Below are 144179 nucleotides of genomic sequence, written 5' to 3' on the forward strand. Positions count from 1 at the left end.
GTTATAACAAAATCCCAACTCTACGACAACCTCAAATCTAATGTGACCAGCCACAGTGTTCCAATAAAATTATTTTTCAGGTTTTATTGCCAATTTAAGTATATATACATTTTAGATAAAAATGCAACATTCAAATAAACATTTTTATATACTTTTATCTCTATAGATGTATTTAAAGCCACCTATTATGTAAAATAATGTACTCATTTATATTTTCACATGTTTTATGAATCAATTAACATTCTTCATATGCACCTTTGACATCAATGTCTTCCTCATTATTCTTGAACTCATGTAACTCAGTTGTTCTAAGAGTTTCACTTTCACATCAAAGTCATTTGAGAAACAACAGCCCATGATACATGTTACTGAGAAGGTGATGGTGACCATGGTATCCACTGATGTGCAATGAGGGTAGTTGCCATTGTTTATTTGGACCTGTAGATACATATCCGTAATGCAACAAATTGCTGGACAACACTTTCATGGAACATTGCAATCACATGTTCACAGCAAATCCTCAAGGCTTGACATTTTGAGGTGAAACCTTCAGGGATAATAATAAAGTTTCCATTTAATGACTTTGTCTCTTTTTACCATGTGGTTCAGTTGGCATCATAAATTTCCAAATCCAGTCCCAGTGGAGCTTGATTTAGGTTGAAGTATCGTTCCCTACATTGTACTTTGTTGTTCAACATAGTGTCATGGTGATGGTACCCCATAATATTATGGGCCTTTTTCAGGAACAATTACTGGGGAACACACATGTGCACACTGGATACCAACGCATTTGTGTCTCTATACATCACAGTGGACTCACTTGGCCTAATCAAACTCCCATTTCCCTTTCAATACTAGCATGCTGGGATTGGGGTCCATGATTCCCTGAATTTTTGAATGTCACTCACACGAGACTTGGGAGTAGGAAGTGAAGCTTAGAAAATTTGGATCATTGGCAGATCTGTCTCCCATGCCAGTAAAAGGCCACTTACTCATGGTGCCATATGGCCCTGAATGGATTTTCACAGGTACATCCCTGGTGTACAGTGACAAGCACTATGTCGCCAGAAGGCACATTAAGGCTTCCAGTCAGTGCACAGTTCTGGGGGACATCTGAGTTTCCTGGGGACCTCTGAAGCTCAGCTACCCATTTAGTTTCTCCCTGAAATGCCTGGGTGCTCTAAGCAGCTAACTATCTGGGGTCCACAGAAGACCATGTCTTCCCGAAAATTCTGTTTGTTAATTTATTTCTGTCCTCCTCCCAGCACCCAGTGATTGGCAACCTGTTACACTTAAGACCTTTAATGATGTGAGGGCTGTTCTGTGGATAGAAATAAAATAGCTGATACAGAAATTTCTTTTAATAGACCTTGAGGTAAGCTTTACACTTAAATTATAAGGTGAAAGGAAGAAAAGCTGCTGTGAGTTCATTCTCCTCTCTTCCCATACCCTAAATGACTTATCCCATTAAATTGAATTCTGAAAGCTGCAAAACAAGATACCTGGCTATTGTGTGACTCTTGTGTTACTATGTATACCTCTGAGTGTATTTCTCTATCATGGGAGATTGTGTAAGATCTCTATGTTGTAGAGATCTTAAGTCCTTGTTTCCTGCCAAAGCCCCTCTCGGAATCTATCCAGCCAGATGGTTCTCTTGTGTTAGTCCAGTAGGGGGGCTTTAAATAAAGAAATCCAACACGGACACCACTGGAAAGTGTCCCAGGGTTGGAAGATAATGAGGAAGCTGATTTTTCTCATGCAAAGACAAAAGTGACATCTTCTTAAAATTCTTAATTCAATTTGAAGGGAGAAGTAATTACCTCCTCTGGCCATGATGTTGAAATGTCCATAGAGAGGAAAATGGACTTCACCCTCATTAACTCCGTGGATCAGAGCCAAAAGCAGCATTAGCCAAAAAGGCTTCTTCAAGGGCACAGATCCCCTAGATCAAAGCATGTTCTTGAGAGAATAGAGCATGAAGTTTTGTGAGTGACTCCAGTTAGAATCACATGGAGACTTTTCTATTTTTAATGAATCTTTCTTGTATTGTAGTTTATGCAGGTCCACAGTTGGGAACAGGGCAAAGCAGGGATGTGGCATCTGAAATGATTTTTTCTGTCTTCATTGATTCGAGCCTGTGACTGTGGCTGGCAGCTGTTCTACTGGTATTTATCTTGGAGGCTGGTCACACCATCAGGCTCTACAGCACAGAAAAACTTCATTTTTACTCTCTGTCCAGGGCCTTCAGACACTCACTGATACCTCTGTTCATTTGTGGCTGTAGATAATACCTAACCCAATTTCAGCTTACAAAGCCCCATTGAGCAAATGCAAAGTTACAAAGTGCCTCCCTATACAATAGGAAACAGCCCAGCCTGGGAACATTGTCACAAGCATTAATAGGTCACTGTACCTACACATCACTGCATATGCTATTGTGTGCAGTCATTCCAACTCTCCTCTAATTAGAGGGGTGATTCATGTCAGGGGCATAAAGCAAATATTACTTTATTTTTCCAAATTCTAGAAAGCAAGCTTCCATTTTTGATAATAGAAATTTGGGAATGATTGGCAGTCATTTGGCTCACAGGGAAAGCAGGAAAAACAAGAAATCTAAATAAATCTCATATTGATTTTGAAGAAGCTTTCTTGTGACATCTGGTATGCTTTATTTTGTATGTATCAAATCCGAAAATAATAAACAAGTTGATGTAAACAAATGCTTGAAGTAATGCTCAAATGGCAGCTGGATACTTGAAGACGACAGTAGGAAATTTAGCTTTATTAACGGTGCATGCTTGTGCACAGTACAAACTTTATACTTCCTAAATGTTGTCTGAATAAATGATACACAAGCATCAAAATATGTTTGAAAAACATAAAAAATGGTAGAAATATGAGATTATGTCTGAGAAAGCAGCTCAGAGTGGGGTTCTAACCCCAGCTTTCTGATTAGCCCACTCTTGACCTCAGATTGCATCACATAAGCCCTCTGAGCTTCAGTTAAATCCTTTATCAAGCAAGGGACTTAACTCTGTGACCTGGGAGGCTCTGGCTTCCTGTCACTGCCATGAGGCTCTAGTACAGCCAGAGATACAGGGGTCTAAGAACCTGTGTTTAGGATTTTGAGCTGGTTTGATTCAGGTAATCATGTTCTATCTCTGTGTCCTAATCTGTGTTTAAGGTTTTGAATTGGTCTGATTCAGGTAATGGTGTTCTATCTCTGTTTATCAGGATCTTTACCCCTGATAAAAATCCAGAGATCACTTGAATGCAGGTGGTTTTCTCTTCATATTGTTCAATGAAGAAAGCACCAATTAAGGATTCATAATAAACCATTGCCCAGTGAGAAATTGGCCTGGGGTTCCAGGGTGAAGAGGACAGAAGATTTTCATTGGGAGCACCTTAATGAGGACAACAGATCCTGGCTTAATAGAGAACATAAAGTAATAAAGAGAGACAAATCCATCTATCCATTCATTCCACAGCATTGATTGAGTGTCCGCTGTATACAATGGGATAAGGAAAAGATGTCCGTTGGTTCATGCGCAATGATGGTAACAGGTTTTCATTGCTGAACATTACATATTTCCTTTTTAATTTTAATGTTTAATTTTCGTGGGTACATAGTGGGCATATTTATTTATGGGGTACATGAGATTCACTCTAATAAGGTGTAGTGAGTTCCAGGGATTTCAGAGTTGATCAAGGAAAACCATATGGCCACAAGGTGGCAGTAGCGCACAATGAATTTGTTCAGGCTTCGCTTTGACAGATTTGCCAGCAGGGCAAGTCCCTCATGGCACGAGACCATCCAGAGGCCATGGTTCAGGAGCCCTACCTAGAAGATGAAGAGGTCAAGGGAAATTCTAGGGAAGATGGGGCTTATGTTTCCAGGTGATGTTTCTCAGCAGCACAGTGGGAAGTTTGGGTTAGAGAGCTTTGAAGAGCAGAAGATGCTTGGGGTCTTTTACAGCAAAAGAGTTTATTTTATCAATGGCTAGCAGATAGGGGGCACACTTTTGGTAGATATCCAAAGCAGGCAGGCTCTAAGTGGATAAAAGTCTGCTTATTTGGGCTATGATTAGAACAATTAGATGTGTAAAAATTTGAGTTGAGTGCCAGTGGGCTTTTGAGCTAATGGTCCCAGCCTACTGTGAAGAAGTATACAATCCAGAGGCCAAAAATAAAAGGGCCATCTTTAGTTCATTTATGTAACACGTGGTCAACTGATCCTAACCCCATGGGCATCATAGACTAGTGAGTGAGACAGACACACCTACTCATCCATCCATTCACACAACAAGCAATGACTGGGTTCCTCCTTCATCTCTGAATGTCATCACACAGGGCATGGGGGATTCAGAAATAAAGATGGCATCTTGAAGGAACTCATGCTCCATTGAACATGTCCAGATTTTGGTCTGAGTACAGACAGCAAGAGTTAATATAGAAGTGGGGACTCTGAATGATGCAAGTCTCATCAGCAGAGGAGCTGGGGGAGTGGGAAAATATCATGAGCTTTCCTAGAGGGAGTGGCAATCAAGCTGACTTTCGAAGGAGAAGCCAGAGACAGCCCAGCGGATATGCTGGAAAATGTTTTGCGAACTGAGGGGCCAGCATGTAACAAGGCTCCTATGCCTTGGGGACACAAGCTGAGTTTGGTGGAGCTTTGGATTGAAGAACAGAAAGAGCAAGACATTAGGCAGTGCATGCAGGCAGGGGCTAGATAAGGCAGAACCTGTGGGACGCAGTAAGAAGTGGAGCCAGTGAAAGTGTTAAAGCATGGCAGTGTACACAATTCTCCCTGACTGTGGAGGAAAGGAGGGTGGCTGCTAGGACACCAGATGGGAAGGAAGTACTGGCATCCAGGTGCCTGATGCTGAGGGCCAGAGGTAAAGAGGCATGGACAGAAGAGCCAGCCTGGGAGCTGGTGAGGAGGTGGGATTAGAGTCCTGCTAAGGAAGCACAAGTCAAGGGACTTTAGTCCCCAACCATGTGCATCCCTCCTGACCTGGTTATCCAGAACAGCTCTGCACACACTCACCACATGCTGAACTGAGGGGTGATTTGCAATTGCTGGGGTGATATAGGAAGAGCATCCAGGCAGAGGGAAGGGCTTAGGGTGAGGGCCAGCCTGGCTGCTTCAGGACCATGTGGAGGCCAACACAGTGAGGTCACTCTAATAAGAGATGGGGTCTGAGTGTGGGATAATGGAGGGCCAGGCCAAGTGGGGCCTTGTGGGTCACTGTGCAGACTTGGGAGCTTATGAGGGGTTGCACAGAGGGTGGTCTGTTCTCACTTGCTATTTCAGGAGAGCACACTGGCTGAGCAGACTTGGAAGCTTATGAGGGTTTGCACACAGGAGGGCCTGTTCTTACTTGCTATTTCAGGGGAGCACACTGGCTGAGAGGGGGCAAGGGAAAAGGGAGGTAATTTAGGTAATTGCAAGCAAGAAGAGAAGGTATGCTGGACAGGTAGAGGCACTGGAGTGAGAAGTCTCAGTTGCTTGTAATATTGAAGATAAAGGACTGATTATGGGTGGCAAAAAAAAGATGTCAAGGAAGACACCAAAATATTTTTCTTGAGCAGGTAGAAGGATGGAGATGTCACTAACTGACATAGGTCAGACAGCTGGGGGGTGGGTTTAGAAGAGAAGATTTCACATGCCTCTTCCCACACTCTGGGACCCAGCCCCATAGATTTCAGATCCACCTCAGGGTCCTCACATCTGCAATTTGCTGTGACTGAAACAGTTCCTAAGCTTCCCTTAACATGTGCCTGTTTTATGCAGTCATCCTTCAAATTCCTTGTTAGTCATTGCTTCTGAAGTCTTTTCTTTTTTCTTTTCTTTTTTTTTGATGGAATCTTGTTCTGTCACCTAGGCTGGAGTGCAGTGGTGTGATCTCAGCTTACTGCAACCTCTGCCTCCCGGATTTAAGCAATTCTCTGCCTCAGCCTCCCAAGTAGCTGGGATTACAGGCATGTGCCACCATGCTCAGCTAATTTTTGTATTTTTAGTAGAGATGGGGGTTTCACCATTTTGGCGAGGCTGGTCTTGAACTCCTGACCTCGTGATCCACCCGCCTCAGCCTCCCAAAGTGCTGGGATTACAGGCATGAGCCACCGCGCCTGGCTACTTGTGAAATCTTTTCTGACTCACCTTGCTTTTAGCTAGGTTAGGTTACTGTGACTTACTGAGTTCACATGTATTATGAAAGCCTGCAGCCAGCCTGCCTTGTTCAAATCTCAGCTCTGCCACCTTAAACGCATGCTACTCATGGGAAATGATTTTATTTCTTATTGCCTCAGTTACCTCATCTGTGAAATGGGCCTAATTATAGCACCAACTCACAGAGCAGTTATATCATATACCATATATATCATATAATGCATCCTATATGACCAAATTTAATATGAGACATTTTCCCCAAATTACCCCTAATAATGGAATAGTCCAAGTTCTCAAATTGGACAGAAGGGAAGTTAACATGCTTTAGGAAATTGTACTGATAAGTCGGGAAGCTGCCTTAGTGATGACAAATATGCTAAAGTCTGCTCCTTTTGCCCTCTCCTGCATGGGGCTTTCTTTCCTTACCTGCTTTAAGAGTGATTTTTTTAGTGCAGTGGATAATTAAGGACAAGAAATTTATCCTTAGTTTTTCCTTTTTTCTAACGAAAATATATGCACCCTGCCTGATAGGTTTCCTGTTTTCCAGGCCTCTTGTCCCTGAGTTAGAAAGTAGATTGCGTAGGTGTTTATTTATTGCATCTTTTATTTTCCCCCACAAGGAGCCCCTGTTTTATATGATGAGGTAAAAAGGAGACTGGATACATTTTTCTGAATTAAACTACAATTGCCTTCTAGATAATGGAGATTTCTTCCAGAATTGAAAATTGTTTTGTCTACTCTTCCTCATGAGTTGAGTCAATTTTATGTATATTTTTTATTCATTTTATTTTTCTTAGTGTTTTAGTGAAGGAAACGACAGCCCTATGGCCAAATCTGGCCCACCTTCTATTTTTGCAAAGTCAGTTTTACTGGAACACAGCCATGCCCATTCATTTTCAGATTGCCTGTTTCCACTAGCTGCCTAACAAATTACCACAAACTGATTTTTCAGGAGGCCAGAAGTCCAAAATCAAGGCGTGGCCAGGATTGGGTCCTTCTGGGGGCTCCGAGGGAGAGTCCGTTCCACACCTCTTTCCCAGCTTCAGTGGCTGTGGGAAACCCTCTGTGTCCCTTGTGGTAGAAACATCACTTCAATCTCCGCCTCTGTGGTCACAGGGACTTTTCCTTTGTGTATGTGTCTTCTGTCCTCTCCTCTTACAGGAACATCTGTCACTGGATTTAGAGTCCACCCTAAATGCAGCATGTTTGCATCTCTAGATCCTTTACTAATTATATCTGCAATGCCCGTACTTCCAAATCAGGTCACATTCATAGGTACTGGAGCTTAGGCCTTGAAGACATCTTTTTTAGGTGGACACAAAGGAACCCACTACAGGTTGCTAAGTCTCGAGCCACTAGGTTTATTTCTTGGCCTACTAAGTGGAGGAGAGGGCACTGCAGATTGGAAGCATCTGGGGATACTGCAAGCTCCGAGAGCAGGGACTTGGCTGCTTTGCTCAATGTTGTGCCCCTTGCCTGGCATATAAGACAAGAACTAGAGGCATTTGCTACATCCAAAAAGAATAACTGGCTGAACAATTTGCTGCTATGTATGGGCTCTGTGCTGGACACTGGAAATACTGTTGGGATTTGTATAAATGGGCTTTGTTTCCTTATGGAATATATAATGTGGTCAAGAACGTGGACCAAAATATAAAAATAATTTAAGAAATAAACATGGAATGCCCTTCTGTATTGAAACAGCAAACTCTAAGCAAGTAAAATATGCTATTTGAGTCACATTCAAAAATACACAAATCCATATACGATACATTGCACAAACTCCTCGGAAGATTGGCCCTAAGTAGCACTTTGGTAACCATCTAATTCTGTCCAGTGTTATTAAAGAATCCAATATGACCTTGACAAGCTGTTGTACGACAGGGCTCTGATTTCATAGCCTTATTGATCACATGCTCTAATTTAAGGAATGCCTTCCTGCCAAGGAGCATGAACCCTAAGAAATGTTTTTGAAAATATCTAAAATTTTTGGATAAGAAAATGAAGCTCCATAGCCTGAGCCACTCTCATTTCACCCTTGCGTGGCTGTGGTAGATGTGGACTCTTCCCTCTGCATTCACCCTGGTCATCTTTCCATCATCCCCACACAGTGGCCAGGTGAGCTTTGCAAAATGCAAATATCATCTTGTCTTCACCCCCTGCTTAGACCCTTTTGAATTGTTTCCCTTTGCTTTTAGGACTCTGGGCAGTGCTGTGACCCTGGATTTTGCATTTAAGATAAAGCCAGTCTCTCTAGCATGGCCTAATAGCCACGGGCTGCATCCTGTATCTGATTCCTCCTTGATCTTTTCCAGGATGGACCTAAGTTTTGTGATGTCTGAAGCACTTCACATAGTGTGGACTCTGCTTAAGAAAATGAAGACGAGATTGCAAATACACAAAGAAGTAGAGGGCTTTGGAGGAGTTCTGTGTGAAATGGGGTCTTAAAGCTTAATCTCCACATCAGCTCCGTGGTGAATCCACCTGGCTGTTGTGCTCACAACTGTTTCTTACCCCCAAGACCTTGGGACATGCCATGCTCCTTTCAGGAAAGTTCTGCCGGCTTCTATTAATCTAGTTGACTTCCCTTCCCTCTCAGATGTCAGCTTAGGTCTTACTTCCTCAGGGAAGACAAAGAAAACCAGAGGGAAGGTCATATGATTTGGCTGTGTCCTCACCCAAAATCTCATCTTGAATTGTAATCCCCATAATGCCCACATGTCAAGGGAGACCAGGTGGAGGTAATTGAATCATGGGGGTCTTTTCCCCCATACTGTTCTCATGATAATGAGCGAGTTCTTGCGAGATCGGATGGTTGTATAAGTGTTTGGTGGTTCCTCCTGTGTTCATTCTCCTTCCTGCTGCCTTGTGAAGAAGGTGCCTGCTTCCGCCGCTTCACTTTCTGTAAGTTTCCTGAGGCCTCCCCAGTTATGCTGAACTGTGAGTCAATTAAACCTCTTTCATATATATGTGTATATATATAATTGTATTATACTTTTATTTTATATAATTTTATTATACTTTAAGTTCTGGGATACATGTGCAGAACGTGCAGGTTTGTTACATAGGTATACACATGCCATGGTGGTTTGCTGCACCTATCAAACCATCATTTACATTGGGTATTTCTCCTAATGCTCTCCCTCCCCTAGACCCCCACCCCTTGACAGCCCCTGGAGTGTGATGATCCCCTCCCTGTGTCCATGTGTTCTCATTGTTCAACTCCCACTTATGAGTGAGAACATGCAGTGTTTGGTTCTCTGTTCCTGTGTTAGTTTGCTGAGAATGATAGTTTCCAGCTTCATCCAAATTACCCAGTCTCGGGCAGTTCTTTATAGCAGTGTGAAAATGGACTAATACAGAAAGTAAACATCCTGCGGGCCCAGAGCACCTGCCAGCCGGGTAAGCAGATGAGCAGGGACCCTACTAGCTCACACCTGGATGGAGATCAGGAACAGGAAGCAGTGGGAGTCCCTGCCTTTTGTTGTCCAGTTTGCATTCTGCCTGGATCAGTTCCACCTCTTGGGTCTCTCTCAGCGTCATTGGGTGCTGCTCCCTGACATGTCAGGCTACAATCTCACACCTCCTCTGTGGCTCTTTCATTCGTGTCTAATTCTCCTCCAGCCCATAAGGCTCAGTGAAGGCGGGTGCCTGGCTTGTTTGTGTTCAGCCTCCTCTTCACAGTGCCTGGAACATAGTTGGCACTCAGTACGTATTCAGTGAAACATGAATGAACCAGGGGTCTGTGATTCATTACAGGACAGGGTGGAAAACCCCAAAAACCCACAAGAGAATTCTGATTTGTTTGGAGAAGCATCTTCTGGCCTTATGAAACAGGGGAGGGCAGGAGGCATGGACTCTGGAGACTCCTGCCCTCCCCTCTCATGTCATAGAGAGTAGTTCCTGGAGCATGGAGACAGCCTGTACCTAGAGAAAATTTCCATTTCTGGACACTCATTATTGTCTGTGGTGCTTTTGTCAAAAACATGCTTCAGAAGGCTTATTTTATTCCTTGTTGTCTAATTCTAATAAAACTACCCTGGGAATCCTTACAGAAATGACTGCAGACAGAGTTAAACTGAGAAATGGCCCAGAAAATAAGTACCTGAAGATAAAGAAATTCCCAGCTTTAGCTCTCAAGAAATGGATATGTCAGTTTCTTATACTCTTAGGTTTAATTTCTGCAAAGTGTACATCACACTTTCCCCAGCTTCAAGCACAGCTCAGAGCCTGTGGCGTTCTCTTTCATCTTGGTTTTATTTTTGTCTCAGCTATTAACATTTGACTTTTCTTGTCTGAGTTTGGTCATTGTAATGCATTTATGTGTACAGGACACAGTTTTGAAGTTTCTTGCATCAAGGTGTTAATTGTTTTCTAAGTTCCAATTAAAATGTGTTAATGGGAAATGAAGAATCTAAGGTAAGAGTCTGATACAGTTACTAAGTATTTTCTCTCTCTTCTTGGTCAAATGGCACTATCATTTTGGGGCTGATCCAGCTACATCTGAGCCAGCTGGAAGTGCAAAACTCATCCACTGACGAATGTCACTCTAAAAGTGAACCAAGGTTGTAATCATTTTGAAAAGCCAATTCAGTGCACAGCTGCCCTGCCTGGGAGCTGTAAGCCAGAAAAGACACTTGTGGCATTTGGATCTAGTTCATAATTGCTTGAACATATCCTACCTGGAGTACACCAAAGGCAAAAGGATTTATACAAGTTCTGAGGGTGGGTTACAGTATAAGTGTAAAAGTTTTATGATGTAGGCTCTGAAGCTCTGACTTAAGTGCTCACTTTAAACTCTTACTAGTAGTGAAACCTTGGGTAAGACCTTGGAACTTCAGATTCCTCTTTCTAGCATGTCGGTGATATATTTCCCTAGGATTCTGAGAATTACATCACATAAATGGGTTTTGTGGCAAAGTTCACTTCAAATCATGCTTAAGAAACACCAGTTATTGTTTCTATTTGTTGTTCTTATTATGACCATTCTTTGCAAAATGATGAAACCATCATGCACCCCATCAGATTGATGTAGATTTCTGTACTAAAAAACAGTATTTCCCTCCAAAGTGGTTTGTATCATTTTGTAGTGTTCATGGCAATAGTACTGACATTATTCCATTCATTTTTATTATCAACAGAAAGACTGACATTTGCTTCTGTTGGGGTATTTTAGGAAGCTCCTAGGAATAGTCCACTTTCTTAGAGGTTTCTGAAGCCCACTGATCTCATAGGGGTTTTTAATTGATTTTTTTCTTCTGTACTCTTGGATACCAAGAGCCTTGGGTTTGCAAGCTTTGTAATTCATAGATGAGTTTCTAAATGAGCTGGTTTCCAGAAAAGGACAAGAATATTTTTAATACTACTCAATCAGCTTTTCCCTTAGTTAAAAGTGGGCCCCCTTACATGTGATGGTGGCAGGGGATAAACATCTTTTAGCAAAATATGCCACTGATAATCTAGACCCTGTAGAGAACTCGTTTGTGTATCTAAAACTGAAAGCAAGTTGCAATGTTAGCTATAGCTACTAGGGCCAATTGCATGGCCAGGGGCAAGTGATGCAAAATAAATTGAACAGATACTGAAATAGGTCTCTAAAATGGCACTTTCTGTTGGCCTAATCAAAGCTCAGTAGAAAATATATCTTAAAATAGGCCAAGACAAAATCTCTCTAAATAAGGAGGTGAGAAGAATTTGCATACAAAATAAAGGTGGCACGGCTTACAAATACTAAGGAAAATGGTTTCCTTCTGACTCTGTCATTCCAGCTTACAAATGGGCACCTTTACTACCTTTTCAATCTATTTATCATTATCCCCATCACTACCACCATCACCAGTGTCATCACTGCTATGTTTTATTAGGCACTTGATATTTGCCAGGCATAATGCTGGACATAAGATATGTTGTATCTCATTTAATTCTTCAATAAGCCTAGAAAGTAGACCCTTTGACACTTAGAGAAGAAAACAGCAAACTGTGGTCCCAAAAGTAGTCAGAGGTGGAGTTAGGACCTGAACCCAGCTCTGCTACTTCTAATCTCTATATCTGTAATCATCACATTATCTGGACATTATCTTATACAAAATCTGCAAAGTTTAAATTTTAAGCACCTAGAAGACAGGCTGAGAATTTCATGTATTCTTTCAACATCCTTGTTCTTTTCTTATTTATTTATTTATTTATTTATTTATTTATTTATTTATTTACTTACTTACTTATTGGTGGTGCGTGTTATGGGACTGCATTGTGTTGGTCTCCACAGTACCAGTTCTCATCAGATGCTAGTCATCTTCCATTTTTGCTCTCTCCATGCTATGGTCTGCCCTTTCCAGCCCTACTTGGCTCAGGAGGCTGATCTTGAGGACTGTATTCCCTGGCCTTCCTTGCTGGTCGACTTCTTGTTGAAGTTGGGCACTGAGAACCACCCGCAGCAGATCTGATGCCAGGAGGAGAGAGATGGAACATTGCTCCTGCTCCCGCCTTGGTTTCACACTGTGTGTCAGCTTTGACTGCATTCATCTCAGACTGCAGCTCCTGCCAGGTGTCCCCTTCCCCACTGCTCCAGCTCTTGTTGGCTCCAATTACACTCTTTCCTCCTTGCCTTGTACCCTCGGGCTGGACGTTGGTAATAACTTCTCACTGCTGCTGGTCTCTGGGTGCCTCCTTATCTCTTCTTTGTTCCTAAAGCCCTGTGCACACCTCTGAATGTATTACTTTTCATGGGAATCTATTGTAGCATCTCAGGTGGCCTCTAAACTTGAGACCCCTTTCTGAACAGGCCAAAAGACTCAGAAGAGTCTTTACCCTAGCTTTGAATTAAATAGTATGGTCTGGCCTAAGACAAGTCAGAACATTACAGTGCAGAAGATGGGTTCAGTTCTGAGATGGGCACAGATCTAGAGAGCCATCCAAATGAGAGACTTCAGCTAGAAATGCTGGTATAGAGGCAGATTCTTGTTGAACTGGAATCTAATAGATATAAGGTTCAGAGCTGCAGGTCATCAGAAGAGAAAAGCGATTTGAGCATGGACCTTACCCAGAGAAAGTGGAACCAAGAGAAGGAAAGAGGAAGATGTTGTGATGACCTCATGTGAACCACTGGATCAAGCCATACGTGAAGCCAGACATTCCTAAACATTTTAATTACGTGAGCTACTACAACTCCTTGTTTTTGTTTTTTTTCTTTCCTAACTCTGTTTTATCATGTGAAACCCAAAGAGTTCTAATTATAGTGTGTGTATGTGTAGGGGGAATAGGCTCTTTAAAAAACAAAAGCAAAAACAAAAAACAAAAACTAATACAGCTAGTCATCTTTAAAAATACACATAGACACGTTCCACATATGTTTTCAGGGGTTTCATCTTGCATCTTTCTAGTGAGGAATCTTGCCCTTCACTGTTTTTCCTGCCTAACCCAGAGTCTTAAGACAGCAGTACCTTTATGATTGCATATAGGATTATACTCCAGGGTTCCTTCTGAGCTGATGGCTCACTTCTTTGGAAAAGAATCATTGTCTCTGAATATGCCCCTACCTACCCTGCCTGATAAAATGTTGCTTGTGCATAGCTAGGACTGAGACATATTGTGAGTACGTTTTAATGAAATACATATTTTTCAAAATATGTTAAAGCTTATTTGGGCTCTTATTTCTTAACTGAAACATTAACGTTTGTAAAGTAACAAAGAATTTAGGAGAGCAACTCTTATATGTCCAAAAGGCATTTGTGATCTGACAGAGTGGGTAAACAGCATGGCAAGTGTCCTGGAGCTGAGATGCAAATTAGCGGTCCCTTGGGCAACGTTTTCCAAGTGTCAGGAATGTTGAGGCAATGGGAATGCCTGGACTAAACATGGCATTAAATACTTTGTGTAATATAGTGAGTAATACAGCTGCTTTGTAAATGTAAAGGTACCGTCTCTGATGGATCTTTATTTGAATGTTGCTTCTGTTTCTTTTCTTTTTTTTCTTTTTCTTTTTCTTTTCTTTTTTTTTTTTTTTGAGATGGAGTCTCATTCTGTCACCCAGACTGGCGTGCAGTGGTGCAATCTCGGCTCACCGCAACCTCCGCCTCCTGGGTTCAAATTATTCTCTTGCCTCAGCCTCCCGAGTAGCTGGGACTACAGGAATGCGTCACCATGCCCAGCTAATTTTTGTATTTTTAGTAGAGACAGGGTTTCACTATGTTGGCCAGGATGGTCTCGATCTCCTGACCTCGTGATCTGCCTGCCTCAGCCTCCCAAAGCTTTGGGATTGCAGGCGTGAGCCACCGTGCCTGACAGCTTCTGTTTCTTATTGCAAACATGATTGATATCTTTTATTTATATTAAGTGATGCCACCTCCCTATTTATGATAGATTTGTAAACGTCACTTTGTAAATAAGTATATTTAAGTTTTCTTCTGTGATTGTGTTCGAATCCAAGGTTTAAGTAAACAATAATACATGGATATCAGACAGGCATCAACCGGTAGGAGATAGACATTTAAAAAAATTATTGCAAAGAACTGGCTTTCATAACTCTGAGGGCAGCTAAGCAAATCTGAAATCCTCAAGGCAGGGCCTCAGGAAGTGTAGGCTGAAACTCTCAGGCATGGGAGAAGCTCCTGTTCACAAGTGGAATTTATTTGCTTAGGGAAGTCTTAGCCCTGATCTTAATATCTTTCAGCTGATTGGATCTGTCCCTCCTAGATTATCTATAATAATCACACTTACTTAAAGTCAACTGATGTTTGGATTATAGTCACACCTACGAAGAACCTTTATAGCAACTCCTAGATTAACATTTGTTTGCATGGCCAGGGAAGATAGCTTTACCAAGTGTACGCACCCAAAATGTCATCACACCTTGTGATACAAAAATATGCTCAAATATCTTAACAGTGTTTTTGAATGACAGATTTAAAAACAATGACTTAGCCTAGTTAGGGGAGGTGAAGAAAAAAGATATGTCCAAGGTTACCTAGAAAGTTAGTGGTTATTTAACATAGTCAGAACTAGAATGAAATCCTCATGATTCCTGGTCATTTCTTTTAATACATGGTGTATTGTTAATTCCAGCATTAAGGAGAGAGGCTGGACAAACACCAGCCAAGGGGTGGAAAATCCTACCAATAGGTTATTGAAGATACAACATCTACCTAAATGTGCTTTTTGAAAATGAATAGAATCTCAGTTATTTTGTTTTGCATTAAAAATTCTCTCAATACATGCAGAAAAGGCCTTCGATAAAATTCAACACCCCTTCATGCTAAAAACTTTCAATAAACTAGGTATTGATGGAATGCCTCTTAAAATAATAAGAGCTATTTATGACAAACCCACAGCCAGTATCCTCTGAATGGGCAAAAGCTGGAAGCATTCCCTTTAAAAATTGGCACAAGACAAGGATGCCCTCTCTCAGCACTCCTATTCAACATAGTATTGGAAGTTCTGGCCAGGGCAATCAGGCAAGAGAAAGAAATACAGGGCATTCAAGTAGGAAGAGAGGAATTCAAATTGTCTCTGTTTGCACATGACATGATTGTATATTTAGAAAACCCCATTGTCTCAGCCCAAAATCTCCTTAGGCTGATAAGTAACTTCAGTAAAGTCTCAGGATACAAAATCAATATGCAAAAATCACAAGCATTCCTATACACCAATAATAGACAAAGAGCCAAATCGTGAGTGAACTCCCATTCACAATTGCTACTAAGAGAATAAAATACCTAGGAATACAACTTACAAGGGATATGAAGGACCTCTTCAAGGAGAACTACAAACCACTGCTCAAGGAAATAAGAGAGGACACAAACAAATGGAAAAATATTCCATGCTCATGGATAGGAAGAATCAATATCATGAAAATGACCATACTGCCCAAAGTAATTTATAGGTTCAATGCTATCCCCATCAAGCTACCATTGACTTTCTTCACAGAACTAGAAAAAACTACTTGAAATCTCATATGGAACCAAAAAAGAGCCCATATAGCCAAGACAATCCTAAGCAAAAAGAACAAAGCTAGAGGCATCATGCTACCTGACTTCAAACTATACTGCAAGCCTACAGTAACAAAAACAGCATGGTACTGGTACCAAAACAGATATATAGACCAATGGAAGAGAAGAGAGGCCTCAGAAATAATGCCACACATGTACAACCATCTGATCTTCAACACACCTGACAAAAACAAGCAATGGGGAAAAGATTTCCTATTTAATAAATGGTGTTAGGAAAACTGGCTAGTCATATGCAGAAAACTGAAACTGGACCCCTTCCTTAAGCCTTATACAAAAATTAACTCAAGATGGATTAAAGACTTAAACATAAGACCTAAAGCCATAAAAACCCTAAAAGAAAACCTAGGCAATACCATTCAGGACACAGGTGTGGGCAAAGACTTCATGACTAAAACACCAAAAGCAATGGCAGCAAAAGCCAAAATTAACAAATGGGATCTAATTAAACTAAAGAGCTTCTGCACAACAAAAGAAACTATCATCAGAGTGAACGGGCAACCTTCAGAATGGGAGAAAATTTTTGCAATCTATCCATCTGACAAAGGGCTAATATCAAGAATCTACAAGGAACTTAAATTTACAAGAAAAAAAAAACAACCCCATCAAAAAGTGGGTGAAGGATATGAACAGATACTTCTCAAAAGAAGACATTTATGAGGCCAACAAATATATGGGAAAAAAACTCATCATCACTGTTCATTAGAGAAATGCAAATCAAAACCACAATGAGATGCCATCTCTTACCAGTTAAAAAGTCAGGAAACAACAGATGCTAGAGAGGATGTGGAGAAACAGAAATGCTTTTACTCTGTTGGTGGGAGTGTAAATTAGTTCAACCATTGGGGAAGACAGTGTGGTGATTCTTCAAGGATCTAGAACCAGAAATATCACTTGACCCAGCAATCTCATTATTGGGTATATACCCAAAGGATTATAAATAATTCTACTATAAAGACACATGCACACATATGTTTATTGCAGCACTATTCACAATAGCAAAGACTTAGAACCAACCTAAAGTCTCATCAATGATAGACTGGATAAAGAAAATGTGGCACATATACACCATGGAATACTATGCTGCCATAAAAAAGGATGAGTTCTTGTCCTTTGTAGGGACATGGATGAAGCTAGAAACCATCATTCTCAGCAAACTAACACAGGAACAGAAAACCAAACACCACATGTTCTCACTTGTAAGTGGGAGTTGAACAATGGGAACACATGGACGCAGGAAGGGGAACATGACCCATGAGGCCTTTCAGCGGGTGGGGGGCTAGGGGAGGGATAGCATTAGGAGAAATACATAATGTAGATGATGGGTTGATGGGTGCAGGAAACTACCATGGCACGTGTGTACCTATGTAACAAACCTGCACATTCTGCACATGTATACCAGAACTTAAAGTATAATAATAAAAAAAATTATTGCCTATCAGAAATACTTGTCTCATTTCCCAAGAACACTAAAGAGACCTAGAGCATCCCTAAAACCAGTTCTAAATCATATTTCCAGGAAGATGAGGCGGACATAAGAACTCAGGGCAGCTGCAGGAAAGTTGGAAGGCAGCTAAGAACCCTGGTCTACCCATGGAAGAGAATTCATGGAACACAATCTATAGCTCCCAATATTAACCAGCTGTGTCCAACTGCAGAACAAGAAAAATTACTAACACTATTAATAAAACCTCTCCCAAGTCTTATGTAAAAAATACTTTTTACCTGAGATTGTGCAAAGGTAACAAAACCATGGTCAACAGCCTGAATCAATCTACAGCTTTATTTTCTTGGTCCATGCTATTTTTTTTTTTTTAACTTTAGTTACCTCAGTGGCTGTAAAGTAGATGGATGTACTTTGGTCAAGAATAGGCCAAGACAGACATCCAAACCAGTGTGACTCAGTGAGTTTGGAGCGCAGGTGCACAGCTCCACTTATCCAGCAAGTGCTCCAGGGAATGCAGCTGTAAGCGTGGGAGTGGCAGCAGCTGCAGGTCGTCTGTGAAGAGGGGCTGCAGCCAGAGCCGGCAGCCGAGATAAAGGTGGACAGTGTGAGACGGTTGCTAAATAAAACCACATTTCACCTGCCCGTGGCCCCCTGAGTGTTCTTCCAGCTATCTGCTACTCATCCACCCGCTCCCCTCAGACCTTGGCATGGGCTGGAAGACTGAGGAATCTGACACTTGGTGTGACGGTGGCAAAGACGACAAAATTGGAAACTCTCATCTAATCTGCATATTTAGAGTTTCTTGGAACTGGAAGATCTATTCCCACATCAGAGCCACCAGCTGGGGCTAAGTGGTCAGTGCCTTTAGATGTTTGGCAATCTACACCTGGAGCTCTTATTTAAATTTTTGGGCTGGTCTCTCTGTGTATGTGAATTGGAGACCCCAGTAGAAGGAGAAGGCATGCAATAATGACTTGTTACTCCTCCTTCAATCCTTCAGATTCATGAAGCCCTTGCAGGGCTCAGCTCTGGCTAATGATTCATGCTATCATTGGACTCCCCACCTGACCACAGCATCAGCAGGGCAATGAGCCAGCTTTCCTTGGATGTGCTCTTCCTCTTTCCTTGTCTGAAACACCCTGGCAGACCATTGCTTCTTTCAGAAAACTTCTGACTTGAATTTTACCACTTTCCTTAACAACTGCCTCCCTGTTGTTCTACTTGGGTGAGCCTAATACAATTTCTAAGAATATCTGTAAAGTTAATTCATTTCTGTCACCTTGTATTTTGAACCAAGCCAAAAAACTGTACTAATCTTTAATTTATAACAAACCAGTGGTGCATGAATTTCACTAAATCATATGGGACTAAAGACAGACTTTGTTTTTATCCCAAGATGTATTTGGTGAAACCCACTTCATTTCATATTTGTGCAGTGAGTTGAATAAAACTAGCTACTCTGTGTGCTACCGGAGGCATTAAATATATACCCAGCTTTTTCAACCTTCAACTTTTTCCTAATTCTTATCTGAGAAAAATTTTCTTCTGTCAAAAAGAAATATTTAGATCAGGTAATTTCTACCTGAAAAATGGATGGATTACAACTTCTTTTATCTTGTTAAGCAATTGCACACAGTTTACATACAGTAATAGTTCTGTCCACAAAACCAAGTGACAGCAGAATAATGGGAATTATAATTATTACTACGAAATGTTAGGTATCTTAGTGAGAAAAATTCACTTCACTTAAGGTGATTTGTTTCGTGAGCAAATTGCCCTGTTTATAAAGAAAGAATTTTGGACCACAGTAGGCTGAAGTTTCAGTATTTCAATCAATGTATTTTACTATTGCAACTCGGGAAGAAGATGACAGTGGAGGTGAATTTCTAGCCAATCAAATTTTTGGTGATGAGAAATAGATTTTGCTCCCACTCTTGTGTCCACTTTCCCTAGGGAATAACCTCCTGTGGTTTGTCCTCTGTAACTGGAAGCACAGAAATGAGGCATAAAGTTGAACAACACAGGAAGCAGGATGTCTCTGAAGTCCACGCAATACACTCAGGAGCCCACAGTGTTTGCTAAACTCCATTTCTGACCAAAATACAAGAAGTCAGTGACAGCCCTCACGTAACTCTATGATGAGCCCTCAGTCCACGTGCCCCGTGTTCAAGGTTGCCAGATAAAATATAGAACAAAGGATGCAATTTGGGATATACTTATCCTAAAAAAAATAGACTGGCCAGGTAAGATACAGGATAGGCTGCAATTTAGGACACAATTATGCTAAAAATCTTCATTGCTTATCTGAAATTCAAATTGAACTGTGCATTCTGTATTTTCATCTACTAAATCTGACAGCCCTACCACTGTTAGCAGCCCATCACCCCTGCACCTCATTCTATTCTGGGAGGGTTTGTTTTAATGAAAAAGGAAACGGCAAATCCACATTCCGCAAATGGTGAATGTCAAAAGGGCTTGGGTTTCTCTTTGTGTGAGAAATAATAAAAACTGGCTCCAGACACATCCTAAAACTCCTGGATCTGACATGTATGCATCAAGGACTGGCAGCCCTAAACCTTCGTGTTTGGAGAAATTTATAATTTAATTTTTATCACACAATTGTTTATAGTTAAGAATAAAGCCAAATATTGCATTTGGCGTGTATGTGTGTATATGTGTGTTGAATATGTGTATATATGTGTATGAGTGGGTATGTATTTTTCTATGTGTGCATATTTGTGTGTGTGTGCATGTGGGAATGTATACATGTGTAAATGTGCATGTGTATATATGTGTCTCTGTGTGCATGTGCTTATGGACATGTGTGTATATGTAAGTGCATGGTGTGTGTATATATACGTGAATATATACATGTGTATATGATTTTGTGTAGTGTGTGTTGGTATGTGTGTACGTTTTTTCTGTATTTGTATGTGCATATTTGTGTGTGCAATGTGTGTGTGTGTGTGTGTGTGTGTGTGTGTATGTGTGTGTAGCATAGTGGTTATGAATGAGGGTTTAGAGCCAGCTTGCCCTGGGGTAAAATCCCTTTTGCCCTCACCATCTATATGACCTATAGCAGCCACTTCACATTTTTCTGCTTGGATTATCTCGTGTGTTGAAGAGAGCTAATAATAGAAGCATATTGTGGGGTAATGAAAATATTTAATAAGTTAATAGAGCTCATGTATATAAAGCATTTAGAATAGTACCAGTTACATAATAAATCCTCTGTACTTGTTGGTTATTACTATTGCTGCTGCTGTTATAATTGGCAATATCGAGTTCAAGTGAATTTTTCCCCTGGAAATCGGTTAACCACTGTGTGCCTCAGATTCTTCAACTAAACCTTGGGGATAAGGTGTTAAGCCATTCTTGCATTGCTATAAAGAAATACCTGAGAATGGGTAATTTATGAAGAAAAGAGGTTTAATTGGCTCACGGCTCTGCAGGCTGTACGGGAAGCATGGCACTGCCATCTGCTCAGGTTCTGGAGAGGCCTTCAGGCTTTTACTCATGGCAAAGTGGGAGCAGACGCTTCACATCATAAAATCAAGTGAAAGATCTTTTGTGATCTTGTGTGAACAAGATCTTGTGTGAATTGAACTCACTCATTATCAAGGGGATGGCCCTAACCCATTCATGAGGGGTCCAACCCCACGACCCAAACACCTCCCACCAGGCCACCTCCAACACTGAGGATTACATTTCAACATGAGATCTGGTGGGGACACAGTACTATCAGTTAATGATAGTACTTACCTCAGTTAGTGATAGTGCTTACCTCCGAGAGCTGCTAGGGAGAGGAAATGAATTAATTCCCATAAAGTATTTGGAGAGACAATGGAAGATACTGGGTAAGAATGAGGACTTTGCAGCCAGAGGCCTAACTAAGTGTGACTCCTACCTTCACCAGCCATTAGAGATGTGATCTTGGGTTGTGACTCTCTCAGCTTCTCTAAGCGTCAAAACTCCTTATCTTTGAATTGGGGAAGTGAGAGCACCCGTATTTCATGGAGTCATGGTGGGAGTGAAATGTAAGTCATGCAAACGGTGAGGGACAGTGCACAGAAGTGGTTAGTTTTTGATGTGGCTATTTGGATATTACTGAAGCGGTTGACAGCACTCTTTCCCACCATCCCTTTCTTGGGTCATGGCCCTTCCTATTCCTTCTACTAATCCACACAGTGTGAAAAGCAAACTGTGCAATGTCTTACCTAAGATCTCCTGACTCCTCCTCTAGCATGTTTTACTCTGGGCCCTTGACAAGCATTACCCTGCTCATCTGTGGCCATGTGAGAGCAGGAAACTGCTCTTCTGTTTAAAAGAAGCTTTGTCCGTTCAGTGTGCTGTGTGTGACATGATTCATATTTAACACTGAAATAAGAGGTTTATTGTTTGTGAAAGATCCCAATGGGGTATTGCTCTGAAAATATGTTTCTAATCATGGTTGATACGACTCCACCCTGGGCTAGGCAGCATAGCATCTTCTTCAATGAAGAGTGCAGGTTTTAGGGACAGACTGCCTGGGTTGATATCCAGCTTCCATCATTTGCAAGCTATGCTCTTCATGTGTATTTCTTCATCCCTGAATCCTCTGTTTTCACAATGAATATCTTAAATAATTGCATACCCTTCAAACAATAATTGAGCTTTAAATGGATGAATAAATATCATACATCAGTGCCTAGGGTAGGATAAATGGTCACTGAAATAAAGCAACACTCCTTATAAAATGGCTGAGTGTTAAGTGGACTTATTGTGTTCAAATACTTTGTTTAATAAGTGGCTAAAATTGGACATGGAGTAAAAATTACTTAAAATTGCAATTAAAGTTGCAATGAGGAGGTTCTATTTCAGCCAAGATGTAATAACAGGAAATGGAATTACCCTCCCACCATAAACAACCCAAACCAAACAAAGCATATGAAACAGCTGTTTGCAAGACACTAGACATCAGGCAAAAGAGGATGTTGGCTCCTGAAAGATGAGAAAAAAGCAAAGCAGGCCCTACAATTGTCCAGCTTACTACAGGGATAGAGTTTCCAGTACATCACACAAAGAGGGTAACCAGACTCCTTTAGCTGAGGAGACAGAACCGAGGGTCTGAGAAGAGAAAGCAGGAGTTTGCAAGACAGAGTATGAGGGAGGATACAGCTGCACACGGAGAGAATTTTGAAGAACCGCAGTGGGAATCCCTTGAGTATCCAGTCCAGCACTGATCAGTGCATGCATGTGAAGAAACCATTTAAGGCTGGGGAAAGAAGCACCTAAAAAACCCTAGAGATAACAGCACCCAGCAATCACATGATACTGGGAATAGTACCTGTTCCCACCAGCCACACGGGAAAACCTCATCATTAATTAGTTATTGGGTAGGGTACTCAGAAGGATCTTGCTTCATTAATAGGTACTAATTCATCATAGACTAAGTGCTATAGCAGTCTTACCATACAAACCTTAAAAGTAAGACCTGATAGGATTAAATTATGTCCAAACAACTTAACTGCATCCCACAACAATGCTCAAGAAAATTTATAAAAATGCGAAAATATTCAGCAGCCAAGAAGTAGAAGTCATAATATCTGACATCCAATCAGAAATTATTAGAGTTTTGGAAGCAGAAAAATACAACCCATAATAAAGATAAAAAAATCAATCAATTGAGACAGATCCAGAATAGACACACAAAATAGAATTGGCAGAAAAGTATAGAAAAAGCAGTTATTATAAGTGTAATCCAATTTTCAAAAATTAGGGAAAGGCATAGAAGATATGAAAAAGAACCAAATCAAATTTCTGGAAATGAATATTACAGCGTGTGAGATAAAAAAGACACTGGATGGAAACAATGGCACATTAGACATTGCAGAACAAAAAAAATAGTAAACTTGAAGAAACAGCCATTGAATGATCCAAAATGAAACATAGAAGAAAAAGAACTTTACAAATATAAACAGCACATCTGTGGTCTGTGGAAAAACTTTAAGAAGTCTTATATACATATATTAGAAGTCCCTAAAAGAAAGAGAAAGAAGAGGGAAGAGAAACATTTTAGGAAATAGTGGCCAAGATAATCTCACAGATTTTAGAAATCCAATAAGCCTGATAGCAAAGAAAAAGGAGGAAGAAGAAGAAGAAAAAGAAAAGAATGAAACTGAAGAAAATGATACCAAGGCACATCATACATTATTATTATACATTATTGATTGGTCAAATCAAAAATAAGATATTAAAAGACCTAGGAAAAAAGGCATGTTAGGTGAATATGTTAAGTTCTAAGGAACAAAGTTGAGTATGATTTCTCATGGGAATTAACACAAGTCAAGAGACAGTAAGGCAGTATCTTTCAAGTATTGAAATATCAGGACTGTCAACCTAGAATTACATACCTAGCAAAAATGTCTTTCAGAAATAGTAAACGTGAAATAAAGACTTTTTCAGACATACAAAAGCTGAAACAATTCACCACCAGCAGTCTTGCACTACAGGAAACATTTTAGGATGTCCCTCTGGCAGAAAGTGAACAACAACAAATAGAGATATGGATTTACACTGAATGAAACACACATCATATGGTAAATTACACGGGTTTAGAGGGGAAAGTCCACTCGGAAATGAGACATTTGGAAGAAATTTAGAAGCAGCAGTTTTATAAAAGCAGAAATGGGAGCTTGCTCTTCTCTAAGTTGGTAGCAGGAGGGGAATCACCTTATGAGAATCTTCTGACCTGGTCTCCTAGCAATGTGGTCTTCAGCATCCTTGGAAACAGCCAGGAAGAAGTGACTAGACTCCCAAGACAGCCAGGTTTGGGGGCAGATTTTGATGAGAACAGCAAAATGAGGACAACAAGGACTCCTCTCCCACTGCAGGGGCTTGGTGGCTCAGGTGTTGAGCTCGTGGGACATCACTTCTGTGCCGCAGCAATCGCGGAGGCTCAGCCTCCCTCCTTCAGAGTTGTTCCTCCCCCTTCCATCCCCCATGAAGTTTCTCAGCTTTTGAGCACTTGCACTGTGCCAGGCAATGAGGTGAGCACTTGCATTGTGCCAGGCACTTAGGTAAGCACTTTATAATTACATTTTTACTTCTGATATTTTCTTTTTAATGGTGTTTTTAGACCCAGAACTGAAGGGAAACACCTTGCCTGAGGTAACCCAGTTGGTGGGGGGCAGACCGAGAGGAGTCCTTGTGGTCTATCCCGACCCCACGCTCCTCTTTGCTGCCAGACTGTGGGGCTGGGCAGGGGGTTCCCAGAGTCATCACCGCTTTTCAGTGGTCTGAGACAGAGTGGGATAGAGGAGGTTGGGACTGGGGTCACCTGCCTGTCTGTCCCCAGATGCCTACCCTGGCTTCCTTTGGTCTTGCATCCTCCTGAGAATCCTGAGAGGCCCAGGGCTGCACCACATGTTCAGGGCTTTTTTCTTTCCTCTGGGCCAACACGCTGCAAGGAGAATGCCTATTCCCTTCCGTATTCCTCCCCCAACCCCCTGTTTCCTACTCTTGTGAGGCTTACTCTGAGGAGAAAGACATCTTGCATGTGTCCAGCACTACTTAACATGATGCATTGGTGAGCACACAAGTGGGATGTGACAGAAGAGGGTGCTTTGTGAACAAGACCTCTTTCAGATCCTCCTGCCTCCTGTGACCACCCCCATCCCCATCCCATGCGACACTAACCCAAACCTATGTTCTCTGCAATAGAACATACCTATGTTCTCATTCTCATCTCTGGGCAGCCTGGGGTCCTTGTCCCTGGCTGAAGACTAAAGAGGACTGAAGGAATGGAGGCCAGGGCCAGAGCTGCTTCTTCCTTGGAAGCAGCATTTTTCCTGGGCCCAAGCAAGAGTCCCTGTGGCCTTGCAGGGCTCTTAAGGGAAGCATCTTCTGGGTTCCCACAAGGGCGTGACTAATTCCTCATCCTTTCTCCCCACCAACAAAAAATGGAGCAGAGAATAATTTTCAGTTCCCTGCAGTGGCCTCTAGGAGTGACTGCTGTATCCTCTCTGGGGACATCTGAGCTGGGATGGAAAGTCCTGTGACTGAACAGGAGCCCTGACCCTGGGGGTCTCACACCCCTCAGTCAAGGGGAAACACATCTCTTGGCTTGGTGGCAACCATAGCCATGGCTTGCTTCCATTCATTCATACCTTAGGTTAAACCCCATGGCTCTCTACCAGGTCCTGAGCTTCAACTTCTCTTCATATGTCCATCCTCTCTGTCTTTAGAGTCTTCTCTCTCCACCTCAACTCTTCTTTACCCTCCTTTCTCCATTTTTGTGTCTGCTCCTCTTTCCTCATCTTCCTGGTTCTCTTTCACTCTAATCTCCTTGCCATGTCACATAAGAGGACTTTGATTATCTTCCTCCATGCCTGTCCCGTCACTGAAAACACTATACCTGATCTTTTTTTCATATGATTGGTGGCTACATGTATGTGTTCTTTTGAAAAGAAGACATGTCCTTTGCTCACTCTTTATGGAGTTGTTGCTTTTTTTCTTGTACATTTGTTTAAGTTCCTTACAGATGCGAATATTAGACCTTTGTCAGATGCATAGTTTGCAAAAATTGTCTTCCATTCTGTAGGTTGTCTGTTTACTTTGTTGATAGTTTATTTTGTAGTGCAGGAGCTCTTTGAGATGCCATCACACACCTGTCAGAATGGCTATTACTAAAAAGTCAAAAAATAACAAATACTGGTGAGGTTGTGGAGAAAGAGGAACTCTTATACACTGTTGGTGGGAGTGTAAATTAGTTCCATCATTAAGGAAGACAGTGTGGCAATTCCTCAAAGACCTAAAGACAGAAATACCATTCGAGCCAGGAGTCCCATTACTGGGTATATACCCAAAGGAATATAAATCATTCTATTACGAAGACACATGCACGCATATGTTCATTGCATCACTATTCACAATAGCAGAGACATGGAATCAACCTAAATGCCCATCAGTGATAGAATGGATAAATAAAATGTGGGACATATACACCATGGAATACTATGCAGCCATAAAAAAGAGAACGAGATTGTGTCCTTTGCAGGAACATGGGTGGAGCTGGAGGCCATTATCCTGAGCAAACTAACACAGAAACAGAAAAACAAATACCGTATGCTCTCACTTATAAGTGGGAGCTAAATGATGAGAACACATGGACACATATAGGGGAACAACAGACACTGGGGCCTGTCGGAGGGTGGAGGGTGGGTAGAGGGAGAGGATCAAGAAAAATAACTAATGGGTAGTAGGCTTACTACCTGGGTGATGAAGTAATTTGTACAACAAAACCCCATGACACAAGTCCACTTATGTAACAAACCTACACATGCACCCCTTAATTTAAAATAAAAATTAAAAAAAAGAAAACACTATACCTGAAATCTGTTTCCCTTCATTCCCTTCTAGGAATGTCTAGACAGCAGAGCTAACATGCCTCTTAATTGAGATGAAGGTGCACTTTGGGAATCTTGACTCCCAGGACAGGTTTCTTTCTCCTCCTCCATCTGAATTCAAGACTCTTTACTATAATGTCATGACCATGTGTTGCGCTTTTCCTGGGTAAATATGATACCTGGCCCCAGGATACTTTGATGATAAAGATCTTGCAGTTTGGCAGGAAGAGACCCAGAGCAGAGGCCATGCATGGAGACAGACCTGGAAAACAAGACCTAGGCCCGAGGGAACCAACTCCTGGAGATCAAGATGCAACAGCTCAGACCTCTGGATAACACCAAGGGCAGATAACAACAGGAACAGAGCAGAGGCTGTGCTGGTGTCTGAGCTAAAGTAATACACCTACCTGTATCAGCGGCTTTGGCAATTTAGACTATGGTGGGCTCCACTTGGAGACTCTTAAATGAACAGCAGAACAGGACTCAGCTCAGAGAACTGAGACCTTGTGAGAGATACAGGGCAGAGAATCTAAGATCTGTAAAGCCTGTGTGCAGAGAGCCCTGCTCAACTATGAGATATCTGGTTTTCCTAAGAAGCCTCCCAGAGAAAATAGGTACTGACATTGGGCTGGGACTCTCATCCTCCCATTTGGATTATTCTTGGTGTCCCATGAATATTCAAAATAACTTTTCTGATATTGTGTATGGGAACAGGCAATTGAGCTTCCATTCAATTGAGCTTCTCAGCCACATCAACTTTCACACCTCCAATGCTATTATTAAAGCATTACTAAATGCTATAATAATTAGCATTTATCAACTGCCTAATAAATGCCACATTTAAAAAATGTATCTTAATTGTTTTAGGCTAATTCTTACAAGATCTCTATGAATTAAAGAATAATACCATCCCCATTTAGCAGATGAGAAAATGCAGCAGGGAGCTGTGGGGGGCAGCAGGGAAACCTCTGCTTTATGTAGTCATTTGAAGACCTTGGTCTTTTTGCATTATAGCCCCATAACACACAGCTGCTATGGTCACCCTGGAATCTGGAATCTTGCAGAAGATCCTACTGCCAGGCTCACATCATTTTCATTGGTCAGAACCCAATCACATGATCTCAACCTAACTGCAAGGGATGCTGGGCAATGTAGTCCAGTCATGTGGCTAGCAGGAAAATGCAGGGGGCTTGGTGAAAATTTGCTCTAGGTCCCAGACTTGGCAAATGATACAAGATTTAACTCACACAGTCCGGCTTCCAAGCCCACACTCTTAACCACTGTACTCTGTAAGTTCTGATTATTGAAAATTTCATGTTAAACAAAGTAATTTTGCTAGGATATTTCCCTAGTGACTCCTCTAGGATAGACAACATAAGGTTGGCTATCCTGTGGTGTTCACGCACGGCACATTTCCCTAAAATCCGCATCTTCCACTGTTGCTGACTCCCTCTATTCTCAGCTTATATTTTCTTCTTATTCTGTATACTCATGGTTTTGTGGATACTCCTCTTCTAACATTGTCGTTTATCTCTCACCTAGTTTGAAGACTCTCAGGTGATTTTATTGTTCCTTTCAGAGCACAGTATGGGTGCCTCATCTCAAAGATACCATAGGATGATAGCTTACCAGGAGGCAGATGAAATGGAGAAAACATAGCTTATTTCTCTCTGAAAATGACAGCCTCCCACTGAGAAGGCTGCCCTCTATCTTGGCATGCCTTGTCTCATCTTGTATTAGTCCAGCTCTGCTCCTCAGTGATGACCCTTTCAGAAACATCCCCTCTCTAGGAGGTGTGGGTCCCTCATTATGGAACTATTAGGACTTTGTGGGGCACACGTGAAACTCTGCCCCCAAAAGTTAAAGAAACCAGTAGCTCACAGAAATTCTTGAGGCTGTGGGATGGCAGATAAGAAAAGAAACAATGGTCGGGTGCGGTGGCTCACGCCTGTAATCCCAGCACTTTGGGAGGCCAAAGCGGGTGGATCACAAGGTCAGGAGATCGAGACCATCCTGGCCAACATGGTGAAACCCCATCTCTACTAAAAATACAAAAAATTAGCTGGGCGTGGTGGCAGGCGCCTGTAGTCCCAGCTACTCAGGAGGCTGAGGCAGGAGAATGGCATGAACCTGGGAGGTGAAGCTTGCAGTGAGCTGAGATCACGCCACTGCACTCCAGCCTGGGCAACAGAGTGAGACTCTGTCTCAAAATAAATAAATAAATAAACAAATAAACAAACAAACAAGAAAGAAAGAAAAGAAAAAACTTGCTGAAGCACTGAAACTTTGCTTATGAGGTAAAATGAAATCAGGTGGAACCAATATGGATGACTGGAGTTTGTACAGGACGAGCCTACTGGCATCACAGCCTGAATTTTCACTGCATGTTTCATACTAACTTCCCCTGCAATTGCATATGAGTTAGCACAAAAAGATAATTGTACATGCCGAAAGACTTTCCAGACCTCCCCTTTCCTTCCAATTACCTACTAATCTCAGAATCCACCCTGTGAACCTTTTCTAATAGAAACTAGCACAGGTTTGAGCTTCACTCCTGTCTCCTTGTGAGTCAACTTGCAGTATAAAGCTTTCCTTTTCTCAGAAACCTGTTGTCAAAGTACTGGCTTCCAGCACATTGGACAGTGAGCCCTTTTTGCAGGATAACCCACATGGGCACCGTTCTCTCTCCCCTCTATTTCTTGCTGCCTCTATTAGCCAGTCTTCTGACTGCTGTAACAACCCCCAAATGCCAGTGGTTTTCATCAATAAAGATTTATTTCTTCTTTGCATTACAATCCCAAGTGTGGCGGGTGGTGGCAAAACCTCTGCTTTATGTAGTCATTTGAAGACCCTGGTCTTTCTGCATTATGACACATAACACACAGCTGCTATGGCCACCGTGGAATCTGGAATCTGGCAGAAAGTTCTACTGCCAGGCTCACATCATTTTTATTGGCCAGAGCCCAGTCACATGACCCCAACTTAACTGCAAGGGATGCTGGGCAATATAGTCCAGTAGTGTGGCTAGCAGGAAAATTAAAGGGGTTTGGTGAATCCATTGCTCCTGCCATCACCCAGATTAAAGACCTGCCCTCTCATCCGGTAATTATTATACTCCCTTTTCTCAATTAAGCATCTTCATCCATGGATTGTTCATTTTATGGGTAGATATGACTCCTTAGAGTAAGGACCATGGCCTGTGAGCCAACTCCAAGCAGCTGCCTGTTTTTCTTATGTCCAGCAGTCAGGGATTGAGTGGGCAAGCACTGTGGGCTGCAGACACCAAGCTCCACCATGATTCCCCCTCCACTCTCAGAGGCTCCATCCAGCTGGCAGGCTCACAGCACTGCAGCCCAGCATCTGAAGTGGTGAGTATCATGGAAATAGCAGATGGGGTGGAGAAAGCAGGAGTTTCCTTTCTTGTACTTATGTTATATTCTCAGTTTTGCCTCTTCCTCCACAAAGTCTAAAATATGCACTATCTGGTCTTTTATGGGAAAGTGTTTCTGCACCTCTGTCCTGCGGAGACAATTCCCACCTTTGGAAATTGGAAACTCTTACCTTTATTTTGTTGACCAGTTTCCCACCTTGAAGTTTGTCCTGGGGTAAAGTGTGGGAATGTCAGAGGCTTCTGCAGAGATCCTTAGTCCACTTTTTTTTTTTTTTTGAGACGGAGTCTCGCTCTGTCACCCGGGCTGGAGTGCACTGGCACGATCTCGGCTCACTGCAAACTCTGCCTCCCGGGTTCACGCCAGTCTCCTGCCTCAGCCTCCCGAGTAGCTGGGACTACAGGCGCCCGCCACAATGCCCGGCTAATTCTTTTTTTTTGTTTTTTGTTTTGTATTTTTAGTAGAGACGGGGTTTCACCCTGTTAGCCAGGATGGTCTCAATCTCCTGACCTCGTGATCCACCTGCCTCGGCCTCCCAAAGTGCTGGGATTACAGGTGTGAGCCACTGCGCCCGACCCCTAGTCCGCTTTTACTGACAAATCAAATGAATACTTTCAGTCCTGTTTGGGCACGGGTGGTAACTGCCTGACTGAAACTAGACTTCCATTAATCCAGGCTCTCTGGGACAAAAAAAAATCATATAATTGATGCAATTAATTTTAATTTCATCACACGCACATACAGACATCTCATTACCAGAATAAATAATATTCATTCAAAGCATTCAGGAGTAGAAAAGGAGCAACACCCACAGCAAAATATACATGGTTTAATTTAAATTTACATAAAGACTAATTAGTTTCTCACATTTCTTAATGGTTGGAACAAAAAGAGGGAAGAAGGGGCAAAAATTAATTTCTTCAGTTAATGTGCGAATAGTTGGTGTTTCATTTCAGAATGACTTGTACAAATTTGGGGGATGGCGAGAAATGGTAACATTTAAAAAATTGAGAAGGGAACCTTATCTTCATCCACACATTTGGAAATGCAAACTCCAGTTACTATTCTCATAATTATCACCAATATTTAGTGTTTATCAGATCCCAGTGATGGGACAGGCAAAAGAAAGAAGTTGCTCTTAGAATAGTAACTACCATGAAGTTTGGTATTTTGTTGAGCCAAGTGAGTCTGAAGATATATATACCTAGTTTCCCACTAGAAACTATATGTATATATATATATATATTTTCCAACCTGCAACAGGAAGGCTGAGTTGAAGGGCCTTTTGCAAATCAGATCAGGATAGAATCAACCCCAGTGTATGGTTGTTAGTTCGTTTTTCTCCCTCTCTCCTTTCTGTCCTTGTTTTCTTTTCTTTTTTCTTTTAAAACAATTGAAAACACAGGTAGCCATGGGTTTGGTTGATCCTACTCCTTAGTTTATGGTCCTATCACGATTGTTGCTGCCAGGCCCTCTCATTTTTTCCCCTCTCTCATCTACCATTACCCCTTCCTTGTGGAGGTGCCCATGTGCTTGACGTATGCTCTTGTGTGGTATCTTTGAATCTCTGCATGGTGTATAATTACAGGTTGTGTATGCATGTGTTTTAAATTCACAAATATTTCACTGCAGTCTAGATCTATATTCCCCTTAGTATTATATTTTGAAGATCCTCTGTGCTTTTCTTGGCAGCTCTGGTTTATTGCTCCTGTGGTTTCCATGAATGAGCTTCTGTTTCCTGCTCCTCTCTCTTTCCACCCACCCTCCCAGAGTGGTCCATGTCCCAGTAGCAGCTCATTCCACTTTGTTAGTATGAGTTGTTGCCTTGAAGGGTGGCTTCAGTGCATAGAGAAGACTATCTGTGGCTCCTTGCCTTTTAAATTACTAATCAAAATATTCAAGTAAATAAAATGCCAAACTTAAGATTTTCCAAAAGTCATTATGTTCAACTTACAAGTCTTACTATTTTATTTGCAAATCTATTTGAACATTTATAAGATAATTTTGAAAGCTTTAACTAAATTTCTTTAAATATTTTAAACTGTATTTGTAAATTGAATATATCCACTATCTTGTTAAGCAATTCATATGCTATTTAACAAGCAAAACTATCTTAAGTATTTAAACAAGCCCAGAAATATAATAAATAAATGTTATTTTTACATTCTATTATTGTTTTTATATTTAGATTAATTTCTTAAACTTTTCAACTTAAAGACAAAAGTCAAAAATTGATTTCTAAATTGCCTTTTTACTGGAAAAGAAAGATGAATCTGTAACCTAATAACATAAATTGTCTTAACAATTACAAATTTTTTAAGTACAAAAAAATTCCCCAATTACTCCTTACCTTAGCAAATAAATAAAATATACAGATTTGATATAATTCATCATCGGTTTTGTTGATTCTAAATTTTCCTGAGCTTAAAGAGATATTAAGGAAATCACTTTAATATTTCCAGAAAATTGGAATTACTATCCTAGGCAAACTGGAATTTATTCTTCAAAATTGTTGAAGTTATCTCCTCAGTGGGATTCAATTAGCTAAAGATGAGAGATTTTCAGCTGGGAGCAGCTCTGGAGCAGCAGATACACTGGGTAATTTTTCTCACTCCATGGGCTGCCTTGTTTGGCCTTTTCAAGTGTCTTATTTGCCCACGTTTCAAAGCGCAATGACCTTACAGCCCAACACCTTGGATTCCAGTCCCACGTTGCCCAGTTCTGATTGGAGTCAGACTTCCTGCTCAGTTGCTTTAGCCCTTGGTGAGACTGACGTATCAGCTACTGATTTTGTTCTGCACATTTTCCATATTCTTCCTTCCTGGCAGGGCCACTTCCAGACATTATGAGATACACACACATTGACATTCTGCACACTTCATGTGTTTCTGTCTGGCTCTTTCATTTTAGGGACTAATACCGTCAAGGACACACACCTTCCAGTATTCCTGCCTCAACGCTCAATCAATTGAATTGGCTCTGCTGAGGTCACCCTACTCCACTTTTACTGACAGATCAAATAAATATTTTCAGTCCTGTTTGGGCACTGTTGATAATTGCCTGATAGAAACTGGACTTCTATTAATCCAGGCTCTCTGGGACAAAAAAATCATACAATCGATGCAATTAATTTTTATTTCATTGCACGCACATACAGCCATATCATTACCAGAATAAAAACCAGTCATTCAGTGCACTCAGGAGTAGAAAAGGAGAAACACTGACAACAAAATTTACGTGGTTTTGTTTAAATTACATAAAGACTGAGAAAAAACTTTTAGGCCTTTGAACATTCAGTACCAAATTCAGTTCCACATTCTTTAAATTTCCTTAGAGAAATTAAATGACATTTTAAAATGGCTGTTCTTGTCTTATTACTTAATAAATCCTAAATAATAGAACACATAAAATGTCAGTTATTATAAAACATTACTATAGTTCAATTCCAACATATTCTAAAGCATCATACAATTGATACCATTAATTTTGTCACACATACATATGTCCATGTGATTAACAGAATAAGTAAAATTCTCTCGCCCTCTCTCACACACACACACACACACACACTCAGAGAGAGACACACACAAATGCCACACACTTATTCCAGTAAAAAGATCTTATCTCCCTTTTGAATCCTTTTTTTCTTTGAATATAATTAACTCACCTCCTTTCATTAACTCAACTTATTTCAATAATCCATTGCTGTGAGTTTTGTTTTTAAAGCTTTGAACAACTGGCCTTATAAAAGCCTTTTATTAAATTTCTCTGCCCCTTTAGCATTCCTTTTGATATTTAAAATGTATTCTTGCTTTCCAGCAACATCAGCAAGTTGCTGCCACCTTCTGAATTTATTTTTGCCCCAAGACTTGGAACCAGCCAGTTTCCAATGAGTCCTGGATTCTTCCAGCTGAGTTAGTTTTAGAGACCAGGATCTCGGGATCCTGGTTGTCCAATGGGTTGTTATTATTCTTTGGCAACGTTTAGATATTGATTTTGGTTAAAGGTTGACCTTGATAATTCAGATTTAAGGTAGTAGATTTATACCCAACTCTTCTTTATTTCTTGTGGTTTTCTCAGCCACCAGGCATCTCTCTGACTTCAGTTGCTATCCTCTTACTCCTGCATGGTTCCCTGGCCTCTGCCTGCCCTCTGCATGAGCCTGTTTCCTGAGGGCTGGTTTGTTTTTTGGTTGATTAGTTGGTTGGCTGTTTTTTTTCTCAGCCAACTGGTCTTTTCAATCCACACACTCTCCTTTGATATCTCACCCATTTTTATAATTTTTTGTTTGTTTGTTCCAGGTACTGTCCCTAGGCTGATGACTGTCACATTTTTAGTGGGGCCAAAACTTTCCTCCAAGATTCAGATGTGTGTCACCAACTAGAGAGCAGGCTTGGAATTTAAAAATAAAGTTTTCAGTAAGTTGAGATGTTTTGCTTCGCATAGACAAATTATCACTTTGACAGAAATATTTTGCTTACTCAAACCTTTGTATTGCTAGAAAAAGAGATTTTTAAAAAATCCCAGTAAAGTCAAGAAGAAAGAAAAAAAGGAAGGAAGGAGGGAAGGAAGGAAGGAAGGAAGGAAGGAAGGAAGGAAGGAAAGAAGGAAGGAAGCGTTTAGTAGGATGACCCGCTAAAACACCATTTCAATGCCCTTTCCAATGAGAAAAGTTGATGCTGAAATTGTAATATTTGGTTACAGAGGAAGCCACAGATCCAAATTCAAACTTAATGATAAAGTGTTTTTTGGGCAAACTACTTAAACTCTCTAATCTTCAGTTTTCTTTCCTATAAAGTGATGATGCTAACATATGTGAAGTTATAAAACAAATATGAATAAACCTAACAAAACACCTGGCCCTTAGAAAGCATGCAACCCATCTTTGTTAAGGTAATCAGGGAATGAATTCATTGTTGACATACACCCAGGAAGTGGTGGTTATTGGACTAGAAGACCCTCTTTATAACTGGATGTTGCTCTGATGAGTTTAAAGCCTTAAATGGCCATTGAGAAAGATTGGTGATGAGATGTAATTACATGTGAATGGCATTTTTGATAGTCCAAAATGTAAAGGCTGCATTACTTATGATTTGCTCAAAACAGTATATTTAATCAGTGTACTTTAGCCCCTAAAATATTATAAATGCAAAAATATTTCTTTTATGTGTGCTGACAAGGCTAAATATTAGAAAAATGTTTTTTAAAATCAGATTTTACTCACACAATTAGTTTTTATTTTTATTTTTCATGATCACATAAATAATAGTATGGGTACTACTAGGTGATTAAAATTAAAACTAGAATATCTCTGTAATTAGACCCATTGTTCTGCCTTCCACTGCTTTCCAGAGCTTTAAAGGGTACAGTTCTAGGAAAAATAGTAGGAAGAGCTAATTTTTCCAGTGAGTATTGAATATACGAAAACACATTGTCTTTAAAGTTTGTACTGCTAAGGTTTGAATTTAGCAAAATAGGGATTTAGATAAATGAATGAGGATATGCAAGGAAATGTCCTTAAGTGCATTTCAGAAAACATTTAAGAAGTTTGTTTCAAGAATGTTCTACTGGCGAGTCCTCAGCTTCTTGCTGTGACTGCAGTCTAAGGCTGTGCTAGACACTGTCAACATGTCGAGATCCATGGAACATGTGATATTCATGAAATAATAGAAATGAAGGTCAGATTTAAACTTCAATCAATAGCCAGTATTGATCCTCATGGATATTTCTGAGAAGAGAAAATTTCTACTTTCTCTATGAGGGTAGTAAAAGGTCACCTTTTTCTGAATGAGAAAAAATAAATTCCCAGTGGGCTTTGTATTTTCAGTGGAGGGGCTTCTATATGCCCCTTTCTGCTTGCTTTGACTTTGGCCATGTGGAAGAGAGATGAGGCAGCACTTCCAGGGGATCCTTCAATCAACCTATGGTAATGTCACAGCTAAACATGAAGCATTGAACCAGGGAGGGGTCCCCCAAAAGCTCAGAGAGTAACAGATGATATAAACACCTGTGCCTCTGGGGGAAAGGTAAGGCAGGAGAATGTGAGCAGAGATTCTGGGTAGTACACCCCTGAGAGGCTTTCAATATTAAAACAAATAAATAACAGAAAGGTTAAAATATGTATTTTCTACCTTTAAAACCATAATAGAAAATGAAATTGAGAATTAGTAAAAAAAAGTACCAAACCTGACAAGATTTTATTTTCATTGCTTTTCCCTTTTTGGAAAGCTTTCTCTGAACATAATATTGAACTTAAGGCTTAGCACTGTTAAGTTCATTTTTTTAAAATGATAATTCTATCACCTAAATTATTGAAAAGTAGAAAGACCTGGGAACAAAACTACATATAATGAGCACAAAATCTGGAGTCTGAGGGTCTCCCGTGTTGATTTAAGATTTGTTTCATAAAGAGTTGTTTAATGAGGCTAATCCCTCACCAGGGTCTTGGGCAGATTAAATAAGTTACCTGTGATGGAGTAAACATGGATACATCTCAGCTAATATTGCTATTATTGACACTGAGAAAAATGCTAACGCTGGGGGCAGATGGCTGTTGATTCTGGCTCTGCCACTAAGGCTTTGTCACCAGTTATAGTACAGTGTCGTGTCGTTTCCTCTTCTCCCAGGAATGAGCCATCCATTGCTGGGTTAAACTCCAAGAGTAAGTATAGATAAAACCAAGCTAATCTGTTGTTGTATAACTACAAAATTAAATGAATTAAAGAGAAGCTCAAGCAACATAGGTAAACTTATCTTTTTTTATTTCTTTTTGAGATGGAGTCTCATTCTGTTGCCTAGGCTGGAGTACAGTGGTGTGATCTCAGCTCACTGCAACCTCTGCCTCTGGGTTCAAGCAATTCTGTGCTTCAGCCTGCCGAGTAGCTGGGATTACAGGCACCCTTCACCATGCCCGGCTAATTTTTTTTTGTATTTTTAGTAGACACGAGGTTTCACCATCTTGCCCAGGCTGTGTAAACTTATCTTACTCTTCCCCAGTATCTGTCTATGCTCCTGGGATCTCAAAACCTAGACTAAGTTTAGTCTAAATAAACATGCCTTCTCTCTTGACTGGTGTACACAGAGCCTCTTGTACAGTTGTTCCATGCAGAGTTCATAAGTGAATAACTTAAATATCTTTAATAAAAGTACTAGCTGATTTTTATTGAGCACTTAGCATATGTCAGACACTGTTCTGCTATTGAGCAAAGATTGTCTCATTGCATTAGCACAAGAATTTTGGAGAGTGTAACAAAGTAGACTCTATTCAGTCTATATATGGTAGCTACTGAGCATACTAATACATAATAAATTAACAAGGGGTTATGAAGCATTACCATATGCACTTTGTCGTTTACAGATTCTTAATACTTGAATTAAAAGGAGAATGGTCATTAAACAGAAACTGCTGCTAAAAGTGACAAGCAACTTAGCAATACACATTAGGAGCAAAGATTATAATTTATGCAGCATATTTTCATATACAGGCAAATCTGAGATAGAAGGAAAAACAAATGGCTTGGAATAAAACAAAATCCTTAAAATGTGTAAGTCTCTGACCTCAGATAGAACTTCAGTATGAACCAGCTGCAGAACAGCATCTTGGGGCCAGTGGGTTGGGGAGGTTTACTGTTGATTTGCTATTATTCTGTGAGTTGGGTTGTATTCACACTTGTGCCTCATAAGGCAGGAACTGACTCACTAAAATAAAATAAAATAAAAAATAAGCCAATTCGTGTCCTTGTAAAATGAGAGTAAGCATACCCAATAAGCAACACTGCCCTCATGGTATTTTATGGCAACTAAGTATATATTAAGTAGGTTAAATCTTCAGGCAACCCACAGGGAGCAGTGCTCTTGTTGGGGAGGAAAGTGAAATGACATACTTAGTGAAGGTGTGACCCTACAACCTGCTACTGTCAGTGAGACCCCAGTCAGTGTGGACCACAAACCACCTAGAGACATCTTGCCTGCTGGGAGGCCTATCAACTGGTGGTCACGGCTGCCTCTTTACCTACTTTTCCATGAATCCAGAGGCCATAAATGATTCTGGCACACTCCCTAGCTCCTTGTGTTATTTCTGGAAAGCCACCTTTGCACCTGCCTCTCATGACTGACGTCCTCCACCCAGGCAGCCTCAGTCTTCTGCTTGGGCCTTGGGTCTGCTAGGATCTGAGTGGCAACCTCTTGACATGCCCCAAATTTCATTATTAGTAATCTTTTAGATTAAGCGTTGCCTCCTCTAGTCCTCTTTTTCTACTTCTCAGAAGCAGTAAGAAGATTGCTTCTTATGTAGTAGGATCTGTTGACCACTCATTATTTCTAGAAAACTTAACCTTTTCACAAGGGTTCCAATACCTCTTTGAACCTCCTCTTCAGGCTGAGAACAGCTGAGAGCCAAACTTCCTTCAAGGAATTTCCACAGACGAAACATCCTCCGTTTTATGTGGGAAATTGGGACAATAAACACCCATGGGAGAGCATGCTGCAGGCTGGCCTGACATTGAGGATAACAGCTCCATTAAAATCCATCTCTTATGTCTTACATTATGGCTTTCTGAGGGGTTAAATGACTTGAGGTCCTCTAAAGACTTTCTTTATTCAGTGGTGTTTCTTCTCCCTCCTGGCAATGAAATTCTAACAGTGACATCCTATCCACCATCCATAGGAATTACAGATTTGCCTCTTACCTGAGCACAGACACCACTGCTGAAAGAGTTTAAGTGGGTGAAATGGGAAAATACCAATACAAAGCCATAAAGCAATGGCTGAAATACTAGTGGTTGATATACTCTCCTCAAAGGGCAGAGTATGGTTATGACACTAGGAGACCTTAAATGCGTAATTATGTCTCTAATCTTAGGCTTCCTAGTGTCAACTATCAGCCACCCCAGAAATACCATCAGACAAACATGTTGATGAAGTAGAGCTGAGTTTTTTATAATTGTGGCAGCAAGAAAACCTCACCTTGATTGAGTATTGGTAATCTCTCAAAAAGGGAATGGTAAGGGAAGATATGTGTCAGGTCCTGGGTCTTGTGGTACAACAAATGACTGGTGATCTGCGACCTTGGAGGAAAACACTGTCTGTGTTGAATTTATTGAGCCATTTTGACCATGCCTAATTTTCATGCTCGTGCGGTCTTTAGAAGCACACAGCAGCATAAGGTGTGACCTCTCTGATTTTCCACTTTGTCCAGGAAGCTCCTTCTGTCAATTTTTTTCACAAGGAATAAAAGCATTTTTAGGCTGGGCACAGTGGCTCATGCCTGTAATTCCAGCACTTTGGGAGGCCAAGGTGTGTGGGTCACCTGAGGTCAGGACTTAAAGACCAGCCTGAACAACATGGTGAAACCCAGTCTCTACTAAAATACAAAAATTAGCCAGGCATGGTGGCTCATGCCTGTAATCCCAGCTACTCAGGAGGCTGAGGCAAGAGAATTGCTTGAACCTGGGAGGTGGAGGTTGCAGTGAGCTGAGATCGCACTACTGCACTCCAGCCTGGGCAATGAGCGAAACTCTGTCTCACACAGACAAAAACAAAAAACAAAAAACAAAACCGTGTCTTTAATCTCATACCACCAATGTAACGTTAGGGTCTCCTTGTGTTATTTATCCTTCTTGTGCCCTAGAAGAGCTGTTTTTGTTTTCACAGCAGAAGACTAGAAAGGGAAATGCTTAAAGATCTTGTTAGTAGTGGGACTTCAGGCATCTTAAGAGAAGACTGCTCAGCTCACATACATACAAGACCTAAGCCTCAAGCCAAGGCTGCAGGATGGAGGACACCAATCACGGGGCCATCTGCAAAAGGTGGCTTTGGTGGATTAATTGATTGGAAGTGGCTCTTTCCATTCCCCTGTTCCTTATTTCTCTTTCTCCCACAGACGTGTGAAAGAAATATATTTCCCCATAAGATTTCCTCAAGCAGAGAACTGGCTGTCTCCAATTTCTCAGGGGCATGTTCTTAGCACTTACACAGAAGCATGACTCTTTTCTATTGGAAAATTCACAGGGCCATATACAAGTAAAACAATTTTGAATTCAAAAAAGCCCCTTAGAATGAATCTTAGACGCATAAACAAACCTGTTTTGTTTGTTTTACTTGTATATGGGCCTTTTTTTGTATATGTTTGTTGTTTACAACAAACAGATCTTCAGAATAATATAAACTTTGGATTCTGATGGCCGTCTACCCAAAAAAGTGGGGGCTGTAGGATGCAGCATTGTATGCAGTGTCAGAGGCTAAGTTGATAGATTCAGAATCAGAAGTTTTCTTTTCTGCTCCTTATGGCTACCAGCTGTTCATAGAAGAGCCCCAGCTGAGAATCAGGTCATCTTTAGGGCTCTCGACACGAGTGGAAAGGAAGGTGGTGAAGGCAGGGACTGACATTTTTGCTTGTCCACCCATGTAGGAATTTTCTTGCTGATAGAATCCTGATGTGACTGCAGTGCAACATACCCACCCACAGTACATAGATTTTGATTGGCCACAGCCCACTCCCAGTACATAGATTGTGATTGGCCACAGCCCAGCCACAGTACATAGATTGTGATTGGCCACAGCCCACGCACAGAACATAGATTGTGATTGGCCACAGATGAAAATCATGGCCATCAAGATCCCCTTTATCAGTCACTGGTTTTCTTGGCTTCTCTTCAGCAAAACGGGGAGTGTCTGCTGGGGAAATCTCTAAGATGAAAGCCACTTTGTCACCTTCTTCCTTCCTGCTTGGGACACACATGTAATGCTTGGCACTGCTCCCCCTATCTTGTCACCATGAGATGACAGCCAAGAGGAGAAAAAGCCAAAACAGAGAGGATGACAGTGAAGAAAGAGGAAAAGTGGTTAAACCTCACATGACATCATGGAAACCTGAACAAAGGCACAGAACCACAGATTTCCCAATTCTTGCGAAGGAAGCAATTCATGTTCCTTCTGGGTGAAGCTGCTGCTGGTTGGGTATTTATCCTTCTAGAGCTGAAGCATCCTGAGTAATGCAGGTACTATTTTACCTTCATCTTATTTTAACCATGCAAGTAATATTTAATAATTGGCCAAAACATAAAAAGGATAAAAAGAAAACCCCAATCAACTATAATCTCATAATGTTTAAGTATTGCATCGTTTCTATTCTGATGGTTCACAATTCATGTTTTATTAATCCTCTTCTCCATGACAAAGCAGGAAATATGCTTAGTCTCTGGCCTATCTCCTCAATTCCTCTCCTCTCTGAATTCTCCAACTCCAAAATTAGAAAGCACATCACCTTAAAACAAACCCAACGGCCTAACTTTTAAAATCCTCGTCTGATGGATGTTACCCAGCATGGTGCTACGTGGGGGTCTTCCCACAGACCCTGACCCAACGACGGATTAATGAAGTACACTGACACACAGATATTTTGTTTTGCCAGTCCGGCTGAGTGTCTGAGCCGCTTACAGACTCCAAGCAGAGTGCTGTAAACAGTTGCGACCGCGGCCTCGACTTGCAAGGGAGACCCGCATTTATTCAATAAAGATTAATTGACAAAGGCTTGAGTCAACACCACTAGAGGGTAATTGACATTGTGGACTTCCAGAGTAGAAAGCAATTAAGCACCCACAGTAGATCAAAGGTTAGTCTTAGGACCACACGAGTAAACAAGCTACATAGATAACTTCCCCATATTCCTTTGTTACTACTCTAATTTATTTAACTAAAGGTAAAGTGACCAGGCCAACTGCAGCCAGATCTATTACCAAAGTTATGCAAACTCTCAGGCCTTCCAAGAGGGTTTGTGGCTATTATAACCAATACTTTTCCCACCAGCCTGACTGAACTCCTACAGTGCTAATGTTCCGGTAGCATCCAGCACCCAGAGGCCATGCAGTAGCTGTTTGCAGATTGATTAAGTAGCACATTGGATTGTCAGTTGTTTCTAAGAGTAAGGCTGGAGTTTGCTTACACTTACAGAAAGTCACTTCTTTATCTCGAGTTGCTAGCACAATCTCTTTAGAGGGTCGGCATGCTGAAAGGACCACAGTTTAATAGCCAGATAATCCAGTCACACTGACAGGCAAACCTTCAGAAAGACAAAAATCTCCTGGCGCTAGGAGTTAGCTCTGAATAGCAATTAATGCCCATGCAGGAGGCTTTTCAGAGACCTGTGAACTATACAAAGGAATGAGGCTCTGTGCTGATAAGAGGGTGCTTTCTTGTCAATACCACTGATAATCAGGTGGCCTTGCCAGAAAGTTGAGATATACACTGATGTAATTGGGAATATTTGATTTTTAAAAAACATATAAACAAACACAGAAGAATTAAAAATGAATTTTAAAGAATTGCCTTTGAGATGCTTCAAGATGCTTTTGATGACAATCAAACTCAAAATATGTTACTACCAAAAGACATCCAATCCTTTTAATATAAATTCACCAATCTATATGATCAAGCCACATCCTATGACCTCATTTATTCTAATTACTTCCTTAGAAGCATCATCTCAAAATACAGCCACGGGGGGAGGGTGGAGGTTAAGGCTTCGACATATGAATTGTGGGGAAATGCAACAGGTTGCAGATAACATTGAATCATCAGAAATCTTGTTGTGACTAAGCATTGATGAAAACCAAATCCTTAATTGATAGTTTTATACCTCTGATGATTGGAGGGATAATTATAGACAAATTTCTCCCTCCATTCATTTCAAAACTTGTTTCTTCTGCACTATCCACATCAGGCTCACTTCTAGAACAAGCTCATATTAGGAAATAAACCCTGACCCAGCACCTTTGAGTGGGTTGACACGGTGGGGAAGAATTACTCCTGGAAGTTCTTCCTACAGCAAGACAGCTACCATAACTATACTGAGAATTGAGTTCGGCCATGCAAACACATCCCACTAAACCCAGACAAACGCACACACAACTCAAAGAACCCTTAGCCACATGGCAAGCATGCCTGCAGCCCCTGGACCATCATGCAACTTGGGATGCATGACAGAGGAGAGATTATTAGGTTGGTGCAAAAGTCACTGGCCAGGCGCAGTGGCTCACGCCTGTAATCCCAGCACTTTGGGAGGCCGAGGCGGGCAGATCACGAGGTCAGGAGATCGAGACCATCCTGGTTAACACAGAGAAACCCCGTCTCTACTAAAAATACAAAAAATTAGCCAGGTGTGATGGCGGGCACCTGTAGTCCCAGCTACTCAGAAGAATGGCATGATCCTGGGAGGCAGAGCTTGCAGTGAGCTGAGATCACGCCACTGCACTTGAGCCTGGGTGACAGAGCGAGACTCCATCTCAAAACAAAACAAAACAAAGCAAACAAACAAAAAAAAGTCATTAAGATTTTTGCCATTGAACGTAATTACAAAAACCACAATGACTTTTGCATCAACCTCATTGAACAAAGGTCTTGATGGACTGTGATAATTAAAGCATCTTTTGCATGTCACAGTGTGAACACATGACCAACACTTCTTCCTGAGGACTGAGAGATAGATCTAAGCCAGTGAAGGCTTCTGCAGCTCATTAGTTTTATGGAAAATCTGCTTCTTTCCAGGACTGGGGACCTCTGGAAGCTGCACACAGAGCCCTTCCTTCTCCCTCTCTTCCTCCAGAGGTCCTGCCGAGATCAGGTTGGAGGTCCTCTTTGTTCTTATGCCCATTCCTCCCCCAGGCACTTGGAGGAGGGCACTGTTTTTGAGTGTGCAAGTCTTTCTCTGTTACTGTTGGTAAGCAAAAGATCTTACCAAAGCTTTACAACCATATGCCATTTATCTCCTCAAAAACCCTACTTAGGTTTTGAGAAAAGCATGTTAGCATAGTGAGGCATCGTAGTGTTGTAAAACCCTACAGTGGAGTGACACAGAGCCTGGACTTCGGAGCCAGACTTCTTTGTTCAAACTCTGCCTCTACCCCTTACTACCTGTACACACCTGGGCAACTTCGTTAACCTCTCTGTGCCTCATTTTCCCATTCTGTAGCATAGGGACGATGTAGAACTGCTGTAAGAGTTAAATGAGTTAAGAACAAAGAACTTGGAATAACACCCAGCACATGCTAACTGTGTACGTGGTAGCTATCATTGTCTCCTAAGAACCAGCCCTTTATAAATTAAGTGCCAAAAATTGATAAGGTATTTCTGTTTTCCACTCTTCCTCGTACCTTCCATGATGCAATGAACAGGGATCTGACTCTTTCGGGCAGGGAGGGGGTGGAAAAAGGGAAACTACGAGGAGAACCTGAATTAAAAGATGATAACATCTCAGAATGTTATTTTAGGCACAGATACATGAAAACATTTCAACAGAATTTTTATTATCTGCCCACACATTAAAGTCTCAGGTGCCTTAAATTCACTTTTATGTGAAAAGTTACTTCCGTGGCTTGTTTTTCCATCTATGAAAAGAAGTAAACAAATTTGCCTGTTGACTACTCTGGTGTCTGGGCTTATGGGCAACTCTGAGGATTCTTTGATAGGATTCTCTCTCCCTCCCTTGATCCCTCCCTTGTTCTTTCCTTCCTTCTCTTCCTCCTTCTCTTCCTCCCATCTTCCTCTCTCCACCCTTCCTCCCCTCCCCTCTGTCTCCCTATTTCTTTCTTTTGCTGCTGTTATTTGATATTCATCAAGAACCAGCAATGCTGTTATGAATGTACAAAATAGATTCTTCCAAATGGCCTTCTTCCCCTAAGAGATGATAGATTGCTTTTCGCTCCACAGTGCAAATCAGAAATTGAAATAAATGAAGCACGTCTTGAGCAGTGTCATGGCAAAGGAGTCTGGCTTGTAGAATGTCTGTCTCTGGAAATTTGGAGAGCTGGGAGCAGGAGATGTGATCGTGGTTCACAACTGCAGGTGAGGCTGGGGCAGCTCTCCCAGGCCTGAAGCATATGCAGGGTTTTCTCTCCTAATAGCAGCATCCTGACTTCCCTATATGCTTTTTGAATTGGTTTTGCACATTCTTCCCCCAAATTCACATTTTGACTGGTCAGGTATAAACAAGTCAATTCACAGATTCAGGGAAGTTTTAGAGAATGGAAGGGAAGGACACATTTTCACTGGAAATTATCAAGCCATTATATTTCCCAGATGTTTACTGAAAACAATGGCATAATTATAGATGCAAGATCAGTTTTCGTTGGATGTACTGTGTGTCCAAAAGAGACCATAAATTCAACAGTAGTGGAAGGGAACATCCCAGGACACAGTACAGCCAAATCAACTGCACAGTCATTTTCTCTACGATCAATGTGACTAGGTTGCAATCCCAGAAATGTTTTCAACTCCTGCAATATTTATGGGGATATGGGAGCAGCTATGTCCTTGTTTCTTTGAAATCAGTAAGTAAAGATCTGAGACGTTTATACTACCTGAAGAAATCGAGGTCTGTCACTAAAGTCAATTCTTAGGGGTTTCCATTCTCTCATTTAGGGTAAAGTTCTATGCTGTAGTAAATGCACCTCAAGATATGTAATGGTTAGAGCCCCATAGAAGTTCATTTTTCACTCATTGAAAGTCCAGTCTGGTCATTTTTGTTGATGGGTGAGTAGATCCACCAAGAACTAATTCAAGAACCTAGGCTTTTTCCATCCTGTGACTTCTCCATCTTTAACAAGCATCTTCTGATTTGCAGCAACAAAGCATGCAGGACTACCCATGAGACGTTTTATAGGTCAGGCTGGGAGGTGGTGATATGGCTTCTACTCACCTTTCTCAGTTAAGTCCTAGTCCCTCTGCAAGGGAGGCTGTAAATAGAGTATAACTGTGAGCTTGAGAAGAAAAGGAAAGAGGTTCAGTAAATAGCTATTCACCAGATAACTGAATAGCTAGCTAGCTTGTCTTTGCTGTTACAGCCTTTAAAAAAAAATCATGCACAATGTCTTCCGGTTTAATTAGGGGATGATTTTAAACTTTCAAAGAGACAAGGGAGAGGCATAAATATCTGCAGCCTTGTTTCTATCTGGGTTATGTTATTGAAAACCACAAAGAGAAAGCTCTGTTCATCATCAGGTTTAGTCATAAGTCATTCTCTATAGCAAGAAAGTTATAAATGCTGCATAGAAGAACACACCCATTTTGTTCTCTTAAGATGAGAAAGAAAAGAATATGTAAAATATTTGAAAAAATTAAACTGATACACCAAGTATCTTTCAAGGCTGGGTTTTCTGTTACTGCCTTTTCTTTATTCTACAATTATGGAAAGCATATTCTTTAAGACAAAGACAATCTCTCCATTGACAAATATGTTAGGAAAGTTCAAATCTTCAACAGGCCCAACACTGGTGGTGATTCAGAGGGGCTATGCAGCATTTGTATCATTACTGTAATAGCATATTATCATAAGCATGAAACAGAAAACTTACCTACTGTGTGCTGGGCACTGTGTCAAGTACTTCACCTGCAATAATCCTAAAGATCCTACAAACAACCCTATGAGCTAGGTGTTTTTATTATACCTAAGCCACAGATGAAATAATATAAGATGCAGTGAAGTTAAGAAAATTGGCTGAGTTCACATGACTTGCTAAAGAAGCAGAAATAGGACTTAAAATTGCCACCTGCCTACTCGCATCCCTGGCAGACCAGATGCCCACTGACATGGCTTTTGGTTTCTATAGCACATATCACTTCTAAGATATGTTAACATTCTATTGTCTTCTCTAATAAATTGTAAATTCCACACTGACAGAGACCTGGTTTGTTCACTTTTGTATCTCAAACACAAACAGTGCCTAGCACATACCAATTCTGTAAATATGTAGGAATGCAGAAATGAATGCAACCTAATCCTAGGAGATTTTCCTTTCATATCTTTTCTCTTTCTTTACATTTTGCCTTGACTTTCTGAGTTTTCCCATATCCTTCCATTATGTTGCTTTTCTAAGAAAGTTATAATCACTTCCTGTTTATTGTAACCGGAGACTCAGAGTGATACTGAAAAATGCATTAGTTAAATATTGTTTAAATTATTGGGAGTTGCAAACAAAGTCACTCTCTGTCCTCCTTATTTACAGATACTGTGTTTGAAAATGTACTTGCTAAAATGTACTTGTAATTCCAAAATCAATGTTCCTGGTGGTTTTATGCTCATTTTTGAACATACACGGAACAGAAAAAAAAATTAAGTTTTCACCTTAGATGGAACAAGGTGACACTCTGCTTTCTTGTTTCAGCCCTCATACCATAAACAAGTGTCCTTTTTGTAGTCTATTTAGTGCCAGACTCTTTGCATTTTTGTGTTTCTTTCATGGATGATTTTGCTGTTTAACATGGACTGCAAGCATAGTGCTGAAGTCTTGTCTACCACAAGAAGGCAATGTGAGGTACCTGATGGAGAAAATGCAAAGATGCTTCATTCAGGCATGAGTGACAGACAGCAGGGCTGGCCATGAGTTCAATGTTAATGAGTTGGTGCTATGTATTAAATAAGGTGTCTTTAAACAGAAACACATGTAAGATGAGGTTATGTATTCATTGATGGATAAGAAGGTTGTGACAAGAGGCTTGAAGAAATTTATCTCATTTCTCCTAGAAAATGTTCAGTACTTGATAATTCCGTGTCCAAGGTGACTCTATAGAACATAATTAATGTGGGATGGGGAAAAATTGGTCAATGAATACAAATTATTTGTTAGATAAAAGGAAAAAGTTCAGGAGAACTATTGTATAACATAGTGACTATAGTTCACAACAATGTATGGTATTCTTGAAAATTGCTAAGAAAGTAGATTTCAAGTGTTTTTACCACAAAAAATAAGTATGGAGCAATACATACATTAATTAGCTTGATTTATTTCTACAAAGTATGGTATGCATATTTCAAAATACAAGGCTGTATATCATCAATATATACAGTTTTTATTTGTCAACTAAAAAATTTAAAAAAGAAAAAAGAAAATAACTGCTGCAGATAACAAGAATTTATTTCTACTTGGGAAAACCGTGATTATAGATTATCCTTAATGTTTCTCCATCTTTGCAGATTTTTTTATGTAAAGAAATAGAAAGTCATCAGGGTTAAAATTTGTCTCCACTTTCTATGATAGAATCATCTTTTCAAAACATTGACTATTGTTTCAGAGATGGCTTAATTAACAGTGTTACAAGGAAGTTATTAAAGGTAATGTGTATTTCCAGGTTTGTGCATAGGGTAACTTGCCTTGTTCTTGGCTGCCTGCGATATTTATTGTTCTTGGTCTGTTGGCATTTTTATGATGCTGTGATTCAAATTTTATAGCTGTTTTACTGGGCTAATTTTCCATGCTGCATTTCATCAGCCCATCTCAGACACCCATCAAGTTAACTCCCCTCCCTTCTGCATGACTTGATGCTGTGAACTGCACCTCCCCGTCATCCAGAAATCTTGTGGGCACACTGTGCTTTGCAGCAGTCTGGAAACAGAGGTCAGGGAAGAGAAACATGCGACACAAAACGTTTCCCAAAACCTTTTCTCACGGAATGCCTAGGAGGTGAGGAGAGCTCCCTTTTCCATCAAACATTTCTAACTGTTGTAAGAGCTGTAAAGAGTAGCTATAAAATTAATGAGATAAGTGTTAAATTATGCACCAGATCTCCACTGTGATAAATTAACATGGCCAAATTAATAGTTTCCTCTCTCCTGATAAGATCTCATCTTGATGTGGCCTAGGTTGAGGGGAGCTTTGCATTTAGGTAGGGATGCAATAAAGAGATTGTGGCATTTAGTTCCCCAATGTGTCTCTTGATTTGAAGACTGGTGATACCACATCTTTCTCAATGACCCCAACCATAATGAGCTAATTTATTTTTTCAATAACACTCTATTGTTGTTGACTATTACTGTGCAGATACAACAGGCTGTGCTGTGCTTCTTCCTTTGAATACCTCAAATTCCATTTTCTTGGTTTTCAAATCCTGAAAGCGGAGAGTTGTGAGCTGGGAACATTATCCCTCTATGACTGGATGTGCGGAATTTGAATCAGAATGACCCAATGAGCTTGGAACTGGGCCCCTCCTAAGACATGGGGCTTTCAGTGCTAAAGCTGAAAAAGTCCCAGGCAAACTGGGAGGAGCTGGACACCCTGTGAACCATCCCCTCGCAGTGTGTCTGACTACGGTACCCAGTCTTTCCCACTGCAAGTGAGGGAGTGGAGTTTTGAGAACACCAGAGAACACATTTCAATCTTATTTTAAACTTAGGTACACTGCGGGAAAAATTGTGATCGAAATTTTTTTTAAAAGAATGAACAACCTCCCCCTACATCTCACTCTGCAACATCCACTTCCATCTTCACCTCCTTACTTCAGATTCCCTTTTTACTTAATTTGTTCAACAATCATTTATTGAGTACTGCCTACTGTGTACAAGCCAAGTACTAACCGGTGTCATGCCTGCATGCCAGGATAGATCATGCACATGCTCACTCTCTCTCTCTCTTTTTTCTTTCCTCTCTCTCTTTCCATATCTGTCTCCATTTCTCTCATTCTTTCTGTGTGTATTAGGTACACATTCTCAGTCTGCCTAATCAACTTAACATTTATTTCTAGCCCTGTTTAGTCAGATGGCACAAAGCATCAGCTCACCAATTCTAACTTATTTCAAAAAATATGCATTACACTCAATTAATTTGTAATTCCATCCTCCTCTTTTTCATGGAGTTGAGTCTGAGCACCAGGAGGCTCACACAGGACTGTCGTGGGCACATAAGTAGTTCTCAGCTCTTCTCTGTCTGACGCTGGTGTCCACAGAGATGGTTTTCCTGTCTGACTTCTTTTCCTCCTTAACCTTCTCTGATAAGTTTGCATTCCCAGCTGGTCCCCCAATATGAGATTTGCCACATATCCATAATGGTGCACCCTGAACCCAGTCACGAGGCCCATCCTTGTCCTCCAGTGCTGCTGGCTCAAAAGACTGTTTGGCTTCTCCATTCACTGGGGAAACACTGAACTGGGTGGTCCTTTCAGGCCTCTGTGCCTTGAATTCACATGGGGCCATCTTTAGTCTACTCTCTTAAACCAAGGTGGCACGAGGAACTCTATGGCAACTGGATAAGAAAAGAGATCCAGGTCTCTTCTATTCCAGATCTCCCAAACCATCTGGAAGACCTATGACTCCATTATCACCACTTAGGACCAAGACCAGTGGGTGGCAACGATGTACTTTCCCTTGCTTTCCCTCCAGACACATTCTACCCTCAAGTACATGGGGGTGTTTATTAGAGGAAAACTAGAAGAGTCCATTCTGATAGATTATACACACACACACACACACACACACACACACACATATTTATATACATAATTTTTTATTTTTTGAGACAGGGTCTCATAGTGTTGCCCAGGCTGGAGCCCAGTGGCATGATCTTGGTTCACTGCAGCCTGGACCTCCCGGGCTCAAGCAATCTTCCTACCTCTGTTTCCTGGTGTGTGCCACTAGACCAAGCTAATATTTGTATTTTTTGTAAAGAAGGGATTTCGCCATGTTGTCCAGCCTGGTCTTGAACTCTTGGGCTCAAACGATCAGCTGGTCTTGGCCTCCCAAAGTGCTGAGATTTCAGGCATGAGCCCCTGTGCCCAGCCAGATCATATATGTTCTCTGCCTATTGTTTAGGTCAAATTTTAAGGTTAAAGTTAAATCAATCCACTAAAACACCAAGTAGGTTCAAAGGATACAAATCTCCTTAAGAGCAGTCGCTCTCTTGGGTTTCAGTATTCTATTGTGAAAGCCCAAAGCTCAGAATGGATTTACTTACTTTTCTTTTTGGCTTGGTTTTGGTCCTACCTTGGGTAATATGACGGGAATGTCCTAGCTTCTAGGGTTGGAGATAAGTGTGGGTAGGAGGAAGAGTGAGAAAATTCACAGCTTGTTTAATATTTGGTCATATTATCCTGATACATGGCATGTTTGTGTCTGTAAATAGACCTTGACCTTTTGGATGTCAGAATGTTTCCTTTACTAACTTTCATCCCATCCCCAGGACCACATACAAAGTTGTTCTGTTCTTGGTCTGGCCTGGGGCTTGGTTGACTTCAGCATGGCCCCTCCGGGACAGAAGATGGTGTACTGAAAAATGATTAATAAACCTAGAGAGAGAAAAAAACCAAAGCTTCTCCCAGGAAATCAACCAGATATAAATAAGCCTCTTCCTTCCCTAGTAAATGTTAATATTTAAATATTTACTTCAAACAAATACATTTAAATAAAACTTCTGCCAAAGTTAAATCAATCCACTAAAACACACTTAAGAAACTAAAAGTGTAAAATCTGAAGGTCATGCATTCAGTCTGAGACTGACTTGTGCTGGGGAAATTAAAGAGGTAAACCAACAAAACTGTCTTCCATACCAGCGTGAGAGGACACACAGTTCAGCAATGAGTAAGCATTACACATGGACATGGATGCGAACGTGGCTCAACAGTGTCAATGAAGCCTGGAAAGAATTTCATATGTATTTATGAAATGGAAGAAAGAAAAATTAAAGCCTCTCTTATCTTCTTGAATGATAAATGGATGCCTCTGTGATTGTCTCCTTGTGTTTGTATCTTGTGAGAGATCACTGAGCTAATTCTGAAGCAGAGTGGGCCAGAAAGCTCATGACCTTGTTTTGCAAAATCAAAATGCCAGACTTTTAAAACTGTATTTATTTTTATTTTTTAGAGACAGTGTGTCCTATGTTGCGTAGGCAGGAGTGTAGTAGGGCGATCATAGCTTACTGCAGTCTTGACCTGGGCTCAAGTGATCCTCCCACCTCAGCCTCCTGAGTAGCTAGGACCACAGGTGCATGACACTATGCCTGGCTAATTTTTTATTTTATTTTATTTTTTGCAGAGGCAGGGTCTCCCTATGTTGCTCAGGATGGTCTCAAACTCCAAGGTCCAAAGGATCCTTTGGCCTCAGCCTCTCAAATATCCTTTTTTTTTTTTTTTTTTTGAAATGGGATATCAATCTGTGGCCCAGCCTGGAGTGCAGTGATGTGATCTCAGCTCACTGTAGCCTCCATCTCCTGGATTCAAGTGATTCTCCTGCCTCAGTCCCCCGAGTAGCTGGGATTACAGGTGCCTGCTACCATGCCCAGCTAATTTTTGCATTTTTTAGTAGAGACAGAGTTTCACCATGTTGGCCAGGCTGGTCTTGAACTCCTGACCTCAAGTGATCTACCCGCCTCAGCCTCCCAAAGTGCTGGGATTACAGGCATGAGCCACTGTGGCTGGCCCCTTCTTTTTATTAAACAAAGCAAGCTCGATCATCTTACTCGTAGCCTTTGAAAGCTTGACTATTTTCCCTTACGGTTGAAATCAGATGAAAATCATCCCTATGTGAGGGAAGTGGTTCTTTTCCTACGCACAGGCAGCCCATCATGGTTTACAAGATCTTTTTTACATTAATTAACACAAACAATCCTCACAACAGCCTGCGTGGTGAGCAGAGCAAGAATGATTGTTTCCACTTTTCAGGGCAGAGAGACTAGTCCCAGAAAAGTTAAAGAGGTCACCTGGGGATGCTCAGTTGTCACGTGATGGAGGAAGAGAGGCAGTACGAGGCTTACAGTGCTATCACCTTGTGCACCTGTGTCCTCTTCATTCTGTCTGAGGAAAGCTGTTTCCAGAAGATTCCTCAGGGCTCCTTCAGCAGCTGAGAGCCTGGGAAACCAGCAGAGTCAGCCATTCTTCTCCTTACTCTATGCAGAGGACTCCAGGGAAGAGTCAGGGAGCACCTGGGGCTCTGACCTCTGCATTGTAAGTCCCCAGGTTGGCCCCATAGACTGGGTTAGCATGTGTTCTCCTTTCCCAGGACTTTCAGCCTCATGCTGCATGTCTTGTGGATGTTGTGCTAGGTTTTCATGTGATTAACAAGATTTATTTCAAAACTAAGTATTTTGGGGCTGGACATGGTGGCTCACACCTGTAATCCCAGCACTTTGGAAGGCCGAGGCGGGTAGATCACTTGAGGTCAGGAGTTGGAGACCAACCTGGCCAACAGAAGGAAACCCTGTGTCTACTAAAATATAAAAACTAGCCAGGTGTGGTGGCACATGCCTGTAATCCCAGCTACTTGGGAAGCTGAGGCATGAGAATCACTTGAACCTGGGAGGCGGAGGTTGCAGTGAGTGGAGATCACGCCACTGCACTCCAGCCTGGGGGACAGAGCGAGACTCCATCTCAAAAAAAAAAAAAAAAAAAAAAAGGACAGCATTTTTGAACTAAGCCTGTATAAATGCTTCAGTGTGCATTTCTTTTCCAGATGCAAGTTATTTCTTTACATTTTTACAGTTTAAAAATGGTTACAACATCTGCTGTTTGCTTATTAAAATGGGACCATAATATATAAATTTGTAATTTAAAAATGTCTCTAATGGTTTTATTCCCCTCCCGCCCCGTCATCCCAAAGTATTTACAATTTGGAATTTATCTTTTTAGAGTTGTTTGTGAACACTTGCAGGTGTCTGTATGTGGTCAAATACACTTATCTATAACTTACTTTTTTCACGTAATGTTTCTTGTGCATCTTTGCGTATGGGTTCACCTAAACCTACTACATTATTTTAAAGACTGCAATGCATCCCATTTAATTTAACTCACCCCTGATGATGTACATTTTTGGTGAGCCCATTTTTCTTACTCTCAATGGTGTTCCATTTTACATGCTTTTTTTTTTTTACATTTTTGTCCAAATATTGCTGTAGAATACATTTATAGAAGAATAATTTTGAGTTCAAGTAATATAACAATTATATATATTAATTTCATAAATATTCATATTCATCAATTATACATATATGTTTATATATGTATGTATATATATAAGAATTATATATATAAAACAATTATATATATATATATATAGTCCATGCCATTCAGAGTGTTACACATGAGAGAGCATGTAATTAGGTGGGTTCTCCATGACCCCCAGCTGCTGGACTGGCACCTGAGTCAAACTTTCAGATCTACACAGTGCAGGGCCTTCTTTTCAAATTGGAACAACCTCCTTATGAGTTAGTGAGTGAATGATTACTACAGAGGAGAAGCAGAGGCTATATCAGACTATATATATTCATAATTTTTGACCTCCAAATAATGGTAGTTAGAATCCCATCAATGACACCTTCCTCCATCTGGTTGAAAATGATCATTCAGGTCTATTTTTGTGTATGCCAATTGCACTTTAAGTGATGAAGACCCTTTCCAGTGCGGTTCACAATCTGCACGTCACCTGCTCCTGGCATCGTCACCAGCCCTTCATGCTGCAGCCCCTCCTTCCCACATCTCTGTTCATACAGTACCCATCTATCTTTATATAATCAAACTTCCTGTGTATTTTACTTCTCTCTTCCCACCCTTGCCCACGTCGGTACCCATGTCCTACTCATCTCCCAGGCATCTTCTCAGGAACCTTTTCTTCATCATCTACAGTAAGCAATGTGCCTCCATAATGCACCCCCATAATGCCCATGTTTTGTAGAGCCCAGTGCATCTGAATTGATTTGCTTAACCTAGTGCATCTGCATTGATTTGCTGTACACTCCCATGGGGGCAGAAGCCACTTCTGATGGACTAGGATTAGACCAGTCTATGCCCATCCCTCACATAATCAATATGAAGAGGGGAGGAATAGATGGGGGAAAAGGGCCTTGGTCTTATGAATGGTCTTAAAGACAGGAATGGGGCAGAAATAAATGTGGTCCCCACTGCCCACAGATTGAGCAAGAGGAAGGATCTTTCAGATAAAGACAGCTAATTTTTCTTTGAACTTCTCTTTGAGAATGGTTCCTCAAAGAAAAATTAGCTGCCTGTATCTGAAAAAGGAGTGATTTCTGATTGCCAAAAACAGCAGGTGAGCTCAACATGGTCTAATTTTGTTTTTCCTTTGCATATAATTTTTGCTATTTTATGAATTTGTGGATCTAGAAATTGGCACTGTCTGCAACTGGCACTAAACTGGGCACTTAATACAGTGTGATTATTTAGAAGCCCGTTGTGCTCTGCTTCCTTTGGGTGTCTCCATGGTGGAAGCTGTAAAAGGAATCCCAGGATATGGAGAGGAGGACAAGGAAGGACTCTAAACTGTGAGCTCTGTGGCTTGTGAACTTATTCTAGGTGATGCATCAAAGAAACCCTCAGTCGCGGCCAGTCATGGTGGCTCATGCCTGTAATCCCAGCAGTTTGGGAGGCTGAGGCAGGTGGATCACAAGGTCAGGAGTTCGAGACCCGCCTGGCCAATATGGTGAAACCCTGTCTGTACTAAAAATACAACAACAACAAAAAAATTAGCCGGGCGTGGTGGTGGGCACCTGTAGTTCCAGGTACTCAGGAGGCTGAGGCAGGAGAATCGCTTGAACTGGGAAGGCGGAGGTTGCAGTGAGCCGAGATGGCGCCACTGCATTCCAGCCTGGGCAACAGAGCGAGACTCCGTTTCAAAAAAAAAAAAAAAAAATAGAACCCTCAGTCGCAACCATTGTCCCATTCCCTGGTCACAATGAGTGAGAGTCAGAAGGCACATTAGATGGTCACCCCCTCATCCAATGCTGAGATTTCCCCCACTTTGGTGGCTTCAAGTAGACTTGGAAGAAATAAGAAATACAAAAATGAGGTTTAAGTTCTATTCTGTGCTTAAAGATTTCCACAACACAAATTGATATGTTCACAAAAACACACCTACAAGGCAATGTGACTTATTTGTGTCATCCACACGATAATGTCACACCAGAATAATGATAGGATGTGTATGTGAGGACATACCCTGCAGAGGCCACTGAAGGTAATGTGTGTTGGGAACAGGTGTGTAATGATGTCTGATGAACTAGTTTTCATCCTTCCAGTGTCTCTCATTGACTTCATTCACGTTCAGAAGCAACCTTAAAAGTTTGAGTTTTCTGAAATTTTTGAATATAAGTGCCCACTTAAAGAGCAGACAGAGAAAGATCCTCCGAAGATAAAGAGTTTATCATTGAGTGCACAGGGGATTTGTAAGCCCAGGACTTGCAGGGTATGGGGACCAAGGGCATGTCCAAAGAGGTTGAGGTGAGAAAAAGCTTTTAAAGGAAAAGGGAAAACATACACATAATTTGTTCTGAAACAGAGAGGAACATTGGTTACAGGGGCTATTCCAGGAGTTGAGGCCAGTTCATTAGTGGAGACAGTGTGGCAGGCAGGTGTTCTTGTACATCTGACTAGATGTCCTTGTGACTCAGGTAGCAAGCTGCAGTTTGAAAAGTTCTTGATAAAGTTCTTGTTACAGGCATATGTGGGTAAGAGCCCTTCAGAGTCTTTGTAAAAGTTCTTACCATAGGCATGTGTGCATGAGGTCATTTCCTTTCCTTTTCCTTCCTTCCTTCCCTCCTTCCTTCTTTCAGTTTGACACAAGTTGCTCCATTTTGATTCTGACAGCTTTCACATTAGTTACCAGCCAACAAGCCTTTCTGATCTCCTAGGGTAAAGATTGATCTAGCCTCTGCTTCTCCTCCGCAGTAATTATCTGTTCACTCCCTCATAAGGAGGTTGTTCCAATTTGGAAAGAAAGCTCTCCACTGTACAGATCTGAAAGTTTGATTTGGGTGCTAGTCCAGCAGCTGGGGTCATGAAGCACCCACCTAATCACATGCCCTCTCATGTGTAACACTCTGAAAGACATGGACCATCTGGCCATCGTCCACTATGGTGGACATTTATTGCTTGTTGAGAGCCTCAACAGCTGTACTCTCCTCTAGTAACAGACCCTTTTCTGGGGGAAATATGCCTCCCTTACTCTTAGTGGTGCGGGGTTTTCTCACCTCATTCTAGGGAAAGATCATATGAACCTCTCCTGGCCAATCAGAAACTCAAATTCCTTGAGCTCAGCAATTGGTTTATAAATGGATGCTTCATAATAATTCATTTGGGATTAAAGGGAAGGAAAGTCCATGTGGAAATGTGAAAAGTGAGATACCCTCTTCTCCAAGAATCTAGAACAGGTAGAGCTATAAGGTTGCAACCATTGCAGTCATGGTGGCTTCTCAGTGGATGAAACCAACATGAAGAAAAGGAACCAAGAAATGGAAAAAGAGGAGAACCCAAGTCTCCTGGATCAAGCCACACCTGAAAGGAACCCTACCCCTAAACATTTCAGTTATTTCAGACAGTACATGACCTTCACGCTTAAGCTAGCTTGAATTGGATTTTTATGACTTATATCCAAGAGAACTTTGATGAATCTTTTTGCCTTGCTTCCCTCCCTCTCAACACTTGTGCTGTAACTTTTGTGTACAACCAATATTACAGCAAAGAATGCTGCCAACAACAGCAACTCAGGTATCAGTTCTAATTGTGTGTGGGCCCATTTGCTCACTTGGGTCAGCCACGTGTCAGTGATAAGCAACTCCAGGCCATTAGTTGTTCTAATATTAATGAAATATCTGATGCCACCCACTCCATACATCATGGGCCACACCAGCTTGTAAAGCACCCAGTGGCAGAGGGTGTTTCTCTTTGTTCTGCAGAATTGACCACCATCTTCCTGAAAGTCCCCAATGGGAAAGAAAATTTCTCTAAGGTATAAAGAAATCATAATAATAGCCATGATCTGGAGTTCAAACAAACTTCATAAGAAGATAATTGTTGGGAAGTGAAGGCAGGAGATTCGCTTGAGCCCAGGAGTTTGAGACCAGTCTGGCCAACATAGTGAGACCCCATCTCTACAAAGATGGTTTTTAAAAGATGATTAAATTATGAGAATAACCTTGAGAAACTGGTTATGAATAGGTATAGTTTGACCTGTATCTGGAAGAAAGTTTGTTTCTGCCCCAAGAATATGTTGTAATCTTTCCCCTGATGAAAGGAAGTATAGCAGTGTGGTGAAGAGCTGAGATCGGAAATCAGAAGAGACCTGGGTTGGCCTGCCACTTACTAGCAGTGAGTTCTTGAAAAAGTCACTCAGCCCCAAGCTACTTAACCTCTTAGAGACTCAGTATCCTTGTTCTCAAGAGTTTCTGGATGAGGAGTTATTAATTTAAGACTCACCACCTTCAAAGTTCTGTCTCATTAGTGGCCGCATTTAAACAGACCCGGATCTGCACAACCTTATTAATATTCTTACTCACATACTTCGGTCTTAAATAATACATGGTCTTGAACATTTCCCAGGTAATTTTATTTTGTATCACATATTTTATCCAAACTTCTTTAAATTATTTAATTAGAATTTAAAAAGGCAGCAATCATGCCATTTACTTTTTCTGATTTTCTTGCTCAGTGGTATCTTAAATTACTTTAGTCATTTTCATCCACAACAGAAATAAATAGAGGTTGTACATAAAATTTAGGTCATATCAAGATTTTCTGATCCAATAAAAGTGCTGCTTGTTTAAGAAATCCTTCCAGGCAATTATAAATGTGTCAAACTAATGTAAAAGTATGACATTCGAGATTGAGTCCATGGTAATCATTTGAAAGCCGTTGCAAGTGTATTATATTTATGAGAAAAATATGCTTAAGTATACATGCTCCTATGTACTCTCTAGAGCTGATGTAACCAAAATTCAATTTGAGAAAAATCTCTAGAAAATAAAGCCATTGTTTGCCAAAGAAGATTTTGAAGGAGCTCAGAAAATTAATAATAAGAATTTTGATAATATTAATTTCATTGAGTTATGGAAAAAGATGGGTGGGGGAGGCTTCCAGCTCTCAAATCCTGAGATTATGGGATATGTCAGCCCAGTCTATGAAACACTTGAGTTTTACATTCAGTATTTATGCAAGTCGGAAGAATTTGCAATATTTACAGTGGGGTTAATGAAGAAATGTTCCATGTCAGTGAATTTTGGCATGCAGGGCAGCCTGTCTTACATGGACTGTAGTGCCTTGGCCTTCAAAGGTCAGAAGTCAAGGGAATTTTGGGTTCATAATATATAGAAACAGTCATCTACTTGATCTGTTTATTGAATTTCTTATAAATATGACTGAAATAAGACAAAACCTTCTCTTCACCACTCCCTGAGAAATGGATGGTTTTCATTGTTTTTATGCCCAGCCAAACCTCACAGATTCTAATTAATCAGGAGAGGGGTGCAGGCATGGAGGAATTGTTCAAGTCCCCCAGATAATACTTATATATACCCGGGTCTGAGAACCACTTCCTATGAGAAATCCCTGTGAGCTGGGATGATATGATGGAGAAAATAGCTATGCCTTGTTTTCTCAGCAGAAAGGTGATCCTAAGAGAACAGAAGATGGGCTTTGATTCTCCTCTCAAGAACCAGGCTCACACTGTAGCTTTTCCTTCTACAAGTCTACATTTTCCTTGCTGCAGAGACTAGATAAAAAGGTTTGGTTTTCAAGAGTCTGAGTTCTTGGTGGTGGGTACAGGATGTTCCTAGGAAGAGAGGGTTCTAGGTGTTCATTTGAGGGGAGTGGCCCATTGAGAGGGTTTTCTAGGGAAGTGACTCAATTTGGAGAATAGAGGAGTTGCCATCCTTCAAACTGTCCTCCCAACGGTCCCAGTTTACCCAGGACTAAGCTGTTTTCTGGAAAGCTGAACTTTCCATGCCAAAATAAAGACAGTCCTGTGCCAACTGGTATGGTTGGCCACCCTATCTTCCATCACAAAAACAGCATCCTTAGGGAATAGAACATCACGTGCAAAAGGCCAGCATATTGGGCCCAAAGAAATTGAATGTGTTTTGATTATAAGAACAGCTTTCTATTGTGGCTCTAGGGACTTCTCCCCAGCTGGCCTCTCGATCTGGGAGTTCCTTTCTCTGAGACATGCTAAGTTGGGAGAGAGAGAGGCCTGCTGGACCAGGCGGCACAGGGCTGGGGTGCAGAGGGTGGGTGCACAGATGATGCTGGGCAGGAACCACAGTGGGGATGAGGGAGAGGGTTGGCTGTCTCTCAAGCTGAAGAAGTAGCTGCAAGACTCAGATCTGCTAAGCTGCAGACCCAATCCTGAGCATCTGAGCTGTGTTCAACTGAGACATACAGAGAATCACTTTCCCCAGGGAGAATGCTTAAACACATCACCAGGTCACCCCCTTTCCCCATCAGGTGTCAGGCAGGATGACCAAAAGTACCCATGATGGACAGATTGCAGGACTCAGGCAAGGAGCAGGAAGTGATACCTTTGCAATCATAAACTGATGCTCTGCAGTGCCATGGACATCTATATCTCATCCAAAGAGACCCTCAGCAGATCAGAAGGGCCAAGAGGTCCTGAGATGGCTATGTATGATTGTAAGATGAGGCAAACTTCCTTGGAAGGCACAGAAAGGGACAGCGAAACCTGGCAGGTGAGACCATGCAGTGATTTGGCCCTTGGTTCTATGGACCAGTGTCAAGTCAGGCTGATGCGGCCTAAGCTCCTATCCAAGTCGCGGCAGGTGGGGTCAAGAGCCCGATCCCAACCAGCTCCCTGCCCTGTGAGTCCCATCTCACAATCACCCAGCCCAGGCTCAAATCCTGCAAACAAACTACCCTAATTTCCCTTTTAAGAACTCCACTAAGATCTTTCAAGGGATTCTTCCCTGAGGTAAATCTGATGCACTTAGCTTTGCTTGATCAATACATTTTTTTGTCCTTTGCATGACTTGACAGCAATAATGAGAACTTTTTTTTTTGCTTCAGTCATTTAAATGCTTAAGATAATATGAATGCTAGGCTCAGAGAACAATTTTAAAAGAGCATAGATACAGTTACCCTAAAAGAAGGAGGAGGAGGAGCAGAGCAGTTGGGGTCCTGGCTTCTTTGATACTAGAATTCAATGGCAATTGAAGTAGAAATCAGTGAATACAGGTGAAATCAGTAAAGTCAAGTGATGAGAAATAATTGTTATTTATTTCCTCTTTATTTGGCTGCAACTTGGGGTAAAAAAGAATTTCACTGGGTTCAACTGCATCACACAGATGTTTCTTGGACCTAACTTGTTTCATATTTTTTTAGAGAAGCTACACGCTGAACATCATGGTACGTGTCTGTAATCCCTGCTACTTGGGAGGCTGAGGTGGAGGATGGCCAGGAGTTGAGCCCAGGAGGTTGAGACCAGCCTGGGTAACATAGTAAGACACCATTAAAAAAAAAGAGAGAAGAAGAAGAAACTTCAAAAATTAACCTCTGTAAGCAGAACTACCATTTGATTCAGCAATCCCACTACTGGGAATCTACCCAGAGGAAAAGAAGTCATTATATAAAAAAGATACTTGCACACGCATGTTTATAGCAGCACAATTCCCAATTGCAAAAATTTGGAACCAGCCCAAATGCCCATCAATCAACAAGTGGATAAAGAAATTGTGGCATGTAAATACAATGGAATATTACTCAGCCATAAAAAAGAATGAATTAATGGCATTTGCAGCAGCCTAAATGGAACTGGAAACTATTATTCTAAGTCAAGTAACTCAGGAATGGAAAACCAAACATTGTATGTTCTCACTTATAAGCGGGAGCCAAGCTGTGAGGATGTAAAGGGATAAGAATTATACAATGGACTTTGAGGACTTGGAAAGGATGGGAAGGTGTAAGAGACAAAAGACTACAAATTGGGTTCAGTGTGTACTGCTGGGTGATGGGTGCACCAAAATCTCACTAATCACCACTAAAGAACTCACTCATGTAACCAAATACCACCTGTTCCCCCAAAACCTATGGCAATAAAATTTTTTTAAAAATCCATTTTTAATTTTTAATTTATTTGTATTGATACATAGTAATTATACATATTATGGGGTACATGTGATATTTTGGTAATGCGAACAATGTGTAATGATCAAATCAGGGTATTTCGGGTCTCCATCGCCTTAAACATTTATCATTTCCTTGTGTTGGGAACATTTTGAATCTCTTCCAGCTATTTTGATATATACAGTAAATTACTGTTACCTATAGTTGCCCTACTCTGCTACAGAACACTAGGACTCATTAACCAACCTCTCCTCATTCCCCCACCCCTTCCCAGCCTCTAGTATCCATCACTCTACTCTCTACCTCCATGAGATCCACTTACTTTAACTCTCACATATGAATGAGAACACGCACAATTTGTCGCTCTGTGCCTGATTTATTTCAGCTAACATAATGACCTCCAGTTTCATCCATGTTGCTGCAAATGATAGGATTTAATTCTTCTTTATTTTTTTGTGACAGAATCTCACTTTGTGAGCTTTTGACTGCTGGTTCTCACCTGCTTTCAAATTTAGAAAAGGCCAAGAAATTTCAAGAGGGGTCTGAGATATCTGTCTAGGGCCCAAATTCAGCCTGACCAGTCAATTGCATGTAGTTATTTTTCACAGCTGAGTCCTGCTGACCCCTGGTGACAGTGTCACCAAACCAAACCTCCGAGATCATGTTGGATGGCTGTTGCTTGAAACTGTTGGTTTTCAGTACTAACACTGCAAATCATTTGCTTTGCTCCCCTAATTTTTCTCCTTCCCAGCTATCCCCACCCCTTATTAACTGGGGTATTTCCTACAAGACGATAAATGAGAAGAAAATCCATCTGAAATGAATGAACATTAAAAAGACACAGTGCTTAGTGACTTGCCTGCAAATGTGGTGTCTGTGTGTGTAAGGCATTCTTTGCAGCAGTTATTTTAATTTTGTCTGTATCAATACGGGAAGTCATTCCTTACAGACAAATACAGGAGATCCCAGTGGGGAATTTAGAGCACTTGAGATCATCATAGTCATACACGAGTTCCCAGAATTTGCTATCTTCTTTGAACTTGCCTACTGCTGCTCATGTTAAGAGCAACACATAGGTTGCATTCTGTCATGCTGTTGTTTTAATTGCTTGCTTGCTAAGCTACTGTAGTCAGTGGTTCTCAACATCAGAATCACCTGGAAAGCTTCTGAAAACAAAGACTGCTGGGTCTGGGACCTAAGAATTTTTACTCAGTAAGCTCCCATCGATGTTACTGATCCAGGAACCACTCTGCTATAGGTTGTAAAGGATGTTTCTAGAAATTGCGAATAATTCCAACTGGGTGAAAAGGGGAAACTCAAGGTTTTTTTTTCTATGACATCACTGCTGCCCTGATCTAAAATAATGCTCTGCAGCCCTAGGGGAGAGTCTGCTTGTTGCATGAAATATAAGCGAAGGAAGAAAAAAGTCAATGAAACTAGTGTTTCTCAAAGACCTTCAAATTTACAAAAAGCAGTGGAAATCTCAAGGACCTCTTGTGTACCACAGGAAAAAAAAAAGAGTGGGAGGTCCCTTCCCATGTGATCTTTGGACCTGGTCACAGGGAGTGAATCAGACCTGGAGATGCCCACGGCTCTAGTGGTGAAGTTTAGGTGCTCATTCCAAGATAGAGTTTTGCTTTCAGGTCTAATTCTGGAAAAGATCTGTGACTGTCAGTAGGGAAAAGATAATTAATTATGGAAATTATACCAACGTCTTGGTACAAGATTTGAAAAAAGAAATAGGAAGAATGCAGTAGCACATTAACTCAGCCCTTGGAGTCAAACTCTCTCACGATCTGGGCTATATGAATCATTTGGTCTTCAAAACTTGGTCAAGGCCTTTAAAACTGTTAAGGTTTAGTTCTGTTTCTGTGAAACAGGAATAATAATACTGTCCATATTGTAGATGTTATTGTGGGGATTAAATGGAACACTTTATTATACTCAGCATATAATAAGAACTCAATGCCTGTTAGGTGAAATCAGTATCATCATCATAATCAAGCTACTAGGAGAAAATATAGGCAAATTTGTGTATAACCTTGGGAGTTAGGAAGTCTTTCTAACATTAGTGACGGAGAACATTTTTTATTAAAAAGTAGAAATCTATTTATTCCAGAGTAATAAGGAAAATTAATTTTTTGAAGAGAGTGTAATAAAACTATTTATTTTGAAGCCATGCTTTGAATTTCAAGGTCATCTGTTATGCAAGACACAATATTTTAGGATGTGTCAGGAAGCAGGGAAAGGGTTCTTTTTTCTTAACTTTTATTTTAGGTTCAGGGGCAGATTTGTTATATAGGTAAATTGCATGTCACAGGGGTTTGATATACAGATTACTTTGTCAGCCAACTAATAAGCATAGTCTCTGATAGGTAGTTTTTCAATCCTCACCCTCCTCCCACCCTCCACCCTCAAGTAGACCCCAGAGTCTATTGTTCCCATCTTGGTGTAGCTCCCACATATAAGTGATAACGTGATATTTGATTTTCTGTTTCTGTGTTAGTTTACTTTGCCAGTTCCATTTATGTTGCTGCAAAAGACATGATCTAATTTTTGACGGATGTATAGTATTCCATTGTGTATGTACCACCATTTTTATCCAGTCTACCAATGATGGACGTGTAGGTTGATTCCATGTCTTTGCTATTGTGAATAGTGCTGCAATGAACATACACATGCATGTGTCTTTATCATAGAATGATTTACATTCCTTTGGCTATGTACGCAATATTGGGATTGTGGGGTCAAATGTAATTCTCGGTTTTGTAGTTTTAAGTTTTTGAGATATTGCTAACTAGCTTTCCACTATGCCTGACCTAATTTACATTCCCACCAGCAGCCTAGAAATGTTCCCTTTTCTCTACAACCACCCCAGCATCTGTTATTTTCTGACTCTTTAATAATTGCCATTCTGACTGATGTGAGATGGTACCTCATTTTGGTTTTGATTTGTATTTCTCTAATGATTAGTGATGTTGAGAATTATTTCATATGCTTGTTGGCTACATGTGTGTCTTCTTTTAAAAAGTGTCTGTTAGTGTCCTTTGCCCACTTTTTATTGGGGTTGTTTATGCTTACAAGTTTGTTTAAGTTTTTTACAGATTCTGGATATTAGACCTTTGTTGGATGGATAGCTTGCAAATATTTTCTCTGATTCTGTAGGTTGTCTGTTTACTCTGTTGATAGTTTCTTTTGCTGTGCAGAAGCTCTTTATGTTAATTAGGCCCCGTTGTCAATTTTTATCTTTGTTGCAATTGTTTTGGCATCTTGTTCATGAAATCTTTGCCAGGTTCTATGTTCAGAATGGTATTTCCTAGGTTGTCTTGCAGGTTTTTGATAGTTTTTGGTGTTAGATTTGAGTCTTTAATAAATCTTGAGTTGATTTTTGTATATGGTGTAAGGAAGAGGCCCAATTTCAAGCTTCTGCATATGGTTAGCCAGTTATTCTGGCACCATTTATTGATAGGGAGTGCTTTCCCCATTTCTTGTTTTTGTTGGCTTCTTCAAAGATCAGATGATTGTAGCTGTGTGACATTATTTCTGGGCTCTCTATTCTCTTCCATTGTTTTATATGCCTGGTTTTGTACCAGTACCATGCTGTTTTAGTTACTATAGACTTGTAGTATAGTTTGAAGTTGGGTATTGTGATGCCTCCAGCTTTGGTCTTTTTGCTTAGGATTGCCTTGGCTATTTGAGTTCTCTTTTGGTTCAATATGAATTTTAAAATAGTATTTTCTACTTTTGTGAAGAATGTCAGTGATAGTTTAATAGGAATAGGATAGGAATGGTATTGAATCTGTAAATTGCTTTGGGCAGTATGGCCACTTTAACAATATTGATTCTTCCTATCCATGAGCCTGGATGTTTTTCCACTTGTTTGTGTCATCTCTGATTTCTTTGAGCAGTGTTTTGTAGTTCTTGTTGTAAAGGTCATTCACCTTCTTGGTTAGCTGTATTACTAGGTATTTTCTTCTTTTTGTGGCTATTGTGAATGGGGTTGCATTCTTGATTTTGTTTTCAGCTTGGATGTTGTTGATGTATAGAAATGCTACTGATTTTTTGTATACTGATTTTGTATCCTGAAACTTTGCTGAAGTTGTTTATCAGATGAAGGAGCTTTCGCACAGAGACTATGGGTTTTTCTAGGTGTAGAATCATATTATCTGAAAACAGAGATAGTTTAAGTTCCTCTCTTTTTACTTGGATACCTTTTATTTATTTCACTTGACTGGTTGGTCTAGCTAGGACTTTCAGTACTATGTTAAATAGGAATGGTAAGAGAGGGCATCCTTGTCTTGTTCCAGTTATCAAGGGGAATGCTTCCAGCTTTTGCCCATTCAGTATGATGTTGGCTGTGACTTTGTCATAGATGGCTTTTAATATTTTGAGGTATGTCCATTCAGTGTCTAGTTTGTTGAGGGTTTTTAACGTAAAGGATGTTGGATTTCATCAAAAGACTTTTCTGCATCTACTGAGATGTTCATGTGGTTTCTGTTTTCAGTTCTGTTTATGTGGTGAATCACATTTATTGATTTGCTTATATTGAACCAACCTTGCATCCCAGGTGATATGATTTGGCTCTGTGTCCCCATCCAAATCTCACCTCAAATTGTAATATTCCCTAAGTGTCAAGGGTGGGACCCGGTGGAGGTAATTGAATCATGGGGGCAGTTTCTCCCATGCTGTTCTCATGATAGTGAGTGAATTATCATGAGATCTGATGGTTTTATAAGTGTCTGGCATTTCTCTTGCTGGCACTCATTCTCTCTCCTGCCACCCTGTGAAGAGATACCTTCCGTCATGATTGCAAGTTTCCTGAGGCCTCCCCAGCCATGCAGAACTGTGAGTCAATTAAGCCTCTTTTTTTTATTAATAAATTACCCATTCCCAGATATTTCTTCATAGCAGTGTGAGAACAGATGAATACACCAGGGGTAAAGCCTACTTGATTGTAGTGGATTAGCTTTTTGATGTGCTGCTGGATCAGGATTGCAGAATTTTCTTGAATATTTTTGCATTTATGTTCGCCTGGGATATTGGCTTGAAGTTTTCTTTTTCTTTTTTTGTTTTTTTGGTGTATCTTTGTTGGATTTTAATGTCAAGGGTAATGCTGGCTTCATAGAATAAGTTAGGGAGGAGTTCCTCCTCCTCAATTTTTTGGAATAGTTTCAGTCTGAATGGTACCAGCTCTTCCTTATACATCTGAAGAATTCAGTTGTGAATCCATCTGGTCTTGGGCTGTTTCTGGTTGGTAGGCTGTTTATTACTGATTCAATTTTGAAACTCATTATTGGTCTGTTAAGGTTTTCAATTTCTTCTTTGTGCCATCTTCAGAGATTGTTTGTGTCTAGGGATTCATCCATTTCTTCTAGACCTAGAAGAAATTCTTTCCTCTGAGATTCTTTCCTAGGCTTGGTTGAAGAAATTCATCCATTTCTTCTAGCTTGTGTGCACAGATGTGTTCACAATAGTGTCTGAGAGATTTTTGTATTTCTGTGGGGTTGGTAGTAAGGTCCCTCTTGTTATTTCTGATTGTGTTCCTTTGGCTCTTCTCTCTGTTTTTCTTTCATTTCATTCAGTTCAACTCTGATTTTGGTTATTTCTTGCCTTCCGCTAGCCTTGGCATTGGTTTGCTTTTGTTTCTCTAATTGTGATGTTAGGTTGTTAGTCTGAGATATTTTTAACTTTTTGATATGGAAGTTTAGTGTTAGAAATTTCCCTCTTAACACTACTTTGGCTGTGTCCCAGAGATTCTGTTATGTTGTATCTTTGTTCTCATTAGTTTCAAAGAATTTCTTGATTTCTGCCTTAATTTTGTTATTTGCCCAGAATTCATTCAGGAATAGGTTGATTTCCATGTGATTGTATGGTTTTGAGTTATTTTCTTACCATTGATTCCTATTTTTATTGGACCATGGCTGACATGATTTCAGTTCTTTTGCATTTGCTGAGGATTGCTTTATGCCCAATTGTGGTCAATTTTAGAGTATGTGCCATGTGCAGATGAGAAGAATATATATTATGTTGTTTGCAGGTGGAGAGTTCTGTAGATGTCTACGAGGTTCATTTGGTCAAGTCTTGAGTTCAGGTCCGAAAAATCTGTTAGTTTACTGCCTTAGTGATCTAATACTGTCATTTGGGTCTTAAAGTCTCCCACTACTCTTGTGTGGTTATCTAAGTCTCTTTGTAGATCTCTAAGAACTTGCTTTCTGAATCTGGGTGCTTCTGTATTGGGTATGTATATACTTAGGATAGTTAGGTCCTCTTGTTGAATTGCGCCCTTTACCATTATATTATGCCCTTCTTTGTCTTTTTTGATCTTTGTTGGTTTAAAGTCTGTTTTGTCTGAAATTAGAATAGCAACTCCTACCTTTTTATGTTTTGTGATTACTTGGTAGATTATTCTCCATCTCTTTACTTTGGGCCTATGGGTGTCATTGCATGTGAAGTGAGTCTCTTGAAGACAGCATACCATTGGGTTTTACTTCTTTATCCAAATTGCCACTCTGTGCCTTTTAATTGGGGCATTTAGCCTGTTTATATTCAAAGTTAGTATTGGTATGTGCAGATTTGATCTTGTCATCATGTTTTAAGCTGGTTATTATGTAGACTTGTTTGTGTGGCTGCTTTATAGTGTCACTGGTCTATGTACTTCAGTATACTTTGTAGGTAATGTATGTTGTACCTATGTACTTTGTTGATAATGGTCTTTCCTTTCCACATTTAGTGCTCCCTTCAGGACCCCTTGTAAGGCAGGTCTGGAGGTAATGAATTCCCTCAGCATTTGCTTGTCTGAAAAGGATCTTATTTCTTCTTCACTTATGAAGCTTAGTTTGGCTGCATATGAAATTATTGGTTGAAAATTCTTTTCTTTAAGAATGCTGAATATAGGCCCCCAATCTCTTCTAGCTTTTAGGGTTTCTGCTGACAGGTCTGCTATTAGTCTGATAGGCTTCCCTTTGTGACTTGCCCTTTCTTTGTAGCTGCCTTTAATATTTTTTCTTTCATGTCAACCTTGGGGAATCTGATGACTATGACCATCTTGCAGATGGTCTTGGGGAATCTAATGACTATAACCATCTTGCAGATGGTCTTGGGGAATCTGATGAGTATGACCATCTTGCAGATGGTTTTCTTGTGTAGTATTTTGTAGGGGTTGTCTACATTTCCTGAATTGAGGTTGGTGAAATTTTTATGAATGATATCCTGAAATATGTTTTCAAGTTGCTTTTCTCCATCTCTTTCAGGGACACCAATGAGTAGTAGATTTGGTCTCTTTACATAATCCCATATTTCTCACATTTTTAAAATTATTCTTTATTGTTTTTTCTTTATTTCTTTTAAGTGACTTTGGAGAGCGAGTCTTCAAGCTCTGAGATTCTTTCCTAGGCTTGGTTGATTCTACTATTAATACTTATGATTGCATTATGAAATTTTTCTAGTGTGCTTTTCAGCTTTAGCAGATCAGTTTGATTCTTTCTTATAATGTCCAGTTAATCTAGTAGCTCCTGTATTGTTTTATTGTAATCCTTAGATTTCTTAGGTTGGGTATCAAGTAGCCCCTGTATGTGGATGATACTCATTCCTATCTACATTCTTAACTCTATTTCTGACATTTCAGCTATTTCGGCCTGGTTAAGAATCATTGCAAGGGAACTAGAACAGTCATTTGGAGATAAGAAGATACTCTGGCTTTTTGAGTTGACAGAGTTCTTGCCTGGTTCTTTCTCATTTGTGTGGGCGAATATTCCTTCAGTCTTTGAAGTTGCTGTGCTTTGGATGGATTGTTTTGCTTTTTTCTTCTTTGATGTCCTTGGGGGTTAAATTATGGTATAAGATGGGTTTGATTGACTGGCTTTGATTCAATTCCTGGGTCTTGGAGGAGAACTCTCTGATTATGTCTCCATGCCCACATTTCTTTGGTTAGGTGATCTAGTCTATGGGCCCCTCTCAGACAGGAGCCATGGTTGACCCTAATCTGCTGTCTGTGTGCTTCCTAGGAAAGCATGGGGTTGTGCCTGTCCTCAGAGTTCAGGCAGAAGCAGGACCACTGGTTTAGAAGCTCTAGCAGGTGTGGCCTATCTGACTATGAGAGGCAGAGGTTGGAGGAGTTGCCTTCCCTGCAGTCTGGGGTTCCCAGAGCAACAGGAGGCTATGACCCTCAGCAAATTCAGGCAAAAGTAGGACTACTAGACTAGAAGCTCTAGCATGTGTGGCTCACCTGGATACTGGTGGCAACAGTGGGTAAGGATGCCCAGTCTGCTGCCCAGGTGTTTCTTGGAACAACAGGAGGCTGCACCCACTAGTTGAGTTCCCACAGAATCAGGACCACTGGGCCAGAAGGCAGGTGCTGTCTACCTGGGTACCAGTAGTGGGAGTGGGTGAAGTCATACACTCTGCTGTTTAGGTGTTTCCTGGGACAACAGGAAGCTGCACCCTCCAGCTGAGTTCACACAGAAGTGGGGCCACTGGCCTGGAAGCTCTAGCAGGCATTGCCCTCCTGGCTACCAGTGGCAGGAGCAAGTGGGGTCATGTGTTCTGCCACCTGAGTGTTTCCTGGAACAACAGTAAGCTGTGTCCTCCAGCTGAGTTCACACAGAAGCGTGAACACTGGGCTGGAATTTCTAGCAAATGTTGCCCACCTGGCTATCAGTGGTGGAGGTTGGTGCAACAGCTGGCTAAGTTTGGGCTGAAGCAGGACCTCTGGGCTGGAAGCTGGTGCCAAGCTCTGTCTGGCAAGCGTGGGTGGAGCAATCTCATTGCTCCCAGGCAAGGCAACTTTGACCTCTATAGGGGCTACGATGCCAGTGCTGATTTGCTCCTCCAGGGCCCAAGACTTGTAGCAGTCTCCTTGGACTCAAGAGTTGCCTCTGCAAAACACCTGACTGGCTCTCCGACTCAGTATAGAAGTGCAGTGAGGGATGCAGCAGAAGCAGGGGGACTATCCCATTCCTAGTCTTGCACAGGTGCTTGTGGAAAGCATGAATCCCCCTGGGGGCTCTCACCTACTCACCCTTTCCTGTGTTGGAGAGGTTCTCTTGGCTCCATGATGAGCCCAGACAGGCTTGTGTCCAGCTTCACTCTTCTCTGCTGTGTTCCTATGCTGCCTCGGTGAATCCTAACATGGTTTCTGAGATGATCAACCTGCAGGATTAGTGTTCACTAGCCCTTTTGTTTCCTCCCTGTGAGAGTGGTGCACGTGAGCTGCTTCTAGTCTGCCATCTTGACCCTATCCCCAGAAAAAAAATAATTTTTGAGTAGACTTTTACTTGGTTGTAAAATAGGCCATTATTTACTTATTTAACAAATATTTATTGATCAAATAATCATGCTAATGAGTGAATAAATATAAAAAGAGATATGTTTTCTGTTTAAAAAAAGGAAGAAATGAGGTACTCTGAGCAGTTATAACATGGGAAAAATGGACCACATGGAGGGTAAGCATTTCTAGGGATAAAATACAAAGTAGAGACATTCTGTAAGTAGCATTGAAGAGAAATTCCAATATATAATGGCTAACTACAGGAGGGTGAATCTGTGATTGAGATGGATATGTCATGACCTAAGAATTAGAAGAAACGTCAGGAAAGTGAAACTTAAAATGTGTCTGTTGGGCAGATAATGCTTCAAGAAATTGGAAAAAGATGGTTGCAAACATTTTTAAATGCTGTTAAAATATAATGCAAATATTGATTTGATGAAAGTATATATTTTGGAATTGACAACATGGCAATTTTAGCAAGAGCTAAGGGCAGAAGCCTGAAGGAGTGAGGAAGGAGTGTAGTAACCAGATAACAGTGGTGGGAGGAAAGAGTACAAGGTCAGGAAACGGAGGCAGATTGTATAGAAAATTCTGCTAAGATGTTTAAGTGTGAGTGGGAGGAACAGAGTACAGTAGATGGAGAGGAGAAAATTCTACTAAGATGTTTAACTGTGAGTGGGAGGAACAGAGTACAGTAGATGGAGAGGAGACATGGAGCCCAAGACAATTTTATCTGTTGTTTGTTCAGAATGGAAGAGATATTTCAGATGAGAAGGGTTTGATTGAGAAGGAGAAGCTGACTGCAGGACAAAGTCAAAATGAATTTATCGTGTCAACAGCAAGGGAGGCTATGGGGGGGTGGAAATCCTTAATCTGAGGATCTGGCTATAGATGGAAGGAGAGGCCATTTTTATTTCAACAGGTAGAAAAAAGGAAAAGCCCTGACTTTTGAAGACCAGGTTTCTCTGTGCAAAAGGAGGATCACAGTCATCTACCAAGAGTAAGTGAGAAGGCAAGGCTGTCAGAAGAAAACAAAATGATTTGAAGTAGCAGTTAGAGAAAGTTGAAGAGCAGGAAACTATAAATGGATTGCTGCAAAGGATTTAAGATCCAGTCGTTTCACATGGTGTCACCTCTCTGTTGTAGGGCTTTGCCCAGAAGGGCTTACTGCTTAGGTGTAGATGGAGAAAGTGGATAGCGATATCCATGCTTGGTTGGCGATGTGCCATATGGATGAGGAGTACCAACAGAGACACCTTCGGAAAGCTAAAGCAGTTCCATGAATGGAAGATAAGGACTAGCAGGTATAAGGCTCACACTTAATCTCTGTTACCAAGGGTATCCTTGGTATCTGACAGTGAGTCAGGCCAAATAAAGATACTCAGGTCAAGGTGTCAAATATTCTGTTTAAGAATGTGAAGAGATAAAGAATGAGAAGAAGATAAATTCTACTTCCCTTTTAGGAAGTAGCATTTATTTATAATGCTATAGTAAAATAATCTTTTCAGAGACTATTTTAATGTGTGACAGGGTATTTAAGACAAAAGGGAGATCCTGTTGAGGGGTATATTTTAATTATTCCAGGTTTACTTTTGTTACACAGAGAGACAGCCAACCAACTAGGATCATCTTTGTTCGGGGGAAAAATTATTGTAGTTGTCTCCTTTATTATATAAATGCCCATTGTCTTAAAAGAGTCATATTCAAGAACTGGGTGGTTATACTAATTAATTAAGGAGATGGGCTTCCATTATCTGCCATGCACTATGGATGAGGATAGAAAAAGTTGAACAAGAGTCCTACAATGATGGTACCTGCATTCTACTGGATTAGCAAAAGATATAACCCATCCTCTTATGATATACCAAACTGATACTGAAAAAAAGGTAAGTTAATTTGATAAATGAGCCCATGTCCTCCTGGAAGGGAAAATGGATAACCCACTTCCTGTATCCCAAGATTTGAAGTTAGAGAGAACAGGGCCACACAGATAAAGATCCAGTGAGAGAAAAGGACAATTAATTCCACAAAATAAAGAGATCTTATGGAAGGAGTAGATTTAGGCTGGCAGACTTGTTTAACCCATGGACACAAAGACTGGTTTCACGTCGCTGGTTTCTGTGTAGTGTGTCGCTGGCTGACGTAGGGAGCCAGAGATTACCCCAGCACAAAACAATGGCTAAAGAGGCACATGAAGTACAAAGCACTCTACCTTCACAAACAACTGGTCCTGGACAGTTTTCTCAGCAGTGGAGAATTACAGCAGCAGAACTGCACAGAACCACTCTTCAACAATGACACCATCTGGCAGTATGGAGTAATGACAGCAGTGGACTGGCAGAGGCCATTTCTTTTCTTTGGCATTTCAAGGAATATCAATTCCATTTAGACTATATTAACTCCCATGAGTTTTGAACAATTTGGTGTAGGCGGAAGTCCAAAGAGGGCAATTCTGGAATTGACCATATATGGTTCATGACCATATATGAAATATTGTAAAGAAATAATAATTGAGAGTACATGTACTGCATGGTTACTTCATTCATGAAAACAGTACTCTGATTTTGTTCAAGTACTGTGTTGCCAGATAAATATCCATGGAAGATACTTTCCTCCCAAAGCTGCAAAGATGAATCATGATTTGCCTGCCCCTTTGGGTGATGAATCCTATTCTTTTCTGCTGTACTTGGTTGCATTGAGTCTATGGCCAATGAGCTATATGGGAGAATTTGGGGGAGGTTAGCCCCCTGAGAAGAGATGACACTGTGGATGAGGTCCCTTTTCTGCCCACTCTATCTTCTCTGCTTGAGATGCTGGCGTCTGAGAACATGATGCTTGGGGCTGTGGAGCCATTTGCAGTCAGCAGAAAAAAAGCCAAGAAAATCATAAACATGTGGATGCCATAAGCTCTCAGAGCTGCTGAACAAACCCAGCACTGCCTGTGTCCCAAGATGTTGTGTTATGGGTGATTAAATGTCTTCAGTATTTTAGATATTAGTAGTTGAACATACTGTTATTTTTAGCAGAAATCTTCCCAAATGGACATATTTTTGTGCTTTTGCTATAACAAATTGTCCATAGATCAGTTTTCTCTAGTGACATAACCTTCAAAGCACCACATATGCAAAGATAATCTTATCATAATTGCGGTTAAATAAATCCCCATGTAGTATGTCTTGAAAAATGTGCCTGAGCCAGCATCATGGTGTCTTCCACACTGAACATGGTATAGCAGCAGCAGAGGTGCCCAGATATCGAAGTGGTCCTACCATCGCCTGGAGCTTCCTGAGTATAAATAATTCTCATGCATCAAGAAAGTAGAGACTTAGAAAGGAGAACCACTGGACTTTATGATAAGCAGAAGGAAAAACAATCACGCTAATCACACTAACCAGATAATCAGACAAGGGTAGTTGACTTGGGAATTCTACCATGATGAGATGACCAGACACACACACACACACACACACACACACACACACACACACACCCTTCTGCACTATATTAATGTCCTGTATCTGAGATACAACTCAATCCAAAAATTAAGTGTGAGAAAATTTTATCAGCATTTACTGGTATTTTCTCAAGCATTCTGGGCAATAAAACTCAAAAGACAACCTGAGTCATATAGTCATATATAAACATAGAAGTTTCCATTCTTCCAGAGCTGAGTTCATGGATGGAAACTCATACCTACTACAAAAAAAAGAAAAATGCTAGGAGCAGCTATTCAAAGAATAACATTTTCTTCGTCACACTATGCATACATCAAATTAACACACGGCTTATGGAACATGGAAGGTTAAGAAAATAACCTTTAACGTGACAGCTAAATGAAATACTGCTTAAGACTGGTAATGGCAAGACAGTTATATACATTTTGTTCAGTCAATGTATCCAGAAATAGCTCAGAGCTTGAAACTAATACTGGATAAATGTCATTGGCTGGGGAGTTAGTTTGTACCAGGGAAGGCCTGGACTCAACATTTTGCATCCTCTGTTTTGCCTCATCCTCACAGACCTACAGACAAAAAATTCTATTTATGCAAATGTTGTTTAATGGGCCTCTGGTAGACGGGTCAACTTGGGAGAATGTGCTTAAGTCTTGGGTATATTTGCTGGATGGAGTATAAGTTTTAATAACCTTAATGCTATATTATAACTAAAAATGTGGCTGACAGAAAGTAGGAGGAGGCCAGATGGGAACAAAAGGAAGAGTGATAAGATACGGAAAGCTCAAGCATCTTCACTTACTAGAGTGGCACATCAGTGTGTTGCTGAAAGGCAAAAGAACAAGTAATGGAGACATTAGCACCTTCTGTGGAATTAGGAAGGTGATACCAAGGACAACTAAAAGCAATCCTCTCACTCCCTGAAGGAGAGGGGCCATGTGAATAATTATAGAATAAAACCTCACCTGTCCTGTGGGAATCCCACAGGCATTACCTAACGTCGATAAATGCTATCATTATGATATTCTGGAAGATAATACTGGAAAATTAAAGACTAAAATTATTAAAAGAGCCTTCTTTGGTAGAGAAGAATAGGAGGAATATTGAAATTTTTCACCAAGAATTTGTCTGTAATATGTACTTGTGTCATGTATGTTTCATGGTAACACATCAAGGATACATTTTATATAGGCATAAAAGCATCTACTTGCAAGGATACTACCCAAATTGAACATGATATGTGTTTTTGGAAGACTACAGTTTGCTTTATTCAGAAATAAAATATGTTCCAAAATTCCAAAGGAATATTCCAAAATATGCCAAACCTCTCTCAACCTCTCTTTTCCCCCACCCTTCCAATGAGTTAGTTTGGATTTTGAAATATATTGACATGTAGCCAGAAGCCTGGTGATTTTACCTGGGAAATAAATTCTTTATCACTTCACTTTTCTTTCTGATACCGCACTATGCTTGAGAGGATGACCAGCTGCCCATCCAAAACAGACAAGGCAAAGGTCTCTGGGCCCCAGGGTGATGAGTTTGCCTTTCCCCCAGGGTTGCTGTGGCTCTCAGAAGGCAGCAGAGACTGGTGGGTGGACAGTCATATGCTGTGAGGTTGGTCACTGGCCCCACTGGTCCCAGGACTCAATCACATAATCAGGTGAGGATGAGAATGGCTTATTCCCACGGGCTCTGGGCCTAAGGAGAAAGAGGCTTTGCCGATTGTGAGTGTGTATGCAGGGGAGGCATCCCCGAGACAGCAGCCCCCATGCCTGGTGGGATGGGTTTGGAGCCCGAGTCAGAATCAACCAGGTGGGGAAGGAGGCCCAGTGAATGAAGAGTCGGCTTTGCAGAAGCCTCAGGCAGGAGAGGGACAATATCATCCTGGCTTTCTTTTCTTCCATAATCACGTTTCACCTCACTGTATTGATAGAAAAACAAAGCTATAAAATTTCAAACTCCATAAATTTTCAATATCGATGTTTAAAGAAGTGTTTTAGCACCAGTATGACAAAGGTTTCAATGTCAAAAATCCACTTAAATATAATTGGAAGATACAAGAAAATCCATAGGGCCAAATGTAAAAGAGGGCTCATAACAACAAAAGGATGGGGCATGTCAAAGACACAGGGGACAACCCGAAAAAGCTCTCAAGGACTAAAGTGGAAACAACTGGAGTAACCAAACATAAAGTAAAAAGATCCATGAGTCCCTACTGATATAAATAAATGACGGAACAGATAAATGGGAAGAACAGATAAATCTCCTTTAAGCAAGAATTACAAAAAATTTATGTAGCCACTCTCTCTCCTTTCTCTGGGAGGTGGAGTTTAATTCTCACCATCCCTCCCCCGGATGAGAGTTGGATTTAATGATTTGCTTTCAAAAAATAGAGCTGGAAAAGTGTAAAAAGAATAATGTTAGAATGAAGAAATACGGTGAACACTACCCTGAGCAGGTGATCAAGATTAACATCAACAATGACAAGTCATATTGACAATATGTGGCCTTCATAGGATGTGGTGAGAATGGCACTTTATGTCTGTGGTCTTCTTCCAAAAACACATAACCTCAGTCTAATCATGAGAAAAAAAATCAGACAAACCCAAACTGAGAATATTCGATAAAATATTAGTAATACTGGCCAATCCTCCTCAAACCTCTCTTAAGGTAATGGCCAAAAAAACAAGTCTGAGAAGCAGCCATGAGTGGGCATAGATGAAGGAGTCATGATGATTAAATTCAATGTGATATTTGGGTTTGGATCCTGAAATGAGATCGGCAGTAAAAAAGCTGGTGAAATACATACAAAAATTAGCTGGGTGTGGTGGCACGCACCAGTAGTCCTAACTACTCAGGAGGCAGAGGTGGGAGAATCGCTTGAACCTGGAGGTGGAGTTTGCAGTGAGCCAAGACCAAGCCACTGCACTCCAGCCTGGGTGACAGAGTGAGACTGTCTAAAAAAAAAAAAAAAAAAAAAAAAGCTGGTGAAATACAAATAAAGTGTGGGTTTTATTGAATAGCAACATACCCAAGTTTAGTTTCTTAGTTATGATAAATGTACTATTGTACCTGATAGAGTGAAAACCTGATTCTAATTAGAAATACAAAATTCTCTCCTAACTAGGAAGGGTTCAGTAAACTTCACAGATTTTGCTTTTTCTAGGTGGGATGTATTCTTAGGGGCCAGAGCACAATTGCTCATAGCATTGATGGATAAATGGATGTTCCACTTCTTGCCCTTCTTAGCCAAATTAGTCTTTGTATTAACTTTGAGCAAACATTTAAAGAAAATCAGTGGAGGGGTGCCTGTGTCTCCTTCCAGGACAATCCATGTGCCTGAAGTCTTGCTTACTGGGCAGGAGGTGTTATTATCCCTATTTAATGTATGAGGACCCTGGAGCTCACAGTGGGAACATATTTTACTCTAAGATTTGTATCTGTTGGACCAAGGCCAGCATTCTCAGATCGCAGTGCTTCTTTTTCTGCACTGTCCACTTTTTGAGCTCATATACCCGGTGCTTGGTTTGATGTTTGGTTCAATGAATTAATGTACAAATGGGAGCATCAGATGGTGCAACCCAGGCCTCCTCAATCAAGGGCCCCGGAAACACCCTACCCTGCAGCCTCCTTTTCAATGCTTTCTTGGAATATCCTCAAATTTGGTCACTCAGGTGACTTTGCTGAAAAGAACAAATATCTTTTGGGAATACAGAGACATATCAGTCATTTATACCTTGACTTAGGTAGTTTGATCAGCTTTGTACACCTTGATGAGAGACTGACAGAGAACGTGGCTTTCTCTGAGTGGAAAAGATAGAGGTCATGGTGAGATAATTCCAGGGTCTGGAGTTGAGTGGTGGGTGGGCGTTGATGAAGAGATCTTTCGACAGAGTGTAAGATAAGAAGACAGGGTAAGCTGGAAGGAAGAAATTTAGGAGACTAGATGGGAGTGAAGAAATAGACAGTGAATGACATCATTTTTAAGCCAGCCTACACAAAGGCCACTGAGTTAAACTTATACAGATAGAAGTAAAAAAGGAAAGTGATCATCTGACCACAGGAGTGAGAAGCAGGGCCCAGCCCAGATGCAGTTAGGTAAACAGAGCAGAGAGGCTGGGCTGAGACCACACGTGAAGCATCACACCTGGTTGGTTGCTCTGGTAACAGGCATGTCCCTATTCTCAGGGCGATAATGTTATGCTGAGGAAGAAGGAGTATTCAGAAGTAACAGTGATTGGGGTCATGGCGGCACGTAGTCTGTGAGCTGTTTTTTAGGGACAGTTTGGGGGGAAGTTTCAGAGTAGTCTTCAGAGATGATGAAAATGAAAGGATCCACTACAGCCTCACATTGTGTTATGGCTTCTTGGAGCTGTCACATGCTCATCAGGCCCCTAGTCCAGTGAGGGTGAGCCAGGTGTCTTTGACTCCACACTCCTTGCCCCGTCCTATCTGTGCGTCTGTGTGAATAGAGGCCTTTGGCTCCAAGTAATGACATTTAGTAAGGGCGTTTGAATCATGGAAGGCCAACCTTTCTTGATGGGTACTAAATAATATAATGGAAAAGTTTTTAATTACACCATTAATTGCCTAGTTGTTTAATTGTTTGGCTTCCCAATGGAGTCAGTGTGGAATTTTATTGCCTGTACTTCACATTAGATAATAAAGGGAGAGGAGCCTTTAACAACCACATTAGATTAAGTTAAAACAGATGGGTTTTTCCATATATATTAGTTTCCGTTAATGAAAGACAGGTCTACACTCAACAGGTGATTACCTTTCCACAGCTGAGCTCCAGGAGCTGAGAATCTGCTTAAATTGACTTAGCAGGGCTCAGGAAATGGCATTCTGAAGTCCAAATCTAACACACCACCTAGTTTTGTAAGAGCTATGAATTAAGAATTACTTTTATATTATTAAATGTTTAAATTAAATTGAAACAAGATATTATTTTGTAACGTATGCAAATAACTTAAAATGGAAATGTCAGTGTCTATACATAAAGTTTTATTAGAACTAAGCCAACTTCATTTATTTGCATATTGTCTGTGGCTACTTTCACATTATAAGAGAATCTAATAACCTTATAACAGAACTATTGAGCATGATGTTATGTTTAGGTGCAACAGAGACCTACAATATTTACTATATAACTCTTTACAGAAGATGTCTGCCAACTTCTGGATTAGAGAAACAGCTTTTAAAATCTCATTTTCTTTCATTTTGAGGAATGATTTCGACATCTCTTTATTTATTCATTTTTTTCTCAGTCTGTTTGTGATGCTATAACAGAACACCTGAGATAGCTCATTTATAAATCATAGAAATTCATTGGCCTATGGTTCTGGGGGCTGGAAAACACAAGAGCATGGCAGTGGCATCTGGTGAGGGCCTTCTTACTGCATCATCCCATGGCAGAAGGCTGAGGGCAAGTGAGGGCAGAGTGAGAGAGTGCAAGAGAGGGACAAACTTACTTTAAGAGAAACCCACTCCTGAGCTAGGACATTAATTCACTCATGACATTAATCCACTCATCGTAACCTATTAAAGATGCCTCCTGTCAATACTATTGCATTGGGGATTAACTTTCCAACACATAAACTTTGGGGGCCACATGCAAACCCTAGCAGATTCATTAAAAAGAAAGTAAAGTACACCTGTTTTTTTTCCTTTTTCCCTGACATTGTACTCAGTACTGTGGCATCTAGAGTAGATAATCCTCCACTCTGACAATGAGAGCATTATAGTCTGGAGTCAGAGCTCACACACTCAGATAGGCAGCCATACCAGCAGTTAAAGCCCGTAGCTGGGTCCCCTCATGAACTTAGCAGCTATGTGGATGAAAAGTGACTAAGACAGCCCCTTTTCCTGTGGAACTGTAGTCAGCTGGGCCCAGTGCTGTAAAATAGAGAGTTAAGTGAACGAGATAGCATTAAATAACCTGGGGTTTACAGAAAAGTATTAAAAGACTTCAAATTACACTTGAGCCATTAAGTGCTCCCAAGGTTAGAGTCATTAGAGGGTTAGGAAATGCTTGCAGTTTCACAATGTTACGATGTTCTTTTAGTTCACTCTTCTCCTTATGCCTGGATGAAAGGTTCTTGCTTCTTTGCTTGGATTATTTCTGCCTATTACAGGCACCACGTGCCCTGCGAATTTCCCTCTGACCAATGCAATTGCAATAAGCCTCTTCTCCAGCTCCTCGTAGCTTGGAGCTATGACCCACATATCACTTGATTAGATCTGGCTCTTTTCTACACTTTTCCTGTGATTGACTCTGAGTTCTTTGAGGAAAAGGATGATGTTCTGTCTCTCTCTGCATTTCCAGGGCTTAGTACAGTTCTTGTAACATAGCAAGTGATTAATGTTTTTGATGAGTAAATGTGAGAAGGGGTCACACATCCAAAGGACCTCAGAGACCAGTCATATAATGTATTTAGAGAACAGCGAGTGGTGAGGACGGTGGGTGGACAGCCCCATCTGAAAAGGCACTGGATCCTCAGCTCCAGCTGCTTCCTTCCTTCCATGGGGGCAGGTGGGGCCAGTAGGATCAGAGTTTCTGATTTTTCAATAGAAGTCAAAAATTTGTGCTGGAAATACTTCCGAATTTAAATTTGACTCTTAAGTAAGTTGACTTTTAGCAAAAGTCAGGGGCCAGATTAAGTTCATGACAACATTTCAGCAGGAGTACAACCTGAAGAGTGGCATCAGAGGGACTCTTAAATGTCAAATGAACCATTTAATCCAATCCAGTCATTGTCTGTTTAATCCAATAGTACTTTTTCTGTGGTCACTCCCTGGCCTGGTTTCAGACAGCTGAGCAAGATTTGGAAGGATGTCACATACAAAATATCCAGCGAGCTGGCTGGAGTGCAGTTAAAGAAGTGCCTGAAATGTCTCTAAAGTAAAGAAAATGCTAATGGCCCTTTTGACTGGTGGCAGTTGACTCCTGTCATTTGTCTTCATGGGCTCATGAAAAGGGGATTTTACTTTAAGCTGCATTCTTGACTGCTGTTGCCCTCATACATCTGCAGAGATATTAAAGTCCCAGCTATGCTGAATTTCTAAAGGCCGGGATGGGCATTTGGTTTAATGGTGTGACACCGACCAAGGAAAACAAGGTCATAAAATAAAAAAGAGATTGTGCTTCCCTAACTCATATCTTGGGGGTCAGGAATAAACGGATGAGAAAAGAAGAAGGAGCAGTTAGAATCATATGGAACCGAGCTTTGTCTTTCGTGACTTGATGAAACTGTTTTGCAGCTGGTAACAAACCGAGCTAGTGCATTTCAGTCTATATGAATAAGAACCTTTCCTCTACCTGAAACCAAAAAGTAGTAACACTAAAATAGCAAACACAGCATTATTAGGTGCCTGATATTGTTATAGGTGTTTCCATTTATTAACTCATTTAATCCTCACAATGACCCCAGGCACGAGAAAACACTGTGACCATCCTCATTTTCCAGATGGAGAAATTGTGATCCAGAGAGGCCAAGTCACTTGCTTAACATCACCCACCCAGTAGCTGCCCAGTCCCACCTCACTACTACCTCCTGAGGGCAGTGGCTTTCCATTGTAGCAGAGAGAGAGACCTGTGTCTTCAGGGGCAGCACTGAATTGTCAACATAATTTACCCTCCATCTCTCTAATCTGTGTGTTCAAATAAAAAGTTCACGTAGGTTCTAGGTAAACATACTTATTTCCATTGCTTTACTTCACTTTCTTCAGAAATACCATTAAAATATAGGAAAGTCATTTTATTTTAAAAGTGGGAGATGACATAAACGCACAAGAACAAAGCAAAGGGAGAGACAATGGCAGTGATGGAGTTTGAGAGTTGCAAAATGGATTAAGTAGTTACTGACTCAGCCAACCAAAGACAGGTTAACCCGGCACCAGGGGCAACCAAAACTAAATTAAGTTCATTGTGCAGAGAATCGAAAAGTCTCAGGTGTTGAGGGCACCATGATCAACTGAATTGAGTTGGGGGCATGAGTGTGACAGATTCCCTGAGTCTCTAGACCCTTTGGATACCATCCCCCTACCAACCTGGATGCTGCCCTGGTCACTTCTGGAGGTCAGCTGCAGAAGGCAGGCAGCCAGGCTCACCAGCTCCCTCTGCGCCCTCCCTCCAGGCTGGAGACAGAGGAGCCTGGGTGGAAATGGCAAAGAGGAAGTTGTGAATACTGACAGTGACCCTGAGATGAGCCAACCCAGCCACATCACCCTCCAGAAACATCCCCCACTTGTCAGGCCCTGCTATTGGACCCAGAGTTTCAGGGAGGCTTTTCGGTTTGTCACTTTTTTTTTTTTTTTGAAATGGAGTCTTGCTCTGTCGCCCAGGCTGGAGTGCGGTGGCACAATCTTGGCTCACTGCAACGTCCACCTCCTGGATTCACGCCATTCTCATGCCTCAGCCTCCCAAATAGCTGGGACTACAGGCACCTGCCACCATGCCTGGCTAATTTTTTTTTTTTTTCATATTTTTAGTGGAGACGGGGTTTCACCGTGTTAGCCAGGATGGTCTTGATCTCCTGACCTCATGATCCACTTGCCTTGGCCTCCCAAAGTGGTGGGATTACAGGCGTGAGCCACCGTGCCCGGCCGGTTTCTCTCCTTTAAATATGAACAGTCAGCAAAGGGCCCCCAAACTCTGGAGGAAAACCTCTAACAGGAAAGACAAAGGTGGGAAGAAAAAAAAATACAACAAAACAAAAACAACTTGGAGGAAAAGATACCCAGCAGAGTCACAAGAGAGTCAAGATATTAATTAGCCAGGTGTGGTAGGTGGGAGGATTGATCAATCCCAGGAGGTCGAGGTTACAGTGAGATGGCACCACTACACTCCAGCCTGGGCAACAAAATGAGATCCTATCTCAAAGAGAGAGAGAGAGTCAAAAAATCCATCCTTCCTTTTTATAAAGATGTGAGGGTCTTAGAATCTTATTGGGGAGCTTTAAAAAAATATTGTCAGTCGATGTCGTGCCAGATTATTTAAGAATCTCACTGGGGTAGCAGCTGGACCTTGGTCTGTTTTTCCAGTCCTCTTGATTCTGATGTGCCGTCAGAGTTGGAAATCACTGGTCTGGTCCAAAGTTTCTCAACCTTTTATTCCCTAAAACCTGAGCTATAAACTCATTTCCATATGAAACTGCAGCTCTATATATCAGTGTGGCTGCAGGGCTTGTATCTCCCTCATAGGCCTTTTGTGAAGATGAAAAATATGTGTCAGCTGTAATTATTATCCCATATTTACACAAACATTTGTACTTATTTATTTCACTGGTGTCTTTTCTACCTATTACTAGATATTTATCTCTAGACCAGAGTTTACAATCATCTCAAGTACAAGGCAGGGATGATGATAACTACCTTTTACTTTGAATAGAAATTATTTTATCTATAAAAAATACAGCTTGTACTGATGCCTCATAGGGTTCCCATGTCCCTCTTCCTCATCAGGGCAGACTAACCCCACCCCTACTGGTCTAGGTTATCCAAAGATATGCAACAAGCCCCTTACCTCTCCTCACCTCGGTTTTCTCATCTGTTAAATGGGAGTATCCACTTCACAGGGTCTTTTTTTTTTTTTTTTTTTTTTTTTTTTTTTTTTTGTGAGGGTACTTTTAGGTAATGTAGATAAAATGCTTTCTACTCAAAGTGAAAGGTCATTATCATCATCCCTGCCTTGTCCTTGGGATGATTGTAAACTGTTCTAGAGATAGCTTTTCAATAGTAGATAGAAAGGACACCAGTAAATGAATAAATGCAAATATTTGTGCAAATATGGTGGTAATGATTATAACTGACAGCTATATTTCATCTTCACAAGGGGCCTATGAGGGAGAAACATAATTATCATATCCATATTTCAGATGGGGAAACTGAGGTATTTGGCAGTAAGTGACTTTCCCCAGATCACACAACTAGGAGGTGTTGGAGATGGGATTAACCCTGGCCAAGTTTGGCATCCGAATCTGCTCTTGCAATCACCGTATTTTCTCAGCCGTGACAAACCGAGTCTCTAGAAGCACAGTGCTGAGATTCACAGGTGGAAAGCCTAAGTCCCTGTGATAGGTGGGATTTGGGCTCCTGTGACCTTCTCCCCGCTGCCTTTATGCCTGAGGATATGTCACAAGGCATTGAACTGACCTGAAAATAAAGAGATTATCTTGGATGATCCAGGAGAGGCAGATCAGAAGAGGAGAGTGAATCAGGAGAGTCCTAGAGACGCAGCAGAGGAGGCAGGAGCAATTTGGAGGGTGAGAAGGACTTGACTTGGCATTGCTGGATTTGAAGATAGAGGAAAGAGCCATGAGCCGAGGAGTGTTGACCGCCTCCAGAAGCCGCAAATGGCCCTCAGCCGACCAGGCGCGGTGGCTCACGCCTGTAATCCCCGGCACTTTGGGAGGCCAAGGCGGGCGGATCACGAGGTCAGGAGATCTAGACCGTCTCTACTAAAAAATTCATTGTAGATTCTGGATATTAGCCCTTTGTCAGATGAGTAGGTTGCGAAAATTTTCTCCCATTTTGTAGGTTGCCTGTTCACTCTGATGGTAGTTTCTTTTGCTGTGCAGAAGCTCTTTAGTTTAATTAAATCCCATTTGTCAATTTTGGCTTTTGTTGCCATTGCTTTTGGTGTTTTGGACATGAAGTCCTTGCCCACGCCTATGTCCTGAATGGTAATGCCTAGGTTTTCTTCTAGGGTTTTTATGGTTTTAGGTCTAACGTTTAAATCTTTAATCCATCTTGAATTGATTTTTGTATAAGGTGTAAGGAAGGGATCCAGTTTCAGCTTTCTACATATGGCTAGCCAGTTTTCCCAGCACCATTTATTAAATAGGGAATCCTTTCCCCATTGCTTGTTTTTCTCAGGTTTGTCAAAGGTCAGTGTGGCGATTCCTCAGGGATCTAGAACTAGAAATACCATTTGACCCAGCCATCCCATTACTGGGTATATACCCAAATGACTATAAATCATGCTGCTATAAAGACACATGCACACGTATGTTTATTGCGGCATTATTCACAATAGCAAAGACTTGGAACCAACCCAAATGTCCAACAATGATAGACTGGATTAAGAAAATGTGGCACATATACACCATGGAATACTATGCAGCCATAAAAAATGATGAGTTCATGTCCTTTGTAGGGACATGGATGAAATTGGAAACCATCATTCTCAGTAAACTATCGCAAGAACAAAAAACCAAACACCGCATATTCTCACTCATAGGTGGGAATTGAACAATGAGATCACATGGACACAGGAAGGGGAATATCACACTCTGGGGACTGTTGTGGGGTGGGGGGAGGGGGGAGGGATAGCATTGGGAGATATACCTAATGCTAGATGACGAGTTAGTGGGTGCAGCGCACCAGCATGGCACATGTATACATATGTAACTAACCTGCACAATGTGCACATGTACCCTAAAACTTAAAGTATAATAAAAAAAAAAAATTCAAAAAATTAGGCGGGCGTGGTGGCGGGTGCCTGTAGTCCCAGCTACTTGGGAGACTGAGGCAGGAGAATGACGTGAACCCGGGAGGCGGAGCTTGCAGTGAGCCGAGATCGCGCCACTGCACTCCAGCCTGGGCGACAGAGCGAGACTCCGTCTCAAAAAAAAAAAAAGGTCCTTAGCCGACAGCCAGCGGGGAAAAGAGGACCTCAGTTTTACAATGAAAGAAGCTGAATTCTCCCAGCAACCCAAATAAGCAAGGAAGCATCTTCTCCTGGAGCCTCCGGAGAGAAGCACCACCATTCAGATGCCTTGATTTTAGCCCAGTGAGGCCTATGCTGGAATTCCGACCTATGAAAGTGCGAGAGAATAAATCAGCGCTGTTTTAAGTCGCTGGTGGTGGCAATTCGTTACAGCATCTCGTCCATCCTTACAATGTGCTTGGGGGTGGGATGGAATCTGTTACTGCTGGTCTTTCCCCCATATCATAGATAAGGAGATTAAGGACCCCAGGGGTTAGAAACTTCCACGAGACACCCCCATGAGACATCCAGGTCTGGTGGGCTCCAGCCTTTGGGAGTCCGTCACCAAACCCAGAAACACACGAAATGACCCACCTGCTCAGGCAAGTGGCGTGAGAATTACATGGGCTTATGTGAAAGCTCCTTATAAATGACAAAACATGACACAAATGGGAGTTTGAGATTAATTTAAAAAAAAAACACCTGTGGGTTTAATCAACCCATTGTCACCATCTAACAGAAACAAAAAGTACATTTTAGTTTATTTTTCACATTTGACTAATTTTTTTCTGATCAAATTACCATTTTGACATTCTCCATTTACTTAGCCAGCAGGTGTTCAGTAATCACAACTACCATGCTTTCTGCTTGACACAGTTTGTACCAAATTGAATCAGAAAAGACTTCTTACCTTAAGGAGTTCCTAACTTCTGGGTGAGAGTCAGAGAAGTGGGATCATCACCCCCATCCTGTACATGGGAGGTAAGAAAGGGGACAGGAAGGTCTTCAGCCAAGTTTGCAATTCTTGAAAGAATCCTGTCTGAGACTGTGAGGCTGCAGGAGAGAGAGAAGCGGCGAGGAGAAACCAAGAAAGAGCCGGGGTCACATCCCAGCCCTGGCCCAATCTCTCTCTGACATACGGTTTCAGGAGCCCATAAATTTCTCTTTGGTCTGAGCCTTTTCTGTGTGGGCTTCTGTCACTTGCAACCAGAAGAGACATCTGTTGAACTCAAAGGATGAGAAAAGGGTATCTGGGAAGAGAAGGAAAATGGAAAATGTTATTCCAAACAGGAGGAAGGATATACACAAAGAGACCTGTGATCCTGCAAGAACCCAGCATTGATGGGAAGAACAACAGTGTGGTCCTTGTAGGAAGCTCACTCTTCCTCCACAAGCCCAACCCAGACAGGGAGAGAGGGAGGGAGGGGCTGAGAGTCTGTGAACAGAGACTCCAAGTCCAGTTTGGTGCTAGATACAGAACTCTGTGTCTCCTTAGCTGCAGTCTGCCTCAGGGACACATTGGATAACGTTGTGTCCTCTAGAAAGAGACACCTTGGGCTCAGGCTCACAGGCTGTCCCTCCAGGTGAGAAGGGGAACAGCAGTAGGCCAACCTGTCCTGGAGAAAGATGCTCTGCTCTGGGCCAGAGGCTGAATATAAACTAATATTTGAGTCCTAAACACAGCCTGCCAAGTGGATAGATTTTGAGAAACTTAAATATACAAGAGAGAAAATGTTTATTTTCTTGACTGGGCTAAGGGATGCCCAGATTGTGGGTGGAACATTAGTTCTGGGGGTGTTTTTGGAAGAGATTGACATTGGAATCAGTAGACTGAGTAAAGATCCCTTGAGGGCTTGAATAGAGCAAAATGATGGCGGGCGAATTCTCCCTCTCTCTCTTCTTGAGCTGAAACATCCATCTTCTCCTGCCTTTGGACATTGGAGCTCCTAGTTCTTGGCTCTTTAGACTCTGGGACTTACACAAGCCACCACCCTCAGCTCCCTTCCCCACTCTATAATAAACAATTCAAACATTACCTTCCACCTTTTTAGCTATTTCATATGAAGGAATCTTAGATGTGGTCAGAGAGAACAAAGTCATAAAGAAAATGAAGTTACAAAGAAAAAGAAGTACACACACACACACACACACACACACACACACACACAGGCATGGGAATTGCACTGGCTCTGGAAGCCTTAGGAATCATGCTGACTGCCCATGGACAACCCAAATGGTGTAATGACATGAGGACATCTCTGCTACAAATGCTGACCATTCCATGAGATTAATCTCCTTAGGCACCACAGGCTTGATTTGGGAATGCCTCCTGCCTTCCTTCTTTCCTGGCAAAGAAAATTACCAGGGACTGAGCCGGGGAAGAATATTAGTGTTAATAAGAACAGTTTATTCCATTGCCATCTGCTGATTTTTAATAAGGGAGCTGCCTAATGACAATGATTTTCTTCAGCCAGGTGGAGAAATGTCCCCAAAGAAGGAGCACAGTTGTCACAGAGAGGACTTGAGACTCAGGCCAGGGGTGCATATTTGCTGGCCTTTCTGATACAATTTTTTAGCCCCAGGGGAATATATTTCCAGCAGAAGTTATGGTGGGGTGGCTGATATCTGCTCTCTTTGCCCACCCAGTATCATTCCCTCTGTCTCTGCAGTTGATAACCCCCAGGTTCCTCAAGAGGAAGACTGCAGTCAGGCAGAGAAGGGCGTCTCATCTAAAGGGGATGGGACTGAAGCTACTCAGGGGATGGGGTCCCAATAGCAACTCAGCCTTGATTTTCCAAAATAGAGGTTTTGAAATTGAAGCCAGAACATAGGAACACAGAGCCAAGATTTCATGAGAAGGAGGAAAAGAGGGAGAAAGGGAGATTTCAATATTTATTTGAATCTCTTGATCAAGCGGCACTTAAAACCAATACACAAAACTTTTCAGTCAGTGAGCCAATTAACATTCACATTTATTTTCTTTTTGTTTTAGCTGGTTTGGGTTGAGTTCTCTCAGTACCAATACAAGGCGGATCGAAATCAGCAAAATCAACACCAAAGTCACTACTACAAGAGGCAAAGCATTAGGTAAGTTGATGATGGAGAATTCACCGGACCTGGGCTAAGCAGGGATAGGAAGTCTCCATGGAGGAGGTGGCATTTGACCAGGATGGGGCATGAGAGTAAAGAGAGGAGAGGCATCCATGGAGAGTGGATGGTAGGAACTGGAACAGGATGGTGAGGAAGTGCTGCTTTGTCGGGTGTCTATACCTCTTATTCTGCCTAGGACAGTGGGATATATGCCAGTTGTCCTAAGACTATATCAATGGGCCCTGTTTACTCTGCATGGTGTCCTGGTTTGGTTGGTAGATTACATGATCACTCTGCTTACGGAACTTGAAAGAACCCAAGTTCTTTCTTGATAGCCTAACCATGTAGTCACAAGCGCTCGGGTCCTCAGCCCTATCCAGGTATCCAGGAAAGGATAGACAGACACACACACACACACACACACACACACACACACACACACACACACACAGAGAGATTGATTCTTAACTTGGGCCAGGAGTGAGCTCATTTTGGAAATGTTGAGGGAAATCTGCCTTCCAGAGCAGAGTGGGACATGAGGGACATGTTTTCCGTAGAAAGGATGATTCAGTTGTGAGTTGTGTGCTTGCCAGAGTGTGCCTTTTTGAGCTAATTACTGTCTGCCGATAAATTACTGGGATTAAAAACAAGAACAAAATGAACTTAGTTCAAGGACACATGTCAGAAACAGAACAATTATCATTTGGAAAGGTCCATTAGTGCGAGCGACTTAGAAAAATCTTTTCTTATAAACTTCTAGTCATATTAGATATTTCAAAAACAGGATTAGAAGAATTTGCATGTTGGCTGGTAGTGAAATTGCACTTCCTGAATGAAGTGTGTCCTGAGAGACCAGGGTCAGAGCTTGGGAGAGTGTCTGGTTTTACAAAATGTAAGCTTTGCTCAGGCTGCTGGTGTGCGTGTGTGTGTGTGAGAGAGAGTGTCACTATTTTTGTGTGCGTGAAACTATGTCATTCTGTGCATATGCCGCTTCCTTACTAGAAGAATGTTGCACTGTGCTGTATAAATGTGTAAAAATAGCTTTGCCCCAATGATGAATATTATATTGTAATGTGCATGTAGTCCTCTCTTATCCTCCATTTCAGTTACTCATGGTCAGTCGCGGTCTAAAAATATTACTGACAATAAGATATTTTGAGAGAGAAATAGAGATAAACCACATTCAAATATCGTTTATTACAGTATGTTGTTTACATTGTCCTAGTTTATTGTGAGTCCTTATTTGTTAATCTGTTCCTGTGCCTAATTTATAAATTAAACTTTATCATAGGTATGTATGTATAAGAAACATTCATGGCATATATAGAGCTTGGTACTATCCTGTTGTCAAGCACCCACTGTGAGTCTCGGAGCGTACCCCTGTGGTTAAGTGCGGACCACTGTAGTGTGCACTAACAGCGTCCAGAAACTATGTTTCAAGGATTGAGAAATGCTCCTGAGAATTCAGAAACGTTTGCAAATCCTCCACACTCTAGGTAATTGAAATGATTTATTTTTCTTCTTTGAAATCCTGCCCCCTTGGTATTGAAACAGCTCCCTGCTTTCCCATAGCCAGACCACATCCCTCATACACAGACTTCAAACACCTGCAGGGTGGGAGCGCTGCCCAGGGCTGGCCAATCAGTGTGTGCCATCCCAGTGCAACAGTGATTGGCTCACAAGTGGTCATGTGACCTACTGAGCTCTCGCTTTCTCAGCCCTGCCAAGGGGCTAAGGCATTCGGAAATAAGCACAACCATAGGTCTGCAGGAGCCCAGGGTTTCCACACAGTGACTTCGACCTGCCTTTTGCAGCTCGATGCTGTAAAGCCAAGCTTGTCTCAGGCTCATCAGACTTGGGTCACAGAAGCCAGTTCCTTATGAAACAGGCCGGGAAGGCTCAACTACTGATAACGTACAGCCCTGTTTTCTCGTGAAGGCTTAATTAATTGCAGCAACATTTTGGGCATTGATTTTTTTCCATGTAGCTTCAGCACATGAGTTAGCAGCTCCTTTGCAGGCAATGTGTTGCCAAGTGTCTGGGGGCAGTCACGTAATAGAATCAGTAAATTCGCCGCAGTCTCTTCTGGTCTGAAGGTGGCAGCCCAGGTGCTCCTGTTGGATGCACATTCATTGAATCTGGAAGAGAGAGGGAGTGCAGTCTCTTGTGTGAAAGAAGTCTCAGCTTGGGACATCAGCTTGGTTCTCTCAAAAACTGGTGACTGCTTACTGGCCTGAGGGAGCTGATGTCCCTGCCACTGACCCTGAACGTGACCTTGTCAAACCAGGGTAGTCTGAGGCTGTTTCTCCCCTTGGGCAATGCAGAGGACCTTGCTTTAGTCCGACTAGAGCCAGCTAGTGTTCCTTTTCTCAAATCCTTTTAACAAATTTTAAGTGTACAATGTGGCGCTATGTCGTACAGAAGATCTCTAGAACCTATTTTTATTGCGTAACTGAAACTTGATACCTGTTTCCCCTCCCCCATCTCCGCAGCCCCTGGAAACCACTGCTCTGCTCACTGCTTCTGTGAGTTTATTTTAGATACCTCATGTAAGCAGCAGTTATTTCACTTAGCATATTGTCCTCCAGATTCATTTCTGTTATTGCACACTGCAGAATTTCCTTCTTTTATAAGGCTGAATAATATTCCATTGCATGTATATGCCATATTTTCTTGATCCATTCATCCATTTATGGATATTTAGGGTTTTTTTCCAAATCTTGGATATTGTGAATAATGCTAAAATGAACATGGGTGTGCAGATATCTCTTTGTGATCCTGATTTCAATTCTTTTTTTTTTCCATATACCCAGAAGTAGAGTTGCTAGAATATACAGTAGTTCTATTTTTAATGTTTTTGAGAAACCTCTATACTTTTCTATAGTGGCTGTACCATTTTACATTTCTTCCAACAGTGTACAAGAGTTCCAGTTTCTCCATATCCTTGCCAACACTTACCTTTTATTTTATTTTTATAATAGTCATCCTAGGAAGTGTGAGGTGATATTTCATTGTGGTTTCAATTTGCATTCCCCTGATAATTAGTAATGTTGAACATGTTTTCATATACCTATTGGCCATTTATGTGTCTTCTTTGGAAAAACATATAATCAAATACTTGGCCTATATTTTTTTTCTTTAAAGACGGAGTCTCACTCTGTCACCCAGGCTGGAGTGCAGTGGCACGATCTTGGCTCACCTCAGCCTTTGCCTCCTGGGTTTAGGTGATTCTTGTGTCTTAGCCTACTGAGTAGCTGGGATTTCAGGCACATGCCACCATGCCTGGCTTTTTATTTTTTATTTTTATTTTTTGGATTTTTAGTAGAGACAGAGTTTCACCATGTTGGCCAAGCTGGTCTTGAACTCCTGACCTGAAGTGATCCGCCTGCCTCAGCCTCCCAAAGTGCCAAAATTACAGGCATGAGCCACCGCGCCCAGCCCTTGGCCTATTTTTAAACTGAGTTGTTTGTTTTGCTATTGAGTTGTGGGAGTTTCTTGTATTTTTAGACATTCAATCCCTTTCAGATATATGGTTTGCAAACATTTTCTCCTATTTTGTAGGTCACCTTTTCACTTTGTTGCTTATTTCCTTTGCTATTCAGAAGCCTGTCAATATGATGTAGTCCCAAGTGTCCATTTTTACTGGTGTTGCCTCTCTGCTTTTGGTGCCACATCCATACACATCATCAGCTGATCATCTGCAAGGGTGCCAAGAATACCCAATGATGAGAGGATCTCTTCAACAAATGGTTTTGAGAAACTGGATAGCCACATGCAAAAGAATTAAACAGGGCCCTTATCTTACACCGTACACAAAAATCAAGTCAAAATGAATTCAAAATATAAACATAAGACTTGAAACTGTAAAACGCGTAAAAGCAGACACAGGAGGAAACTTCATGACATTAGTTTTGGCAATGATTTATTGCCTCGAACGTTCCTTGGACACCTTGAGACAGGAAACAACCTCTTATCATGAGAGGTCAGCAGCTTCGAGAGGTCTCTTGCTTACCAGAAAAATCAAAGATTCATCAAATGAGTCACCAGTTAAATGCTTAAAAACCCAGATCTGTGCCATGGTGGGATCCTCCCTGATGGGCAGTCTTACAGAGCCTGAGACAGGGAAAATTCAGAAAAGAGAGGAGAAAAGAGCTAGACCTGAAATATTTCTAGGCTGTAGAATGCTCCAGTTGCAGGTACTGAATTCAGTGGGTATTACTATTTCCTAGGTGTAAACCATGGTTCAACTGTTAGTAATCAATGACATCAATTTACAGGCCACTATCATTTTTAAAATGCATGGAATAGAATAAAATATATCAGGGTATATTCTTGGAACAAAGGTGTATATTCTTAATGAAATTTTGGTTTAAATTGTATAGGTGTTTTTGTGTGCATGTGGGGGTGGATAAATCCTAATGTAAAATGTATTTATTTTTCTTTTTTTATTTTAAAGAGACGGTCTTGCTCTGTTGTCCAAGCTGGAGTGCAGTGGCTCCATCATGGCTTACTGCAGCCTTGAACTCCTGGGCTGATGTGATCCTCCTGCATCAGCCTCCCAGGTAACTGGGACTGCAAGTGTGCACTACCATGCCTAGCTAACTTTTTTATTTCTTATTTTTGTATACATGGGGTTTTGCTGTGTTGCGCAGGGTAGTCTGGAACTCTTGGCCTCAAGGATTCCTCCTGCCTCTGCCTCCCAAAGTACTGGGATTACAGGTGTGAGCCACTATGTCCAGCATTATTTCTTATTATGGATTATGATGAAGAAGCTAAAAAGTACAAGCCTAATCTGCTGTTCCTAACCCAGTCTTTCACGGTTTCCAGGAGGCTTCCCTTTCTCTTCGAGCTCATATTATCTGCTCCGATCTCTGAATATTTTGAACCAGCCAATTGAAAGCCTAGGTTTGTATTTGTATTTCCCTGCACTGATTTTTGTTAGTCTGCATAAAATTTCCATCCATTGTTCAGTCAACAAGTGTTTCCTATGAGTTTTTCCTCTCCTATAGGACTGTTCCTCTTTCCAGTGGCTCTGGTATAATATAGAGTCCCATAACAGGATTCCAAGCAGAAATAACCTCATGCCAACCTGGAAAGTAAACAAGTGGAGCATAATATACCCTTATCACACAGACACAATTACATATGGGGCATGAAGGAATATTTATCATTACCTCAAAGAAATATGCTCCTTCGCACTTTTCTTGAAACACCTGGTCCACGCTACTTTTTATTTTCCCACTTGGACAGGGACTTTGGTAGAAGAAATACTTTGCTCTTCCCTTAGGTCTGCTCATGTGCAATGATAAATAGCATCTAACACTCAGCTTCTGTGATGGGGACAATAGGGATAGGTGGGGTCTGCAGGACACCTGCTACTCAGTAGGCTTGGAGTCCCAGTGGCACCACAGCACTGGCCTTTCCAAGGGAAACCACAATTCCATATTTTAATTAAAAATCTTCCAATTTGCAAATGTTGCCAAACGCTTCATTTTCTAAATACTGTACATGATAAACAAATACATCTGTAGGCCACTAGGGTCTCAGGTGTGCCACATGCAAACCAACCCACTGCTGGGCACATGCATGACGGATGCTCACTGACCAGACTGGAGCATACCAGGGACAACCCTGGGTTGCAGGTGACCTCTAGGTTTTTGTCTGGAATGAGATATCCTACTACAGGAACATGAGTCTGTGGATAACATGCATCACCCACGTTTTGCTCTGATGCTTTGAATCTTAAAGGAAACCACACAAGAAAAACATTCATATTAACAAGGGACTGTATAAACTCTCATCAGCATCTGGCTGTTCATCTGGAACAGATTATTATCCAGATCTTGTTTTCATCAGGGGCACTGCTTTTGTTACACTGTCAGCTAATGGCTTCCCCCTCTCCTTCCTCCCTAGACACATCATCTCTTTTTATGGTTAAGAACAAACATGTATTCCCCACCCTTGTCCAGCCCTATTTTAAACAAGTTCTGAAAATCACATCAGTTTCCTCACCCTCTTGCTTTCAATTGGATTTGGCCAATGAGTGGTGCCTGCAGGTAAAAGAGCAGGAAGAGAGGGAGAGGTCAGGGTGTTTACAACCCTGCTTTCCCACCCCATTGCTGGATGGTTCACTGAGAAAGAAGACTCTGCAATGGAGATTAGTGTGCAGGGTGCTTATTAGGGAGTGACTTTGGGACCCATTCCTTGGAAAGGAAGAAAAGGAAGCAGGAGTGGGCAGAGGGAAATATTGAGCTGTGAAGCAGGCCCAGAAAAAATGGCCAACTCTGGAGTGAGCTTGGGAGCTAGGATGGTCCTAGCGATTTCCCCGAGGTGGGCTGAGATGGTCAGGCCTTTATACTCCCAGGGCAAGTCACTGTTTGTGGGCCCACTGGGAAGGGGCTTGCCCCTGGAGATGATGACTCGCAGCAGCTCAGGCACTCCCTGAAGGGGCTGCAGCTGGAGTCTACCTACCGTGACAGCACTCCCTGAAGCTGCAGCAACACACCTTTCATCAAAAGAGGGTCTGGGCAGCAGCATATCAAGGTGCCTACCACGCTGTCTGCTTGGCCACAGGTGGCTGAGCCTCAGTTGTTTTACCGGAGACCACAGCTCCTGTTGGGTGTCCAGATCCGACAGTCGCAGCTCCCTCTGGGCTCCACTCACATATTCCTTTCCATTCACTTCTGGCCCAGAGCTAGTGGGCTTCCTACTATCACCCTGATGTGCTTCCCTGTTCCTTGTTTTTACCTTCAAGTCTCCTCTCATCTATGAAAATAGTCCCTAGACTCTCATCACTTTCCCCTTTTTAGTGCATGATGTGTTTCCTGCCAATACACGGAAAGATTCACAATTCAAGGATCATTCTATGTACTGTTTTTCTATATCATTGCAATGAGGTGTAAGAAAGGTGTAATTGTGCATATTTGGCTGCATCTACACACAAATTTGTTTGCAGATAAAACTGTTGTATTGAAACTGGTCAGTAACCAGATATTAACTGGATGTTGAGCTTCTTTCCTCTTTAAATTAGTTCATGTCATAGAGACAGGATATGTGTATTAGCCAGATAGGCTAATGTCCTGTAACAACCATCCCCCACCTATCAGTAGCCCAGCAAGAAAGGCATGGGATTTTTTGTTTATTTGTTTGCTTTTTGATATACAGCCCAATGCTCTTGTTTTGTCTCTGGCTGCTTTCATCCTCAGCCCTCTCTCTCACATGGTGACTCAAGGGATCTGATGCGTTCCCTCTTGTAGCTTCATCATAGTCAACACATGGCTTCTAAAGTCATTGCAAAAGAAGAAGAGTGTGAGAAGGAATCTCTCCCTGCTCGTGGATTTCCTCTCTTCCAGATGCCCATCTCTTCAGCATAGAAAGTCCTTATCTCTGAAGTGAAACACACCAGTCTGCTGTCTTTTGGTGGGAACTAACCACATGGCCCTGTCCACATGCACAGGGTCTGCAAATGAAGCCCTTGGACGGTCAGTGACGACCCTGAATTATAGAAGAGACACACAAGTAGCTGCCAATCATCCAGATTTCTCTGCCTTGCTATGTGAGCCTGTATTGTTGACTGGTGATGCTTATGATTTTCAAGGAGAACAAACTGTATACATCTTTCCCTAGGACTTTAATTGCTCAACACCTGGGTTTATATTGAGGCCAGAGTGAATGACAGTAGCTATTAATCAAGTAGCTGGCAAACTGCAGAAGCTGAATTGGTCCAGGTGAGCTTAGGCTCTTAGGCCACCCTAAGAGAACCACCTGTGTTTAGGGAGTAAACCTTCTCTGCTATCCTTGCCCCTGGTCCAACTAGTTTGAAAATCCCTACAATAAACATGTTTTGGCTGCAGGTACTAATGATGATAAAGCCCAGAATAAATCAGAACCTCACATCCCTATGGAAAAAACCCTCGCCGTTCTTCACTTCCTCATTTATAAAGGGGAGTTGTAGCCACACCCACTCCCATCACGCTGTTTTGTGAGGAACGAATTAGATCATTGGTACAGACACTGCACAGTGGGGTGCCATGCAATGCATGGCAGTAGCTCCAATCACACCTTCCCAGAGGGGACCTGTCTCAGGACTCTCAGGGTAAATAAGCCTCCTAGAACTTTGCAATATAGTGACTCTGAAATAGGTATTATGCTTGCTGTTATTTTAATGTTATTATTAATACACAGGCAATAAGCACCTCCAGGGAATACACACAGCTTCATGTCCTGTCCTTTCCTTATAGAATTCAGGGGTCCCAGGGATGGCATTCTGGGTTGGCCACATGGCATCCATCCCAGCCCTCTCTCCCTGCCCATGGATCCCTTCTCTCCCAGATGTCCATCTCTCAGCATCTCTTGGTGCTAGTACATGGGAATGAGGCCTGCAGCTAGAAAGTTTGCTTGAGACTTCTGGGCATTATTAACATTCCTGAAAATAGTGAGGGATGGAGAGATAAAGAGAGAGAGAGAGGAAGAAGAAAAAGGAGGAGGGGGTGAAGAATAAGAAGGAGGAGGAGGAGAGAGGGAGAACACCTGGGGGGCTGCAAGCAGGTAAATATGGTTTATTCAGCAGCTCTCTTGTCAGCAGCTCTCTCATCAGCAACTCTCTCACACTGTCCACCTTTATCTCAGCTGTCTATTCCAGCTCTGTGGCTCCTGCCACCCCCACGCCTGGAGCTGCTCTTCCAGGCCTGCAAGGCCAGCTCTGTCAGGGTTCACAGCTTAACTCTTTCTCTCTCCAGGCACAAGCCAGTTCCTGGCTCCCGACTGCCACCTTCAAGGTGGGTAGCTCTCACTTACAGGCATCAGCAGTTTCATACTATCTCTCTGGGCACCAGCACCGAGCTGTGCCGTGCCATGCCATGCCATACTGAGCTGAGCCAAGACAAACAGCACCTGTACAGCATCAGCAGGTTAGTTATACCTTTTACAGACAAGAGTGGCGTAGAGCCATGTATGAGCTTACACAAACAGGTTATATAACAAGTGGAGGTGTGCGCCTGCTCACCAATCCCACGGAGTCATGCAGGCCTGATGTCTGCCTCGGCCTAATTCTTGACCAAAGCACATCGATGCACCTTATACAAGCCCACCCCAGAACCACTTGCCTCTTGTTAGGTGACAAAAATATTTGCCTGATGAGGTAACCTTTAGTCAGATACAGCATCCAAGCACACACACACACACACACACACACATACACACACACACACAACAAACAAACAAACAAACAAACACGAGTGGAGGAGCAGATGTATACACCAAGGATTACAGCACAGATGGTAAGTGGTCTGGCAGAGATGAACTCAGAGAGTGGGCATCTGATGGAACCTGACAAGTCAAGACAGGCTTCCTGGAGGAAGTGGACCCTAAGCTGAGACTCAAAAGATGAACAGGTGTCATTGCTCTACTGTAGAAGACATGGATGCTGGGAACAACTGCCAGGCAGAGGCCATAGCATCTGTCTAGGCCTAGGGTGGGTGGATGATATAGTTTGGCTGTGTCCCCTCTCAAATCTCATCTTGAATTATAGCTCCCATAATTCCCATTTGTTGTGGGAGGAACCTGGTGGGAGATAATTGAATCATGGGGGAGGTTCCTCCACACTGTTCTCGTGGTAGTGAATACGTCTCATGAGATCTGATGGTTTTATAAGGGGTTTGTCCATTCACTTGGCTCTCATTCTCTCCTGTCTGCCACCATGTAAGATGTGCCTTTCGCCTTCCACCATGATTGTGAGGCCTCCTCAGCCATGTGGAACTGTGAGTTCATTAAACCTCTTTTTCTTTATAAATTACCCAGTCTTGGGTATGTCTTTATCAGCAGTGTGAAAATGGACTAATACCGTGGGGGAGGAAGTGCATCTGTGGCTGCTCTGTGGAGTAAGATGAGGCTGGAGATGTGGCAGGGGTCAGTTCACTAGTGTGTGATGTCTGAGCCAAGGAGCACAAGCTTCAAGGGCACTTTGAGGGGTCACTGAGGGGTGTGGAGCAGAAGCAGGGCCTGGAGAGACCTGTGATTTAGAATGACCAGTCTGGTTGCTGGGGACAACTGGGAGGATAACATAATATGATTATACCCAACCTTTGTACAGCACTCACAGCATGTTTCAGACATTGCTTTAAACATTTTAGATACATTACCTTCTTATTAAAATGTATTTTGTGAGATAGTTACTATTATTTTCATCTCACAAGTGGGGAAATTATAGAACAAAGAAGTTAGGTAACTTGCCCAGGGCCACACAACTAGTAAGTGGTAGAACCAGGATTAACCTCAGACCAGCCCCAGAGTTTTTGCTATTAACTACCACACCATTGCGCCACTCCCAAACCAGAGGGAGCAGTGGGTTGGATGCAGGTGGACCCCATCCTAATTCCAATCCTCCAGTAGGCGTTCAGAAAAATGAAGTACCCAGTATAATCATTCATTGTTATTAAGTGTGCTTTATGTCTCAGGCAATACACACAAATCTCTCACATGAATTTGTTATTTTGGCCCTCAGGGCAACTCTGTGGGATAGGGGGAGGGTTATTGTTGCTGTTTTACAGATGGGGAAGCTGAGGCCCAGAGAAGTTAAGTAAGTTGTCTAAGTTCACAAAGTTACCAGAAGATTGTGGAGTGGTCTTCCAGGGAGAGTTATCTTGTATCAGGAAGGAGAGATGATTACTTAGGAAAGCCCAAGAAACAACAGGTATTTGAAAGCTATAGCAGTTCATCTGGGGTTGATCTGGGAGCATACAGCAAAAAAAGAGCTAAAATGCAAGGCACCAACGTAGAAAAGCCCACCTGGTCTCTCTTCTTAGGGTGGCTCCTCTCTGTCTCTCTGCCTCTGCCTCTTGTCCTAGCCCAGCATGGCCGCAGGTCCCAGGTTCTGTGACATCACAGTGCAGTGCCCACAGCTCACTGTTGGTTCCTGCCATTGAGATTATCTGATTGGCCACTGGCCAGCCAATGGTGGATCAGACTTTGGAGCAGGTGATCCTTGGACGCCCACAGTACATCACCTTCATGAGCGCATCAGTGAACACCAGTCTAAGGAAGACATCTCTGAACGTAATTTTGGAGATTTTGATGAGTTCCATTGAAACAAGGAGGAATGTGATGTCCAGTATCAGTTCTGCAGACCCAAGGACAAAGAAAATTCTGTGATAAACTCATCCAGTGTGACTGTAATGTGGGTATCTATTTGATACCTCCAAGTAACTGTTTATTCTTGTGCCAGTTGAGTAGATGGTACGGGCCAGTTGGTGTTGATTAGTGAACCACGGACAAAGGGCATATGTCACATGAGTTGCTCCTGGATAAAGTCACCCAGTCACTTCCTGATGAATATCCTGCATAAACTCCAAAGACAAAAGAGAGTTAAGGTTGTTTTTCTCACCTTAGACCAGGCAGTGATAGAAGAACTGGGGGAAGAGATAATTGTATTTATCTTGGTGAGGGTGACAAATCATGGCAAATGAGCAAAATGAAAAAGGTTTGCAGATTTCAACAAACTTCTAAAAGATCAGCTTACAGTCATGTATACATCTCTTCCTTTGTTTCTAGTTTATTTGCATCTCATTACTATGTTCTCGGTTTAGGATACAAGACACCGGACTTTCAAATCAACAATTGTTTCAAAAGACTCCTACTGGATTCCTGCTAGTGATGGGAGAAAATTATCATTCTGTGAGTTGTCAATAAATGTTTAACCACAGTTCACCTTTTTTGGATTTTAAGATGTCTGCGCCACTAGGACGCTCAGAAAAATTACCCTCCAAATGCTACTTGGAGGAGGATTCAGTACCACCCTGAGAAGGCAACCAGCTACAACCTTGGTTGTAGTTTCGGTTGCAGAAAGAGCGTGAAGTGTGCAACTCATGTCTGTCTTCATTTTAATAGGCTAGTTAATCTGTAGCCAGAGATGATTAAGGAGGTCATTAAAGGAAAACAAGCTGCCCACCATGCTGATGCCTGGTTGTTCAGATCGTTGAGGTGGTGTAGAGATGACGCACACTGGCTCAGTTTACCCACATTTGGATCTACGGACCTGCAAGTGTATGAGCATAAAACATTGCACTTCTGACATCTTTAAAACTTTTGTCTTCTCTCTGGGGTTCTGGCTCTTCCTTCTGCTTTCGTGTTTTGGTTTTTAAGCAGTAACATTTATTTAAGTATTTGCAATGTGTCAATGCTGTGCTGAGTGTGTTGTGTGTATTATCAATATTGCTAAACGTAGTGAAGTAGGAACTATTATTTCCCCCATAGAAAGAAGCACACAGCCTAAAGGGAAAGCCACTCTCCTGAGATCCTTGTGTCAACAGATGACAGAGGGGGTACTCGAACCCAAGTCCTGTGACTCACCCATGCCTGCAAAGTCTCTTCTTGGATACCTTTCCTGTTTTCTTTATTTTTTCTTTTTCTATTCTTTACTGTTGTTTGTGTTTGTTTGTTTGTTTTTTAAGCAGGGTCTCACTCTATCACCCAAGCTGGAGTGCAGTGGCAGAATCACAGCTCACTGCAGCCTTGACCTCCTCAGGCTCAGGTGATCCGCCCACCTCAGCCTCTTGAGTAGCTGGGACTGCAGGCATGCACCACCATGTCTCGCTAATTTTTGTAGAGACGGTGTTTTACCATGTTGTCCAGGCTGGTCTCAAACTCCTGGGCTTGAGTGATCTACCTGCCTTGGCCTCCCAAAGTGCTGGGATCACAGGCATGAACCACTGCACCCAACCCTTCTTGTTTTGTTTAGGTGCTGACATCTTAACTAAAGGACTACCTTAGCAAAAAATGTCTCTCTTCTCTCAGGGGTCCCATCCTCCTAACTCGGCCCTCCTTAATCTCAAGCCTGCAACTCTAGCACGTAGGAAGGAAGCAGCACACCGTCTCTGGTGACTGCAACAGAGGCCTGAGCCCCACCCACACCCTCCTGCAGGGTTGGACATTGGCAAATCCAGCCATTGATATCAAAGCAAAAGGCTCATTCATTTACTTGCATTTGTGGTTGGGAGCATTTCCCGAAGAGAGGTGGGGAATTGGTGATGGGAAAGCACAAGTCAGGCTGGATGCCCGGCCCTGGGCACTCTCATGCCTCTTCTGGAGCCCTTCAGTTTGGATCATCGCCCTTTCCCACATGCCACATTGTTTGTCCACCCTGATAGCCTCTGTCATGACACACCAGCCCTGGGATATCACATAAGCTACAGGTCAGACGCTGCTTTCCAGACAGAATTATGGAGAAGACAACCATCATTTTGGTGAGTGTTTTCTAAGGCCCTTGGGGCCTCATCCTGGAAAATAAATCTAGCCTCTGAGTTCTGGCTCCAGGTAGCAGCTGGCGGGACCACTAAGGTGGGAGGCTGGCTGGGGTCATAATTGTGATGCGTGGACTGAGAGAAGGGAAGGAATGAGGCGGGATGGATGCCTGATGGCAGATGCTGCAGCTTTTTCTTATCAGGGAAATAGCCCCTGCATCACAGCATTTACAAAGTAGTGATGCAGTGTGTTCATTTTATTTTTCTCCTTACCCTTACATGTTCTTGGTGATTAGGGCATCGATCCCAGGCTTGAGATTTGAGTGAGAGTCATTTTAGGGCAACAGTTGGTGACCTGGGAATCAATATCCCATCTGCTCATTGCTCGATTGTCACTTAGTTTGTGCTTCCCTAAAATTAATTCAAATGAACATAATTTTTACCATAAAATTATATATATGCATTGTGAAAAATGTCTCTAAAAATCACCTGAAAATATACCATTTAAAGATAGTAGATTTTTGTTTTTGTTAAACACATCCCTTTTTTCTACACACACACCAGCTGAAGTCAATTTAACTTTTTGATATTTTACTAAAAATAGATAATTGCCTGATCATCTACTTTTATCTCCATAGGGAAGTTCAAAGTCTTCATTCTGTATTTTCCTGGACACTAGGGAATTAAATTTCATTTTTGTTTGTTCATTTATTTCACCAATGCTCCTTGGGTGCCAAGTCTCTACAGGACCTGGGGTAGAGAGAAAGCTGGTAGTAATGTCTATGGGTCTTCCATTGCCCAGGAGGTTATTTTCCAGTCATTTCCAACTCTGTATCCTAATAGACTCTTGGGTTCTTTCACTTCTAACTTCTACTACTGTTTTCTGATCCATGATGCTGACATGGGACACGGCCGATGTTCCTTGATCTCTGTGCCAATTATAAATTTATTGCCTCTCAGCTCTAAAGTCATCCTTTTTGCTTGGTCTTTGAAAATGTATCTGGGCCCCTTTATTTTAATCAGGGCTGAATTTTTAAAAATTAGTTGCCAACACTTAGTAATTATTATAGTTTTATATTTTGTTCCTCATTAACTTCTCTAATCAAATATGGTCATCACCACATTATAAATATATATAATATACGCTAGCTTTTTTCCTGAAAGCAACTTATTTTAACATTATTGTAGGTTCAGCCAACCCATATTGCACATTTAAAGCCATTAGTTGTTCCCACCTCTAATAGGAGCTATAGATAGTGGATTTCAAGAGAGTACCAAGGTTGCTACTCCATAATGGCCAGAAGAGCAAGCCAAAAACATCAGAGTAAACACAGAAACCTCACATCTCAGGGAGGTTTGCTTAACAAACATATCAAGACCTGGGATACCTGGAAAACTGCAGGTAGGGTTTGTTTCTTGTATAGGTTTGATTTATAATTATTACTCCCACAATGCTTGATGGCCCCAAACAGTAACAGAAGCTCTAGTGAGTTCTTGATTAAGCTAGTTTTTCCAAGATTTCATTCATTTTCTCCCCTGTTGTTTGTTCTATAGTAATTGTCAGGAAAATTATTTTTTTTCTGCATGCATGAGCATAGCATTGGAATTTCATTAAAGTTTTTTGTTCCTTCAGTGTTTTTACTGAAATATTGTTTTGTCTACATATAATCTACATATAATTTGTCCACATTCCTTGAGTGGGAATTCATTCAAAATTCATGTTTTTTGTTGTTGTCATTGTTTTTTGATTTACCCAGCCTGCAAGTACAGGATGGAAATTCATGCTAATCTCATTTTTTATTACACCGTGATTGTTAGTTACCAATATCTATGAATGACTGTACTGGCATTTGTTTTTATAATAATGCACAGAAGAGATAGACCCAACTTACTAACATACCTGAGGTATTTTTTCTGCTGTGCTTTTGCATTCACTGATGATGATATATATCTTTTAACTATGTTATTTTATAATTTCTCAGCACTAGTTGGCTATTACTTCCAATCCAGAATTGTTTTCTTATATATAATATATAGCATATTGTACTTACATAAGCAGGATTATGTATTTTCCCTACAAAACCATTTTAAAATTCATTTCCTATGCATATATGATAGAAAGTAGTTAGATTCCCTTCCATAAATATTTTCTTAAAGAAATAAGGGTGTGTTTTATACTTTAAAGTCTTACAGATTAGGAAATACTCCACTTCTGGGTTGTTCTGCAGGGATACTAAATAAGTAAAAGGAAACTAGCATTTACTAAGCGCAGCATTTTTGTAAACTCTTTTAGTTGATCCTCAAATAGAATTGCCAGATCAAATATAGGATGCTTAGTTAAAGTTTGATTTCATGTAAGTAAGGGATACTTTTTTTAGTATATCACAAATATTTCATGGTATATACTTATATTAAAATTATATGTTGTTTATCTAAAATTCAGAATGAACTGGATGTCCAGTATTTTTATTTGCTACATTGAGTAAAACTATCTTTGAACAACTCTGTAAGATTCCAACCGGCATGACTTTCTTCAACCCCAGTATCTAAAGAAGAAAATTTTGGGGGAGAGTGTGGAAAACTTGAAATAGCTTCCAAAATAGAGATGTGGTAGCCTAAAATTTAAAATTAGGTTATTGATGATTTTTCCTATTATGTCTGAAAATATAGCAAAATGAAAGCTATCTTTATATTGCATCACATTATTTATTGATAAATTAGAATCATAGAGTGTCCATGTTAGAAGCAGTGTTGGTCATCATCCTACCCAACAACTTTGTTTTACAGATGAAAAGAATATGTCTAAGATCCTGTTAACAGCAGAACTTAGACTGCTAGTGAGTTCTCTTAACTATCTCCAATAAAGGTTATTTGAACCACTCTGGTGTATTTAAAAATATGATTTATGTAAAGTGTGCAAGATATTTTTAGTTGACACACAAACAAGAGAAAGCCACATGAGCTGAGGCTATGCAGGGTGTTGGGCCAAGGGGAGGAGGGCAGGGTGGAATGGGAGAGGCTCATTGATAATCAGCATGTGCGTTTTTTTTTCTGGCTTCTAGGCCCTGCTGGAAATTTTCCATGCTCTTCATTCGTTCTCCTGTATTTCCTAACGCCAATAAAAGAGGAGATCCCTGAGGACACGCCTCTCTTTAATATCTGCTTTCCTTGCAAAGATAAGCCAAAGACCAATGTATGTCGTATCTGCCCCCTTCAGCCTTTGGGACACAATTTTGATAAACCTTCCTCTATTTCACATTAACAGAAAATGTCACTTCTCCCTTCCTAATCTCCAATGCAAACCTAACATTTTAGCCCAACGTTTCTCATGCTTGCACAAGCCAGCTTTTAAATTCTGCTCAATTCCAATTTAAGAGTAGGCATTGTGCTAGACATTTATAGCCCAAGATCTGTAAGCAAATATAATTCTGTGGACTAAGAAAGCTAACATTTAAAGAACGGAAAGAGTTTTTTATTTAAAAAAAAAACGCGAATCACTATCACTGCCTTTATTAATTCTCTAAGTACAAGCTGTTGTAAATCTTCTCAGTGTTAGATCCCACTGGAGAGTGATTCATCATATTGCACATAAGCTCACTCCAGGCTGAAATCATATCTATAACGCAAGGGTGATTATGGTTGAACACTGGGCACCAAGAGGCTCTCTAGGAGTGCAGAATGGAATATGGAAAAAGCACATCCAAAGCACTGAGGGCTTTCTGAATTGATGGATTTTTAAAAAAATAATTAAAACTAAGATGGAGACTGGTGACCTAGAGTCTGAGTCATGTATTTGTGAAAACATTTTAAGATCTCCAGATCACTTCCCAGCACATCTCCTGCTGCTATTGTTATTAGAAGTATCTCTTCTTATTAATCTTAAGGGAGGGCTACAGTCTCCAGGGATACTTAGACCTGATTATCAGCGTTTCTATTACAAAACTCTACCTTTAAAAAAAAAAGTGCTGTAGATATTAAAAATGCTTTCTAACTAGGCATTGGTTTCAGTCTATTGAATTAAAACTCAGACTCCAGGATATCCTGTGAAGAAACAACATGTGTCATAAAGGAGAAGAGATGTTGCTGGATTGTCTTTCCAGAGCAGAAATGCACAGAAATTTGAATCTATTGAAAGCATTTCAAATCTTCTTTTATAGCTATTTTGAAATTTATAGTAAATTACACATTTTATGCATGTATCCATGTATATACATATGTACAATTATTATGTATAAATAAAAAGCAACAACAACAACAAAAAACGTTTAAAAACCAAACAAATAAAAAAAATGTCACTATTACCTGACCTGGTTTTAGGAGCAGACATGAAACTTCTAAAGAGAGCACCATTCACATGTCTCTTTCAAATGTTCTGTTGGCAGAGCACAGTGGCTCACCCCTGTAACCCCAGCACTTTGTGAGGCCAAGGCGGGCAGATCATGTCAGGTCTGGAGTTTGAGACCAGCCTGGGGAAACCCCGCCTCTACTAAAAATACAACAGTTAGCCGGGCGTGGTGGTGGGCACCTATAATCCCAGCTGAGGAAGGAGAATCGCTTGAATCAGGGGGGCAGATGTTGCAGTGAGCTGAGATCGTGCCACTTCACTCCAGCCTGGGCGAAAGGGTGAAACTTCATCGCAAAATAAATAAATAAATAAATAAATAAATATTCTCTTAAGTCTTTGTTAGAAGATGATGAAAATGCTTGGCTTGTGTCAATGTAACCAAATTTCCACTTAAAATGTACTCTAAAGGCAATGGCAAGGAAGGGAGTGAGATTTGTGTGTACTTTTTAGAAGCTGACATTTTAAAAATACATTTTAAAAAATAAACCCAAAATATGTCAAATAATCTGAAAGAATTTGAGAGGAAACAAAAAATTGACCATTTGGGGGACCATTTGATTGTTACTTTTAGCATTTGTTTGGAGCGGGAAAATCAGAGTGGGGTGGAGGTGACTCTGGGGATAGCATGTCCAGGCCTCTGGAGCACATAGAGGTTCTGCTGTCCAATTAGGGGTCCCATCTTTGTGCCACCCCCAAGAGACAACACATGAGGCCTTCAGAATCCAAGACAGAGTAATAGTGTCCTGGCTGGTCAGAATTATGTCAGCCTCAGTGACACCGAGAAGGGTGTGATCTCTTCTAAAACATAGCAGAGTAATGAAAAATAGATAGCTCACTCTTGGTGCAAGCAAGCAGGAAAGTTTAAGTTTCCCTTTACCTTGGATCAAGGGTTCAGAGTTAGAAATTCAGAACATGCAAAAGGATTCAAAGAAACTTTCTTTGCTTTGACAGGTGAACACAGCAAGAAGAGAATTGACATTGTCTTGGTGGCTAATCATGAAGCACATGGTTTTGTTGTTCTACTAATTGGCTTGTCACTCTGTCCTCAGATGTCAACATTGGTTTATCACATCATATTCCTCCTGACACATCTCCTTCCCTCAGAAGGATGAGTCCATTAGTTATGCACCAACTATCAGAAACTTTTGCATTGCTGGAGTTGAAGAACAAGTTTTTCACTTGTGTCAGGTGATGAAGACAAAGTGTTGATTTTTTGTTCAGAGATAGAAGAAAACAATTCTGAGATACAGTGAGAAGCTCGGAAGAAGTAACCCAGTATCTAAGCAAAGAGAGGGATGTGGCTGGGAATTGCTGGAACAGACTGAGAAACACCTGAATTTTAATTAAGCACCATTACTGAAAATCACAACACTACTATTTTGTGGAAAATAGTTGAGTTACATGTGTTTAAAAATATATATATATGTTTATATATATACATAAAACATTGTATGTTATATACGTAATATAACATTATATATAGATAATATGATGTGATAAACCAAAGTTGTGGGTTATAATGAAAGACTACTTTATTTTGTTGCTCAAATTGATGCAACTCTAGCCGTTATATATGTATGTAAACATATATGTATATATAGTTTGTTTTAGAAAAAAATTACATTTACAGAAAACTTTCAAAAAATCTTAGGGAGAGTTCCCATGTACTTCTCTTGGCTATGACACTTTCTCAGACTTTCCTTTTTCATGATAACCTTTACAGTTTTGAGGAGAGCACTGGCTATGAATTTGTAGAATTTCCCTCAATTGGGTTTTGTCTGATTTTTTAAATAATTAGATGAGGGTTATGTGTTTTGGGGAGGAAGCCCTCAGAGGTAAAGTCCATTCTTAACATTGCATCACTGATGTCATGTCAAGGGTGCACATCACCATGAGTTATCCCTGTTGAGGGTAATCTCGATCTTCTGATGAGCCAGTGTCTTGCAAGCTTCTCCACTGTAAAATTACTCTTTTCCTTTATTTCCATACTCTACTCTTGGGAATGAAGTTGCCATATACAGCCCAGCCTTGACAAGGCTGGGGATGGTTATACTCCCAGCCTTTGAGGGCAGAATTCTCCCATAAGCTATTTGGAATCCTTCTGAATGGGAAATTATTTATTCTCACAATTTACTTATTCAATCATGTATTTATATTAGTATGGACACATGGATATTTATGTTGTGGGTTACAATGAAAGACTACTTTATTTTGTTGCTCAAATTGTTCCAACTCTAGCCATTGAGATTTCTTTTAGTTAGTTCCTGTGTTGCTTCCATATAACCTCACTTTACATCTTTTTCTTAATTTTTGAACACTTTCTTTCATGCCCTGCAAGAGGCCCCAGGTTCATTCTATATCTCTCCTGACCTGGTCATATAATCAGGCATTTCTCCAAGGAATCATTTTTCATTTTACTGGAGAATGACATTAGAAAGCAACCTTTGAGCACTAGGTGTGTTCATTGTTGTCAATATCATTGCTTCTTGGCCTCTCGACTGACAGAGCATATAAATCTACATGTGTATACTAACCTGTGCACATATACATATCTATAAATATCTTAGATTTATTTGTATTTATATTAAGATAAGCATGAATACATGCTGATATCTCCAACTCTAATCCATTACTACGCAAATCACTCTGTTCTCTTTCCCTTCATTATCTGTAACCGTCCATGCCAACACTGAGAATCCTGCATCTCAGCATCTTCCCTTTGCTTATTTTTTCAATTCCTATACATCTATATACTGTGATCATAATTTTAAACCAGCACTTCATATGGAAGATACATTTATCAACCAAGGTATAGTGCTTACGTACAGGTTTTTATGCCTATAGACTTACAGATTCCACTAACTTTCAACTTCCACCCCACTCAGTGAGGTGGTTTCATGTATTTTCAATACAGTTACATGTTCTTTCTCCGCTTTCTCCATTTCTTCTTGGGTTTCTCCAAATCTTTACATGATTTTTAACATTTTTATATGTGAACATTAACTCTTTGTGCTGTTGAGTCCTATAGATTTTGATGAATGTTACATATCCACCATTACAATATCATGCAGAATAGCTTTATGGCCATCAACTATTCCCTGTGCTTCCACTCTCTCCTTCTTTTTCAAACTCTTGCAACCACTGATTTTTTTTTTTTTTTTTTTTTTTTTTGAGATGGAGTCTCGCTCTGTCGCCCAGGCTGGAGTGCAGTGGTGCAATCTCGGCTCACTGCAAGCTCCGCATCCCGGGTTCATGCCATTCTCCTGCCTCAGCCTCCCGAGTAGCTGGGACTACAGGCGCCTGCCACTGCGCCTGGCTAATTTTTTTTGTATTTTTTTAATAGAGATGGGTTTCACCGTGTTAGCCAGGATGGTCTTGATCTCCTGACCTCATGATCCACCCGCCTCGGCCTCCCAAAGTGCTGGGATTACAGGCGTGAGCCACTGCGCCCGGCCGATATTTTTAACTGTCATCATAATTTTGTCTTTTCCAGAATGTCACATAAATGGAATAATAGATTTTGTAGCCTATTTTATATTGGATTTCTTTCACTTAGCAATATACATTTTAGTTTTGCCCACGTGTTTCAAGATGTACCATATGTCTGATATCTCATGTGTTTCTCTCCGTGGATAATATTCTGTTGCATGGCATGGATGTACAGCAACTTATTTATCCATTCACCTAGTGTATGGTTCCTTCTGGTTTTTAGCAATTATTCATAATCATCTAAAAACACTCACTTTTCCATAGACATAAAATTTCAAATCAGTTGAAATGTGCTTGTTTTTATATGTTAATACCTAGGAATTTGCTTGTTTTTATATGTTAATAATATATCTTGTTTTGTAAGAAACTGTCAAATTTTCTTTGAAATGGCTATACTGTTTTGCATTTCCACTAGGAATAAACAACAGCTTCCTGTTGCTCTGCATCTTTTCCAGGAATTGGTTTTTGTATTAGTTCCCTAAAACTACTATAAGGCAGTACCACAGACTGCATGGTTTAGAACAGCAGGGATTTATCTTCCGACGTTCTGGGGTCCAGGTATCTGACATCAAGATGTCAACAGAACCATGCTCCCTCTGAAAGCATTAGAAAGAACCCAAGCCATGCTTCTCTCCCAGTTTCAGGTAGCTTCGGGCATCCCTTTGCTTGCAGATGTGTCACTCCAGTCCTGACTCCATCATATGCTTACTGGTCATTGGTATGTCTTTTTTAATGAAGTGTCTGTTCAGATTGCTTACCCACGTTTTAACTAGTTTTTGCCCGTATTTTTTGGCAAAAAGGAATGAATTAATGGCATTCACAGCAACCTGCATGGAACTAGAACTAGAGACTATTATTCTAAGTGAAGTAGCTCAGGAATGGAAAACCAAAAATCTTATGTTCTCACACATAAGTGGCACCTAAGCTATAAAGATACAAAGGCATAAGAATGACACAGTGGACTTTGGGGACTCAGGGAAAAGGGTGGGAAGAGGGTGAGGGATAAAAGATGACGAATTGGGTGCAGTGTATACTGTTCAGGTGATGGGTGCATCAAAATCTCACAAATCATCACCAAATAACTTACTCATGTAACCAAATACCACCTGTTCCCCAAAAACCTATGGAAATATAAAATTTAAAAAAAATATTTAAATGTCATCTATCTATCTATATATATATTCAATAAGTATTTTTAAATATTTTGTGTCCCAGTCTGTGACTTGTCTTTTTATTTTCTAAACAGTGTCTTGTTGCACAGAAGTTTCTAATCTCAGTGACATCCAACAAATCAGTTTTTTCTTTCATGAATTGTGCTTTTGGTGTTTTAACTATGAAGCAAAATCCACCTAGATTTTCTTCTATGTTACCATTTTCGACAAAAAAATTTAAGTGTATGTTTAATATTTAGGTTTATAATAATTTTAAGCAGATTTTTGTTAAAAGTGTAAGGCCTGTGTCTGGATTCATCTTTTGCATATTTATGTCCGTTGTTCCAGCATCATGTGTTGGAAACACTATCCTTCTCAATAGGATTGCATCTTTGTTTTTGTCGAAGATCAGTGCACTACATTTATGTGGGCCTATTTCTGGACTTTTCTTTCTGTTCCATTATCTATTTCTCTATTACTGTTATTATTTTCTGCTAATGCTACTTGATTACTGTAGCTATATAAGTTTTGAACTCAGGGAGTGTTAGGTCTCTGACTTTGTTCTTTTTCAATATTGTGTTGCCTATTCTGAGTTTTTTCTTTTCTCATATAAATTTAGAAAAAATTCGTCAATATCCACAAAAAAAACCTTAATAATATTTTGACTGAAATTGAAAATAATCTGTAGATCAAATTCAGGAGAACTAACATTTTAACCATATTTTCTTTCTATCCATGAACACGGATAAAATCATCATTTAATTAGTTCTTTACTTTCTTTCATCAGAGCTTTATAGTTTTTCTTATATTAATCCTGTACTTAGTATGTTAGATTTTTCCCTAAATATTTCATTTTTGGTGCTAACGTCAATAATAGGTTTTTAATTTCAAAATCCAAGTTTTCATCACTGGTATACCGAACTGTAATTGAATTAATCTATGAGCTTTGTATCTTGCAACCTCATTATAATCACTTGTTAATTCCAAGAGTGTTTTGTTGTTGTTGATTCTTTGGAATTTTCTTCATAGACAACCATGTCATCTTTGGGAGAAAATACAGTTTTAAAGTTTTATTTCTTTCTTTCAAATCTATATCCTTTAAAAACCTTTCCTTATCTTATTACCTTAGTCCTTCAAGTACAATGTGGAGTAGATGTGGTGAGAAGGGGCATCTTTGCCTTATTCCTGATCTTAGGGGGTTGGCATGGAAGCAACATCCTTCCCACATCAGGAATGAGCTCTGGCAAATTATTTTTCTTGAAGATAATTTCTTTGTTATGGGGAACACCCTGGAAATATTTCACGATGATTATTCTTTCTCTCCCACTGCCAGAGCCATTAGAGGATTTTTTCTCTGATCTTCACCATAAGAATATAGAGGGATTTCTGGAAGTAAAATCCATGAAAAGGTGCATCTGGCCCCATGTAATATACCCCAGTTTCTGACTCTCACACAATCCACACTCAGCCACCAGAATTGCCATTTAAGTATTTATGCCAATTAATGGCACCCAGAGTCTTCTGCCCAAGTAAGCAGATCTCGGCTATGACTCTCTCCATTCACCTCCCTCTCCAGACTTTAGGGTGAAGGTTACCCTGAAACTTCAGGTCCCATGGGTTAGAAAAAATTTACTGGTGTTAACTTCATTCACCTTTTACTTTTTGTAAGAATGGGAGTCAAGACTTCTAAGTTCTTTACATGTCACAGCTGAAACTAGAAGTTTATATTATTTTTTGAATGCTGATGGCAACATACTAATTCAGTTTCATGACCCACTAATAGGTCTTGACCGACAACACAAAGATAGATAACGTCTCAAGAAACTTCCCTGCTTTTGGCTCCTGCATGGAGATCTCTAACAGACAGAACACATTAAGAGGGAAATAAATACATTTACTTTCTCCATTTTTACTTCAAGTATAAAGTGGGTATAGTTTATTTTCAATGTGTTTGCATAATATGAGTCCTTTATTGATTGAGAAAAAAATAATTATCAAGACTAGGGTAATAAAATACTTTGCAGTTAAGGTCCTACCTGCCTGGAGCTGCCATCCTGTGGTTATAAATTTGATTGCTCAAATGTCATTATTTGGGATGGATTTTTAAAATGTCTTTTAAAACCACAGTCAGTATATTTAGAGTCTCTCTTGAAACTATCAAGTTTGAGGTCCCAACTGGTTAAAGGAAAGAAAAGTTGCAAATCGTAACCATCTTCCATGCAGAGTCAAGGGCATCAGCCTATTCAAAATCCTCCTTGGAATTTCAGGGCTTTGGGTTTTACAATCCTTTGTATTTTAGTCTGTGTATCTACATAGACTTCAATGGCTCTTTTTGGAGCTGAGTCCCAGAAAATGTGGTGCCAGTAGACCCTCCATTAAGCTTCCTAGATGGAAAGTCAACTGTAATAAAGTAAGAACTATTTATTAACTTATTTTTAAGTTGTAAAAGCAAGATATGTTCCTTGCCAAAAATGTTTGATAGAGTGTCCAAGAAAGCAGATATATTTTGCCCATTCTAGCACTGTTAACATTTTGTGAACATTTTTTATGACTTTTTCTATGCATATCTATTTCCGAAGTGGATTTATATTATACGGTGAACAACAAGAACCAAAATTTGAGCTTATACAAATTTAACTCTTATGTTCCCTACTGAGAAAGGGAGAGAGAGATACATTTTGTATGACAGATGATTCTGTTCTTTCTTCCACTCAACGAATGCCTCAGAGTTTGATGAGGGTGGAGGTGTGAACAAATGCCTCAGAGTGTGATGAGGGTGGAGGTGTAAACGAATGCCTCAGAGTGTGATGAGGGTGGAGGTGTGAATACATGCCTCAGAGTGTGATGAGGGTGGAGGTGTGAACAAATGCCTCAGAGTGTGATGAAGGTGGAGGTGTGAACGAATGCCTCAGAGTGTGATGAGGGTGGAGGTGTGAATACATGCCTCAGAGTGTGATGAGGGTGGAGGTGTGAACGAATGCCTCAGAGTGAGATGAGGGTGGAGGTGTGAATACATGCCTCAGAGTGTGATGAGGGTGGAGGTGTGAACGAATGCCTCAGAGTGAGATGAGGGTGGAGGTGTGAACGAATGCCTCAGAGTGTGATGAAGGTGGAGGTGTGAACGAATGCCTCAGAGTGTGATGAGGGTGGAGGTGTGAACGAATGCCTCAGAGTGTGATGAGGGTGGAGGTGTGAACGAATGCCTCAGAGTGTGATGAAGGTGGAGGTGTGAACGAATGCCTCAGAGTGTGATGAGGGTGGAGGTGTGAACGAATGCCTCAGAGTGTGATGAAGGTGGAGGTGTGAACGAATGCCTCAGAGTGTGATGAAGGTGGAGGTGTGAACGAATGCCTCAGAGTGTGATGAGGGTGGGGGTATGAATACATGCCTCAGAGTGTGATGAGGGTGGAGGTGTGAACGAATGCCTCAGAGTGTGATGAAGGTGGAGGTGTGAACGAATGCCTCAGAGTGTGATGAGGGTGGAGGTGTGAATACATGCCTCAGAGTGTGATGAGGGTGGAGGTGTGAACGAATGCCTCAGAGTGTGATGAGGGTGGAGGTGTGAATACATGCCTCAGAGTGTGATGAGGGTGGAGGTGTGAACGAATGCCTCAGAGTGTGATGAAGGTGGAGGTGTGAACGAATGCCTCAGAGTGTGATGAGGGTGGAGGTGTGAATACATGCCTCAGAGTGTGATGAGGGTGGAGGTGTGAACGAATGCCTCAGAGTGTGATGAGGGTGGGGGTGTGAATCTCATGTTCCTTCACATGAATGGCATGAACTGAAGGCCTCTCTCTGTGTGAGCTGTCCGTGACATTAAGCACATTCCTGTGTTCTGGAGGAAAGGAAAATGATTTTCAAATAAACACTTGACCACATACAACTTCCATTTTTCACCTTGTAAAGTTTTGAAGGGAGGATATTCAATTTCCATCATGTTTTGCTTTGTTTTGTTTTGCTTTCCTGTAGTGAGCTTCTTCCTCATTTATGCTGAGGATAGTAAGTGCCTCTTTCCATCTTGTTCTCCCTGCATCCCTCATCTCTGCCCTTGAAGAGAGTGATTGACATGACAGCTAAGCCTGGGATCAGGAACTAAGCATGTTCAGAACAGCCATTCATCACTTTCTTTTCAGAGTTGCGGGCCTCTCCCCAACTCTGTGGGGAAGAGTATTGGCATGGCCTGTGCCTGTCAGGAGAGGCCAGAGTTCTGGTGGGAGGTCCACTTAGGATACCTGACTGTGTGCACAGGCCAGGGACATCCTCTGATAGAGTTCTACCATTAATAAATCTGATAGACTTGTCTGTACCTGTCTGGTTCCTGTGTCTACCTCCCTATCGTAGGTGGTGTCTACCAGCCATAAGGAGTGCTAGTTATCTTCCATTTGCCTTCAAGATCAATTTTCCACCCTCTGCACCCTGCTTGTGTCCAGAGAAGTTGACCTGTGTGGACAATATCATGAGCTTCCTTGTTCTCTGGCTCCCTGATGGGTTTGGCCCAAGAGAGACATCTCCAGGAGATTGGCGAGTGGGAAGATCAAGGTGGGGTGTCGATTTCCCTAGTTCTGTCCCTTTAGGTCCCTGGAGATATTCTGTGTCCTCTTGCCAAAGGTCATGGCTTCTGTCAAATAGCCCCCCTTTCCTGGTTGTAGAAACCTTTCCAGAAACCCCCTTTCCTGGTTCTAGAAACCATTCCCTTCTTTTCCCTTGAGGAACAGGATATATATGTAACCTTCCCGTTCTTACTAGCCCCTGATCAGCTATTCTTATTTCACCATATTAAATACTTATTCTGCTTTTTGTTGTTGTTGTTGTTTGTTGTTTTGAGACGGAGTCTCGCTCTGTTGCCCAAGCTGGAGTGCAGTGGCACGATCTCGGCTCACCGCAACCTCTGCCTCCTGGGTTCAAGCGATTCTCCTGTCTCAGCCTCAACCTCCCGAGTAGCTGGGATTATAGGCATGCACCACCACACCTGGCTAATTTTGTATTTTTAGTAGAGATGGAGTTTCTCCATGTTGATCAGGCTGGTCTTGAACTCCCAACCTCAGGTGATCTGCCCGCCTTGACCTTCCAAAGTGCTGGGATTACAGGCATGAGCCACTGCGCCCAGCCTTATTCTGCTTTTAAAACAATCTCTTTAACTGTCTTTAAGTTACCCAATTTGAGCATGCATTTGTTTTCTCCTGGGACCCTAATTGATAAGACCTTAGAGGAAGCTTATTTTATAGCTCCCATGTGTTTCTGTAATATGGGAGGAGCCCAAGCCTCTGACCAGCATAGGCCCCAGCCTGGCATTGGGACAGGCTTGGCTGATGGCAGCTCTGGGACATCTACATGAAGACCTGTTACTCCCCTACTTACGTTTTTATCTCATTTCACAGTGCCCTTTTGTTTGCTTTTCATTTGTTAACAAAATCTCAGGCAGCCTAACTTCTTTCCGGTGGCCAAACCGATGTATCTTCCTCCAAATATGGTTTCAAACTCTATTTCCAGCCAACTTGTAATTACACACAGCTGTTGGCAAGTCCTCATGGTTGTTGGCCAGAGACATCATTTTCTTGCAACATGGGATTCTTTATTGGGCTGGTTAGCACATGGCAGCTTGATTTTCTCAGAGCAAGTGAGTGAGAGAGCAGATCCCTTCCGATCAAGTCTTGGGATGACTGCAGCTCTGAGCAACAACTTGATTGCAGCCTTGATGAAGATCTCGGGCCATAGGCAACCAGTTAAACTTCCCGTGGAAATGATAAAATAACAAATCGTTGTTTTCTTAAGCCATTATGATGTTAGGTAATTTTTCACGAAGCAATAAAAAAATTAATATGTTAGTTTCTGGAAGTGAGATGCTAATCATAAAGAATATAAGAATATGAGCATTGCTTGGAACCGAGGAGCAGGCAGAGGCCGAGATGATTTTGAGGAGCGTATAAGCGAAGGCTTAGGTTGCCTTGAATTGATTGTTGTAGTCCTGTGGTTCTGGGCTCTGGGAATTTAGAAGTAAGTGAGAAACATGTTATTAGAAAGCAGAACGGGGGAATTTTTGTTATGTTGTGGCAGAAACTTAGCAAAATTGACACCTTCAACAATGTGGAAAGTAGAAAATGTGCCTAGTCAACTTGATGATCTAGCTAAGGGCATTCCCAAGCAAAATGTTGAAGGTGCTAGTTATTGTAAAATGTGTGAAGGAAGAGACAAAATGAGGGAAGGACTTTTAAAAAATAATAGCCAGAGCTCAGTGATGTTTAAAATTCTCAATCTCTTCTGATTGCAAACATTAATTCTGATTGCAAAAATTAAGAAATGGCTCTCACGCAAAGAAGAAATTCAAAGCATTAGCAGAAAAATATTTTCTTGGGTTGAAACTGGGGATTTGACCTAAGAACCTTTGTGAAGACCTTAGAAAGTTCACAGCTGGTACATTAGAGCACTATTCCATCACGCAAAAGACCCTTCAGAAAAGTCTAGAGTCTGCCTATTACACAAGTGAGCTTCTGTGAAATTTATGAGATTATATCTTATATAAAAGAATTTCTGCCAGGCATGGTGGTTCATGCCTGTAATCCCAGCACTTTGGGAGGCCGAGGCAGATGGATCACCTGAGGTCAGGAGTTTAAGACCAGCCTGGCCAACATGGTGAAACCCGTCTCTACTAAAAATACAAAAATTAGCCAGGCATGATGGTGGGCACCTATAATCCCAGCTCCTCAGGAAGCTGAGGCAGGAGAATCGCTTGAACCCAGGAGGCAGAGGTTGCAGTGAGCCGAGGAGATCACACCATCGCACTCCAGCCTAGGCAACAAGAGAGAAAGTCCGTCTCAAAAAAAAAAAAAAAAAAATTAAAAAGAGACTGTCATGATGGTAGCTTTTGTTTGATGGAGTGAACACCAGTGTGATTCACAGGGGTTCCACAAGAGTTTGAGAAAATCATGTTAGCAGAAATACTGTCACCTTGAACATCAAATAAAATACATCATTTTTATCCCCAAAATTCTACAGGTAGAAAGCAAGCTTTAGGAAACAACTCAGCTATAAACCCATGCTTTCTTTCATGATTTCTCCATTCTAGAGTTGGAGCTGGGAGCCATAGAGAATTATTCCCAGGTCTTGGGCCCCAATCAAGAAACTCCCAATATACCTCTGCTTGTATTTCAGAGTTGTTACACAACAGTTACTCTCCTATGGATCTCATTTTCCTTCCCTTTAAGCAAGAGTGTCTGCAATGATTATTCTATAGTTGCTTAAGCTTTGTACATTGGGTGCATGGGGGCAGGAACACAAGTTATATATTTAGTTCCAAAAGCCTTAAAATTGAGAGAAACTGCACACAAATAGCTTTATTTAGGGAACCACATGTAGGGAGCCAGGCATCATTATCTGACAGAGGTGATGAGATTCTGGATTTTGAGTTGATGTTGTAATGCTGTAATGAGATGAGACTTCAGAGGTACTATATTATGAAACAAGGTATAAGTAATAAAGTAGCCAAGGTCTTAGCATCACGTGAGATGAGGATATTTAACATCTGTCATATCAACTGAAAAATTTAAGAGTGGTAAGTGTAATTTTTGTGTGTTGTATTTCCATTTGGGGGATGTGAGGAATAAAGCTGTAATCATGCTTGAAAGTTATTATGCCAATTTTGGTTATATTTAACATTATTGCTGGTTTCAATCATGACGCTAATCCACCTGCCTCATTTCCCACCATCTGTTTTGTACCACCTGACCTCCCAGAAATCCCACACTTGATAGCCCAGGATTATCACTATCCTAAGATACTGACACACATTTTGAATTGTTTTCATTAATTAGAATTCTCATCCAGTAAAAATCACTTAACCCAGGCTGCAGTAATTGCAAACTAGGATGTTGATTTACTGTATAACCAGAGGGTTTGCTAAAAATTGAGTAGGATTTTATGAAAAGTGTTTGACCTACTTGAGTAAACAGACTTGGAGATCAATTAATGATTGCTTTTGATTAGGAGAGTATCTCACATGTTCACAAGACTCAGCATGATCTTCTCAGAACATCTCTGTTATGTCTAGGTACTAAGGTTTTATTTTGTAAGCACTTTCTTAGTACAGATATTATATTTGAACAGCACTATGAACTTTTCTACGAACTTGCACATGTCCTTTTAACACTGAATTTTAAAACAACCACAGCAAGTGACATCATTATTGTTTTTGAGTGGGTGAAGTCTAGCCCAGGAATGCAGAAGTAACAGTGAAGGTGTGACAATTTCTACTCAGTTTACTGTAGAATTTCCACTTTGGTCATAAAGCAAAGTTGTCTTTCTTTTTGACAGGCTTTTTCTCTGTTTTCCAGGCTGGAGGGCAGTGGCTTGAGTAAGCTCACGGCAGCCTCAAACTCCTTGGCTCAAGGGATCCTGCCTCAGTCTCTCAGGTAGCTGGGACTACAGGCACACAACACACTATGCCTGGCTACATTTTAAATTCTATTTTGGTAGAGATGGGCGCTCACTATGTTGACCGGGCTGGTCTTGAACTCCTGACCCCAAGTTATCCTCCTGCCTTGGCCCCCCAAAGTGCTAGGAATACAGGCACACGTCACCACACTCAGCTATTTATTTTATTTTTGTAGAATTGGGGTCTCACTATGTTGCCTGAGTGGGTCTTCAACTCCTGGGTTCCAGCAATACACTTCAGCCTCCCAAAATGCTGGGATTATAGGCATGAGCCATCTTTCCTGAAAAAGTTTTCTGTTCACATCCCCAAACCTCCAAAGATGTCTAAACTCTTCACCCCTCTGTTGACAGCACTTGTCTCTGTCTGAGACTGCTGGTGAGAAAACATCCACAGGTCACAGGACAACGGGGCAGAGGGGGCCCCATTCAAGGATAGCTCAGTGTTGAGTAGCTTACATGCTGCCGCTCCATTAGGGACTTCTATCCCTGGGGCCCTCCCAGGCTCTTCATTGCTTTCCCTTCTCCTCTTAGTCTCTCCTCTTCTTTGCAACTACCTGCTCCTCCAGCTCTTCTATTTCCCGTCTTTGGAATCAAAAAAGCCACTCCACCAACAGGCATCTGGAATTTTCTGTCTCAAATATATGTCTTTTTTGAATGTTTATTTCCTCTTCTGTGTGTGGTGTGGGAGGGAAAGATGCCTTCTGGGATACATGTAAGAAACACAACAAAAAGGAAATATTCCTAAAAATACACAGATTAATACTTTAAGATTTAACCCTGGCTCAGGTCCTAGAACCTGATCTAGTTATGACGGCTGTGTTCCATGTTGTCCGCTGTAATCTAGACAGGGTTAATGTCCTCCTCAGCTTGATTAAACCTTATCCAGACCGTCCTGACTCTAGGCTTTTTTCCTCTCACCCAGACCTTACAGAACCCAGGTGGCCCAAACACAGAGGCCCCTTCCCTCCCTTTTTATAGAGCATTTACTTTAGAAAACATGCAATTGTACATTCTTTTTCTGCCCCTTTGAGATGTAAATCTTTTATAAAGTCTCCTGCCAGTTTTATAATCCAGCAATATCTTTCTCAAGGACCTGGGAACCATTGATTTGAAATAAGATCATCCAGGAAGATAAAGTCCCATCTCCCAGTCTCTGTGGGAGAAAAGGATCCTAGCTTGGGTGGGAGTCTCGCTCTAAGCTGTAAAACTCACTCCTGTTACAAAGACAGGAGAAAGTTTGCTCTTTGATTTTCTTAATTTTTTTTTTATTCAAAGAGCAAACACAGACGGCCTGTGTTTTCCCCTTTACTCTCATATTTAAAAATCCTCACAACCTTTGTTTTAGCTGAGTTGAGCTCAGTCTAAGTTCTGGCCCTTCTCTCCTATTGCACAAGTCATGCATTAAACAAGTCTGTTTAATTTTGCCTAGTGCAATTTCTGCTTTGTGGATTGTAAGTAACTGATTGGCTCTGGCCTCTGAGAATAGGAGCATGTTCAGGAGGATGTGTAGGCACAGCCATGTGGTGGCATGGCGGGAGACTAGCACTGGGGGTGGTAGAAACCAACAAAGCTCCAGAGATAAAGAAAGAGGAAACAGAAAACATGGAATATTCTGTCTGGTTTGTTATTACACAGACCATGTGAGCCAATTCTGCTGTCACTACCACTGTGGCGATGGAAAATGACCTCTGAGTGACCACTCTGGCCTTGAGTCATGTGGGGTTAATTAGTTCTTTCATAACACAATCCTTTTTGTGTTTCCACCCCAAATTTTGTGTTCTCTGTGACTTACACTTAATACATATCATAAATTAAGTGCAAAACAAATAAACCCATCTCATCAGAGTACTATGATCCTGCTGGAATGAAGTGCATTAAATGTGGTTTCGTGAAAGAAAAAAAGTTTACCAAAACGTGGTGTTTTTTGATAAATTGAGTTTGGGTCTCATATTTTTAGGAGCGCACACAGGGAGGCAGACTAGTGATGTGGTTTGAAATGTGGCCTCTAAAGCCAAATTGCCTGAGTTTGAATTTTATGTCTTCCAATTACTATTTTTATAAACCTTAACTCCTTCATGTCTGTCTCTCACCTTTAAAAAGGAATAATAAAAATAGTAACCTCATAGGGTTGCTGTGAGGATTAAATGGACTCAATACATGCAAAGCAAGCTCATGTGAAGGGCCACTTGAGTGTTAGCTCTTATCGTGATGTGTGAAAACTGAATAAACAGAATGGCTATGTGATGAATTAATTCCATTTGTAACAGAATCTGAGCATTATCATGCTAATGTTGGCACTAAATGGATGGTTTTATGATCTTGAGCCCAGAGCGGAATGTGGTAGGTGAACACTCCAGACTACAGATTTTCTACTAAAACCAGTACTTCACGCAGTGGCCAGGAGGGGACCAGTCTAAATGACAAGAATAGGCATTTGGATATCAATCAGAAAAGTTAATAACATAGGGCAAAAGCTGCCAGGGAAGCTGGGCTAAAGGCTGAGGCAGGAGAATCTCTTGAACTGGGGAGGCAGAGGTTGCAGTGGTTGAGATCATGCCATTGCACTCCAGCCTGGGCAACAAGAGTGAAAATCCATCTCAAAAAAAAAAAAAAAAAAAAAAATTGGGTAGCTTGACATTTACAGAGGATAACTTTAGTGTAGATCTCAGCCCTGAGAGGAAATTGTTCTGTGTGCTTTTCTGCACTGTGCAGTAGAAGTGATCAATCAATGCTTCTCCTCCTTTTGCTCGAAGTAGAAAAGTCTAGCAGGTAAGACCTGACACAGAAGGACAACCTAGAAGGGATAGGCAACACAGATCATCAAGACACCTGGTATAAGGGAGGGTCATGAATTCCAGACACTTCCTAGCACAAATGAGTCTACTGAAGGAGTTATAGATGTGGACTCTGAAGGCAGAACACCTGCATTTGAATTCCAGCTCCACCACGTACTAGCAGTGTGGCATTGCAAGTTACTACGCCTCCTTTCTTGCCTGTGAAATAGGTATAATAAGAGTGTATACCCATAGCTGTTTATGAAGACTTATTGTTAGAGGTGTTCAAACCAGAGCAACTCCATCTTGAGTGAGGGCTAAGAAAATGAGGCTGGGGCTTCCTGGGCTGCATTCCCAGGAAGTTAGGTATCCCTAGCCTCTAGATGTATATGGTTAAGGGAACAGATGGATAACATTACTAAACAGACCCAGACTTGAGAGTCCTGATATCCCGATATCTTTGAGAACAGAAACATTGCTAATTTTGCTTTAAAAATCATAATATCAATCTTGCAAAATATAGGAATTAAGAAAATTAATCCTTTATCATAAATCCTTGTAGCAGAGCACATCTCCCCATGATCTTTTTTAATCCTGTATGTAAACAAGTATTTTACCTAGGGTGGATGCGTTCCTCCTCTTACTTCTGGGAATGCCCTACCTGTCTATGGAGTAGCTGTTCTTTTACCACTTAACTTTCTTAATAAGCTTGCTCTTGCTTTGCACTGTGGACTCTTCCTGAATTCCTGTGTGAGATCCAAGAATCCTCTCTTGGCATCTGGATCGAGACCCCTTTCCTGTAACATGATGATTTAACCCAAGTGTTACATTTCAGATAATGCCCTACTCAAAGCAAATGTTCAGTAAATATTTTCATCGTCATCATCATTATTACCACTAGCTGATCTTCCCTTACCATTTCTCAATCTAGATTTCCTCATTGGTAAAATGGGTCATGATAATTTGCAAATACACAAGATCCATTCCTTTGACAATTGTTTGAGTGGATACACTGTGCCGGGCACGGTTTAAGGTTCTGAGAATTCAGGCCTGAGCACTTAGAAAGTCAAACACACGGAGGTTACATTTTGGATGGGGAGTAGGGGCAGACAGAGGCATTCAGGACAGACTGTAAGCAAATAACTAACTAAATAAACAAAATAATAGAAAGTGCATCGCCCACAATAAACGGCGAGTAAATAGTATTCTCTTTAGCCACACATGAGGGAGTGAGATTGGGTAGGGACAGAGAAAGCAAAGGAAGCCTCTCTCAGCCAGGACTCCCCAGCTATGTGACGTCAGCCAGGCTGGGACTTCCCTGACGATTTCCTCACTGTATTTTTGGTCCAGGACTTGTGTTTGGCTCCTCTGTGTGGAAAGGTGTGTGGCGGAGGGGGGCGGCGGGTTGGGGAGGTGGAGAGGCCAGCTGCGAGTCGTGAAACTGTTAAGAGAAAGTAGATCAGCTGCTGGAGAATTTCCTGGCTTCTAAAAATACTATTATTGTTTTAAACAGCTATAGGAGAAGGCCCAGCAGATCCCAATCTCTCAGTCAGTAACAATGGAATACGTTTTAATTCTCACTCATCTTGAGAGGCTAGAAATACATTCAGCTTGACGTAAAAAGAAAAATTCTCCAGTCTCTTGGGTTGCAAAAGTAATCGTCCCTGACACTAAAGTGTAGTGGCAGCGGCCATCTGTAGTGGAGATATGGAGTGGCCATCTGTAGTGGAGAACTGAGAGATTTGCATAATTCATTAAAAAAATCATTTTCTGCTATCATCTAGAACTGTAAGAATCAATATTTTACAGTTAATCTTTTTCGTTGAAGAAGTTTCTCTGCTGCATTCTACCTCCTGCAGTCAAGAAGAATTACTGCTTATTCCATCCCCACTCTCCAGTCCCTTTCTTGAAGAAACCTTTATTTAAGAACTCCTGGCCGGGAGCAGTGGCTCGAACCTGTAATCCCAGCACTTTGGGAGGCCGAGGCGGGCAGATCACAAAGTCAAAATATCGAGACCATCCTGGCCAACGTGGTGAAATCTCGTCTCTACCAAAAATACAAAAATTAGCTGGGCGTGGTGGCGGGCGCCTGTAGTCCCAGCTACTCGACAGGCTGAAGCAGGAGAATCGTTTGAACCCAGGAGGCGGAGGTTTCAGTGAGCCGAGATCGCGCCATTGCACTCCAGCCTGGGCGACAGAGCCAGGCTCGTCAAAAAACAAAAACAAAAAACAAAACAACCAAAAAACAAAAACAAACAAAAAACAAACAAAACAAAACACTCAAATACCCAGCTCTAATTTCGAATTCCAGGCATCCGCACATCCCAGGGAGAACGCGCCTTCCAGCCTCCAGCGAAGTGGCGCGCGGATCTGGGCCAGAACTCTCCAGAGCTGCGCCGCAGACGGCGAAAACCAGAGGTGGTTACAGTCAAGTTTAGGGACTGCAGGAGCGAATTCCCGAAGGCTTGCAGGAGCCGCCCGGCTCTGCCTCCAGCCTTTCTCTCTGGGCCTAGCGGGACTCTCCCAGGCAGGCCCCTCCCTGCCCGCGGGCGCACTTTCCCCGCCTGCATCTGAGGCGTGGCGCAGCTGGGAGCAAAGCACAGGTGGGCTGGGCGCGGTTTGGGGTTCGGGCGTGGCAGAGTGGCGGCGGGGTCTGGGGAAGAGTTGTCTTGGGGGCAGCGCCAGCCACCAGAGCCCGAGTCAGCGCGGCCAGGACTCTGCAGGGGCAGGTAGCGACCCTTAGAGACGCAACGTGGCGCAGCGGACTCGGCTGCGTGGGGCAAGGGCCGGGGCCGGACACAGGAGCAGCGGGGATGCCGGGTGCGCTCCGAGGGTGTGGCCCCCGGGCTGTGCGGGGCTCAGAGCTGCTTGCTGGGCGCGGTGCCCGACAAAGGTAAGGCAGGAGTGGGCGTCTTTCTCGCGGGACGCTGGGTCGGAGGGAGCTTGAACTTGAGGTTGTTGGGGAGAGCCAGAAAGGACGCCAGTGCCACAAGGAGCGCCTGCCTTGGGGCGTGGAGCCGCTCCTCCCCTCACTGGGCAGACCCGGCCAGCAACCAGGTAGGAGAGTGGGGGCAAATGTGGCCATTCTGAGATCTTCAGATCCCCAACCTGGAACCACCTGCAGCATTGGAATCAGGCCAGGTGCTGTCGGGAAGTGAGAGGCGGAATGGCTGAGGCATAATGTTTATTGTCCTCCACTCCAAACTGAGGCACATCGTGGCACCCAAGATCCAGGAAGTGGGGCCCGGTTATGTGTATCTCCTTTGCCCAAAGCATAGGGTCGCATCCCACCTCCCATCCCGACTCGACTTTCAATTTGTCAAACTGGGACTGGGTTGCCCAGGCGGAGAGCCTGGCTTTCTGAGCATCTTCCCTCCAACCAAGGAGGAACCCCTGCTCACAACGCAGCTAACCGCAAACCCCAGCTTGGCAGAAATCTGCGACTCCTCCTAAGTGCCAGATTCAGTCCGGTGTGATTTGGAGTTGTCAGGTAGGGACTGTGGAGCTCAGAGACGCTGGTGTCTGGGGGCGTTGGGTGTGAGTCTCTGGAACCTGCCTGGGCTTCCCGGGAGTCCTGTCGTCTCCACATGGGAGTTCATGGCCTCTTGGATAGGAGGGAATTTAATGGGCAAGGTAGGCACCTAGCATAGTTTCTGGAGCGTTTACTATGAGACCAGCTGGCATAATGACTATTGCCATTTTTATGATGTGCAAGTGGGGTCGGGGTCCTTGCCTAGTGCAGACTAGGCAAGGAGCATGGGACAGGCAGTCTCCGAGTTATTCAGGAACAGCTGGCACCAGAAGCCTTTCCCACCTGGCACAGAAGTGGTGGCCACAGGGCAGGCAAGGAGAGAGACCTCAGCTTGACCAGAAAGGTGGCAGAGCCTACAGCAACTGCTGAGGTCCTAGGAGGAAAAAGCTAGAATGTCTTTTTCTTGCCGCCGGGTGGGTTATACTCACTGGGTTGGCTTCTTGCTGCTGGGCTTCAGGTTAGATTCCAGTGGCTTGGGCCTGATAGTCAGTAAAAGCCAAATCCTCCTCAATGGGAATCATCTGCTCTTTCCTTCCACCCTCCTTCCTGAGACTCTTAAAGCTTGGCTGGAAACACATTGGTAGAAACTTGCTGCCAACTGATGTTAAACAGTTGCATTTGCGTTTCAGAATTTATTAAACACAGCCCAGAATCCTGGGAAAATCTACCTTTCTTGAGACTACAGGCTCCTGGATAGCTCAACAGACTCAGTTCTTTACAAATATTGCTCTCCATGATTTTAAAATGGTGCAGGTTCCCGCCCCCCACCCACCTCCAAACACTCCAGGAAATACCATATCCTGTCCTCACAAATACTTCTGGTGGTAAGCAGGGCTGTGATCATGGTGGTAGGGGGCATCTTTATCTGGTTTCATTTGAATACATGCCTAGAGTGAACACACATGTCTCTGACCTTAGTTGGTTTTCTTTTCTTTGAAATTAAGTGTTTAAAGCCATTCTTGTCTTGGTAAAATATTTTCTTCATAATTACCCTAAATCTACCTCCTACTCCCAATGAAAATGTATATTCTTATTCAAAAAGACGGTATAGAAAAAATTATACACATTTCAGAGAGTGGATTTCAAGTCAGTCAGGAGTCCAGATAAGAGGAAGTCACTGCAGAGTCAGAACAAATATGCAAAGTGCAATTTTCACATGGGAACAGAGTAAGGAAGTACACTTGAGTGGAAGTATTGCTGACTGCTCTCAGCTCATGGGACTATATGTAATTTATAATCAAACACAGTGATCCAGAAAGGCATGCAATGAAAAATGCAATTGTTCTTTTCCATTGTTCCTATTTCTAGCCTTGCTCCTAAAGGGGAGATTATTTAAACTCTTCATTTTAAAAAAGTATTTTTATCTTTACCTCCTTATAGTACTCTTTATTCATGTGGCCAATACTTGACTGGCCTGTGACCATTCTCCCCTCTTCTTATCTATAGAATCCAGGTTTTGTTTGTGTTATAATGTGCTCAGCTTTAAAACAAAAAAAAACTACATTTCCCAGTGACCCTTATGTGGTCATGTGATAGTGATCTGCCCAATAAAGATACAAGTGAAAGTTCCAGAGAGCGGGGCTTCTATGGAAGCCCAGCGTCCTGGATGGAATCCAAGATGGTGCGACAGGAAATGCCGGCGCTGCTGGAATGGCCACCTCTCAATGTCACAGCTTATGAGAAGGCCTCAACTTCCAGCTGGGTTCTCACTGGTTCTAGTGCAGACTTGTGTGAACAGTTGAGGCAACTACTAAGTCCTTGGTCTCTCAGCTTCTTTCGTTAACAAAAAGTTTCCTTAGTTGGGTGTCGTGGCACATGCCTGTTGCCCCAGCTACTCAGGAGGCTGACGTGGGAGGATCACTGGAGCCCAGAAGTTCGAGGCTGGAATGATCCAAGATCATGCTACTGCACTCCAGCCTGGGTGACAGAGCGAGACCCTGCCCCTTAAAGAGAAGAAAGAAAAGTTTCCTTCCCAGAGCATGTTCCCTCTGTTCCCTGTGGGTCGCATGGAGATCCTGGAATTAATGTGACCAAGCTGGGCTGGCCTTTACCCAGAGCCTTAGTCTGCTTGGACTTTAATGGATCCCAGCTCGATGGCCCCAGGGTTAAGAGGCCTCAGTGGACAGAGACTGGATTGGCAGACAGATTTACTCAAGGATGGGGAGGGAGGGATCGCAAGAGTTTGAAGTGGAAATGTGTGGGCTGGCAGTCCTGGATGCTCATGAAAAGCGAACTCTGAATAAGAGAAGAGGAGGGAGACAGCCACTGAAATACATTTTAAACACATGTGAATCATGATTCATGCAAATGTTGCTCCTATGTAACATGCTTCCTTTCTATGGGGCTAACCAACCATGGAGACATTTTCTGGCTGATCACAGAAAAATGTAATGTTTCTAATGAAGTATATTTGGAATCTGTCTACCTCATTTGTAAGCTGCATGTTGACCTAACTCAGCTTCCAAGGAACCCATTCATAATACTTTCTTCGTGGTTTTCCTTCCTTCTTTCCCTTTCACGTTGAACGATAAAAGGCAAAAGAAGTCAGAGTACTCAAAGATTTTTGTCACTATGAACCCATCTACCTGTGATCTGTCAAAGCATCAGTGAAGAGACCTCTTTTCCTCTGAAAGAAACCAGGAATTTATGAGAAACTAAAATTCACAATCTAGAGTTGTTATTTATATTAAATGGCTGCAGAGAATAAATGCTAGCTACGTTTTTGTGCTTTTTTTTCTCTTTTGAAAAATAAAAGTTGTATCTCTGAGATTAATGTCAACTTTAAGCTTTTTAGGGCAAACAAGCGAGTTTATTTTTCAATAGGAGCCAAAAGTTCACGTCATAAGAGACACAATCTTCCTGAGTCCACATCATAAGAGGTAAAATCTCTTTTGAGCTGAGCTATAATACAGATTCTACGCTGCATTGTGCAAAGGAACTGGCACAATCATGGCACCACGGAAAAATTTCTGTTTTTCAGAGATATCAGAAAGGTGTGAAGAGCTGCCTTGAACTATGTGTTGAGGAATTGGAGCCCCTCTCCAGATGATTCATTGCACCCACAGTGGTTGCTTGGAGATGTCTGTGGACCAGTCAGAATGAAATCTTGAAGGCTTTATTCTACAGACAACCACATTGTCACTGTGTTGTCAGTAATGTTAGGATAGACAATGCCATCCAGCTAGGAAAAGAGAGCCTGGATAAAACCATGTCCAGTTTGCAGGGAAGAGGTGCCCTTGGCCTTCATGAAGATCAGGAACGTTCTCAGCTCAGTGAGCTGTGGTTGGAGATAATGTTGTTATAAGGACAACTATCCAAGGCAATCAGACATGAAGATGTGGTCAATGCCCCCATAACAATCACCAGCATTTCATCATTAATTCATTCATCCTGAGGAAATTGTCCTGTGGTCAGCCAGTGGTAGGAGGCATGAAGAGAGTAAGAGTCTGCTCAGTATCGGAGAGATGCATATTCAAAATAAGAAAAGAAATTAAGTTTCTAATTTCAGGGAGGCATTGTCTTAATACTGAAGACCAAATTATGTGCATGTACATGTACACACTCTATCTTGTGGACTTAAAGGAAGAGAGGGCCGCAATTGTATCAACAAAAAGAGGACTTTTACATGCCAAATGGAGCGTGTGTTATCAGTGCAGGAGGGAAAAAAAATGTCATTTTCCTTCATAGAAACGAGAATACTAGCAGAATGGTAGAATGCATGCAGAGAGTGTAAGGGAAAGGTATTTTTACATTCCATTTTTTTATTTTTTAAAAAAGATGACAATAACCCATACTCATTTTATTTGTCGAGATGCAGTGTTAGCAAGTTAAGACCTGGGAAAATCTCACTTAATAGAGCAGGGCAGCAGTGGCATACTCATATAAAATTGTTGGGAAGAAAATTATTCAGCAGAGGTATATCATGTCTTAAAAAACAAACAAACAAACAAACAACAAAAAAAAAACAAAAAAAAACAAAAAACCAAGCAGTATTTTTCAATATATTGAGCCATTGGACATCCAAGGGCAAAAAAAAAAAAAAAAAGAATGTTGACCTACATGTCACACCTTATAGAAAGATTAACTCAGAATGTATCATTGTATAAAGCGATATAATTTTAAAAGGAAATGCAGAAAATCTTTGATCTTTGGGAGCTAAGACTTGGTGAACATTTATTAAACATGACACTGAAGCATGATTCATTGAAGAAAAAAAGATACACTGGATTCTGTTAAGTGTAAAAATGTTTGCTCTATGTAAAGGCCCATTAAGAAGATGAAAAGACAAATGATACACTGGGATAAGATGTTGGCAAACCACATATCTGATAGAAAAGTCAATGGTAAAAAGCCAATGTAAGTAGACAATGGGCAAAATATAAGAAAATACATGTTATTGAAGAATATGGATGACAAATAAGGATATGAAAATATGTTCAACATCACTAGCCATTAGTGAAATGCAAATTAAGACCAATATGAGATGAAAAATAACACACCTATTAGAATAATGAAAACATAAAATACCAAATGCTTGGCGAGAATGTTGGAAGCTGGATCTCTTGTACATTGTTGGTGGAAATGTAAAATGCTATGGCCACTCTGGAAAGCAGTTTGACAATTTCATAAACATTTCAATGCACTTACCATGCAAACCAGCACTTGCACCCCTGGGTGTTTGTCACAGAGATAATTTATATCACACCAAAAAAAAAAAAAAAAACTATCATGAGTGTTCATAGCAGCTTTATTTATCATAGCCAAAAACTGAAAGCAACTCCTTCAATAGGCAAATGGTTAAATCTCATGTAATACGACTCAGCAATGAAAAGAAATGGACTGCTGACAGACACAGAAACTCAAATGTATCTCAAGGGCATTATGCTGAGTGGAAAAAAAAAAGCCACTCTCAAAATGCCATACATGATTCCATGTATATACAATTTATTGAAATGATAAACTTATGGGGCTGGGAAACAGAGTCTACACGTGATAAAATGGCATAGCACTATGCACACACATTGGGCCAATGCCAGTTTCCTGATGTTGATACTGTACCATAGCTTCGTAAGATGTAAGCGCCATGGGGGAGCTCGGTGAAGGCACACAGAGACCTCTCTATTATTTTTTCAACTTCCTGCAGATCTATAGTTATCTCAAAATAAAAAGATAAAAGGAGTAAGCACCTTGCCACCCACACCTAATTAACTGCTGTGGCCATGCTGTGGCCCTGCATGACTGGCTGTGCCTTCTCAGAGAAGTTCTTGCTCCCTTGCTGATCCCCACTCTTGGTCTGCTCTTCTGTCACTGGTGGTTTGTCCTAAGGTGTCTAATTAATTTCTGATTAGATCTGCTGTCTCCACCAGCCTAAGGGCTTTCTGTGGCCGGGAGCTATGTCCTCCTCATTTTCACATTGATAGTGTTTAGTTCAGGCCTGATACAGCAAGCACTCTGCTATGTATAGGGAATGAAGGACTGGGTTTTTAGCCATCAATAACCCCAGTAAATCTGTTGAAAATTGATCCCTTGACTGGGGAGATCATAGCGTGGATGCTTGAGGTTAATGTGATGATTTGTGTGTGTGTGTGTGTGTGTGTGTGTGTGTGTGTGTGTTTATCTCCTGAGTTTCTCTTCATTGAATTTATTCCACAGAGTTTTCTCATTGGAGGTCAGAAGCGATGATGAAGACCTGACTAAACTAAATTCCATAACTGGCTGTTGTGTGGGTGCAAAGAAAGTGGCAGATGGGGGTTAGGATTCCAGCAGTTCCTTGGCCAAAAGGGAATAACCATCTCTAAAATGTTAATGGAGGTAGCACAGAATATTGGTTGAAGTGTGAACCCCAGAGCTAGCCTGCTGGCTGCAAATCCCAACTCCATCACTTGCTCTGTGACGTGGGACCAGCTACTTAAATTCTCTGTGCCTTTATAATCCTTTGAGAGCAGGACGATTTCTTCCATTCATTGTTGTTGTTTTGACAGCTCTGTATGGAATACTCTCTGTTGGAACATTTACACCATTTCTTGGGAAATTAATTTAGGCATTGGGCTTAAGTTTTTATTTGTACTAGAGGTTAAAACAAGGGCTTGCTGAACAAATAAACAATATTTAAAAGGGTGAATGTTCAAGGCAGTTGAGGTCTATGGCAGGCTGAATAATACTCCCCCGAAAAAGTCCATGTTCTAAACACTGGAAGCTGTGGACACGTTTGCTGACATAGTATCCTGGACTTTGCAATGTGATTAAATTAAAGATCTTGAGATGGGGAATTATCTTGGAAGCATACTTATAAGTGAAAGAGAGGTTGTATAGTTAGCATCAGAGAAGGAGATGTGATTACTGATGCAGAGGCTGAAGTGATGAGCTTGATGGTGTTGAAGATGGAAGGAGGCCATGAGCCAAGAAACACAGGTGGCCCTAGAAGCTGAGAAAGTCAAGGGATTGAATTCTCTCCAAGGGCTGCCAGAGTAATACAGCCCTGCTGATATCTTGGTTTCAGGGCTTTTGACCTCCAGCACCGTACAATAATAAATTGGTGTTGCTTTATGCTACTACATTTATGATAGTTTTCTTCCTATGCAGCAGCATGGGAAACCAATTTAGAAGTCATACTGTTACATTCTTAACATACACTTATTCACAACCTTACAGCTAGTAAGGCCATTAAAAATAAGCTTAATTGTTCTAAGCTGTCCTTCATGAGTAAGAAAAATGCTCTCAACTCCAGAAACACCCAGGTCCTCACTCTCAGGGTGGTGACCAGCAGCCGTATGATTGGTAGTTAGCTCTGCAGGGACATGTGGAATTTTAATGAAAAGGGTCAATTTTAAGACTGGATATTGTAGCAGGGTTCACACTGCACTGCCTGTGTACTTGGAGGGAGAGGTTGTGCCCATCCTGAATATGACACTTTTCCAGGATGATTCATATGTTCCAGGTAAAGATTTGCACAAGGAAGTTTTGTGCACTCAAGCCCTTTGTGTCATGGCATTTCTGGCAGGATTCCTGGTGCCGTGCGTAGCAGAAGGCCATGAATTTTTCCTTGAAGCTCTCTGGGGCTTTCTGGAAGCCAGCTTTCTTGGCATTGCCAGGGCAGGATATCTTCTCTGGGAGCTTCTTTCTGTCTGGTGCACATTATGGGATCTTGCTCTCTTTTGGAAGCTCTGAACTTAATTCTTCGTATGGCTCATAATGAGGGCAATGTCAAGAAGCCTTTTATAGCTGGGCCCCTGAAAAGGCGATCTCATGCTCCTGGCTAAGGATATGTCTCATACAGCAGGGTGGTGAAAGCGATCTCAGAAAATATTGAGCCAAATACAGCTTCACTTCTCTTTCAGAACATGGACAACAGTGTGTCACCTACTGATGGAAAAAAGACTGATGCTAGTATACTGGCATTGGAGATTAAACAGAGGAATGATGGCTTGTCAGTGCATAAGCCATTTCTCCATACACAGCCCTGTGGCTTCATAAAATATTCCTAAATTCTGATATCACATTTTGTGGCAAGCTGGTTCGAGGACAAAAATGAGGACCTGCCAGCTGATGTTTATGACTTTCCATAAAAGCTTTCAGACAAAATTTGTCTTAGATTTTGCTTGTGGCGTGGTGGGACAGGAGTATAAACCTCCCAGAACTCCCTGAGGAATTTACTGTAATCGAAAAGAGGGAGGATGCTGCCTGAAATTTCTTGTGTAAATCAATGTTTGGGAGGTATATTTTAGGGTTAATAAGCCCATTAATAATTAAAGAAAACATATTTAAGATTTGCATTTCCTTAATTTCCTTTTCTGTGTGTGAAACTCATGGATAATTTAAATATTTACTTAGAAGATACAGTTTGAATGTTTTATTCCCAAATCTGGTTGTCAGTATGTCTGCTTCAAATATTTTTATCCTGCATAATAGAGAATTATATATATATTTGAGACAGAGTCTCACTCTGTCACCCAGGCTGGAGTGCAGCGGCACGATCTCAGCTCATTGCAGCCTCTACCTCCTGGGTTCCAGCCATTCTCCTTCTCAGCCTCCCCAGTAGCTGGGATTACAGGCATGAGCCACCATGCCCAGCTAATTTTTGTATTTTTAGTAGAGATGGGGCTTCACTATGTTGGCCAGGCTGGTCTCAAACTCCTGACCTCAGGTGATCCTCCCATCTTGGCTTCCCAAAGTGTTGGGATTACAGGTGTGAGCCACTGTGCCTGGAGAGAATATTCTTATGGAGTTTTGCTGAATGTCCTTCTGCACTAAAGTCTCACAGGTGTGCTTATTGCCACTGGGGTATCATTGCTCTTAATCCCCTTCGGTACAGAAAGCTAGGAAATATACATGTTATACTAATTATTGTACACACATATACATCTATCTTCTATCTATCTGTCTGTCTGTCTATCTATCTATCTATCTTCTACCTATTAAAAACATGATTTGCATTGGCACCCCTGATTTGGATATATCACCAAGGTTCATTCTAGGTTTCCCCTTTCCCTTATTTGACATTTCTTCCTCTGACAGTGAGAAAACTTGCTCTCATGTTCCTTATATATTTACTTATTGGCTTAATCCTAGTGTCTGTTTCAGAATTGCTAACTGTATTTTGCTTTACTAGATTGAGTCAAAATGTAGTTTCTTTTTTTTTTTTTTTTTTTTGAGACGGAGTCTCACTCTGTGCCCAGGCTGGAGTACAGTGGCGCGATCTCGGCTCACTGCAAGCTCCGCTTCCCGGGTTCACGCCATTCTCCTGCCTCAGCCTCCTGAGTAGCTGGGACTACAGGCGGCTGCCACCACGCCTGGCTAATTTTTTTGTATTTTTAGAAGAGAGGGGGTTTCACCATGTTAGCCAGGATGGTCTCAATCTCCTGACCTCGTGATCCGCCCGCCTCGGCCTCCCAAAGTGCTGGGATTACAGGCGTGAGCCACCGCGCCCGGCAAAATGTAGTTTCTAAAGTTACTTAGGCTAGTTCTTTTCCTTATCACTTCTTTTCGTGTGGTTATGTTACTCATTTGTAATACAGTTAGGCTCATTGTTACTGTTTATATTCCATTTTGCTTTCCCTCGCATCCCGGTTTTAAAAACCATTTATTCGTTTTTAGTATGTAGAAACATAACTGTGGTTCTGAGTTAAAATTATATAAAAACTCTACTCAGGGAGGAGTGCCTGCCTCCCCATCCCTGTCCCACCATTTCCACTTCGTTCCACATCACCTTCGTTCTCTTCAGTTTCTGTTTTATCGTTCCTGTAATTGTTTTGCAGCAATAAACAAATAGCTGTACATTTTCTCAGATCTTCTGTCTTATATGAAGGATAGCATAGTATTTTCTCTCTCTTTGTACAGTTAACAGTATATCCCGGAAATTACACCAATTTAGTTCATAGCATTCTTCGGTATTATTTTGAATAGCTGCATCGTACCTCACGTGTAGGTATAACATAATTTAGCTTTCTCTGTATGAACATTTTTTATTGTTTCTGATATTTTGCAATTACAAGCAATGGTGCAGTGAATAAACTGCACCTTTTAAAAATATACTTTTGGAGGTGTATTTTCAGGGTGGATTTCTAAAAGTAAGATTGTTGGGCCAAAAGGTAAGAGAATATGAAGTTTTGCCAAGTATTGCCAAATTTCCTTCCAGAAGTATTGTACCAATTTGCATATCTCAGTGTTTTCCTAATAGTTATCTAATTATGAGTAAATTTGAACTCGTTTTTATGTCTGAGAGCCATTTTTGTATCTTTCCTTGTGAAATTTCTGCTTTCATGTTACATTGCTAATTCGGTCTGAATTTGAGAAGTAACAACAGCTTTAGCCAAAACTGAATTTATTTTTCAGTGAGTTATATTTAGATACATTAAATAAGTGCTTTGGAGTGGGTGTCGTACTAGGGGCAGGGCAATGCTGAATTGGAATCAAATTGAGCTTGGCATGTGGAAAATGTGAGATCCTGTGAAAATTCATTCCTGATTTCTAGTAACAGCCCTTTCTCCCGTCACAGAAGGAGCCTCAGATCTCACAGGGCAGTGAGAGTTAGAAACCATTGAGCCAGAGATTCTGTGACCATGTGGTCTACTGTTTAAGGTTTTGAGGAAGTGATGCAGACAGGGTGTGACCTCACAAAAGGAAGAGATCAGTGTAGCCCAGGGGGAACCATAGGAACCTTCCTAAAGGAGGAGGCTTGAAGGGAGGAGTCAGGGTAGGTTTGAAAAATGCAACCTGGTGAAAGTCTAATGGTATTCATGGGACATTGGTAAAATGTGGTTGGAAGTTCTACACCCCTAGAATTTTCAACTCTGTCCATATGACAGAGGTGTGAAAACTGCTAAGTGTTGTTTACTCACCCATCTTATTCAATTCCTCACAACAGTTTTCAGAAATATTCATGATTATGATCCCCATTTTCCAGATAAGATAACTGAGGCTGTTTTTTTTTTCATAAGGGAATAAAATTAAACAAGCTAAATTTGAACCCAGGTCTTTTTATTCTTGGATCTGAATTCTCACTGCTATGCTGTGCTCATGGATGCACCTATCACAAGGCAGTTAATCTCAAATGCCCGACAGCAGGTGAATGGATACACACGTATTCCTATATTCATGTAAGGAATTGTTAATCAGCAGGGAAAATTAATTCATGCTGCATGTTTCAACATGGACAAATCTTAATCTTTGTGGTAGGAACATGGGTGTCATATTATTTTCTATATAATACATTATTATAAATTTCAAGTAATGGCAGTCAAGTGGTCTTGCTGGCACATTGTCTGTAAATTCCAAAACAAAGGGATTTTTTTTGAAGTGGTTGGTGACAGACAGATAGGTAAATTAACATGTGCCTGGGCTCAGCTTGGCATATAATGCATATTAAATATTCTGTTATTTGGACTGAATTATGCCCCCAGGGGACCTCACGAGCTGGCCAGGGCTTTCCTAGAGGCCAGAGAGTGTGGGTCTGCTGTTGGTGCTTGTTTGTTATTGAATTAGGGTGAAAAGGTTGTATCTCCGTGGGCTCCACATTCTCAGATCAAAGAACCAGAAGCCAAGCTAAATACCCAGAGAGCGTCAAACAAAAATCCAGCAAGAACAACAATATTAAGGCTGAGAATTAGAGGCCATTCATTTATTCATTCGTTCATTCATTCACTCACTCAGCAAGTACTTCCTGAGTGCCGACAGTGTGCCAGGAATTCTACCAGGCACTGGGGATCCAACAGGAAGCAGTAGAAATATGGTCCCTCCCCTGGTGGAACATAGACTCTATCAAGGGAAATATACCAAAAGAGAGAGGCAAACCTATACAGACCAGAGTTGGAAACATTAATTAAACCATTGAAAATTATTGACAAAATTATATTATTTTAAACCATTGACAAATTATAAGTAAATTATATTAAACCATTGACAAATTATTGTCAAATTATACAAACCATGACAATTTATTTGTTATGGTTTTTTTATTATATTGCAATTTAAACCATTGACAAACTGTATTATATATGAATTATAATAAACCATTGTCAAATTATACCAAACCATGACTCTTGGAAACATTAATTAAACCATTGACAAATAAATACATATATTAAGTAACAGCACAAATTACTGTGGTTCATTTATTTATTGAATGTTTATTTATACCTACTATGTGCTAGCTGCTGTCCTAAACACTGAGGTTGTAGTACAGATACCGGGACTGCTTCTCGCTGGCTAAATTTGAGATAGAAGCTTATCCCTGGACAGACTCCTGTGACACAGAGAATGGAATATTCTGGTCCTATGTCCATCCCTAGAGCAACTGGGCTCCACCCAGGCGACATGGGCTTACTCAAGTCAGGGTGGCTTCCCAGAAAGAAAATAGGAGACATTTCCACAAACAGGAGATAACTGGATATTAGGTGATGAGACTCTACTGACATTATCTGCAAACTTTTCTTCATTTCCTGAAGTTCATTCACCACAGCCTTTCCTTCTGCCTCAGTTCTTCTGGCCACACATTCTGAGCCAGAACTCCTCACTTTATGCGTGCTTGCTGTGGTTGGCTGACAGCTGGGTGGTTTCCAGGGATGCCATGTCATGCAGCCTGGGCTCACAGGAGGAATACAAGGCTCCCTCCACTGGGATATTGAGTGGTTTCTTTTAATATAATGGTTAATCAGAAGTACATCTGTGTCCAGGTACATCTGTGAGGCAGACAGAACCATCTACAGTGCACTAAGATGAGGCTGAAGGCAATGCACTGCTTTTAATGCTCCTGGCCTGCCAATCAAGCTGCATCTGATTGATGAGGATGCCTGCTGCAACCCCTGCTGGTCTCTTTACAAATTCAAGCTTATCAATTCATGAGTCTCCTGAAAGATTGACGAGCTCCGTGATCCAGGCAAAACATTATTTTCTGCCTAAATCTGCATTAGTTTTTGATTCTTGCCAGAACACATTACCACTTAGTGCCTTGAAACAGCACGAATTTATTATCTCACATTTTTTTTTTAATAAGTTGAAAATCCACTGTGAATTCCACCAGGCTAAAATCAAGGTGTCTGCAGGGCTGTGTTTCTTCCTGGCAGCTCTAGGGGATAATTGGTTTCCTTGCCCATTCAGGTTCTTTCTTGTGCTTGTAGGCTGAGGTTCCTGTTTCCCTCTTGGCTGTTAACTGAGGGCCACCTCCAGGTTCTACTAATAGAAGACGTCCTCACTCCTTGCCTCATAGTTCCCTTTCTCCTTCTTATCAGCCAAAGACAGCGAGTAGAGTCTCTCTCCTGCTTCAGGTCTCTTCCGCCTCTTCTTCTGTCCTCACCTTTCCCTGTCTGACTCTTTTGCCTTCCTCTTCCACTTTTAATTAATAATTAATAATTTGAATTAATAATCACATTTTAATAATGTGATTATTATGAGTTCACCAAGAAAATCCAAAATAATCCATTTTAAGGCCCCCAATCTTAATTCCATCTGCAAATTTCCTTCTGTCATGCAGTGTAACATGTTCACAGTTTCCAGTTTCAGGTCATGAACATCTTTGGGGACAATGCCTACCACGAAAGCGAATCCAAATGTTGAGATATTGTGTTGGAGTAGAAATTTGAGGTCATTGAAGTCACCCTCTGACTTGACATCCTGATCTCTCTCCTTTGTATTGGGAGCCTGCTGCTAACAGAGCAAGATGTATTTCTGCCCCTTCTCCTATAGGTGATGGAATGATCTCCAGGGCTCGAGAAGGCACCCTGGCCTGGGGAGGTCGGAAACATAACTCCTCTTTGAGTTCCAGCCCCGACATGGGTGTGAGCAAGGGGGCAGCACACTGCTGCTTGGGACTATGTGGGTTGGAATTGCAGCACCAGCACTCTCTAGCTCTGCAACTGTGGATGAGTCCCCTAACATCTCTCTTCCTCAGTTTCCTCATCTACAGTGTGGGGAGATTCAAGGGTTTACTTTGTTTAAGGTTCAATTCTAGCCCATGTTGCATATAACGGTGACCCAACTGACATGTCCTGCTGTCAAGTGCATACATTGTAGAGGGAAAGTCAGAATAAGAACATAACTGCCTATCCATCCACAAGCTCACTTCAAACGGTAGAAAGCAATGTGGAGAAGATAAGCCCCAGTAATATGTGAGAGAGTTATCAGCAGGGTTGAGTGGTGAAAAGGGATAGTCAGAAATTGTAATCTAGGAAGGAAAGCCTTTGTTAGGAGATGAAGCTGAGATCTGAATAATGAGAAGGAGCCTGCCATGGACAGGTCAGGGGAGAGGATTGCAGGCAGAAGAAGCCACAAAGTGCAAAGGACTTGAGGCAGGAGCATTTCACAAGAGATCTGTGAGAGAAGGGGTATGATGGAGGCTCAAATCATAGAAAAGGGACAAATAAATTCTAGCTAGGGAGGAGGTGATATTTGACCAAGACCTTAAAAGATGGTAAAGTTTCACCCAATGCACATGGTGAGGATGAACATGCTAGTCTTGAAGACAATCTGACCCAAAGCACCATAGAGGGACAGTGGCAGCTGGAGCCCCGGGCTTGAGGAAGTATGGGCAGGACACAGTATGTCTTGGCAAAGAATTAGCTAAGTAAATCTATAGGTAAAGTGTTGCAACTGGTAGCTTTTCAAGAATGGAGTAATAACTATTCCTGCTGTGAAAAATCACTGTGGTGATGGATGGGTGAATGAATACAGGAAGACCAGTAGGAGAGCATGCCACCAGTACCCAGAGGGATGCCCAAGGCCTGAATCAGGTCCTTCTTTGCAGTGAGTAGGTGGGGTATGGACAGCGAGGACTATTTGTGTCTTCTCTGGGAGGTGTGCACACTGGAACCTAGTGACCAACTGAATTTGGAATGCGAGAGAGAGTCAAGGGTGATTCTGAATCCGAGTTGTTACCTTGGTAGATGAGCATATGGTCAATGGACAGAGAAGGAGGCAACAGGAGAAGAGGAAATAGGAAATGGCGTGGGGTTGGGCTTGGTGGAGCTTGCTGCCAGAGATGTGTAGAACTAGAAGAGCCTGGGGTTGTGTGTGGTTTGCTGGACCCAGGATGCAAAGGCTGAGTTAATCACACAACTCAGTCGATGGCAGATTATTACAATTAGTCAACCCCACACAACACCAATCCCTTGATTGATTGGTTGATTCATTCATCTATTCATCTTATTTCCATTCTCCATTCTTGTTTTTTTACCCATAGGTAATGCATGTCTTGGTGTATGGGTGTGTGTGTAGGTGTAGGTGTTATTTTCAGGATGTGTATTGTTGATTCTTGTGCATGTGTTTGTAATCTGCATAAATGTTATCGCTTTATAAAATTATATATACATATGGGTCCATATTCCACATTGGGTTTTTTATACCCATCCATCTTGCTGTGGTACAACCATTGCTTCTGAAGGCTGCTCTCTATGGGGGTCACCCACCAAATTGACTTATAGATTGTCTCCAACTTCCTGGTCCCCAAATAATTCTGTGATGTTTATCTTCTTACGAGGATTACGTTATGGATACCAGTATGAATTTCTGTGGTGTATATTCAGAAGCATTTCTTTGACAGCTATGGGTTGGAAGTGCTCTTCATATTCATGTTAGACTTCAGGATTTTCTCTTCTGTGAATCTCCTCTGTCCAGTTTTCCTTGGGGGTTGCTTTCCTTTTTGCATTGATTAGCAAAAATTACTTATATATTCTAGATTTTAATCCTTTGTGGTTGTAAGTATTTTATACTTGTGGCATGCACTTTAAAATCTATGTTCCCAGAATTTGTTACCTACTTATCCTGCTTTTCATTTTTCAGCTTTGTAGAATCTCTTTTTTCTCTCCCACCCTCCTTTCCATGAATGTTATAAAGCACTTATTCTAGTTGCTAATGTTTCTGAGTGGTAGGAATAGAGCATGTCAGGTATAATATCTTCCCTTATGCATATTTAACTCATTTTTGAGCACTATGATATTGAACAAGAAAATTTAAGCCTGCTGAGGAGATCATCTGATCTTGCATGGGAGGCAGAGGTGTATTGGTAAATGATTAACAAGTAGCTTTCTGGGGAAAAGCCCACAGTTTATAGCATCTGCCAATGTTTGTGGTGTAAATACTTCAGTATGGCTGATTTAAAGCTTCTATCATGTACCACAATTTGATGGGGTCAGGGAAGATCTACCTCTGGAGCTGATATTTGAGTTGAGGTCTAAAAGACCTAGAAGGAGGTAGTTCAAATGGCAGTCATCACGTCATCCAAGCAAGAGATAGTAGGAAAAGAAGGGGCCAAACAGACGCATAGCAACTGAGTCCACATCCCTTTAAGGTACTTTCCCATTTCCCCTACCCAGCACCTGTTTCCATGTCTCCTTGCCCTGAACTGTGACATTTAGCTAATCTTATCCCAAGGGGATCTGGATGATGTAATTTTTAAGGCTTGATGTATTTCCAGCCCCAACAAAATCAGGGTTCTGTTCCCTAGAAACAGAAGTGGAATTGTATTGAATACACAGAGAGCAGTCTCTGTCACATAAATGTAAAATAAATGTGGTACAAAGAATGAAGACAAAATCATCTTCTTTCAAGACATTTTTGCTGGGAAGTAGATGAGAAAACACACCCTATACCTGGAGAGGGACCCAATATCTAACTCGGATTTTATTTTCTTGTTTTGTAAATGCTGAAATTAACTTGACCCTGTGCAAAGGCAGAAATGAGATTGTGAGTTCCAGAATTTTGAGGTAAAGACAGGCTTATTTCCTGAGGGCCTAAAAGAATTTGTCAGTTTTCCATGCGCATTTCCAGGAAACCATTGAATAGCTACCTCCCCTTTTCACTCACTTTAGAGATTTGTGCTTAAAAAAAAGTAGTTGACTGGGTCTATTAGATTTTTGCAGTTTTGCATTTAATTCATTTATAGGTAGCTGGTTTAATTTGCCTCTTCCACATTTTAAAGTTTTATTTTTGTCTACTAATGAGTTGTGCAGCAAGCAAGTCTAAAGAAATTCAACATGACTGCGCTAAAAAGGCGTACAAATTGCATTTTGTGGTATTTTTTATTCTACCTAGAGGGGAATCATTCAGTGACAGTTTCATCGGATTTCTTCTATAAATGGAGTATACATTTTAGTTCTACAATTCCATTAAAAACAAACTATTCTTGTCATGTTTTAGGTGATTACAGCTTATTGTCACTTAGAAGACTTCAAAGATCACTTAATTAGAGAAAGGAAGAAGATAATGTATTACATACCATTATAATTTATAATCCAGAATTATGAAATTAGATATTTTAATTATGTAAGATTGCATGCTTTCTGAGCCACATAGTCTAAATCCACAAAGCTCTTTGCAAATCATTATGCACACTTTCTTCTTTGTTCTCTTTATATTTTATTCAGAGCATTATCTGAATTTGTGTCTGCCACTCTGATTATGGACCTTTTGCAGACAGTTGCTGACTGGTTGTTTCTGCATCCCCAGCACAGGACTGGCAGCTTGTTAGAGCTCATTAAGTATTTGTCGATTTGAATTAAATTTGAAATACTGTATTAAAAATCTTGCACCAACCTCCAGGGTCCTTAGCAGTGATTTTTGTTCTCACTATGGCAATGTAGTTGCATTCCACACTTATTAAATATATTGATGCTTTCCCTCCAAATGGAACTCCAAACTTTTATACAGTGCCTGTACTCTGCTGAATTTCACTTAAGGACATTTCTGCCTGCTCTTGGTGTTGAGACTTCAGGATCAATATGAGGAGTTACTTCCTTAGAAGAAAGAAATACTACTGAGTGATTTCACATTGCTTAGGATCTGAACTTTTTAACTTTTAACAAATTTTTCATTGACTAATAATTGTATACATTTATGAATTCCAGTATGATGTTATGATACATGTATACATTGTAGGGTCACTAAATCAGGATAATTAACATATCCATTACCTCACATACTTATTATTTCCATTTACCAAAAAGATGAAAGATATCAAGTGTTGGCAAGGATGTGAAGGAAAGGTAACATTTGTGTACTCTTAGTGGTAATGTAACTTAGTACAGCCTTTTTGGAAAACAATATAGAGATTCCTCTAAAACTAAACATAGAACTACCATGTGATCCAGCAATCACGCTTCTCATTATATAGCCAAAGGGTCTGATTTAATGATCATCTTGATATCTGAAATTTTGATTGGGCTTAAAGAGGAAAAGGAATTCTTTTCCCTTTGTAAACTTGATAAAGACTGGGTTGTGAATATGTGGGCCATGGCAGAATGTGACAAAAATCCAGACCCTATGTTCACTAACTCAAGAACTTCTCTAACACATTGCTAACCTTTCTGACACCCTCTTACAACACTCAACGCTCCAACCCTTTGGTCTGGTGTTCCAGTCACGTGGACTTTCCATGGGTTTCTTGAATCGCAAGATTGTTCTCACCTCAAGACATTTCGTTGTTCTTCTTTTCATTGT

At 41.3% G+C, this 144179-nt stretch overlaps 2 long non-coding RNA genes and 1 pseudogene across 22 annotated transcripts, besides 1 other annotated feature; 2 read left to right on the forward strand and 1 right to left on the reverse strand.

Moving 5' to 3' along the window:
• The first annotated feature begins 28150 nt into the window (after nucleotides 1-28150).
• Nucleotides 28151-110815, forward strand: LINC02359 (long intergenic non-protein coding RNA 2359). Of its 15 annotated transcripts, NR_186740.1 has the most exons (10): nucleotides 29972-30374; nucleotides 45099-45233; nucleotides 89204-89298; nucleotides 90593-90797; nucleotides 93758-93863; nucleotides 94129-94206; nucleotides 96507-97028; nucleotides 99006-99059; nucleotides 105599-105729; nucleotides 107833-110815. It is a non-coding gene; the product is annotated as a long intergenic non-protein coding RNA 2359 (long non-coding RNA). The 15 variants fall into 15 exon arrangements; NR_186744.1 differs by lacking the exons at nucleotides 29972-30374; nucleotides 45099-45233; nucleotides 89204-89298; ... (4 more) ...; nucleotides 99006-99059; nucleotides 107833-110815 and adding exons at nucleotides 100293-100474; nucleotides 100884-100971; nucleotides 101185-101340; ... (1 more) ...; nucleotides 103781-103938; nucleotides 105324-105373 and having other exon boundaries at nucleotides 105599-105674; NR_186739.1 differs by lacking the exons at nucleotides 90593-90797; nucleotides 93758-93863; nucleotides 94129-94206; ... (2 more) ...; nucleotides 105599-105729; nucleotides 107833-110815 and adding exons at nucleotides 41052-41392; nucleotides 100884-100999 and having other exon boundaries at nucleotides 29972-30108.
• Nucleotides 42253-42792: an enhancer, noted in NCBI's record as "NANOG hESC enhancer chr12:126592791-126593330 (GRCh37/hg19 assembly coordinates)". NCBI's record gives its function as "activates a minimal SCP1, AML or CMV promoter by ChIP-STARR-seq in naive H9 embryonic stem cells {active_cell/tissue: H9 hESC(naive)}" and the evidence as "EXISTENCE:reporter gene assay evidence [ECO:0000049][PMID:30033119]".
• Nucleotides 44625-100236, reverse strand: LOC107984447 (uncharacterized). Of its 7 annotated transcripts, none has more exons than XR_001749374.2 (4): nucleotides 100087-100236; nucleotides 87122-87461; nucleotides 46087-46123; nucleotides 44625-44776 (listed from the first exon to the last, which is right to left on the reverse strand). It is a non-coding gene; the product is annotated as an uncharacterized LOC107984447 (long non-coding RNA). The 7 variants fall into 7 exon arrangements; XR_001749378.2 differs by lacking the exons at nucleotides 44625-44776; nucleotides 46087-46123 and adding an exon at nucleotides 86330-86539 and having other exon boundaries at nucleotides 87122-87264; nucleotides 87351-87461; XR_001749373.2 differs by lacking the exon at nucleotides 44625-44776 and having other exon boundaries at nucleotides 46084-46123.
• On the forward strand, nucleotides 129027-129665 carry LOC100420118 (transmembrane protein 132C pseudogene; annotated as a pseudogene).

This window comes from Homo sapiens, chromosome 12 (genome assembly GCF_000001405.40).
Source record: "Homo sapiens chromosome 12, GRCh38.p14 Primary Assembly".
Taxonomy (NCBI): domain Eukaryota; kingdom Metazoa; phylum Chordata; class Mammalia; order Primates; family Hominidae; genus Homo; species Homo sapiens.